The 139,829-nt window shown below is 35.1% G+C and overlaps 1 protein-coding gene across 2 annotated transcripts; it reads right to left on the reverse strand.

The window, feature by feature from the left end:
* Positions 1-36,117: 36,117 nt before the first annotated feature.
* Positions 36,118-120,453, reverse strand: FUT8 (fucosyltransferase 8). Of its 2 annotated transcripts, XM_029964270.1 has the most exons (13): positions 120,396-120,453; positions 116,529-116,609; positions 94,115-94,209; positions 84,383-84,808; positions 74,630-74,745; positions 74,311-74,476; positions 73,984-74,064; positions 67,979-68,117; positions 59,619-59,856; positions 47,783-48,029; positions 46,386-46,562; positions 40,707-40,857; positions 36,118-38,048 (listed from the first exon to the last, which is right to left on the reverse strand). In XM_029964270.1, exons 4-13 carry the CDS (start codon positions 84,583-84,585, stop codon positions 37,731-37,733), a joined length of 1,836 nt encoding a protein of 611 aa, XP_029820130.1. In that variant the 5' UTR covers positions 84,586-84,808; positions 94,115-94,209; positions 116,529-116,609; positions 120,396-120,453; the 3' UTR covers positions 36,118-37,730. The 2 variants fall into 2 exon arrangements, with proteins under 2 accessions (XP_029820130.1, XP_008917998.1); XM_008919750.4 differs by lacking the exons at positions 73,984-74,064; positions 94,115-94,209; positions 116,529-116,609; positions 120,396-120,453 and adding an exon at positions 87,222-87,308 and having other exon boundaries at positions 67,979-68,093.
* Between the last annotated feature and the right edge of the window lie 19,376 nt (positions 120,454-139,829).

The following is a 139,829-nucleotide window of genomic DNA, read 5'->3' on the forward strand; positions in this document are numbered from 1 at the left end:
GAGGCATGACAACCAAAAAATGAGCAGCTCAAAGAGATTTTTTGTTGACAAAAGGTTAGTTTAAAAATAAGTAATGTCATGTTAATTGTGATATTGGCTCTCCAACATTAAAAGGCTTAAGAACAAACCCTGTACAATCTACTGATTGAGATAGATTATAAATTGTAGAAAAAACTCAAAGGATTCAAAGGGTTGATGGTGCACCAAGAAACCTTGCCATTTTGATGAATCTTGAAGTTTTGTGACTGGCAATGCCAAGTAAGCTCTTCTGTGCTCTGGCTAGAAATACTGAAGGTGGAGGAAATAAATAAAAGTAAAAGCAACTTCTCAGGAAAAATGGTGTACTCTTAGTACTTGACAATACCCGTCACATCAAGATATCAATAAAAGGGACACTGAAAATGTATGGCTTAGTAACAGAATAAAACTACACAACTATTCTTTAGTCTTCTCCAAAGCCCAAATCACAATCCTATTTTAGAGATGGCTTGTATAATTTTTAATAATTTAATGAAAATGACCCAACTAGAATTCCATCATCAGAAGTCCCCATAAATTTGAAAAGCACAAGTACAGGACATGGGTGGTTCCAGATTTTTTTTGACAAAGCTCATAGTCACACTTCTGTATTACAAAACAGTTGCAGAAACCTGAAAGTTCAGATGAAAGGACACCACAATCCACCAATAGGTACAAGAGTTATTCCAATACTTCTGGAATAATCAAGAAGACACTTCTGAATGCAACTTACTGCTGAAGAGAACTGTTTTATGATAACTGCTAAATGGTCAAATTCAGTGATTTAAGGACCTCTCAAAATATCCAGTTGTCCATACCTAGCATGAACTGCTAATGAAGCCAAGAACAGAATGAGTAGTTGAAGCTTTCTCATCTCTACAGATTGCAATCAAAGCATCGGCATGGTGGTCTACAAGTATTTCGCCTATTCCTGCTGCACACAGGAAAGATAACTAAATTTAACACTACACAGTAGTGAAGTAGTGAGGTGAAAGGAGAAAATCAAATATGAAGAAACAGGATTTTATATCCTACCAGCAATTATCTAAAAGAAAACTCTGCCATAATTTTTCACAAAATGATAAAGTGACAGGCCTGATCCTTCATTTGCATTACCAAACCACTACAAGTCTAAGATTAAATATATTAAGCCCAAACTCTTCTCTTGTTATACAATTGTTTCAGTTCCACTTACATTTGAGTGATAATCTATAGTAAGTATGAAGAAAATCTGAAGCAAATTGAGGTGAAGCAAAACTGATGTGAATGGAAAGCTGGCTGAATGGCAGGACCCAGCTGTTGATCAGCAGGGCAAAGTTGAGTTTGAGACCAGTAAGTAGTGGTGTACCCCAGCAATCAATACTGGGTCCAAAACTATTTGACATCTTCATTAATGATCTGGATGATAGGGTAGAGTGTACTCTCAGCCAGTTTGCTGATGACACAAAACTGGAAGGTGGGGCTGATAAGCCAGATGGTTCTGCTGCCATTCAGAGGGACCCCAACAGACTGGAGAGATGGGCTGACATGAACCTGCAGTTCAATAAGGAGGTGTGCCAAATTCTGCACATTGGAGGAACAATCCCAGGCACCAGTATATGCTGGGGGCACCCAGCTGAAAAACAGCTTTACAGAAAGGACCTGGGGTATCCTGGTGGACACCAAGATGAATGTGAGCCAGCAATAGGCACTTGCAGAAAAGGCAGGTAACAGTATCTTGGGCTGCACTAGACAAAGCACTGAAACCAGTTTGAGGGAGGTGGCCACACCTGGAGTCCTGTGTCTAGTTCTGGGCTTGGCAATACAAGAAAATCATGTACATATTGGAGAGAGAGGGCCACAAAGTTGGTCAAGTAACAGGAGCATCTCTCCTGTGAGGACCAGCTGAAACATATGGGACTGTTTAGCCCAGAGAAGATAGGGCTTGAGAGAGAGGGGTGGCGGTGGTGTAGATTAACTAATCTATATAAATACCTCAAGGGAGGGTTCAAAGAAGATGGAGACAGGCTCTTATCAGCAGTGCCCAGTGACAGGATAGGAGGTAATAGGCACAAATTGAAACAAAGGACATTCTGCCTGAACCTATTTTTTTCTGTGAGGGTGACTGTGCACTGGCACAGGTTACCCAGAGAGGCTGTTGGAGTCACTGACCTTGGAGACATTCAAAATTCTTCTGGAATTGTTCCTAAACAACTGGTTCTAGGTGGCCCTGCTTGAGAAGGGTGCTCGATCAGATGATTTCAGAGGACCCTTAAAATGTCAACCATTCCATGATTCTATTAAATATAAAAACATAAGTCCTATCAGAATTTCTCAGCAGCCATATGGCCATCAAGTATTGCACGTAGCGTAAAAAGATAACAACAAGTGAAAAACCATCACTTGACTCTTCAGGGACATCAAGTAAGAATATGCAACAGAGGCTTAATTAATCTGCATGTTATTTCCTGTATTTGAAAGGAATATGGTACAGTGTAGAGATGTTTCAAGTTCTGGTGACTTGTAACGGTCTCTCTGACGGTGCTCCCCTTCCTGGGGATAGCTGGAACTTGGCAAATAAACAAGAACCCAACTTTTATACAAACAGAAACTCTCACTACTCTATCTTCAGTTTGGAACAGCCCTGCATCCCAGCCAGCCACAAAACTAGGACATACTGAGCTTTAGTATTCTGTGCTGCATACATCTTAAACGAAATTTCTGTTGTAACAAAAGGCAGCTCTGTCTGATACCACTGAAAAATCCTTCCCTCAACTTCAGCTAGCAATAAACAGGTACTAAATTTCTGAAAGTGACATCTGGAAGACAGTAAATATAGTAAAATTTGGTGGACTCTTGGTACTACAGTTATGCATGTGGTTTAAACTACTCAGTTTTATCTGTCTAAACAAACAAGCAGACAGTCTACATTGAAGTATGTATTTTATCCCTGGCTTTATTTATCTGGATTCCCAGACAAGTCATTAGAAGAAATGTTTGGTTGTTTCATGACAACATTCAAAAGCTAAATGTCAGCTGAAGTAACAAAATTTCTTTGTTGATCACTTAGGCAGTTTTAGAACATGATGGAAAAAAGTAAATAATCCCCAGCATTGCTTTTACTTGTATAATTCCTGTAATGACTCAATAAACATTCATCTGAAAAGGAGTAGGGGACACATTAAAATTTCAACTAGACAGTTCGTAAAATAAGCAGAAACTGCAGTAGGAAAAATTAGGTTAACACTGAGGGTGTTAAAAAAACACACTTCCCCAGTTTTTGTCCCAGGCATTCAGCATTCTTTTCATTCAAATTACTGAATACTGGATCTGCTATCTACCTTATTCAGCTCTCACCTCAAGCAACCTCTGTGACACATCTCCTGGGTCTCCATTTGCTTCTTGTACCTGACAGTGTAAAAGTACAGCAATGTTATTCTGTGAAAGTTCTTTTATGCAAAATGTATCTCAAAGCATTGCACAGACTTAAATTAAACATTCCATTACAATATAAAAGAAAGATGTTATGCTGCCAATTTAATTTGAAAGGTGGTAAGAAAAACAGTATGAGGAACCTGCTTTACTGTCTCACAGTATTAAAAGTGCTCAGTTTATCAATAAAAGTGGACATCATTCCCTGATAACACTAGTCCTGCTAAATTCATCTGAAAATCAGCTTGATGAATGCAAAGAACTATCTTTTCATATACATTAAATGCACCTACAGTACCACATGAAAACATAAAAGTCATGGGGATCTGGTATGGCTCTTTACACATCTGCTAGATAGGATCCTCTGTTAAAGAGGAGGAAAAGAAAAAAAAAGAAAAGCTACTTTGATTAAAGGTAAAGATCATGATCTGAGTCCTGTTAGCTGCCAAAGTTGTGCTGTATAGGGAGAAGGTAAAGTCTGAAAAGCAAAGATGCACTTTGTTTTGGAGCAAATCAGTGTTAGTGCTCTACCCAACAGAGCCTACAGAGACACTATATTGATCTTTATCTGTGCTCTTAAATGCAGGTAAAAAAGGCACAGGATACATTGGTACTTCGCCATTTGCCTTTTACTTAGAACTTGTGACCATATTCCATGGTACCTGAAAATTACTCCCCAGCTACCTTAACCCTAACACCAGTCATAACTCTGTTAATGACTCTTACTTATCACCATTTACTCATCATTAAAAGATTAACACCCAATTATCTTTTATTCTTTCTCTCACATTTCCTCTAATACTTGAGAGGAGCCTTTTTTAAATGTCTGCAAAATCCCCTTAAACTTTTTTCTTTTTTATTACATCACAGAAACCTTCACTTGAATTTAGCTACTAATTCTTGTGTAACCTATTACATCCTTTCATCTCCTGAACTTCTGTCCCATCAACACCACTCTTTTTTCTTATACTTAGAATGACCCTTGTAACATGTTTCTGTTCTTCTTATCCTCTTCAATAACATGCTGACAAACATCAAAAAGAAAATGAGAAACTGCAGATTCTGTAGGAAGCGACTTCTCTAACACTTTCAAATATGGCAAAAAAACACAGACGGTAAAAAAAAAATCAGTGAAACTTATAAACTGCATATAACACAATTTCATGTGGGAGGGTTAAATAAAAAACATCATCACTACATGTACATTGCAACAGCAAAACAGAATGTAGTTTGTTTAATCATATTGTTTTGTGCTGTGAGGTTCAATTTTGATATTTCCTTCACGGAAAATGTGGCAAGACTTTCCAGCATTTCATTTTGCAAGCTTCCTTTTGCAAATGCTTTTGAGAGTGTTTGATCCTGGATTGAACCAAAGGTTAATGATACTTTAGTGGAAACTGCATGGGTCTCCAAGCTGATGACCGTCACTGACATTTTGACTTAGAGAAATTCATTCACAACTGCTCTGCATCTTTTGCAATTAGTGTTTCTGCACAAACAAGATGCAACATTAGAAAATAAAAATGGTTGTGTTTTAAACTCTGTAAGAAGAGTACAAATGACCATATAGAGAAGAATCAGTTTATATCAGAAAGCAGCATTTTGTCTTGTGTTGTAGAAGATACTACATGAGTGCCAGTGACTAAAATTTTGAGGGCAATACTTCTCTGTGTAAAACTGCATCAGCACATTCACAGAGCTGTAATACAGAGGAAGAGTCTGGGCTGCCACCTTTTCAAATTGCCCAGTCTGACAGCATTTCCTCTGTTACTAATGGACACACAGCCTCTAGGATAATTATTCATTTGATGCAGCTCTTTCTCTTCCTTTAATAAAGATATTAAAAACAAACATTGGCTGCAGATCCACTGCAGATGAAAAAAAGACAGTCCTTGTCTTCACTCAGAAGCAGAAACAACCAGATGGTGACCTCAGTATTAATGGCTCATAGCAGGCAAAATTCCCATTGGCACAAAAGGGTCTGTGACATTGTAAAGAGCACATGGCACTTCAGAAAGCCAGTGCTGAGCACCACAGCAGTGTCCTTCCCACTGTGCTTAGAAGACATGCACCAGCATCAACATTTCCCCTAAGCACATTTTCCCAAAGGAAAACACGCCCAGACACTGGTCTGGATGTAACACCCTTGTGTTTTCCAGCTTATGATCCCATTTCTCACTTTCTTGCTTCAGTGTTTCTTCGCACAGATAACTCAAACTTAGAGCCTCAACAAATGCTAAGCAGTGAGAACATTCTATGGTTGTGGCTGAACAATATACTTTACACCAGTTTTTGACCCAAAAGCAAACTGAGAACTGTGGATTCCACAGTACAGCCAAATACTATGATCACATTGAGAAACATAGCAAGCAATAAGAATAAATGCTACTCAGTGTTTGTAACAATACACTTTTGGAAATGTTGTTGAGGAATAAATTCAGTGCTGGAAGCACATTTTTTTCTCCTGAAAAATGAACTTCACAATTATACTTGCTGTTAATGAAAATAGACACTTTTCAACAGAATGTGCATTTTTAACATCGAATTAGTAGCTACCAGGACCTCCTTACCTACCTACTCACATGTCAAGGAAAGGAACAGTAATACTGTCCTCCTGCTTCTTCATTCTAAATGAAAATATTATGAGCCTCTTGTCCTGCCTCTTCTAAATGTCATAATATCACTAATGCAATGCCAAATTGGTTATGTCTTTCCAAATTTAACTGATGATGCTGGTGTTGTGACTAAACTTGGTGAGAGACCATAAAAGAAAGAAAGGGAACTTTACTTCATTCAAAACTAATTTCACTGAGTCACTGTCCTTCTCTCATAGATTTGATTCATTTACTCTTTTACAATCATTCTTTCATATCCATGTATTCACAAGCCCTAAGTAGTCTGGCCATGATGAAAAAGGACAGTAGTTGCCAAAACCTCATAATGTCTTCCAGGACCTTCTTACACTGGAGATTATGGTCTAATGTTTGGACGTGCCTTTTATACCCTTGGCTTAATGATTGTCAACCTTTAGACTGATAATCACTGTGAAGCACTATCTTCATATTGTCCTATACTGTCTGAATCACACTGATGATTTACTCAGTGTGTTTTGTCTCCTTATCTGGGTGGCTTATAGTTTTAATTCTTTATCTTCCTGCCATATTTTCCTTAGATGAGAAGTCCAGCAAGAATATACTTAAAGATCCTATGAAGAGGACAACAAAGACACAAGGGCTAACTGCACATTACTACAGCTCAGGAGTAGCACGACTTGGAGGAAGTCGGGACCAGAATGATCTTCCCACTGCACTTCCTGATTTGGCAGTAATTGGAAATAGCAATCTTTATGTTGATGTGGTTCCCAAGCACTAGGGCCAGATGTGCTGAACACTTGCAGTTCTGAGACCACCTACCACTGAAACAGTATCATTGGCTGAACATGGCAAAGGCACCTATTTGACAAGATGCACTTCCTGCATAACAAGTGGCTATACCACATTCCCTAAAGCCCTAAATAGCATAATGATCTAAAAAGCTACTATTAAGTTTTCTTGCAGATTGTCTCACTTGTGTGTGATTGTGCAAGTCTATGAATGCTTATGAGTGGGTGTGAAAAAAACCCAGATCTGAATAGCAAGAACTGGAATGAACTGAGAAAAAAAAAAACAACATCTAAGTGACAATACAAATACTTCTCTAGTCCCATATATGGTGAAAAATCAACCCTGAAGACACTAGACTCCATTTCCTCTCACAATCCACGCATTCTAGCAGATTTTGTGAAGAACAGGAAGAACCCTGCTGCCCACAATCGGTCAAAGTCAACTATTTTACTTAGGTCTCTTCCTACTTGCACCACAAAGAAAAGAACTGCACATTTCAAAACAGGGGAGTCATCAAAAGTTTTACAGATACATGAGCAGGAGAGTAGCTAAGAAAAATACAGAGGGTAGAAAAGAAAAAAATACACATTTCTGTAAGAGTCATTGAACCAGACACAGTGTTGGTGCAGAAGGAAGCACTCAGATATCAGAAGCTGCAAAGCAAAGGTTTCACATGCAGGAAGTTATTGTCAGTTCTATTATCACGCCAAAAGCAACAGAAAGCTACACCAAAGATCAGTTGAGGGTGTCCTTTATAGACAGGAACTATAAAAAACAATAAATGCCCAGAAATTATTGATTTGTAGGAAGGCAGTAATGGTTAGAGGTTTGATATAGATCTCCTTCTATAGAAAGATAATGTAAAAAGACAAAAGGCTTTTAAACTGAAGAAGGGACAGGTGATATAAAAAACATGAGTAGTCCAGCTTTTAAGTTGTAAAAAATTCCAAGTGACCACATCAGAAGAATGAAAATTAAACAGTTTTCCAAAAAAACATCTCTGATCTCAAGGAAGTTCATCTGATTATCTCTGGGTCCTGCTTATTGCTCCTCTGAGCAGTCTCTGTCACAAAGCGCTGCAGCCTCCCAGGCTGCACTGACTGTTGTCCTGCCAGACCTGGAACCTTCTCCCCAAAGCAGCACCCATGCCCTGCTCTCCTTTCCAAGGGCTCTCCTTTTCCAGCTACTTCATGTAGGGACACAGCACGTAACTGAGAACACGCACACCAAACAAATACCATCTGTCACATTTGGGAATTTAATTTGTGTATGCATTGACCTGAGACAAGTTCTGTAGGCAAGAATTGAACTACATGCAATCTCTGGCTGAGTTGAGCAGAACAGACATAAATTTGCTTCCTCTAAGCCACTTTCTTCAGATCTCCTAGTAAATACAAGAACACATTTTCTCCAGACCTTATATTCTGCAATAGGGTGAATTATTTTTGGCTCAAGCAAGCCACATAGGCTTACATGGGAGCACTTGGGGCCAGATCTCCCCATCCATCCCCTTTTACACAGATGAAGCTATACCACAATTACACTAAAAATATCAGTATTTTCTACATTGATCACATGATGGAGGCTATGCTGTACTGATCATGTAATGGGCACACATCCAATGCTGCACTAATGGTGTCCCTATATGATGGCTTGACAGCCAGTCTTGTCACATAGCCAAATCTGCACCCATCACTTGAACTGCAGGTTGTAAGATGGCTGTTATGTCACCCATCAGTTGTGTGATGGGGATGGGAGGAGTAGAGAGAGCAAGGTTACTGAGGAATGAGGTGACAAGCAATACACTACCAGCACAACATATTCTGCCTAGAGACTACTGCTTCTTGCCTTCTGAGGGGCCCCTGAGGAGACTGGTGGGAGTAAGATAGATTAATTGTTCTAGTATGACAAATTTGGTCTGCATGATGGAAGCTTCTTACATTGCCCTACGGTAAGAATGAATGTGCTCTAATTCAGTTTGAATTCCCTATACTGTATTCAGTCACAACTGCTCCCCATCAAGTAATGAATTCAGTAGAGGCAGAAAAGTGAGGAAAGAGCACAGTTGCACCAAATCACAGAAAATCGTGAAAAGAAAGTGAAAAAAAAAGTCCTTCAGATTCAGAAGACAAACTCATAGCCCTGGGCAAAAAAAACCCTGTTATTAATTTCCTGTGCCTAAGTGAATGATGCTAACTTTTCTGGGGAGTTCAGATAAGGAAGCCAGTTCTTTTTTGGAAGTTGTAGCTGGGGGTACACCTAACTAGTTCTTAAATGAGAGGATCAAACCATTGGCATGTTCTATTCCAGTTTGTCTGTGGACAGAATTGTCCTCTCTTGTACAGGACCATACCAAGTTTTCATAGTGTAGAATTGAAATACAAAGGGATGACAACCATTATTTGTCTGATTTCTGCATTGAGATGTCTTTAGCAAACAATCTGGGTGTTTTCACCTCAATCAAAGCTTTGTCAACACCTGTAGGCATTGGGAACTTCTTCCACTCTTAAAAAAAAAAAAGTTAGGAGTAGTAAAATAAAAAAGGTGGATGACAAGAATCATGCAGGAAAACTCCACAGAGAGGATCACATCAAAATAGAACTTCAGTAGAGAAGCAAGGCCCTTCAAAAACTTCACCCTTGGTGAAGTAATGGTTCCATCAAATGGTCTGCAAGTCCAGAGTACTGAGGAAATTGCTGACAGTGTTGATTTCATGCTTTAAAATAGAGATATGGAAATATGCCAATAATGTAGAGGCAAACAGGAACTGCAGCTTGAAATGAGAAAGAATCTTAGTCTTTGTTTCCTCCTAGAGACTCTACAGAGACAACTGTCCATGACACCACTTCATTCCAATAACAATTTTTATTTTGCCTATTGATGACTTGCGCAGGAGAACACAGGTTATAGGCCTCCTCAGATCATTCTATATAGAAGGTCAGCAAGCCACCACATCTGTAAGTCAGAGGAAAAAATGAGGTCCTGACCTATAACCAGTGGATTTAGAAGTAAATTTTTCATATTTGTCATTCTCAGTATTTTAAAATGCCATAAGACACTTTGAGGAGTCTCATTAACTGTGTAACAGAGAGGTTTTATCAGCTCTTCTCAAATATTTCTATTTAAAAGTCTGTTAATCTCTATGACCTGATAATCACCACAAAAATTAGACTGAGACCTGGATATCTAAAGCCATTCCTGTTCCAATAACAACCCTATAAACACTCAGAAGGCGGAGACAGACACGAGCTGCTAGTTTGCCAAAACATTTCCAGTACCAGCTACCACAGAGAAAGCTTCTTCGTCAAACAAAGTTTTTATATGACAGCCAGATGGTGATACAGGGACAGCCGGCACCTTGCAGTAGGACTAAAGATGGCTGATATTGATAGCTGGACAAACAGTACCAGAGGTATTTCTTTACTATGGATTGCAACCAGTTATGATTAGTCAATAACTAGGAGAGAAGTAAAAAGACTCTTCCATTAACAACAGAACTAGGGAGAGCTGAGAAATTCAAGAAAGTAGCACAGTGCCTCTATGGGAGGGAAATCAACATTTTCATAGCATCCTACCAGAGACATCTCTGAAAAGTCGATAAATAAGCATCACTGGAACATGCAAGACTTTTAGTCTTTTCTTCTTTCTTTGAATAGGAATAAAACCAACCACAGGAGAGGAAGTGTTTTGCTTGTATACCTGTTCAAATGGGCATTATTTAAGAACTCAGAAAATTAGTAAGAGATATATCAGTTTTCATCATGAAATATTATGTGTCGATTATTTAAGTAACTGCAACTTTGTGTAATAATCTTTCTGACTACTAACCAGCTGTGAATATGGAGCCACAACACTGTACAGCAAACCAAGTGCCTCTTCTTTGAGATACACATAATTCTATTGTATTATTGTCAGGTGACAAATGTGACAGCTATATCAATATTATGGCCAGAAGTGGTATGAATGTCCCAACATCCAAGACTGCTTTTCTATTGTTACACTTTATATTGATCAAGAACCCAAGGAAAGTCCAAGACACTGCACTTCTGGCAATGAAAAAAACTACAGACTCATTCAGCAATTTCTTAAAATTCCAGCAAATTGTCAGTACAGAAATCAGGAAGGTGGCTTGGCTACTCAGTTCTCATTAATCTGCCCTCTGGCACGTGTCAGTGCTCTGAGAGAATTTTGCATTATGCTTTAATAAAATCATTCAAGAAATATTGAATGTGTAAGTAATTTTTCACTGAAGGACATTCATGTGGTAGTCCTTAGACATGGATTAATTTTTTACTTTAATATTTTATAAATAATATCTGGCCTCAACAATGCAAGAGTAATATTTTGTCATAACTCAGACTCATGTTATTATATCTGTTTGATCTTTAGAGGACAGTAAACAACACATACGGTCTCATTTATTAATTTAAATGAACCGACTCTTCTAAGTTATTATGCCTATGTTCATTCATCTAAATTTTCCAAAGTATTAATGAACAAGAAACAGAGTTAAATTATATACAAAAAGAAGCTAGCTCCCTCGATTGAAACTCCAAAGAATATATTTGAGATAATGTTATTTTTTTTATTTCCACAGGTATTTCTTTATCAAATAGTTTTATCACCATTCCAAAACAGTAAAATGACACTGAGACAGAGGAGATAGGAAGAGGACTATGTCCCCAGCAGCTCCATGTGTGTGTGTTTGCTATTTTTAGCCCAGCTTTGCACTTTCCCAAGTCTAATATAACATCTATTTTTGTCTTTTTTCCATATCATTAACTGGGAAACCTGTTAGAAGAATTCTAATGTTATTGTTTAGCAATGTTCCACTCCCATGATTTTCCTTATTAGAACCATTGCCTTCTGCAGTATTATTGGTGTGATTCTAATTATCTTGCAATGCACTCAAAGTAGAGAACCTCTAGTTTCTTTTCTAAAAAAAAAAGAAAAAAAATGAAAGAAAGAAAGAAAGTAAAACTAGATCTTATAACTTTAAGGATTGATACAGTCTCAGTATAAAATCTCACTTTCTGCTCATTTTCAAAATAAATTATATTTGATGTGGAGAAAGGAGAAATGTGAAGTCACAGAAATCCAAGTGACTACAGCACACACAAATGAAATGCCAGTTAAAAAGCTCTGAAAAATTCCAATATTTCAGAAAGGTCATCTATTTTGTTTCTGCTAGTGCATGGGCAGTTTGCCTGACTTATGTAGTAGAGAAAAAGCAGGTCATATTTTACACTGTGAGAACCATCTGATGAAAGAAATAACCATTTAGCACATCTGCCAAGAAGAAACACCATAAGGAAACATTTCCATGAGCTATTTCATATACGTTTCTGCAATTATATTTTCTTTAACAGGTGCACTGCAGGACAGAAGTGTTCTGTCAATTCACTGTAGATTAAAAACAATAAATCAAGCACACACAAAAATCTCCTCTGTTTGCTTTGGAGATTGTAAAGAACTATGTAGCTACATCTGAGTCTTTGCTGCCTCTCAACCATGTTTTGTTATTCTTCATAAATGAAACTGTGAACATATTTTGTGCTTACTCAACAGAGGCATGACAGGTTAGACCAAGACTGTCAGAAAGTTTATTGTGCAAAACTGTGTAATTTTAACTTCAAAACAGCTAAATGAAATGCTACATACCTGACTCATCCTGATGGCCCTGCAGGCTCTTGGGCAGAAGCATCCTAGAATTTATGACAATGGAAACTCCTGTCTTTCTTCTCCATATACTATACGATGAAATCTTTGAAGAATTACTTTAGAGACAAATTTCTAGGTCTTTCTTCTTTTTCCTTTTTAAGGGAGAGGAGGAAATAATAATAATAATTATTATTATTGTTATTGTTGTCATTGTTGTTATTGGTGTTGTATTTTATTTTTATTATTTTATTTTATTTTTAATATATGATCTGAAAACTGAAGCAGCTTCCATTCCTCTATACAGTAAAAAGAAGTTTCATTAGACGTTCACTTCCCAATTTCTATTTTCCTATTACTGGTAGTAATCACTCTGTCCTATCCAGTTCTGATAGCTCTGAGCAAGCAGTACTTAAAAAAAAATAAAAAATTGAAGGATTCCAAAACCTGGAAGGATTTGTTTGACAATGAGAAATTTGAACTAAGTAACATTTAATCAACCACTCAGGACAACTTTGTTTCAGAAATAAGGGGAATTTAAAAACAAGAGTTAGACAGTGCTCACACTTGTAGCTTCACAAAGCACATACAGTTTGACATGTAGATGAACCTCCTTGAAGTTCATCATATGTTGTCTTGCTTTCCATTGTACAAATTGCACTATCAGGTACAGGTTTCTCCCTATCCACACCTCCTATTATATCCAGCATGTCTGCCTCAGCTCCATCATACCAGCTTTTCTCCTTGATTCAGGGAATACTTACCTTACCTGAACTTTCTTGAGAACCATGGCCAGATGTTCTTTTATATACAACCTGATGAGGTGCCCTGAAAACTCTGCAGAAAAGGAGCTCTGAAAAATTTACACATTCCCGTGCTTTTAGATGTCTTGAAAAATTTCCATCTATACATCTTGTAATTGTTGATTTGGCATAAAATTTAACTTTAGGTGTATGTGTGACTTTTAAATATTAATGCTCTCCTGCTCTCACATAGAGAGTACTAAAAGCCCCAGAGAGTAACTCCTTTCAGTATGACTCTAGTTAACAGTAGCCAGAAGATGCACTTCATCTTTCTCTGGTCAATTGATGTCCTATTGAACATGTATTCATTATGCAGCCCTGTGAACCACACAGAGGTCTGAAAATTACAGCTTAATGGGGGTGATACAGGCATTGTTTGCAAATAAGGTGTGCTGCTGGACCTTGTAAGGGGATGTGAAGGCTGAACACACAAGGGCGTGTGAAGGACGAAGGCTGCCTTGCCTGTAGTTACCATGAGATGGTGGAGTTCAGGATCCTGAAAGGAGAGAATGTAAAAGAAGTAAGATCTCTGGACTAACAGGTAGTATGTAGAAGGTGGAAACAGGGATAGGTGACCTGCGAGGAATATAGAGACACCGGCCTGAGCATGCAGAGATAGTTAGAAAAGCCAAGTCCATCAGATGCTGAACCTGGAGAAGTCTCTTACAAGTGTATAAGTAGCAATAAATGCAGCAAATAAGTAGTAGTAAATAAGTTTTTGGTCCAAAACTGTCCAATGTCTTCATTAATGATCTGGATGATGGGGTAGAGTGCACCCTCAGTCAGTTTGCTGGCGACACAAAACTGGGAGAAGTGGTTGATAAGCCAGAGGATCATGCAGCTATTCAGAGAGACCTCAGGAGGCCAGAGAAATGGGCCAACAGGAATCTGATGGAGTTCAGCAGAGGAATTTGTCAAGCCCTACACTTGGGGACGAAAACCCCCATGCACCAGTACAGGTCACCCAGCTGGAAAACAGCTTTTCAGAAAATTATCTGATGTTCCTGTTGTACAGACAGTTAACCATGAGACAGCAATGTGCCCTTGAAACGAAGAATGAGAGTGTCCCCCGATCTGCATTAAATCTAGTTTTCCACAGTCTCCTACATTTTAAGATATATCTGTTATTGCTTAACAAAACTTTTACCAGGTAGAACAGTTCACTACATACATTTTCAAGAAGAGAGGTAACAGAAAAAAAATCAGAAAACAGATCAGTCAGAAGAAAAGAAAGGTAACCAGACATTACCTAATCCTTCCTGTTTCATATCAAGGTCCTTTCTATATTATTACACTGTGCAATTTCTAATTTTTTGAACTACATTACTGTTTAAAAAAATTTTACATTATAAACACTGGAAATGGAAAACTTTAGTAATAAAAAGAGAATGTCAATGACTTTGAGGACAATTAGCTTGGAAAGGTCAGAAATATTCCGGCATTACTACACTATTGTATGTACTTAAGAGAGCCTTTGTTTACAATCCAGACTGCTTGAATCAATATTGCTACTTTCTGACTTTTCTTCAACTCACTCACTAAACATTTCTAGTCTACTTCACAAAAAAACTGAACACTTTTGTAAAACAAACAGAGAAGATGCACCAGTATATGTAAGTAATGACATTTATAGTACTACTTGTCTTTCTACACTTCATTAAATTTTTATATTTTCTCAGATAGAAGAGGATCAATTCAGGTATGGACAAAACAAACTGGCCTCTCTTTTGCAGCTACTACAGATGCTTTACAAAGTCTGAAACCAAAGCTGTTGCAGTCTAAATAACAGATGAAAGTGACATTTGTTGAGAGGACAGCTATTTTTTATGTTATGGATGCAAAAATCAGGGGGATTAAAAGACAAAAGGGTAATATGATAAGGCTCAATCTCAAAAATGGCACATGAACAGACATCCAAGAAAAACTAAAATCAGAAAACTAAAAAGCTTTTTTATCACATCAGTCCGACGCATGAAGCATTCCCATTCTCAAGCTTAGGGTTGAAAAAGGGTCTGTCCACAAAACTGAAAAACACTGCTGGGACTGTTCGATATACACAGGCTGCAGAACTGTATTTAATCACCATTTTACCTCCCATCCAGTCATAAGGTAGCTAATCTTATGTATTATCTTTGATTACAAGATTCTTTACATAGAAAAAGAAAATTATTATTTTTACTGAAAGGTACTTATCTGTAAAGGTTTATCTTCATTTCACAGCAGAAACAACCTTGCAAGCATCTTTGCTTCATTTTTGCATGTATCTTAAGTGGAATATGCAACCAAAAAATCCCTAATATTATCCTAAACAAAGCAGTTGAAAAGACACCCAGAAAAAGAACTTAAATGAAAAGCTGGCTTCACTCATCATATTTCTGTTGATACTAATGAAGCCACAATTTCACCCATTCATACATGAGAAGATATAATACCTGCATATAGCAGTGCCCAGGAATATCTTGTCTGTTATATGAGATAATATGAAATCTCATGGACGAAATATGAGATTTTCAGGTATAAATTAAAAGTTCTTCAGAATGTAACTAGATTGCTTTCATTCAACATTTATAGGTGTCTCTGATATCATCAAGTGAAAGATACCAAGAAACACAGAGCATAATAATGTTTACACAGTGTATATGCTTATTGATAACTTACGTATTGTGTGTGATATTGTTGTGATACATGCTAATAAAAAAAATTATTACATTTTAAACCAGTGAGCATGACCAAGGGACAGAAAATTAAGTAGATGCTATTTAAAAAGTTCTTTCTTCAAAATCTGTGGATTATTTTAGAATTTCAGGGAGTTTTTCTATTTATAATTTATTTCTTCCAGAGAAAGTAAGTCTGGGCATTCTTACCATATCACTAGTACTCTGCTGTTACCATTACACTGACTTGATGTATTTGAACTGTGAAAAAAGGAATTATGCTAAACTGAGTTTAAACTGAAATATACAAATAATTGCTGTATCAGCAGCAGTTTACAAAATTAACATCAGGGACCCTACCTTACAGTTGTTTATTTTTAAACATATTCATTTATTATACTCTCTAAGGTCAGTGCTCATGCCAAGCATTTTTACATAGAAATATAATCTATACCTTTGATTTAGTTTAGAAAGTAAATATAATCTGTTTAAAATTAGTAGGGTGGCATGGGGTTTTTTTTGTTTTTTGTTTGGGTTTTGACATAAACAATGCAAATGGATTACTTTTCTGAAAAGAACAGTCTCAGAAACCATAATTATGTAACAGTGCTAGCTAGAATCAAGCACAGGCAGAACCTATGGAATTTTTATAACACATAAATACATGTTGAGCTACGGAGCTACTATAGTCCATGTTTTTATTCCTCTCAAACTTCAAATCACAGATCTGTGCAGCCCTAGTAATGCTGCATAGGGCCCTAGTAATGCTGAAATTGTGTTCTGACCTAGATTTATAGATCATTTTCACAGAGACTCTGAAAATAAACCTACAGAATGACACACATATCCTCCTCTCTTTCATCTGAAAGCTATACACACATTTACTCCATGACACTCTAATATCCAAGACCTAGGATTATTACAGAATGTGTAAATCAGTTGTAACAAATTACATGATGGTTCTCAGAGGCAGACAAGTTAATCATCAACAGCTTTGTATTAATACCAGGGTATTAATAAACAAGAAAGAATAAAACTCCAAAACAATAGGCCCCTGCTGTTGCTGAGGATAAAGCAAATTCCAATATAATTTGTATGACTAAAATCACACTTAGGGATCTGTGCAAATTCTTAGGTCACTAGTGCACAATGCATTCTTTGCTTCTGCAGCCTCTCTCTTCCAGTTTCTTTCCTATATAGGTGGTTCAGTCACGTCTGACCAAGCTGCAGAGACAGCAGAACAGACCCAGATAAAATAAGCATAGCTGTGTTTCAGCATGTGCAAGGGCTAGTTGTACGTCTCCCTGACTAGCCATACACATTTCTTGCTTTACATTACTAATTGTATCAGGAAGTGGGTTTATTTAATTTACCTACTTGCAAATGTAATCATGGCATACCTTCTATATATTTCAGAATAAATGCAAAAAACATACAGTCTCCAGAAAGGGAGAAAAGTGAGCATTCATCACTGGCATCTCTGCAGTTCATGATTTTGTTTCTCACCAAATGACTGCCCAGTCAGAGGCAGCACAGTACGTATTTTTTCATAACTTGCTGTTGTTTACATTCTGCATTATTAAAAAAATTTAAAAGAAAAAAAGTATCCTCTCAAACATTGTCCACTTTTAGGGCCATATTTCCTCCGAAATTCACAATAGAGACTGGAGGTTGAACAAGACAATGTGGTAATATAGTTTCAAGTCATTTTCATAAATGCTTTATCATTCATGTTCTGAGTTACATAACAGAAAGAAAATAAATTTATGCATCAAGCATTTAACCTTCACAGCATCTGTGTCAAAATTAGAGGTAAATGTAAATTTGCCTTACTTAGTGCAAACAATGTATTGCACCAAGCCTCTTCACATGTATGTTTTCTCTGCTTAGATTCCATCAGATGTTTCACCAGTATCTTTCATGAGTAGTATGTCCAACATGATCAAGTAAGCAAATATGGGAATCCTGAATGGTTTTGTCCACTGCTTTGCTTGCATTCTCTGTTTCATAAACACTAATACCAACAACCCAACTTGAAGTGTCAGACACCATCACACATTAGTCCCGCCCAGTGACTACACTCATCTTCTGAGGATTCTCCAGTCTTAGCAGTCATGGTTTCAGTCTTCTATGTTTTGTAGCTGTGGGTTAATAGAAAAAAAATACTATTCTCCTGCAAGTATTGAACACATTTTAAAATAAAAATCACAAAAGTATTACCATATATATGGCTGTGTTCATTTTTTCCATAAATTTCCAAATACATGCACTTATTATGTATACTCACTAAATTTAAGATCTTGATATTTATTTTGTCTAACTTGCAAAATTTTATAATAATAACTTACTCTATTATCCATTTTCTTTAAATGCTTACTGACTGCTGTTTCTTTGATTTTTCTAGTACTTCCTTTTCTTGCATACAACCTTTTCTATAAAATAAACAGGTTTCCCTTAGTCCACCTACCTCTTCCTACATTTTCACACTACTTTGTGAAAATATTCTGCACTGTTCCAAAACTGAAAAAGTTGCAAATAAGTTATACAGAATGATATCTCTGCCAGCTCAGGTCACCACATCTCAAGACTATTTTCCTTTAGGATAGGAGTAAGCTTTCCAGATGAACAGAGGTTATTTTTCCTAGAAAAACATATTACACTTGTTTTCCCTCACGCTGCCTCTTCCTTTACAATGGGAATTTTAAACAAGGAGTCACATTTCATTAACATTATTGCTGCTCCTTTACTTTACATTGAATGCTGTACTAAAAATACAGCCTTACAGAAAAAGCTCTAAAACAGGCTCTAATCTTTTTCTGTATGTAAAAATCTCATGTACTGCATGATGCACAACTCTTAGAAAGCAATAATGTGAACATGTAATTAGCAACTGCATGACAATACAGAGATTCAAAGGAGAAGAAACATTCATGAAGGTATCCATGTCTGAGAACATGATTTCAGAATCAGAACAATGTTTGCTTTTGAACAAATGTTTTCATAGTAGAGTGGGAGATGGCATAATGTGGCACACAGTGTGACTAGTAGAACAGAAGCAAGTACATAGATCTTTTTTTCCTCTCCTCCTTTACATCAATCAATAACACTTTGCTTTCAGCATCATTCCTGTCTGCTGTAGGTGTTCCTGCAGGACCTGAATGTTTCAAATACACATTGTTCCTTTACAGCAGCAGCACAGACTTGTAGCCTTTATATTCAGTCATTTTGACAGCCTACAAAAATCTCTTTCTGAAATGCAAATGAAGTCAGGGAAGTGGTAATTTGTAAAATTTTATAATTCAATGAGAATTTAGAAATATTTACAAAAGACCTATCTCCTGCTGCAGGTCTTTGACCCTGGCAAACTTCAAAGGTTGGTGAAAACAGTAAGGTATTAAAGTTTTGAGGAAAAAAACCCCAACATACTACAAAAATCTAACAATGGAAAATGCTAGGCAATTTAAAGAGAGGGTTCACTATCAGCATTCCTAATAATTATTCCACATTTCTTATTTTGCTTCTTTCATAACTAAAAACTTCAATGTTCATTTTTACTTTCTGCCTAATGAGGTCTATTCTTCCCTTGCAGACAAAAAAAAATTGAAAGTCCTTTAGAAATCTTATCTAAATATGTACATTTTCAACTTCTTGCATACATACTAGTTTACAGTACAGGTAAAAAGAACTCAGACTTTTCAATGTAATGTAGTAAATAAGTAAGTAAATAAGGTCATTGTCCAACAAAATTATCTCTATTCTGAAACTGTTAATTTATACTTAGCAATAAAGTTTGAGATTTCTTTGAATGAGCTAAAATCCTTTCAAGGCATTGATCTATTTTTGCTGCATGTGTATATAGTTTCCCAAATCCTGAAGACAAGCTTCTAGGTGTTCTTACAATGGTAAAAAAAACTTTAAAGACCCTATACTCAATTAACTCTATGAACAAACACGGGTATCACACAAAACATTTCCTTTTCCCTTCAGGAATCTCACAAATGTCATTATCACCATTTATTAATATGTTGATCCTCTAGTTATCCATTGAAAATAGCAATTACCCTGATTCCTATTACAGAAAAAAAACAAGTATATTTGAAGTTTTTCAAATTAAATCCCAAGTGGTATGTTTAAATGAAAATTACTTAAACACTAAAATGCATGCTAAAGAGCTCTCTTTTTCATTTTACATGATCTGTTTAAGTTTTAGCTGAAAGCATACAGGAAGAAGATAGTTAGTGCTGGAACATTTACTCTGACTAAAAAAGCAAGATGAGTGCATATGTTAATACCATTGAAGATGAAAAATTTGTGAAGTGGAAGGAAAGTAACAGCTCCATAAGTCTATGTAGGCACTCTAGCTTTAGATAATGATTCAAGAACTTAGGATTTCTGGCTCAGGGAAGCAAAAAAAATATGCAACAAAGAATGTCAGAACTGCTTAAATCTCTTCTCTCGGATACATTATGTTCAGTACACAAGGAAATTTCGGGCAATACCCTTGTGGTCAGGAGTATCAGTAAGCATTAAAAACACTGCACAACCAAAGCAAGCTCATCAGCTGCATCATTCAGCTAAACTCAGAAACAACCTAATGTGGAACTATCTACAGTTACTGTGTGATCAAGCTACACAAATTATAAAACCAATCTGGCTATACAGAATTTCTTTGTTTGGCTGATGCCTTTCCATGACCAAGGATACAGACTATAATTCTTACTACCTGACTAGTTTTCAGGACTATATTGGGGACAGTATTATGCAAATCTTCATCAATGACAATTTCTTCTAGGCTGGTTGCCACCAAAAGGAGCTTTAAAAGAAAGATAAATCTCCTAAGTTACTTTTTTTTGAAACACAAAGGCTTATAAGGTGCTGCTATGCTTACAGAGCAGCAAGAAGCCACCACTAACATTGTTCTTAACAAATGTCCTACAATGATTCAGCAACTTTTCCAGTCTACTTTTGAAAGATCTTTTAGATTGTTAAAGTCTTTCTTATACCTGCACAGGTAGACCTCATTGTGTGTCTCCTGGTTAAAGAGGATACTCTTTTTACTTTAAAATATCTGATAAGATTGCTTCCCCGCAAGTATTCTCCAGGATGAAAAATCCCAGTTCATTCAGCATGGCAGATTTTTCACTCCCTTAATCTTCTTCTCGGCCCTTCTCTGGACTCACTTTACATCCACATTTTTCTTGCACTGGTAAGGCCAGAACTGAACACAGCACTCCAGATGTGTCCTCAACAGTGTTGAGTAGAGGGGAATAACCACTTTTCTTGACCTGCTGGGATGCTTTTCCTGATGCAGCCTAGGACAAGGTTGACATTTGTTGCTGACTTATTCAGCTCATTGCCCACCAGGAACCCCTACTCTTTTTCTGCCAAGCTCTTTTTCAGCTGGTTGGTCCCCAGTCCCGCTCCAGTGCATGGGGTTGTTCCTCCCCAGGTGAAGGACTTGGCACCTCCCTCCATTGAACTCCATCAGACTCCTGTCAGCCCATTTCTCTGGCCTGTCGAAGTCCCTTTGAATAGCAGGGTGTGTCAGCTCCCCCTTTCAATTTTGTGTCACTTGTAAAATTGAGGTGCATTCTGCCCCCGTCAGCCAAGTCATCAATGAAGATGCTGAACTGTCCTAGGCTCTTGGATACACCACCAGTGACTGGACTCTAGATGGACTTCATGCTGCTGACAAAAAACCTTTGAATTCAGCATATCAGCTAATTTTCACTCCACCCCACACTCTACTTCTCTAGTCATAGTTTACTTCATAAATTTGTCTCAAGGATGCATTTCAGAGTTTGTCAAAAGCCCTACTAAGATCAAGACAAACAAAGTTCACAGCTTTCCTCTCATTTGCTGAGCCAGTCAACTTTCCAGGATGTCTGGTTGGTTGAGCAAGACTTACCTATCATAAATGCATGCCAACTACTCCAAATCATCTTCTACCTTTAATATGTTCAGAAATTGTTTCCCCAATTAGCAGCTCTATGACTTCCCAGAGACTGATGCAAGGCCGGTCAGTTTGTAGCTCCCAAAATCCTCATTCTTGCCTTTCTTGAAAATAAGGGTGACATTTGATTTCTTCTACCTGTTAGGAATCTCCTCCAAACACAATGACTGTTCAAAAACAATTAAGAGTGACCTTACAGTGACATCAGCCAATTCTATCAGCACTTGCTGAGTCATGTGTGATCGTGGACTTGCATATTCCCAGTTTGTTTAAATCTTCCCTAAACTAACCCTCCTCCATGAAGGGTAAGTCTTCCTTGTCCCTGCCTTTTCCACTGGTCTCAGAGACAGGTGAGAGATACAAGTCTCACAAGTCTCTCCCTCATTTCCATTTTAAATTCAAGAAGGTATGACTGAGTTCATCCTGTCAAAGATGACTGAATACTCACAGTACTCACAGCACCTCTCTGAATTAACCTTGAATGGGGACTTTGCTAATCCTGTTTTATGTCAGATTAATCTGAATGATGAATACAATGATGAGAAACTGCAACACAGTCTCTGTGAAACTTCTGGAACACGTTCACTGCAACAGCATTTGAGTGGATGAGAATAAAGCTGGAAAATTGATTAGCACCTTCATGGCTTCTGGACTGAGGTTATGATCAGGAATTAAACTCTCCATGTTTAATAGTGCAGAGAGCATTATCATGCTCAAATTATGTTACCTCAGTGGGCTCCTCACTTATGCTATGGAGAGGAGTATCTTTTAAGAAGAATCTTGTCCCTGTCAGGAAAGTAATATTGCAGTGCTTTGCAGGAGAGCTGTACGGATGAAATAGAAATTAAATAAGTATTTAAAAACTTGGGAAAAAATAAAGGGTGTGACAGAATTTGAACTCTTCTGTGGTAAAGTGGAAAATAGACTTTGTCCAGGGGAAAAATAATCACAGAAATATCCCTTCTATGGGATTTTCTGTTTGGTAGCAAAAATTTTTTTTTCTGATAATTGATTATTCTCAGAAAAATCACAACATTATTCAAATAGTGAGCATCCAAACAATTAGAAACAGGGATAATGGAGCATGCTGAAAAGAGTTATCTTACAAGGGACCCACCATCAAGGCATAACAGGTCAAAAATGACAAGTAGCAAACAAAAAGAAAATATTTTATCTATCACACCTTATCCTTGAAAGAGTCACAGGAGAATTAAGTATAAACATAAAGATTCTACTCAATTCAAAATAGAACATTTATTAAATATCCTTAAGTTCTCCCTTAGAATTCCATTTTTACAGAGATAGTTGTCACGAGTAAACAGACTTCAGAAACTTTCCATTTTTGAAAGAGCACATTGACTTAGGATCTTTTCACAGGACACAATGCTGCTTGTTAAGTTTATCTGCAAAGATCTCGTTTTTCTTTCAAGGACAAACAAAGCAAACAGCACCTCCCCCATGGCTATGGTATGTTAATTAACCTATCATTTCTAGAATATAATAGCTTGTCAGCAGAAAAGGCTAAAATTGTGAACTGACTTCAATAAAGTTCCCCATTCCAGATGATAAGTTTCTTTAATTAGCATTTAAGCACTACTAGGTAGCCTTATTTGAATGGTCCAAACAGCTTTTATTAGGCTTGGTAGCCATTAGGGTATAAAAAGAAAAAATATCTTATATTAATCTTTGTCTTCAAGACATATTCTCAAAAGAGCAACTAGCAAGCTCTTAAATGCAGTCAACAGTAATTTTTTTTCAAGTGCATCGACAATTAAGACTTCAGTGTTGTGTAGGTGCATTTAATGTAGGGTTACACTGAATGAAAGTGTAATCAGGCTATGACAACTTTCACTTTACTATGGTTAAACTGCTGCTGTTACCCTACCTGGTATATAAAAACTGTCTGAAGTACGTCTGACTGAATAATCCACCAGAGTACAGGCAGCAGACCATTGAGAAATGGACATACATGATGATCAGGACTCTCCTACAGTTTTACTATCCTCCAGCACTTATGGATTAAAGCACTATTAAAGCAAAACTGAATTAATTTATAATTACCCAGCAATAATGATTATGTTTTCTTTTTGTCTGAGCATCTGTCAAGAAATGTTTTCATCCTCACTGAACATTAGTCAAACACCTGTTTTTCTGAGCTATGATGCTGTGGGGAATCATTCTCCAACAGGGGTTTAATATGTGCTGAAATGGGAATGCATATCTGTGCCTTTAATTAACAAGGAAAAATGTAATAATACAAAAATCAGCTAACACCTCTTGGAAGTTGAAACATAAACATAAGTTCTCTTTCAAACTAAAATGAGTTGAACCACTTAAAGCCATTAAAAAATAAGGATCAAGACCAGTTACAAGGACTTTTTAGCTGCAAGAGAGTGCACTATCATTAATCTTCAGGGTTCAGAATTCTTCCTCCTCTTTGACATGTTTCATTTCTATAAAATCAGGATCCAAACATGCAAGAGTAGTTTAAATGCTTTGTGCTTTTACCTGGCACATGCAATTCGGTCTAGATTTCAATTTCTCATTCCTAATATATGAATGTTACCTTGAAAAAATAAACTATCTCAGTTAATAAATGATGACACAGTATGAACTCAAATATGAGTTTCTTATGTTTCACTGATTTTAAGGCTGGTAGGTTGGAAGCTGAGAGTTAGTCCTGCCACTAACTAATCTAATCTAATCAGGGCAATTGTAAACAGAGATTACCACCTGATGACAGTTTTATTCATAACACTTAGGACAATTAGAGTTGTTCACAACATATGCTCAAATTAGGCATATTTCCCAGCCATTACAGTCTTATCAGTGTCAACTTCTAGAGACCAACATGGTTCCTGAAAATAAAAAAAATAAAGAGAGAATCATAGTATGCATAAATGATAATGCAGTTGAATAAATGATACTGGAAAAACGGTGAATCAATCTGCATATAAGACAGACTGTTAGAACTCTAGTGAAGAAATTAGCAAGCTGCAATATACAGTTACAACCACACCTACAGGGACAGTTCAGCATACACAGAGGTTATACATACTTCACATCATAAATCACAATTTATTTTAGACATTTTATTCACTAAAAATTAACAGCTTTCTTCATTCACAATTACTCTCAGTCACCCGAGTGCTATGCACTTTGTGCTTAAAGGTAAGGATGGTTAAGGGATTGATGCCTCTGTCTCCCTCTTGTTCCTGTATCCCCTTTCTTCACTTGAGACTGCTTAACATTAGATTTTTATTGTAGACATCTTAAAAATACACGCAAAAATCTAAGGCTCTCATTAAACATACTGCTAGATTTCAACCACCATTTCGGATACCATATTGTCTAAGTGCAGTCTCCATCAAGAGACTTTAATTCTACCATCATGTATGCACAAGCTATTGATATAACCATATGGAAAACAAATTTCTGGGATTTCTTCTCTAACCACAAGAATATATGGAACAGTGCTGGATGTGAGAGTTTTATTGTAGAACAAAGCAAACTGCTAGCTGAGTTGCATTTAGTACATCTTCCCTAAACTTGGGTAAAGATTAAATTAATTTTGACGTTCAAGCAATTAAAGAGATAACTCTTTGAGTTTTACTAATTTGCATAGTTTAATTCTGCTGAGCCAGAGAAGGACTTCTGTAACTTCTCTCAGTGATGTGACTACATTGCAGTAATAGCTACAGCAAGTGCGTAGCTGGTACTAACCCAGACAGGATTTTGCAGCACTGCAAGTACTCCGAGTTAAACTGTTTATCTAGTTCAATATCGTGAGATCTGCAGTTCAGGTCCCCCAACGACCTCATGATAACATTATTTTTAATTTCATTAAGAAGGAAAATGAACATTGCTTTCAAGAAAATAATTGAGCAGGCTCCAGTTCTGGTAAGATTAAAATATAAAGCTATAGGGATCTTGGAACCAAGAGGATTGGGGTTAAATAGTAACAAAGATCCATCATCTACGCTGCTATCTGCACATTCGCCACTGTCTGTAAATACCTGTAATAAGGGAATAAACCTAAATTGAGTGACTTAAGTTTTCCCATAAAAGCACTCAGTCTGCTCAAACAACATTCTCTCAAAATACAGAGTATAAAAATAACATAGATAGAATGATATACATACCTATTCTAGAACACGGAGAAATAATCTTAAGTCAGTGATGGCTAAAACCGAAAAATGTCACTATGAATTTGGGAACTATGTGTTTTAGTAAAAGCATTGCTAGTTATTCCATCTCTTAAACATGACTGTGCAGGAAAGAACAGACAGAGGAGTAATCTGTTTTTCTTGCCTTAAACCCTCAAAAAGAGCTATAACAGCCCTAGAGTGTAGTGGTTGATAACTAAAACACCCATGACACTGCATACCAAGGAGTAGAATAAATATGTAAGACAACTACTGAGAGAAGTGCAACTCTCTTAATACTAAACTCTTAATAATGAGAAAATACATATCCCTAAAGTATCTTTTTTTCTTCCTGATGTGTTGCTGTAATGTGCATTCCACTAGGGCTGGGCATGCATTTCTGCACCTAAAGTCAGAAAATCGAGACCCTTCAGTTCCTAAGTACACTTCAGCCATTTATGCACAGTGTAAAGGAAACATTCTCCTCCTATTCCTTTTTCATTATGGACTTCATAAGGTGTACAGAAATATGAAGCAAAGAGGAAAGTTAGAAAAAAAGGAATACATTGGGGAACAGCATGTTACAAAGGTAAATCTGTTAGATAGAGGCAATTAACTTTTCTCTTTCTTGACCTATTTATTCAGTTGTCATTTTATTCCAAACAATAAATGAAGTAAGAAATTAGTCCTTTTTCAGTATTGATGGAAGGAATGACTAACTAGAAAACATACTCAGAACAATGCTTGTTCAAAATACTTCAGATAAGGACTTCAGAGAAGTCTATGCTATTTTCTTGTACTTGCCAATGATTAAAGCTGGTGAAAATTTTTGGACATGCTGGAATTACACTGAGCATTCTTGTCTTAGACCATTCACAGCACTGCACTCCACTTGTATCTAGTTTGAAATTTTCTGGTGCAAAACTAGAAGATTTGTCAGACTCTTAAAAGAGACAAAACTTGATCAACTTTATTCAAAATCAAGTCAAGATTACAGCCATTGTGACACCTGAGCACTGTATATTTATCAGTATTTTTAGGAGCTTTGGTTAGGATTTAATTGAAACTCTGTAATGATGAAACACAGAGTATATGCACGTATGTCTCAGGGGGTTCTGATACCAAAACTTCCAAAAATCTGTTCTAGCTACTGCAGTCTTAAAAAACATACATATCACAAAAAGATGGAGAAAGACAACACATGTATGAGGAGTATTAAAAAGACAAAATTTTAGAAATTTTATTAGAGTATAAGAACAAGGATACTGCTTTTTAAAGGACAGAAGACTTTAATTGCTTTCATGAAGTAAATCCTGGGAGTGCACCAAAGCTTGCAAGGAAAACTACAGCCATTATCATCAGAAGATGCAATTAAACAAACAAACTCCCCCCCCCCTTTATTTCCATATCCTTTTTTTTTTTAGATATTTTTCCTGGTGTTCAAATTAACCCTTTCTTGAATGCAGCCTGCATAGGTCAGGAAAGCATACCAAAGTAACCTTACTAGATACTGCTGAAAAAGGTTACAGTGTGAAACTAATACTTTGTCATCAGTCAAAAAAATCACCATTTTTTCCCAGAAAATGGGCAGATAATTTGAACTACCCTGTGAACTAAGCCTGTCTTATTTATGAAGAAACTGCCAGTATAAAGCCCTTTACCTAACTTCATCCTCAGGCAAACATGGATTCCAATCTTTGAAAAAAGGGCTTGTTTCTCTTCATTGCAGATAAGTAGCTAAATGATACTACTGCTGAAAATAAGGATCACTCATCTAGGGAACTTCCTCTCGTGATTCCTGTAAAAATATTTTCTGCAATTGCAAGCATGCTAGAGATACTTAACTTCAATATTGACATGATAATCTGATTATGCACGCATGCACCCATTCCAGAGCACTAACATGTACACAGAAGGAAAAAGCATTTTGGAATTTAGAACAGTCTTGTCTCCTTGTGTAGCACACTGTTGTTATGTTGTCATAAACAAAGAGAATCTTGACATATGTTAGGAATTCTGAGATTATCAACATAAAATTCCTCAAATAAATACTAATAATGAGAAAACATGGGCACTGTTCCAATGCACACTACTTTGAAAACTAAATGTTCTCCAGACAAAATTTGAAGACTCCAGATCAGATACTTTTCACTGAAATCAACATGAGCATTTTTGTCCAATAACATGTTCTTTTCTTAATTTAAGTGATTTGGATGGGACCCAACTACCCTTTGAACCTGTCTCCAGTAGTAAAATGTAGTTCACATACTTTATTATTCAGTCATTGAGTGTGTGCCATAATAAACAAGTGAGAGACTTCAAACTAAAATAAGGAAATGTTGTTAGTCATAGCTACTGTTCTTTAATAAAAACACCTCAGTTAAATGGACAATGATGTCACAAATCATTTGCTAGCCATACGGTTATGCAGTAAACAGTGATCACTTTGCACATCCTGTGACATCAAAATGATTAATTAATATGATATATCAGCGTATTGCCTTATGCATGAACAGCTGTTCCTACACTTCCAGATGGATATAGTTAAAGTTCTATCATTCATGTTATATACCACCCACTAGTGGTTATCTGAAAACCTTCAAGATGCAAAAACATTAAATACTAGAACAGAATATCAAGGTAATTTCGTATTAAGATTAAAAATGTCTTGAGACAAATTTTTATATAGTTGTTCTGAGAGGCAGCATTGAAGAGTCTGTCCAGTTCCGCAGATGCTAATTAAGGCCAATTTGTCACAGATAAGCAGCAACTTACATGAGCTGTTAAAGCAACAGGAGAAAACCAGGGGAAAAACAAATTATAATCCTGTGTATTTCTACTCTGGCATTCAGAGTAATCTTCTATGCAGTTCTACTTTTAGGAACTTAATGAGCTTTGTATTTTTATCATGTTTGTGTTAGGCCTAAATGATCTAATGTTTTTGGAAAAGCTTTACCACTGGAAACCTTTTTGTCTATTGTTTCAGGACTGAAAGTCTGAACAAAAATGAAATTTATTTTTTTTTTTGCCTCTGAGAACTTAAAAATGTGACATACAGAAGACAAAACTTGATGAAAAAATCAGATGGGATAACTTCTTTGCATTTCATTTTCTGTTTTCATTTTTTGTGCATATTCAGGGTTTTTTTGAGATCTACATCAACAGAGTAGAAGACCACTCTGTACATAAGCAGAGACAGGGAGGAAATCAGTTGGAAAATAAGAAATGAAGTTGGCACCAGTAGTAGAGAACTTGCTGGAGAAGATATTGCATAAATGAAGAGATTAATGGACATTGTTGTGCCTTGTTCTAGCAACACGCTTAGAAAACTCATTTACAACTCCTTTCAATCAGCCAAAACTATTGCCTTGTATGCCTGCACTGCACGATAATTTTCAAAACAAAGGAAAGCTGGATAAAAGAGACCTAGGCAAAAGAGTGGCAACGTTGGCAGAAAAAAATTGTATCACATGAAATTAGCCCTACCTAGTTCTTGTGGACTCCAGACACCTACTATCAGGAGGGGTCACCACTCTTTCTCAGCAATAAGAAACAGAAATATTTGCAGAGGTTTAAAGCTTACTTTTAGCATCAAATTGTCGTCTACAGACAACAGCAGTAAGCTACTTGCTACAGAAGAGAAGTTAAAACCTACCTTGTAGGATTTGTATGCCAGCAAAGCAAATTACAGGCATCCTAGAAATAAAATATCAGACTCAAATCAGTAAAGAATGGCATTATTTCCTTTTTTTCAACCTTTGTGTATGACTTTACCAAAAGGAAATCCCTCAAGTAAAACTTTGAAGAGGAAGTAACATCAGCACTGCACTGAGAAAATCCAAACTGTTATACTACAGAGGTAGTATAGCAGAGCACCTGTATTAACATGATGCATTTTATTAGAAAGAAACAGAATGTTCTGGAACCAATGTCCATCCAGCATGAATTCATGACAAAATAATGTATGTCTGTTTAACGAATCCTGAAGGGGCAGCCCAAGAAGAGAACAACAACAAGACCTCCAGTAATCACATTGGCAGATAAACTCCTTCATATCAAGCCAACCACTGACTTGGTCACATCCTCATCTTCTAGAGGTTTCTCCAGATTCTTCAACAGATTTTATACCTTCATATTACATACATAACTGTCTATGGTGCATGCATCTGACCTTGAGAGCATATTCCTACAATGTGTTTTCTTGAGAATGAAAATCAGCATGAGTAAGCTCTAGACAGTTCAGCAAAAGGTGAGAAAAGCCTATTATTCCAATGGTCCTTACATTTACTCTCCTACATTCAATTTTAGAAGCACAGAAATAAAGGATATACATTCATGCTTACTGCAAAAATCCTCATTGACTAATATATACCAAACCAATCAGCATGATTATGAATCTGTTTGAATCCACAATGGAATAGATTTAGCATACATATGGTCAGTTATTAAATTCCAAGAGAAGGAATGAGAGTAAAAAAGTACACAACATAATTTCTTAAATCATTGTGCTGTTTCAGAACTAAACATATAAATATGCTATCAATGGCAAAGGTCATCAGCATGTAGGAAGGAACTAAGATAAGTTCCTGTATCTGTATTCCTGTATATTTGGATTTGCTGGGGGTTTTTTAAGAATTTCTTTTCATGTACACATGAAGGCAAATAAGCAATACATATAACAAAATATAAATGTAAAATAAATAAAAGCAAACTCAAAAAAATTCATATTGAATTTAACGGTTTAGAGTAAATGTTTAACACATTTTATGACTACAATTATTATTTATATTACTGTACTGTCTAGGGATCCTACTGAATGACAAGAATCCTAGTAGGACAAGAGTGTTCAAAACACAAAAAAGCACTAGAGGATCATAAATCTTACAGTCTAAACAGTGGACAAAAGGAATGAGCAATACACTCAGAAACATACAAACATCAGCTAATATGAATCAGTGTAATAAAGAGTACCTCATAACACATTAGCAGCTCTAAAGAAATACATTTTGAGCAGGTAGATGCATTGTAACTATAATTTTGTAACATTAATAAAACATTTTTCTCTGTTGTATATAAACAGAAGAAACAAGTAAGCAAACAAATCCATCAATCCTAAATCTATTTCATGAAGGTTCACTAGTGCTAGCCTCTGTATAACCTCTACTGACATAGAGGTTAAAAAAATGGTAAAATCAGCCCAACAAGATTTTTCTATCTTTGCTGAATAACTGAATATTAGTCATAAGCAACAATCATTTTAAGAAATACTCATGCAAAACGAGCTCCATCCCACAAGTCTGAACTTATTGTATATAACAACTTTATTCTCAAGTGAAAACAAAATTTTATAGATGTTAAAAACTGACCACATATTTAGAATTATAAACTTGTCACAGTTCATTCTCCAGCAAAAAGCTGAAGTAGTGAAGCAAACTACTCTCACCAACTAGTTAATTGCTTTCCAGTATCTCAGTTAGACATAACACAGGCCCAGTTCCTTCCCATTCACAAAGAACAAAGTAGGATGTCCTGGTTTTTGATTTCCTTCCATTCTTCCAGGTTGCTACTGTTTGGAAAGGTATCAACAAACATACTTGGGCTTCTTTAACAAACAGATCTTTTGTAGACAGCCGAATCGGACAGAAATCTTTACATTCAGTGGCTTCTCACAGCTGAGCTGTAATATCCTTGTGGCACTGTTTGCAGTGCAGTAATTGAGAATAGTGCAGCTGTATTATTAAAAAAAGGAAAAAAAAAAAAAACCAAAACCAAAAAGAAACACCAAACTTGCCAGACAGCAAGAATACTAAAACTAAACTAAAATAAAAGATTCTAAAGTTGAAGAGAAGAAAATTATCTGTATAGTCCTGTAAAAAGACAGCATTCACATTGTGTCTCTTGCAAACTAAGCTGCAGGCATAAGTGTATAATAAGCAGTAGGTAAAAATGAACAGGGAATTCTATAGGAATACATCTTTCATCTAGTCAAGATACTTTTCATGCTATGAGCTGTAAACCTGATTATGTAAGGAATTTCTATGCCTTGTAAGCCCCCCTAAACACTTCTCAGCACATCAGATTACAGTGTTTACTCTTTGAATCCTTGACTATACCAATTAGGGACAAAACAAAAAAATGCAATTCATAAAAAAAATAATCTGTCAGTAATACAATTTCACATGTTATTATGAAAAACCAAATACAAACATTTGTCCCTTGGACTCTCAGTCAAGTAATGACCACTAGGCAAGGAAATCAAAATATGCAAAGCAGAAAGGTTTGACAAAGGTTCCTACAACCATGGTAGGCCAGGATCAGATGTAAGTAGGCAGTAAGGCTATTGGAAGAGTAAAAAAATTCCATAGTCTTCCAGAAGCATAGATCTATCTGATTCTATTAAAATGGTGCGACTGAAGGATGTTTTTAAAGCAGTTAAAGGAAACAGGGTAAGGTCTGTTATACTTCTTGGAGAAAATGCAGGATAGTTGAGACTTTATCTCACCGTGTTCCAGGAAAACCTTCATAAATATATCAAAATGAAAGCAAAATCTCAAGTCTTTATGAAGTGAGAAAATAATGCAAAACTGAAAGTAAAACCAGTACATGTGTGTGCCAGCAGTTATAAAACACGTATAGTCCAGTGGAGACAGCTCCTTCCCTCAGCATCTCTTAAGGAGTCAGCCTAAGAGTGTGAAGTTAATTTTGAGCAACAGTAAAGACATTTTTGTGCAAAAGTTGTCATGACTTTGCATTAATCCAAACTTGTTTGATTTGCAGTGGCAATAGGATTCTGCTGACAAGATAAGTCAAAGGAAACAAGCACACAAAATAGAGGAACTCCACTGAACAGCAAACATGGTACCAAAAGGGGTTAAGACCAGCAAACACATCAGTGGATGGGATTCTTGAGTAATCTTGAAGATTTCTGTCTTACATACTTAGATTCTGGAATAATCTTGTACACAGTGATGTATTCAAACAGACTAGCAACTTTTTTTTGCAGATCTGGGAATTTTTTACTATCCTCTTATTTGTATCATGCAGTGCCACATTTCATGCTTTTTAGAAATGAACAGGATACTATGAAATCTAACACAACCTGTATACAGTTGATATTCATACGTAACTTACTTTGCTTCAGTCTTGCTCCAGATATGCTTGCAGGTGCATATAGAGGACCTTGAAAAAAGTCTGTAGCCTACAATAATAATTCTAGTGGTACCTTAGGTAAAAGGAATTTTTGTGAGTTGAAAATGTAATTTTAGTTCAATACAATAAGAAAGCCAAACAGCCTTTTGTGCCCTTTGACAACCTGCTTCCAAGCCACCAAAATAGGAATAAAACTGTAATATACGTAGCAACAACCATCAGAATATGACCAGCATGACTTTTATATATGTGACTGGGACTGGTATTAGGCAAAATCAAAATGAAGGTTGCAAATTCTAAGTATTTCTGGCAAAGAGCAGAATGATTTCGCTGGCAGAGGTCCTTAACCCAGTACTGAAATGTTTATTTGTGTCTTCTTATTAGATTATTTCCTCCCCATCTCCCAGACTAAGCAAATTATTTTTACCTGCATTCCTCAGACACATTAGAGATTGCATTGTGAAGAAACTAATGACAAGGAAAAATCAAGCTTGATTCATTGTTTGGAAAAAATTTCAAATAGTGCTACTCCACTTGCATGAAAGAAAATCTCCCTCCCCCTATCAACAATTTTTCATGAAAATGTTCTATTTATTTTCTATTATGTTCCTAGCTCAGAAGACAAGATCCTTATTTTATAATTGCATACCCAAGAAACATAAAACCTGTTATGGAGGAAACTTTTACACTGTGAATATCTCTCTGTAAGAAAGCTATCACCAGTCCTCCTTTCTGAAAATTGGTATAGGAGAGAAATCTTTATGGTTTCCTTAAAACTCAATGGTTTCCTTAAAACTTCCTTAAAATTCAGTGATAGAAGGGATAAACAAAAGACTTATCTGAAAATAAACATTTAAAAATATTTTAAAGTTTTGAAATAAAACATAATCCTTCATAAACAAATCCATAATACTCAACAGTTCATATGGGCAGGATGTTGGTAGAGAAGGCTTGTAAATCCCATGCATTTGACCACAGGCCAAATCAAGGACAGAACTCAGGTTGGTGGTAGCAGCAAACCGCAGATGATGACCCCAGGTGACCACTGTCACAGAAGACTAGTTAACTGAACTACCCAGAATAAATTTCTTGACTGGTAAGCAGCATGAGAGCTTCCAGAGACTACATTTACCTGGCAAGTAAGTTTTTACAGAGAATGTGACAGCGATAATGTAAAATAGCAAAGAACAAAACAGTGCTGTTCATATCGTTTTTATGTACACAACATGCACACACACATACAAATGTTTCTTAAAGAGAAAAGTTTAATTAAACAGTAGTTAAGAGAGTATGAAAGCTCTTTGTTTTACGGATGTCTGAGAAGGTGGTTTGGTATGAGGCAAAAATTACATGACTGGACTGTTGCACAGCTACAAGGCGAACAGAAGAAACATGATGTACACTTGCTTCCTTGCAAGCATTCCAGCTAGTATCTTAATGAGTTCACAACCTTCAAAAGATTCAGCTTTCTTTCAGGAATTAAAGACAACATTTTTATTTCCTGTTATTTTACTTTTCTGTGAGCTACAATAAAAAATCTGGGGTTCTCTCTTCCACTTACCCATGGATGTTACATGTTACCTGGACTCCATTGTAACCAAGAATAAAGTCTCAAATATTCATTTTGTTTAATATAAAACAAATTCAGTTTTAGCGTACCAATGTCCCAGGATTCCAAGACATAATTAACTGGTAGTCTTAACTGAAAGCAATCTCTAGAAACAGATGCATCTAGCAAGCAGCGTATTGCTAGATTTCTTCCTCCGAGAAGTACTGAATTATACGCACTAGAGGATCATAAGACCCAGGGGAACAAGATCATAGCATCTACATTAGTACATTTCTGAATTATTAACAGAAACTCTATAATTTTGTATCATTCCATGATCATTTTCGCAAAGATGATGACCTAATTATTCATTAGGTACTCAGAATATGTAAGGAGGTATGTGTACCTTGCCAGTACTTTGTCAGATATAGTCTGCAGAGGAATTGCCACACTGTATAGGTACATATTTTATAACATCAGCATTTTCAGTTCTCTCGTTGCCATCCATCTCGGAAGATCTGCTCTTGCCTTTGGGCTCATCCTAGATGTTCTGTTATTTATCTTCTTCAGTAGTATTTTCAACTGAGTTACCTGACTCTGGAGGAATTTTCATATGTTCATTTATTTATGAATCTTATTTGTGAATCACACTCTAAAAATGAGCAAGAAATTATGAGCTCTGAAGTCATAAGTAAAGAGCTTAAAAAATAAAACATTTTCAAAATCTATAAATATCAAACAGATAATGTAGTATTTGTGGAAAAACAATTAAATTAGTTTTCCCAAAGATAAAATGAATTGATTTAATTGTTGAGGAAGAAATGTGCATCAGTTTGGATTTTTTTTTTCAAATTGAAAAAGAAAGTAGCAATAGTTTTATCTGTACAATTCAAAATAAAATTTAAAACAATTATAATTTACCCTACCTTTGTACCTCTGAAATATCATGTTTGCCTAAGTTAGTGGAAAATTTATCAGAATCACTTAGGCAGGAAAATAACATCAAGCCACTTCTAGTTCCAAGATACAGAAACACCAGTTAACCCTAGGCATCTTTCATCACAAAAATTCATCATCTTTAGCATTTCTTGGTCACTCCTACTCATTTGCCATTATGCTTCAAGTAGTCTTTAAATCTCATGTGGTATCTATGCTCATTTTCACTGATATGTCTATTTAATATTACGATCAATGTATCTTTTTTCCAACAGAAGTTTTCAGCTTAGATTTTGTTACTCTTTTTCAAGACACAAACCAGTTTTCCAGTTAAGGAACACGTTACTGGAATGGATCTACAGAATCAGTCCTGCAAGTAATGTCAGAGTACCACTTTGTAATTCCTTCACATTCCAATACAGTTCCATTTCACCACTATTTCGATTGGAAGCCTGCTGCTGAACTTCACACTGCCAGAGATTTCCTTTTATTTTTCAGCCTAACATTTATTCATGGTCAAGTGCCTCCATTCATTATGTTTACACTATCCTTCATCTATTCATAAATATAATTAAATATACTTTTGCTTTGTTAAGGTCAACCAACTATGCTTTTTTAATCTTTACTCACGTGGCATTTTCTCAGTCCCTGAACAGTAAACATTTTCTGCACTTCCAGTAATCCAGACTGAATTGCACTAGAGCCTATATAAAATGTTATTAATATTCTTCTTATTTGGAAACAATCTCTTGTTATCTTGCATATTTCATATATATATATATATATATATTTGATTATGTGTATATATATATATATATACAACCGCCAAATCTACGAATTTGTTTGTAAAATTATTTTGTGATTTCTCTTTTCTTAATAGAGAGCTGACTAGCAAAAGATTTCAAAACACTAAGAATTACTAACAACCTCATGACATGCATAAAAATTCATCCTTGTGTATATTTTTCTCAAACCTACTATTTGGGGGTAAATTGTTAGATTTTTTTAAAGTAGTCCAGATTGACGGGTTCTATAAATGGGATAACCTGAAGTATTTTACTTCAAAGTAACTACACTCAATGCCAAAAAGATAAGAGGCCACCTATAATACTCTAAAACCTGAATTAATTTCAGACAAGAAACACAGAAGGTAAAAAAATAGTGCTAGAGAGTAAATGTAAGAAATTTAGTCACTGAAGTCATTCTGCTGTTACCTACTGTCCACAAAACTGAGCAGCACTGTTATAGTACACAGTGTTTTAAAATTCAATGAAACTCCACCTACTTTTTCCCTTTTTTGTGGGTTTTGTGGGTTGTTGTTTTTGGTTTTATTTCTCAATCAGAAGCAATGTCCAGAAACATTATCACTATTAAAGAATCTGTCCATGGCATTGTTTACAAAAGTTCCTAACAGACAGTGACTATTTTATTGTCGAATTTATCCTTTATTTTATTAGTGATGAGAAGTAATCAATGGAATGCTAAAAAAAACCCCCAAACTTGTAAAGAAATCTAGTCTGAAATCTGAATCTTGTTTGAAGCAAGTTCAGTGGTCACGGTAACATCAGATGAAAGTTGACTCTTGCCCATTGTGAAATAGGCATGGCTCTTCTAAAAAGGTCACAAACTTTTCAAATATAGGCACCATGTTTTAAATTTTGCACATACAAAATATGTTCATGTCACTCATATTACACAATGTGGCAGTGTTATAAGTCTGAACATTATTGTAAATTAATGGCAGAGAGAAGAGCCTAAAGCTCACGTAAGACTAATGACTGGGATAAATCCTGAAAAGAGACAAAAAGTATAAAACAACAGTTTTCCTGTTATATGTGGGTTTGTGTGTGCATGTGTGAGAGTGCATATAACAAAAATGTTTAAGAGTAAGTTCAGATAATAGCCCATCCATTTGTTCTCAGCTTCTTATCCAGTTTCATTGCAAAGGCTCTGATTTTAACTCCATGTTAAAATGCAAATTCAAATCCCATATAAACCATTAGTTAGTGTGTTGTTGGCTGGTTCGAACCAATCAAAATTGAGAATTACTGCTGAATGTCTTCCTTTTAATCTACTTGTCAGCCTCTGGATATGTAGGATACTTGACTGTCTCAATTTTCTCCTTAACTTTATAGGATGGGTACAGGCCTGTTCTTCCTAATTTCCTATTGATGCCTTTTGAATAACCATCCCAGTGATTTCCAGCTACTCCAATTATATCTCCAGGTTCCATGGGAATTTCATCAGCAGTTCGTGGATGATGAGCATAAATAGCAATCTGGTTGTGAGCATTCTGTCCCCCAAAGTAGTAGATATCATCCAAAGAATGGAAATATGCTGAAGCATCTGGATGCAACGTCTGCATAATTTCATAGGCAACTCGACAAACCTTAGAAATAAAAATAGAAGAGAAGCCATTAACATTGTGTGTGCCTGCAATATACCACAGAAGTCAGCAATCAATGTATGGTAAGTTTCCCAGGAGATCAAGTTTTGGAATGTCCAAGTTAAAAAAAAAAAAACCAAAACAAACCTCAAACCACCCACCCCCAAACTGGATATTTACTGACAAGATGCATGAAATTGCTTTTTAATTAATCCTCTGGTGATCAGATTTGGTAAACAAATAAACAAATTGATAAATAATTAGAACAGTCAACTCTTCAGTAAAAATTGAAAACATCTATATGAACACTAGCAATCCTGCTTTTAAAAATAAATGATCTCCAGCCAATCAAATGTAAGCACAAATTAAGTTTTTTTCTACTACTACTAAAAACTGTATTTACTTCCCTTTGAACCCTTAGAACTTACATTTTCTAAGTCTATCCTGCAATAATGAGGTTTTATGTTTACTTTTCTAAAGGAAGTTCCAATTTTCACAATCAAGCAATTCCAGAAGTCCAAGGCTTTAAAATGCTGTTATAATATTAGAACAGTGATAGAATTATGACTATTGGTAACTTAGACGACAAGTAAACGAAACTGAGTTTCAGCAAGACGATGTTGGTGAGAAGAAAGATGTATTTTTACTTGTCATTATATTCCATTTTATGAAGGGAATTTTCTCCAAACTGAACACAGGTTCCCATAACAGAATTGTGTTCTCAGAGTTACCAGAAACACAAAAGGTTGCCACTATATTAAACGAAGCTCTTTTCAACAATTGGCTAGAAAGCTCTTCTCTGTCAAGTGTCTGACTTGGCCACTGCAAGCTTTCTGACTTCTGATCTGCACTATTGTAACTTTCCCTGATTTTGCATAAGTTTGATAAAGGTTAATGAACTAACAATACAGCGGATTTCTTCAATATGAAGAAGCATTTGAGCTTTTTCATAATTTTTAGTCTATGTTAATATAGTAAAGCTTGATTTTACTTTTCTCCCTTTGAAAATACAGTGAATAGAACTTTGATCAGTCAAACCAGACATATTTGTACATTCCTAGCTTCTTTGAGAGAGGTATTTAATCTAAAAATGTGATAGATTTCCTTTTATCCCTCTCTATCTGAACTTTAACTTTTGAGAAGTAGCTTTCAGAAGATCAGGTTGAAGTTAATTATTTGAAGTACCTGTTACACACCATAACGTAGAAACCAATTTGATTATCCATACATTTGTAAAAGCTTATTTTTTTATAGCTTCTCTGACTGCTTTTGATGTTTTGTTCTCTGCATGTGTGTGTACCCCAGGAAGAGGATACACACACATATTACTAAAGATTTTACATCTTTTCAATAGAAAATGCTTTTTAGCAAGTGAATCCTGCATGAGTTTACTCATGTCTTGGTCCGAAATAGCCTATATTAATAACCTTCTAAATATGCTATAAAAGGTCTTCTTACAAGGTGTGGCAAACAGTAAATAAAGTGTATCTACAAGGATGATTGAAGGATAAGAGGCTTTTCTATACTTTTTGTGGTTTTGCTATCTTCTTGCTATGGCAATGTTATTACAAATTCTGCTTGTCAAGATCAACATATCACTGTATTGACCATAAATTAGTATTAATATTATGCTTGTTACTTATTTGTAATTACAGTGCAGCAGACAATTTACATTTGAGGCTGTGGAAAAATGATTTCTTTTTAAGTAAATTTTAACTTTTGAGCTTTGTGTCCACTTCCATCTAACAGTACAATCACATGTGATTTAAGAGAATATAAGAGAATATATGACAACAGCACATCAAAAACATTCAGTCTGATTTCAATCATATGTTGCCATATTTGAATCAGGTGGATCAGCATACCATTTACCAAATACTGCTTGGTGACTTTTTGCTGTGTTTTTTTATCTTAAAACAGCTTTTTATAAAAGCTTTTCATGGTATATGAAATTAATGTACAATATAATGCAATAAAGAACCAAATACCAACAATGACAATTATATGATTCAGTTTCCTACTGGACTCCAATTTCCTTCATCACATCACTCAAGAAAGGAAGCTTGTAGCATATAATTATGTGCAAAAAGAAGTCTCTACAGATTACCGAGGTCAGAATTCACACTTATTATGCTACCACTGGATTGCTAGAAATGGAATAGACTGAAGAGAAACTAAATGTCAGTGCTCTTCATCTTTTCCACTCCCACCATCAACTAAGGCAACAGCAGATATGTTTGAACTGTAGTAGAATGCAAGGATATGTAGAAATGGATGGAAACAAGCTGTATATTTCCTTCATGAAAAATTAAGGTGTTAAACATGTTTACAATTATTTTTATCTATTTCAAATGCCTTACCAAGCGGCATAGAAATGGATGGATACAAGTTATACATTAACTTTATGCAAAACAAGAAACTCAAACATGTTTAATATTTTTTCTTGCTTATTTCAAATGTCTTAATTAAGGCAGTCACTTCCACTAAAGAGAAGTAACCAATGCTTACAGTCCTCTAAATGTTCACATAAAATACCAAGCCTTTGATTCTTGCCTAAAATTTTCATGAGAGATCACTGCGAACAAGATAACAGGAGCATGAAGAAGACTAAGATTTAGAACTGGTACATATAATCTACATTGTATTTGCATTGCAGTTTACCTGGGACGAAAATGTACAGACCAGGAAGTCTGCCTGAGACAAAAAGTGAATATCCAAAATAACACCTCTAAGGGAGTTTTCAGTGTATCGGTTATGAAGTCCTGCTGACCAGGATATGGAGTTATCACTGATAAATTCGTAATTTGGATACCTGTGAAAATACAACACACTGTTAACAGCAAAGTCTTGTTCTATTTATTTTAATTTTTTTTAAGAAGCATTATTTCTGCTGCAAGTTAAGGTTGATAGTTTGTGTTAAGTGATTCTCTGCCTGATAGGAAGTGAATTAAAATTTTGCTGAACCCTGTAGAATGTTACTGCTGCCTCCAATCATGCCCTCTATCTACAAAAGAAAAGAAATTAAAAGATGCTGTAAGTCTGTCTGATATATAACACTGCAGAGGAAGTGAAAAAATATCAGGAATTATATGTTACATTCTGCTAATGATGCTGATATGCTGATTTTAGATTAAATATAGTCAGATCACTTATAGTTTTCTCTACTGCTAAATAGGACATGGGATTCTGACTTTACTATACTACATTTACTACCACACTGTTTGTTAGATACTGATTATGACACTGCACAAAAAACCCCAGTCACCTGTAAAAGGGACATATTTAATAAATTAATCTAAATTAACAAAAATAATAAAAAGTCTTTCACTGTTCTTAAAGCCACACAGAAAACAAATTTTGCAATTTACTGGTCAAAAGGAAATAAATGTAAAATTTCATGCCAATGCACTTTTCTTATTATAAAAAAAAGTACTACTTTAAGTCAAAATATTTTATTTGAAATATAAAGCCTTGTTTTATATTATTTTAAAAATAAAAGATTTTATCATGTAACAATAACTACTTAAAAATATTAAAAAGTAATGGTCTTTCTAAAAATATTTATGCCCCTGTACTCTGGAACTGAATCTGAAAGAAACTGTGAAAAGGAGAATGAATTAATTAAATTTTCAATCACCTCCTATCACATTTTTAGAGACATAACAAAGGTGGTAATTACATTGATGTTACACATTAATTATGTTTAAATCATGAACTGCAACTCAAATGGCTAACCAGTCAACTACAAAATTTCAGCTGCAGGGCTAATTATAAAACAAATGCATATATATATATAATTATATATATAAATATAACAACTTTTTTTTCAAATTTACAACTTCACAGTAAATATAAATCAATACATTACATAAGACAGTAAGGCAGCTAATATTACATTTGTAAGAATTAAACATTCTGATACTGTTTAATAAAGAAAAATAAAAATATAGAGCTGCCTTTAATGCTGGAGTAACAATAAACTAAACCCATAACTAGATGTTTCAAAGTCTGACAGCTCTGTGATAAACATTGCTCAAAATTAATCTTCAAAAACCAGAATCCACATTCTGAGTAGAGACGAAAGATCTTTTCTTGAAGAATCTGATTCCTTACTAGCAAAAGATCAGTCAACTTTAAGGAATGAAGCACAAGAAAAAAAAAGTATCATATTGGATCTGGTTAGAAAAGTAGTCAGAATTATTTACACATCTTTTTATGCATAAATTTAAAATTTTTTCCTTCTTTCCTTTATTCTGGAAACAGTCTTTGAGATGCTTTTAAATCTAGTTTTCAATCCAGTTTGCAAAGTTGATCCAAATTCATCTAACCAACAGTTTCAGGGCCCATTTCTTTAAAACAGTGATCAAAGCTTATAATTTATCCACTCACACATTTAAGTTTTCAAACAAGCACTTTTATGTTTTCCCACACACATAGTGTTCATGCTTGGAAAAAGAGGTTTCTTTTAAAATGTTAGTAAAATAGCAGCCATATTCAGTGTGACCAAAGAATCTTCTGATCCACTATCCTGTCTCCAACATAGGCTGAAAGCAGAACATAAAGAAAAATACCAAGAAAAAGGCCAAGCGTATACTTCTCTCAAGCCGTACGTAGCCCACTGACTTCCTGCATCAAGTGAAGTTTAATTCTCCTTCCCATTCACTATAGTGCTTTAGATTCTATTTATATCCGATTCCTGCAACAATGGCTGCAAAGAAAGTGAAAATTCTAAAGTTCTATAGTTAGCTCGTGCTTCCTTCTATTCCCTTTTCCTTCTGTATTTATATTATGACGAATGTAACACAGTGTAATTTCTGTGTAAAAAACACAGAAATGTTTTTTCTATTGAAGTAGAACTTAGGCACAATCCTATTACTAGGATTCCTGAATGTGTGGCAAATGATTAATAATATGTCATATTCTTACTGACAAAATCACCTAAATACAACATTTGGTAAGATGCCTTCTAGCTTTACTCACACATTCTCTTCTCTAAAACAGGAAAGGACCAGACTGTGAATCATAGAATCATTTAAATTGGAAAAGACCTTTAAACCCAGCCAAGTCCTCCACTAATGGATGTCCCTAAGTCCCACATCTCCAATACTTTTAAATACCTTGAGGGATAGAGGTATTCGGCTTCCTTGGGCAACCTGTTCCAAGATAAATCCAAAGAATGGAAACCAGCATAACTCTGTTTTCTTTGTATCGGACTACATACGTGTAGTATATCTCCTCCACATGTCAAAAAATAATACCCAATTCTTCAAAAGCTATCTAACAGATTCTTGAAACCTATGTACAGGCCAGGAAGGATTTTTTTTCTTATAGGAGAAGGGGAAAACACGAAATCAGAAGGAGGTAGGGAACAGATAGTTAAAAACCTTTTCTTCCTGCACCTACCAGCCTCAGATAAGGATACAAATCAAGCACTGTGGGACTATTTCAAGCTTCAATTGGTTTGAGAAGCTGATCAACTAATTGTGTAACTACAGCTTATCACTGCAGATGCAAACCAAGGCAAGTCCCAAGCTCCTGTTCTCAGTTTGTTAGGCCTGTGGAAGCGTCCAGAAAAGGCACTGCAAATTTTCTTTCCTCTGAAAGAAGATTGTGAGCACATGTGTAAACAGATAGAGTAACAAATAATGTGTTTTCTCAGGTCTGAAGGACTGCTGAATTCTATATATCAGACATACTATGACTGGGGGCAGGGGGGATAGCTCAACTACAGATAGTGCACAGACATTAACCTGCTATTGTAGAAGTAGATAAAAAGTGAAAAAGAAAAAAAAATACAGATGACTTTACAGGTAAACATTCTGGAAGGAAGAATGTGATTTGCTGAATTTTTGTGCTCATATACACAAGAAAGAGACCTAAATAGATTTATATATAAACTAGAAATATATTAAATATAGTTTCTTAAGAATTTATGTGCATATTCAGCTGTATTATTTTGAATACCTTAAAGGGTATTCTGTAGATACTGTAAAGTAGTATTATAGACTAGAAATACAAATACTAGACAGTCAAAAATTTGCACTTGAAAACTATTAAATCAGCCAAAGAAAAAGCAATTTACACCATCCCTAACATATCACCTATATAGGACAAATACCATGACCTCTACTTACCAGAACCTATCAGATGCTTTATCCCATAATCATTACAGTTGAACTCTCAACCACACTTCTCTACTCAAGGTGTTCTACATCATCCTAATTCTGAAAATATACCACTTCTTTTGTTCTTTTGGAAATAAAACAAACAAAAACACTCTACAAACTGACAGTAGTGACTCCACTATTTTTACTACTGTAGTTGCAGTTAGCAGACATCTGATTGCAAGGGAAGTTCCTGAAAACATTTCTGTTTTCATGACTATGAATAGTTTAAAATACTTCTCTTAACAGAAATAAGATGCCTATTCATGTGAATGTTGGCTCTAATTTTTCATTATTTAAATGACAACACTGTTCGACAGCCAATCACTCTCATGTAGACAGATATAATATCTAGTACTTTACTAATATTATTGCACTAAATAAAGAATGCAACATAAGCTACTGCAATGTGACAGCTGTTTCTATCAAAGCTTGGTGACTTTTTTGTCAGAAGTGTAAACTAATTTGTAGTTGATTTCACAAGAAGAAGAAGAAAAGCTTCTTTACTGCCAAAAAATGACCTTGACCTGCCTTCAGATGCCCTTAAATGCCAAAACATCAAATCCTGCCTTCTGTAAAATCACTGTAAGTTTTGAATGCCTTCTGCTCAATTGCAAGCAACAGTAGGGTGCGAGCAACTTAGGAAATTATGTTTCAGTGTAAGCTTTGACCTGAAAACTCAGCAGTAACGCATAAAATATTCTCCACTACTTAGAGATTCTATGCCTTTCATTAAGAAAACATACAAAATCAATGCTGTACTATTGAGCTGTAGCTTACCATAGTGCAGTAAGACTGTGATATGGAATGGACCTGAGCTGCAATGCTTAACATAATTCAGTACTGTTTTACTGAACCCGTTACACTTCTACAATTAGTTTTTGTTGCTATTGAAAATTTGGGCTGATATGTTTACATAGGTAGAGCATCTCATTATTATTCACAAAGAGTGCTAAGAACTGAAAGGCAAACAAAAGTAAAGAAAAAATGCATAACTAGGATTGTTACAGAAACAGTGAATTCTGTTATGTTACAAACTAATTAAAGTTACGTAGGACAGTACAAAGAATTAAATATTATAACCTCAATTTTGTATTACCTGTCTTTTCATTGTTTAGATTTGCACTTTAAGTGTTATTTTATAATTGTTTCTGATACTGTTCTTGCTTCTACACATACAAAAATGGAAGGATTAGGTTGCCATCATCTGGAGTTGTGTATGTTCATTTAGTTTTTATAAAACACCATAACTTTAAACAGCAGCCCTTTATAGATATGAAAGAAAAATAGAAATAGCACAGTTGAAATACAGAGACTTTCAATGCTGTAGAAAATTCCTCTAATAGAAAATAACATTTTCTGCTTACCTTGTATATTCCAAAGAAAATTTGTTACACAGTATGTTATCTTATATATTTTTCCAAGAATGTCTATCAAGGATAAAACAGTTCAAAAACTTGCCACTATTGAGTAACCTTGATTTTAAGAAGTATTCATTAATTAAAAGTACTAATTTACATGTAAATACGGGCCATATTAGGAGTAAATGAATGCAAACTGCACATCTACGTTCTAGAGAGCTAGAAGGGGACAAAGGGGATAAAAAGGGACAGAGACACTGTCAAGAATCCCAGATATAGTTAAGGACAAACTTTAAAACTATTCAACATGTAGGGTGAAAGTCTTCTAAGTTGTCAATATAGAAGTCTATCTGAAAGTCATCAGAAGCTTTTCAACCTACTTACAAAAATTCCTCTGGCAGCTATTCACAGAAAGGTATTTTTAGGATAAGTGAAACTTCTCAATATATTAACCAGTTTTTACAATATTCCTAAATAGTTTATTTTTAATATGTATGTTTTTAAAAAAGTTTGGTGTGTTTAATATTTATATTTCTACCTCCCTTTTACAGCATTGCTTTGTTTTTAAATAGTCAGAGGTATCTTGCTCAACTCTTCTAGATTTTTAACACTAATCTCTGAAAAGCATATTTGGGGGAAAAAAATCCAAAAGCAGCATATCTTAGAGGAAAATCAAAATCACTGGAAAATGAAATGCAATCTGAACTGAAAAAAGGATGAAAAAAATTATACTAAAACTTGGGTGTGCACAATACTCAGAAATTGTAAAGCTAACCAGAAGGAACAAACTGTAATATAAAAATAATTCATCTTACTTAGACTTTGCCTCTTGCAACAAGGAAGGGTCATCTGTAGCCAAATACACTCTCTTTTTATCAACTTGCATTCTGCGAGCGAGAAGTTCAAACCTCTCTTCAACATGTACCATGTATTCTTCAATCGGATGAAAGGCTGCCTCTGTTCCTACTTTGTCTGTCCTCCGAACGTGAACACTGGGAAGAGGTAGAATACAATACACACTTAAGCAAATGAAATTTTTACTCTAAGTTTCATGCCTGTGCTTTTAGAATGCATACTAATTGAATTCCTACATAAAATAGGGAAGGATTTAAAGTCATCCACGTTTATCAAGACAGTGACAGCATGAAGTTAGCTGCCAGTCTGTTCTTGAAAGCAATAAAGTAATCTTGAAAAGAAGGCACAAGGTAACTGAAGGAAAAGAACGAAGGACATTGAATTACAGCATACGAGGTGTTTCTTCTGTGCAGAAGGTTATCTGTTGTAGCTAGACAATGCTTGATCAATACAGCTCAAAAGGAAACCAGGAATATTTCCATCATGGACATATTGGGACACCAACTACAATGCATGGTTTGAATGAAAGTTGTTATAAATGTATCTTTTCAACCTTCTTGAAACCTAACAAGTCTTCATATACACCTGTGGTGAAGGGGCCTACCAACTCAATGGTCAAAAGCCGACTAACATTTGGACAAACCTATTGTGTACTCCTCAAAAAGAAAGTTTAAGGTTTGAAGGAAAATTCTGGTAAAGGAAGCAGTAGTTGCAGACTCTAGTACAGCAGCAGCAACATTTTTCATGTTATATGACAGCAAAACCTTTCTTCCACAAGCTGCTCTTTATTGCCCACAGGTGCTTTCCTTCCTTCTCCCCATATCTCCCCATACAGACCATTCCAATTCATAGTTACCACTGAGAAACAACAACTGTGAAAAAATCAGCAGGGAAGCAAAAGGCACATACCATGTCCATATGTAGCCAGTGATAAAATTAGTTGTGGATTGTGGCATGCAAAATGTAGGCCTAGCCTCTTTTCCTCAAATGAAAAAGCTACAGGCACTTAAAAGAAGACCCAGACAGTAAAGTGTCTGGGTCTTTAATTGCTGTAAGGCAGTTAAATCAACAAAATTCTGTATTACTAGATGTGAAAGGACATGTTAAAAAATCTTCTATTGAGATGCCTTTTATATATCAGTCCAACTGCAGGTAGACAAGTATGCTGAAGGAGTACTTGTAATCAATTTGTATTATGCACAGTTAAAAAATAATAGCTTCATCTAGAAATCTCTACATCTCTCCCTACAAAATACTTGAGGCTCTTGGATAATCATCATAAAACAGTTTTTCCTGAACAGAAATCACTACATACATATTAAAGCACAGAGAGTTAAAAAGAAAACTAAATACCCACCCGATCACTGGATGTTTGAAACCAAGCTTCCTTGTGGCTTCCTCTATTTCTTTTTCTAGCCAAGGCTGTGGACGAATCAAGTATTTCACAAACTGTGAAACCCACCACACTGCAGGATCCCCATGTACACGAATTAGTCTATCAGCCAAGTCTTCAGGGACAGCCAAGGGTAAATAAGGTGGCCGTGGGTGTAAGCTGTCAACAATGGGAAGTTCCACCACCTGAACATCCTTATCATTAGCCTCACCTGTTTTAAAATACATACTAGGATGAGTCAAGTAGTTTACTTTATGAATAAACTTTACCATTGGCAAACAATATCCCAAACATATCAGCTAATCTGTATCTTCAACTTCAAAAAGACTACCTAACCCTTGTTCTACTTTTTCAAAATAGCATTAAAAAAATCTAATAAAAATCATAGTTCTAGATTGGACTTATATATGAACTGTATCTAACAATGCACTTAAGTAGAACAAAATTGAAGGTCCTTGAATTCTTAGCAGCTGTTAATTAATAAAATAAAAAATGTGTTCCGCTTTACATATTCATACCTTTTAATATACCACTACACCATTACTGTGTGGTAAGGCTTACTTGGACAGACTTGTTATCTAAAATGTCTAAAATTCAATTAATTGTGAAAAATTAAACAAAGAAATATTTTGAGGCACAAGAATTGTTAAAAAAATAACTACAGCTCTGCTGTTCTTTTGAATACATTTTATTGGAGTAAATCTTGGCATTTTAGACATCATTACAACCACTGAATTAGCTATTCTGTTGATAGAAGAAAAGAAAGACAATTCCTGGCTTCAAAAATTCAAACTATGACGATAAGCAGCAAATTAAATAGATCAAGGAAAACACAAGCACAAGCAATGTATAAGCATGTGAGGTACATCCAGGTAAGAATTTGTTATCTTTTAAATACTAACTATAGTATGGGATGGATGCTTTAGAAGGGCTTAAGAGCTACTAAACATTATTTAAGAGTTTTCACAAATTACATGAACACAAACGTCTACATAATTGATAATTCAAAGCTATGCTCATATACTGAAATAAATTATAATACATGACAACATAAAACAAAACATTACATTTTTGAAGCACTGAACATTTCAGGTAATATTTCCACTGTGCTCATTTGCTCCAAAATAATGTTTTTGTTGTTTGCAGTGTTTACTGGCAAAGATGGTTAGTTCTCCCTTTAGTGCTCACCAGCTAGGAAAGAAAACTGCTTTAAATACAAGCAAATCAAACTCAGGACTTACATGATTTTTCATGATTTGGCATAACCTTACTATCTCTCTGGTTTTCAAATTTAATCTTTGTCTTTCTCATTTAAAGCCCACTTAGAACTTTTGCTATTTCTATCTTTCATATCAACTTCTTTTATACCTGGTTTGTCACAAAAAGCCTTTGGAATTTTGTCATTTTAGCTAACCTTACTTCCTGCTATCTGAACATTGGCTCATACCTGCAGTTGAATGAGCATTTTCGTTGGGTGTTCATTACTTTCTTACTTGACATTTTGCCATGCAATCACTACTGTTAGTTAATGTTAACTGAAAACCTGTTTGATCATTTATTCTCCTATTATTTAAAAATTCACCAGCTGATTTTGAAGTATTTTTTTTTAAGAAGTTGTCCTTAAAAGTATGCCAAGGAATACCATGCTAAGGACATTCCTGTCTTGTAAATGAGAACTGCAATTTAATTTCTGTTTCTGTTGCTAGAAACACAACTGAATAAACTCATGTACAAATGGAATTGCTTCACTGCTTTTCTGTTTCTATAATATACTTATTTAAACTGATATAAACTTGCATAGACTAATCACAGATCTACTTAACCAAGCTCTACAACTTGAAAGACAGACTGCCAATTTGAAACCTTACCCAAATGAACAATTCCTAATTCAACCACATGAGATATGTCAGAGTGCTAAGAATGCTGTTTGATTAGCATTCAGACTATACTGAATTCTCACAAGGCTCCTTGTTGTCTTGCTGGCTACTGTTACTTAATGCAAAGACAGCAGGTTCAGGATTCATCAATGATATTTTAATGCTTTTCTTCACAAATCAGATAAGGTAAAAAATGAAAACTATACAAAGTTATGGTGTGTTATCCTACTTATGAATTGTCAACTAGTTCAGAAGAAAGAAAAAGTAGGCTTTTATCTGTTCTGTGATGCAGACTACATCTACTACAACTATCTTTTGGGGATTTCCAAACCTTAATAAAGTTACCTCACAAGAACTTTACGCTATAGTTGAATTATAAAATGGAATTGACATGAGATAAAAATCCTATTTTTCTTCTAAAGTACTCAGTGTAAAATATCACTCATATATCTAAATGTTTTTTCTCTAGGGTTTTGCTTTGTACAATTTTTAATACAAAATTTTTGAGCTTAGTTTCTGATTACTTTCTCACTAGTGTTCCACTTACTAATTTTTTAATCATCCTTTACGTAACCAAACCTTTTAAGGTAGGCAGGTGTTGAATAAATTTGGGGCAATTCTAATTTAAAGAAACTGAAAATACAGTCCTTTTTTCCCTAGGTTTCATATGCCATATGAAGAGTGTTGTTCCATTTATCATCCCAAGAGGTTCAGGAATGAATACACAAAAACGTTTTCTAAGATGCCAACATGCCTTTCATTACTTTTTTCAATCCAGCACTCCCAAGGCTTTTTTCCTGAATCCTTTCCTCTTCTCTCTTGCACAACTCTTGCAATTATACTCACTCTTATGTCTCTTACCACTCTCTGTACTGTTTGCCTTTTGAAAAGTGACATCTGTGATCTGTCACTGCTTCTCGCTTGCAGGCCTGAATATTGACTTCAGTACACAGTCTATCCATTTTGAGGACTTCTGAGTAACCTTAACAAGACCTATTTCTTTTGGTCAAATTTGGCCAAAATTTATCCAACATTCAGAACTTGCACTAAGTTAGGATTAAAAAGAAAAAGAGCAGATAGAAAGATAAAGCATGACAACAAAACTTTCGCTCTCACAAGACACTTGCCTAAAATACTTCTCTGACAAAGATACTATTTTATCAGTTCCCTCCTAAAAAGTAAAAGTGTAACAACAGTCTTTCTGCTCCTGCAGAAACCCCTAACTTCCAGAGTTCCTGAACTACCAACGTCTTTGTAACACATGTGGCTTTCAATAGTATTTATCTTTTCATGTCATTCTGGTTCTATGAAAATCCTACCCATAATCAAAACCACAATGTAAAGATAGACAGTGCTCTTACTGTCTTAACACATGATGAGATTTCAGTAAATGTTTTCCCTTTTGGACTTAACGGAAGCCTGAACTGAGTGTAATGATTTCTGCATTTGAAATAGCTCTGTCTCTAACAAAACTAAGGCAGTTGCACCTACTGAAGCCTTTAGAGCCTCCATTCCCTTTTTAGCAAGCTCAGGAGAGGTGTATTATAAAGACCTATATTTCTGTTACACTCTGTTGAAAACTTCTCATCACTTATTGGAAGTTTTTTGTGGCAATTGCCACATCACTTTGAGAGAACATCAAAAAGTAAAGATTTTTCCCTTCCTCAATTGTTTAGATACACAGCACAACAGCTGGAAAGTTTACAGATGAAGTGACTGCACAAATTGACTTCATATAACAGTCAGCAGACTATTAAACTAAGAAAAAATCAAGAAGCTTACTAGTAATTTATTTTTCCTTTTATCTTTATATATTCAAACTGCTTTTGAACAGTGCCTTATTTCATCTAAAAAGCCTATATCAAAAGGGGTGCCTGCCTAAGAGGAGTTTCAATTCCCTAGCTACCAGAAAATATCATACAATGTATTTGTAGAGGGAAATACACTTTTATAAATGAAAAGGGGTTTTGCCATGTTATCCAAGTTTAGTCATTCAAGTAAACAGTAACCACAGTTGATGATTTAAAAGTAAGATCTTACATAAGGATAGCTGAAATTACTTAGGAAAACATAAAAAAAAGACCTTTACAGCAATATTGAAGAAAGACTGACTTTGGATTTGATTTCATATAATTCCACTGAAGCTTAGTCTTTATTTCAGTCTATTGTTAATTACTATACACTTGAAAATTCTTCCAAATACTTGCTTTGTATATTAAGTTATCTTTTCTGGAACACAAGATAGACTACTTTTATAATAATCCTTCAACATCTTCAGGGACTTATCTCTTGCATGCATATGCTCATTGGACATACATCTGAGCCTGTAACAAGCATGTATAAGCACGTCAAAAACAAGACAACATGCAGACAATATTTTATATCTCATGATCTAGAAGTTTGCAACAGGTCATGAGAATGGAGTTAATATTTGCACTTGGTTGTCCACGTGTCTATTGGAGGAGTGCTCCCAGTTTAGATGAGACATTTACTGTGTTTTTGAGCTAGTGGTTTGTAACTTCCAATCTTGTATTGTCCTAATATGAACACTTGGAAGATTCATCTTTCAATGAATTAGTAAAAGTACCTCCATATGCAAGTCTAAATGGAACAAAACTCTCAAGGTATGAGTAGACAGAAAGACATTTTAGTTAGCCATAAATCAAACAGGAGACAATAAAACTGCTATGTTGTTTGAGATTCATAGCAGTGAGGCACACATCACCCTAACAATGCATCTGAAAGAAACAGGGATGCATTTTACATCATATGGTCTACCAACAAAAATCAAGAGTGTAACTTTGCAATAATGGAAAAGGAAGTTTTTCTGGTCTTCAGTCATAGGGGAAAATGTAATGGAAGTATTAATGTTTCCTCCATATATAATGTTTCCTCCATAACTATTACAGTAATAAACTATTATTAATTTGCATACTACTGGAAATTTAAACCCACTACCATTTCTTATAGGAATTAAGAGTACTTGCAAACAAAATACCTATGGTGTTGAGGTTTGTCAAGTATTTATGTAATAGTAAATAGCAGAAAAAGGAACATTAACACAATGGTATTTATGGACATGCAATGCCAAAAACATGATATTATAGTAAATATTTTTCTTTGAATATTACATATTTATTGCCTTATATGAAATGTTAACAAAATAAATATGTGTCTTCCCATATGGGTAGGAAATCAATGCAATAAAATGCAGCTTTTCAAATTTTTTATCTTTTCACAACACTAGAAAGAAATCAGTGGGCTGATGGCCTAAAGATTGTGAAACAGAAATATAAAATGCAAGAAATACTTCTGCCTTAAAAGCCTTAGTATAGCTTTCAGCTATTTCACATGGTGGAAAAACTGTTTCAGAACCATTTGCCTACAAGCATCTTTTCTTTGTGACATTCTGAATCCATTCAAAAAATATATCTTGAGAATTAACTGAAATTTTTAGGTAATTTTTTTAATTCATTACTCAAATGCAAAAAGACAAAAACTTTTTAGGACTTGGTGAAGTTATACTGAAACAAATGAAATGTCCAGCCTTGCACTACAGCCTCTCTATATAGAATTAATAGTACCTGCATTAATAGAAAGAACAACCCCCCATAATAAACAACATATTATCAGGGTGATAACTCATAGTGCTGGAGGTGCTCTGGGATGTCTTCTACCTGGAAATGGCGCTAGCCATTTTCAAGACATAGGAAAGGTTTGGATGAAATATTTGCAAGACTGGAATTCAACTCCACAGCTGGCAGTTCAGAGTACCCCTGTTTAAAGATTACTTAAAAACAGGTAATATTACTTAACCAGTATGCTGTAATGATCAGTGTAATACATGAGAAAGTAATTTCAAACTTGAATGCAGATTATAAGTCCCCAAAAATCTAAGAATGCTTCAGTTTGGATTGAAATTTATGCAGCCAAACAAAGAACTCAGATTAACATGTGAAACTTTGTAAAGATTCCTTGAGACCTAATATACTTCTAAGGTAATTTTACTCTCAATTTACCTCATGCTGTCTTTTTATATTCAAAAAAAAAGGATTTTTTTTCATTTAAACACAAAGCACACTAATATTCTTCCCTACTGTGCATGCTGCAGTACAACTTTTCGAGTTTGTTTTTTAAATCAAATAAACTCTAATATTAGTCCAATTTGTAGCTCTTTTGCTTACAAGAAGGTTGACAGTTAAGCAAAAAACCTTTTTTACAGTTTATAATGGAAACTTTGTTTACCAATCTGTAATTTAGCATCTATGATTTAATGCTCATGAGAAAAGTTTGCCCTTAATCACTAACCTACTAGTATCAGTTTTGCTGCTACACTGGGGGCAACATCGGTCTTCTAGGAAAATAGAAAAGGTAATATTTCATATGAACAGCATAAAATCTGTGATCAAATATGTGAACAATTATTAGTACCACCGCATAGAACAAAGCCAGGAATCCTTTTCTCCCACTCCATGCTCTCCATAGATTTCTAAGTCTACAAAGAACCAGCAGTGTTTCAGCTTCTCCTTATCAAGAAATGTAGGGAAGTAAGTCCCTGCTATTTGGAAAATAATTATTTCAGTGGTCACATTTAGATTACCTTCATTCACTTCAATACACTTAAACAATTCTCACTGAACAACGTTTTTGCTAGTCTCCTTATGGTCCTGCCCGTGCACTGAACTATTATCAAACAGTCAATTGCCTTCTATACAGACATCAAATCTTAATCTAAATTAACAATGACATAAGGAGAACTCACGGTATAAAATCCCCACATATTTGCTTCTTGAACATGATTGGATAGATAGCACAATTACATACACCAAACATTAAAAAAATACATACATTCGCACTCCTGCCACCAGAAAATTTACTTAACAATGGCTGTATTTAAAGGAAAGTATTCCCCATTTTTCTCCCATCCTACTAAAAATGCTGCTGACATGGAAAACAACCTCCAAGAACACCATTCCTTCATCAAGAATAGACTTGCTATAATTCCTCATACAATTAAATGAGAACCAATAGTACACTTAGCCTATGTAAATGGTTTAATTACAATCACCATTCAATGGGTGGGCTTGATTGATTATAGCATGAAAGAGCACACAGATGTATTTTATGAAGAAGTTATTAAAATACAAATTAATTTAGTTTAATATGGCAGATTTGGGATTGCACAAAGGAACTTCATGTCACAAATTGTAAGACAATATTAAAAGTATTGCTACAAAACAAACAAACAAACAAAAAAAACAGATCCACTGAAAAAATAAAGGCAAACATTCATCTATGTAAAAAAAACCCAAAATAAATAAAACTAGTTTCAAGAAATGACTGCATCTCCTGTAATTCTTATTTCAGATCATGCAAGCTTTTCTGCTTCTGGACAGGTTGTCAACAGGGGTCAACAGCAGGAGCAAGTTGTTGTTAAAAAACAGACCTCATTTCCAACTGTCCAGCTACATCTTTGTCTAAAAGTAGAAATATTTCCCATATAGAAGTGGCAGGACCAGCTTTTAAAACTTGCTTCATTTTAGAATTGAATTATGTTCTTTAATCTCCTATTGTGAAGCAGATTTTTGTGGCCTTGAATCAGTGCAGGTCTTCCTCAGAATCCTTTCATATTTATCAATATCCCTTATGAAGGCCAGATAACAGAACTAGACCGTTCCTGCAGCCTGTCATTGCTCTGCAAGGCAAAACTAACTTCTTGCTATTATTCAATAACCTCCACTTAGACATGAATAAGGATCACATTTTGCTCCCTTAGGCTACTGCATTGCTCTGAAAACTTAGACTTATCTCATTAAAATTCCAAGGTTCTTCTAAGAGTTACCACTTCCTAAACATATTTATATCTTTACATACAAATGTCTTTCTACAGAGTATCCTACAAGGCACCTTGAGGACAAAACATCTACACAGTATCAGTAGCTTGATTTCAAGATTAACACAGCTGAAAAAAAGGGAAAACACAGACACTGCTGTTACACTCTGTTCTCTCAAATCACCGTTCTCCAGTATGCTTCACAGAAATGGAATTTGCTTGAATTAAAATATAAATAATGAAAGTCCGTGTACAAAAATTATATTAAGAAATAGAAATAGAAATTGATCCATTTTTTTCTGCAGGATTTTATAAAGAAGATTGAAATGTGGGAGCAAAACAGAACTCATACAATTGTATGCAAGTTAAAGGATTTTTTAGGTCAATACTAAATATTCATCTGATTTGCATAAAAGAAAAACTACTCTCAAGGAATGTCTAGTTCATGGAGTGAAAGTTTTATTTATTGCAATTAATTCTGCACAACTTTTTATGCTTTGATTTTGCAATTTTTATTTAGTCCTTTTGATACTGTTGCCTGATAGGCTTTAATAAATTAAAAATTCATTTTGTGTACCCACAGCATCCTCTTTCTTGAATTATACATATAAACATATTAGTTAATTCATATTTTAAGATTATAGTTCAATTAATACTTAAAAGCTGGCACTACCAACAAATGAAGAGCTCTGCCATTTTTTTCCCCTCTGGGTATCCCTTCCTTAAAAGCATTAATTCATCAAACCATAGCTAGAGGCAGCAAAATCAATATTCAAGGGTAACTGCAGGAAACTTTGTTTCAGGTTTCCTTTTTCAAGTTATCTTTCATCTTAGTGGCTTGTAGGCCCAATGGGAAGGAGCACATACTGTTATTTAAAGCATGTAGATGGCTTCTTTATTTGCACATCCCAAGAACTGCAGATATAATTTCTAACTGTACATTAATCTGTTTTCTTTTTCCATTTATTGTACAATTCCATTTTTTTATCTAGTTATTTTATAGTCCTCTTTCAATGTATTATTGGGGAATGCCACTGTAACATCATAAATCAGCAACTAAAAAATTATAAGAAGAGGCCTCCTCTGTTTTAGCATGTTGCAATGACAACAGAACGTTATGACCTGACTAAGTAATTATTTTAAAGAACATTAATCAAAAATTTCATTATAAATATGTCTCCACAAGTTGCCTATATTTTGGCTCTTATTACTAAGAAATCATTCATGCTTCTTATATAAATTCCTACCTAAATTATTAATGAACAGTTTGACCATTGATATCAAAGGAAAAATTAACTACAAGATGCAATTACAGGCAAGACAAAATTTTAAAATTAAAAAGAGTATGCATACCATCATCTCTTATTAAGATTTTTTTTTTCTCTAGAATGACTGTATGACTGAAACAAAGGAAAATGAGAAATTATGCCATGGTGTGAAATAACTGCTCTCTTTACAAAAACCTGTGATAGAATTCTCAATCTTTAAAAATGCTTAAACTAGAAATGCTGAACTTGATTATAGAAATGCCATGTCAAACACAAAGAACAATTCCTGCCAGACATGGCACGAGCTGAGATGATCTCTAATTCTCCACACAGATGAGAATATGCTTTACTAATCTTCTGATATCAGATTAATATCAGCTTGCTTATTTAAATTCACCCTACTTCCCAAATTCCAAAACCAAACTTAGCTTTTATGACTAGTTAGGAGAGGACTGGACAAACAAAATTTCAGAAATATATGTATTCTCAGCTTATATAAGCTTCTTAATTCTTTGTAGAAGATAGTAATATCTAAATTGTTTCTCTGAAGATAAATTTCAGAAACTTCCAAATTTTGTGCTGCTAATAAAACTAAAATAAAAGTGTCAAGTAGAGGCAATTTAATTAAAAAGAAGAAAGATAAATGTACAGATTTAAACAATTTTGTCATGAACCACTTTTTACTGAACTATTATCTATGCAGGTCTGCAAATTACATGAAAGCAACTCTTTTAGATTATATACTTTTCTGACTTTTTGCCTATTTCTATAATTTAGATTGAAATCTTCTTAAATGATTCACTTGTATGAATACTTTCGAAACATAATTAAAAAACAATTTTTATTAAAAATCCCTATATACAGCATAGTAAGTACACTACATAGGAGAAACACTGAAATGGAAATTTATACGTCAATGCATTTTTATGCATTTATTTTGAAAATCTAAAAAATACGCCACTGACTTGAGAATTTGTGGAGGAAAAGAAAAATTAAAGGTGTGGTTTTGCAGAAAAGCTGCTGCTAACAAAAGTCGAGAATTTCAGACTTATTTTGTCCCTGTAAAGATACAGGAAATAAAATAAATAAATATATAAGTAAATAAAAATCTATATAAATTTAGGGAGACATAAAAAACATAAGAGAAACCTTCAGCGAGATAGAATGTCTTTCAAATTTACCAGCAATTAAGTATCCAGTGTAGATTCCTACTGAAGCCACATGGAAACTAGTAAAAGAGATTGATTGTCAGTATCATTCTTCCTCAATGATCATGCCATTACAAAAGATTAGAATTTAACACAGTTTATAGTGTGTGTGGCTAGTCAGTAGGCTAACTCTAGAAAGATATTCTTTCATAGTTGAATGTCTTCTAGCTCTAGAACATCAAAACTCAGATTAGTGGTATTTATTATTAGAAAAAAAATGATCACATAAACATATTTCATGCATTCAGCCTTCAAACTATTCATCCTGATAGAAAAACTCATTGGAAAAAAAAAAAAAACAACAACAAAAACCAACAAAACAAAACTGTAGGGAGCTAAAGTGAAACATTATTTGTACTTTTACCAGCAAAAGTCCATATTGCAGCAAATCATGATCTATTTTAACAGATTTTCATAAAAATATCTAGTCTTTTAAAGCCACGTGTGCATCAGTGCTCCAGAACACTGTTTTCCAGCTTATTATGCTAAATAGTTGCTCACAAAACTGCCTGCATCTAAATTCTGGAGTCATATAGTCTGCTGAGAACCATGCCCAGATGGTAGTTTCACTTGCTAACTTTGCCAAACATGAATAAAACTTCATCTGGAAACCTCAGTATCAGTTTTCCATCTCTAGTTGCTTTTATAAAACATTCAACCATTTCTAAGAAATATCTTTTGGAAAAAAATCTCATTCACAAAATCCACTAGAACTCTCAAAGCAAAGTTTGGTAGCATCTTAAAGCTTTGAAGAACAGATGTTATTTCAATGTGCAAATATTGTTTCAATATGTAAACACACAAGTAAGTTTACACACAATCTGTAAATTGGATTTTCTAAATCTGAGTAACTTAATTTCAGATCTGTAAAACCTTAATAATTACATTCTTTAAGATTCCATATGCACTGGGTATGCAGTGTACTACTGAAAAGACTGATGTTGATATGTTTTGACTATTAATCACATGGAAAAAGATGTAATTTAAAATGAATGCTGCTTACTTTGAGAGAAACAAAGATATCTGATCCTCCAAACATCAATGCCCATCTACTTATTCTAGGCAAATTGTTCAACCTGGTATGAAAATGGATCAATTTCCTGACCTACAAATAAAATGCATTTTTAACACTGCTGCTGTTTTTACAACTCGTATTCTGCATCTGTTCAGCTTACATTAAGAATTATTTCAACTATTTCATTATTTTGTTGGTGTGTGAATGACTACTAGATACTATTTTCTTTATATCTATTTTGCTTGATATTTGAAACATGCTTTATTTTGTTAAAAGTTTATCAACAACAGCCTCTATTTAATACTCTCTTCCCATAAAATTGGATTAATATCTGGCACACAACACAGTGGCAGACTGCTGAAGGATTATAATTTAAATCTGAAATACAAAACTTTTGAATTAAAAATACTCTGCCAAAGCAGAGACATCTTAATAAAGAAAATGGTTTTTTCAATGAAATGCGGAAATAAGATGCTTACATGTACAACTGCACTCATAGTTATTATGCTCCATGTAACACTAAGGAAATAACAAAACAATTCTACGTGACTGAACCTGAAAAAAAACAAGGAGAAATTATTTGAGCTATTAAGTCTTACCTGACCAGTGTCCAGTGGTGGAACCTGATCTGTCAGTACATGTCTCGCTCACGGGCCTAAACACAGTCTCCCAGCCACCGGTAGCATAGCGCCAATTCTGGGACTCCAGAATAAGCGTTCGCTGAGTGCCGTAAGCGATCATGAAGCAGTAAACTACGTGATGAAGTTGACAACCATAGCCACAGCCTTTGTTGATATTACACACAAGTTTCTTAGCTTTGCTGCAATCCTTCGGGTTCTGTAAGGACGGATGAAAAAGTGAAGCTGAAGACAAGATACACACGAAGGCATACTTTTTTTCCTGAAAAACTGACAAATGTCATAAATCACGCGAGCCATCCTGCTATGATACATCTCATATTAAAATGGATGAGTAAGCTTCAGCTCCATGAAAATTTTATTGGAATTTTTCACTGTGAACGTGAACAGTTATTGAACATACTTCACTATCCTAATGTAAAATAGAATACCTTCAAGATTTTAAATTACTTTCTCATTTGTGAATCTGTCAGAATAAGTCAACATTTGGACTCAGAGTTCTCATTTCATCAACATGATTTTCAGTGTTGGAATGTATTTTCCTTTGGCATTTTTCCAAGTTTGTTAGTTCTGTTACAATAAACATGGATGTCATCCAACAAAAGAAAATTTCCACCTGCCTACATGGTACAGAATAAAATAAATGCTTATTAATGGACTACTTCCCAGACTAGCTGACCACATAAACAAAGGAGAGAATTTTAATCTGCATGTACTCTCTATAAAATAATATACTTCACTTCCACAAACCAAGAAACCATAGCACAGGAGGCAAATGCCTACATTATATGAATGCTATGTTTAAAAGTACAAACTAATAAATATTTTTATATATGTGGACAACACAACAACATAATCAACAAAAGTTTTTCTTGTTGTAAAATACAGTGCTTCGCTGTAGACATTCATGCTTGCATGCCTCCAGACATACTTCTAAATTCCAAAAAGGTTTTCCATAGAATCTCTAGAATGAAAGTTAGTTTAGGATAAGATGCAAGAACACTGATATTTGAGCATCAATATAAATTCTGTTCCTCTCACATCTAACTTTAAATAAAATTTTCAGTAAATTTGCAACAAATCAAATCAAGTCTTTACAAAAAAAAAAGATCTCTGTCTAGAGAACTGAGATCCTTCCTTCAAGTGATCTTAAAGATAGTCTGAATATTCTGAGTACTAAAATATTTAAAAAAAAAAATTAAAAATTGTGAATTCAGTTGTGTAAAGGAGGGGAGAATAATTCAGATCTGGGAAATAAATTAAAAAAAACCAAACCAAACTCCAAACCCTACAACATATGCTATAAATTCAGCATTTTATTTTTTTCATTTTAAGGAAAATACGTCTGATTCAAAGCCTAACTAGGTATGAAAACAATAAATTAAACAAAATTTCCATTCCTTATTTTTGTTCCTCAGACCAGTACTTCTGCTATCACAAATTTAAGGGATAACTTGAGACTAAATCTATCTTTGAAACTATAACAAATGTACTTCTCACAGTTTTTCCAGAGAGAAAGTGGGGCTTTCTAGTATTCTGTGCAGGTCCTCATAGAAAGAATTCCATGAAACAATACCTGGTCATACAATTAGCAGTAGTAGTAGTATATTTTTACTATTATAATTATCATCAGCATTATCATATTTTACTTGGTTTCAGTTATTAAATTGTTCTTATCTCAACCCACGATGAGGTTTCTTTGTGGGATTTTTGTGTATGGTTTTTGGGGTTTCCCCACCCCCACCCCCAATTCTCATCCCTGTCACACCAGGGAAGAGGCAGAGTGAGGGAGCCTCTGCATGGTACTTCGTTGCCAGCTGGAGTAAAGCCACAACACTAATTTGAAAGGGATAATCTCTGAGAATTTTTAGAAAATATCGATAGGTAACATTTTCTACACTTGCAATTACCTTCAAATGCCTGTGTCCTCTTGAAAATTAAAGCAGTTAATTGATGGCATATTTGAGTTTTGTCTTTTATAAGGAGTGCCCTTCTAACTTTATTTCAGGAAAATGTAAGAGTTATATAATAGTTATGAACAATATTACAGAAATCAAGTAGGAATCACATAATGAAACATAATTTAATAGCGTAACTGCTTATCAATATTAATATAATGCACTTACTTGGGTTTTAACATTCGAAGACTTAACTAAAAACTATATATAAATATTAGTTTGTGACAAACATGAAGCTAGTTCAGCTAAATTCTTTATGCCTGTGGGTTTTTTCAAATTGCTATACTCAAATAGCAAAAAGACAAGGCAGTATTTGGGCTTCAATTACCTATTGAGAATTTAAAAAGAAAGGGAAGCAGAGATACTTATATATATTGCAGTTTCAACTGGTATTTCCTGGAAAAGGTGGAATTATTAACCATCGATAAGGAAGAAAAATTACATTGCATCAGAACAGCTTGTGTGTTCATTAGCCAAAACTGCCATAAGCAACCCATAAAGGTACTGAGCTGATAAAGGGTAACAGCCAATTTCAAAACCAGCAAAGACTGACAGAAGCTTTTTCCTCCTGGCCCAAAGTCACAGAAAAGGATTATGTTATTTTTGACTTGAATGAGCAGTGCACTCTGTTCTCAACCATAACAACACTGCTCATGACAGACTCCAATATCCAATTAAACGGTCTACATAATCAAGAGAGGGGTGGAAGGGACCCCTAGGAATGTCAAGCCCTGTAACGTTAAAGCCATACAACTGCGTTAAAAACAAACACACACATACAAAAAAACCCCAAACCTACACAAAATCCTAAACAAACAAAAACCCTGCAACTGACCAATCACACAAAACATACTGCAATATGTAGAAGATTAGATTATCAAGCCATGCCAGTTTACACCTTTTATTTTTCTCAGAATTATTTCTATGAACAGTGCAACTGAAAATGGTAACATTTTCAGAATAGTAAAATGGTTAAAATTATAAATTTCTATGCAAGAGAATGTCACCTAAAATTAAAATGGATTTGTATAACTGGCAAAATGGATTTGATGGTCTTTCATCACAACTAACATGGGCATACACTGTTGCTCTTACAAAATTCAGGGTTTCCACTGTATTCTTCTCCAGGGCTTTTGGTTGGCCTACTCACAGAAAGTAGGATCAGATGGGAATGATGTCAGAAGTGCCTCAATGTCTCACCACCTTCCAGTGTTTTCAAGTGTGCAGTTAGCCATCAAAACATATGACAAACTGGCAAAAGTAAACTCTTCTCCTTAACATACATTTTACTATACAAAAAAATGACTGTGGTTTTTGTAAATTTAAAACTGTTCAGAGAAGTGTACTTGATCCAACAAATCACAGCAGGATAGAGTGGAGCAGGCAAGCAGTCTGCTGCAAATTACTAAGTAACCTCATAAACACAGTATGATGTTCATTAAGAAAGCTGTTCTTTTTTTATATTTTCAATAAGTATTTTATTCCTTGATGTTACCCAGTATGCTGGAAGAAACAGTCCCACCCAAAATCTGTGAAAAAAATTTTTTTTTTAAGAGAATGATGTCAAGGAAGGGTGTTTCTTATCCTAGTTATCACGAATGAAGTTCACACCATCTTCTATTGCCCTTTCTTTATGATGCCACTTGTAATGGTTCTTCTTCATATCAGCTCCCCTTAAGACTTTGGTGATGAAAAGAATCCAAACAAACAGAAAACTAAACAAACAACCAGAAGTTTGCCTGAGCTGCTGGAAGAAAATGTTCTTCTTTCCCTAGTCAGAAATATTACATATTTGATTTGAGAGACAGAGATTCTTATCTGTCTCTAATGTTAATTCCTCTAGTTTGCACCTACTCTCCTACAACACACAAGCTTCAGCTGGAGTAAAACATTCCAGTATGCAGAGGGACTAACCACACTACACTCCTCAATCCACTAATTAGAAATTCTAGAGAAAACCTCATATAAATACTAGCAGTAATCACACTTTAAGTGGTTATTATCCTAATGCCATAATATCAGATACTGAATTTACTGAGTAACCTTATGAGGAAAACTCAAGACATGTTTCAAGACATTCAAAAATCAGATAATTTTTCATTTTCACGTGATAGAAACAATTCAGTCCCTTTCTAAACACGCATAAAAAGTCAGAAAGATTGGCTCTTTTTAACTCTTTTGTTTCCCTTTCATATCTATTTTGTCCAAAATGTTAACTTTAAAAATGCTTAGATTCATTCATATGCCTAAATTATCTTTTCTAATGTTACAGGAAAGGAACTCTTCCAGTGCTGTGTAATAAATTCAACAATCTAGCAAAAATGGGAAAAGATCTGCAAGATACAAATGAGCTTACAATATCAAAGTGAATTATCAGGATTCTCTATATTTGGAGTACATAGCATAAAACTTTTAAGGATGCTGAGTCTATCACAGGGAAACTGAACCACTATATGGTCTGCCTATTAAAGAAATCATCTCTTCACCCAGAACAGTGCCCATACTGACAGATGGCTGAAATCCTTCGGCTACTGTCCTCCTTCACCATAAAAGTAGTAAAAGCTGATGGAGAATTTTCTATGACAATTTTTCTACTTTGTGTTTCAAATTAGTTTGAATATATCAACATCAACAACACAGTATAACTATACTACAAGTTGTTTCTCATGAGTGAAGTGGAATAACTGGGAAAATACATAATACATTTGATTTGCTTGATTAGAGGATACATGTTTACACTTTTCAAGACTTACAGTTGTGAGAGCATCCTTTTGCATGTATGCAAAGTGCCCTGAGCCTTTTTTTATTGTTATTGTCATCTTAGCATGAGCACTTTTATTAAGAATATGTATCAGTAATTTTAATGTAAGGGAGAAAGGATTTAATATACTTTAAGACAGAAAAATCTAAGTGACACATTAAATCACCAAAAATACAGAGAAACCTAGAAACCTCAGAATACAATCTTGTAAGCAACTTGCTTTTCTTTGCATACATACAAACCTCCAAATAAATAGCATAAATATGGCAAACTATGACTAATATAACTGATGTGTTGTTGAGTACTTAGTAACCTTTCTCACCTGCTTATATTTTTAACCTTCAAAGCTGAACAGAAAGCTCTGATTTTTTTTTAAACAAAGGCAAAAATATTCTGCTACTGGGAGACTGCACGCTGAATCAGAAACTTCCTAAAATAAACAGAAAAAAAATAAGCACAAAAGGGAAGAGACAGAAAACTGCTGCTCTCGTAATCATTTACTCACTTGATTACAGTACTACAGGTGCCCTTGTCTCTTGCACCTTCTCTTCAACTGTTTGATAATAAACATCTCTGAAAATAAGTTCTTTTGCTTAAATGTAAGTTCCTAGCTTTTTAAATGTTGTTCTAACTACAGGGAACTAGTTACATGTAGCCTCATTAAATCAAATTTATGGTAATGTTATCCAAATGAAGTAGCAGTCATTGCTATTCACAATCATTCAGCTAAATGACTTCCCAGGGAGATGTCCCAAAATAATGCAGCTGTCACTGTTCAACATGTACCAGAAAAAAGCTATACAGTCCTTTCCTACTTAACTAAAATAAAAAATTACAAATATGTTCCATATAATTCTTTTTGGCATTGAGTTGAGAGGCAAGGGTTTTTGAATTTTTAATTCGATTTTATTTTTTAATACAGGTATATTATTAATAAAGGGGTATATATGTGTAATTTCAAACCATGGACTGCTTTACATTGCTGTTTATTTGCTAAACCCAAGAACTTAGTACTCTTTTGATGACTTGCACAGTCACTATAATAAAAATATCAACATTTATCAAAGCTAGAATTACATTTTTTGGAAAATATGTACTGCCCTTCCTCAGCTTAAACCACAAAGACAATTACAAGGAAACACATGTCCCTTCTTTATGGTTTCTAGACCCTTTCATACGAAATAGTCACACGGAATTTCATGTGCAGCAGTAATACCTCTGCATGTTTCCAACTTCACCAGTGATGATTTATTAAAAATACAAAACAAGGTAATTTCCTCTGTAATAGTAAAAAGAGGGAAATAGTAATTTTTGTGTTTCTCAGTGTCGAGATGGACCCATAATGATTAAATTCATATTTTAAATGCATAAATATGAAAAAACATGCTTTTTCCATGACCAAAATTTTATAATTGACTGCTTTTTAATAAATTTATAAATAAAACAGAAACAAAATGGCCTGTATGAAGTAAATTGATCCAAGTATGCAGACCTATTTCCGATTCCGAATCTAATACCACAGCTTTCTGTAAACCACCTGCTCATGCTCATCAACATGTTTTCTTCTGAAGATAATGAGGATAAAGATAGCTACCTCTCTTGGAAGTGCCTGAGGATATAATAAATTTCCTGAAAGACTTAACTACTTGTACTACTTGAAATGTTAGGATTCTGTATGTGTTGTGACTTGGCATTGGTTTCACTCTTAATATTGCTTCTACTTTTTTTTTTTAAGTGAGAAAAAATTAGCTTAATAAAGAGGAAAGTCCATTATCATAGATTATATGCATCTAAATAAATTTTAGGAGCACCTAACTGGTCTTCCAGCTCTTCAGTCAGTAAGTAAATTTATTTCAACTTCACTAGAAAACAATGTACACATTTACCTAATGCTTCAATTTTGAGCTTCTGCTCTCCTAAGCAACTTTTATTCTTGTTATTCATTATACATACTTGGAGGTCCTAATCTTGAACTCTATCCTGACTATTGTAAAACATACAATAGGAAGACACTCACCCTTCAGAAATATAAATATGTCTAAATAAGACAACAAATGGATACCATGCAAGAAGAGGAAAAGGTAGAGAAAGACTATTTATCAGCATGAAAAGTAGTTACAGTATACCACTGCCAAACAGTGACATCAAAAATGAAAGAATGAGGAACAGTTCTCAGGAAAGAGTTGAAGGAATACAATAAAGTGATGACTCCTGCATAATTTACAGGGATGTTTTTTCCTCAGAAGGGTGTCTTTTTTATTTAACAAGCAACAAATACATAGTTTGGTCACAGAAGATTCCAACAGGTGAACTGTGAAATAATGAACATCTCAGAAACAAATTCAGCTATTCACACAAGAGAAAAGATCAGGCATTAGGAGTGACCATACAATACAGGTTCACACATGCCACAAAAAATAAACCAAGTACAAATAAAACAGATTACATTAAATATCTTTTTGATCACTACATAAATAGCTGCATGCATTCAGACATGAAAAAAAGTCCCAAAACCTTCAGAACAAGTTTTATTTAAATTTATACACACACACAAGCACCTGTATAAAAAAGGCCTTATGCACTCAAAATATGAGCATATATGAGAAGTCTCACACATCTGTTGAAACAGTCTAGACAATATACTATACAAGCACTTCAAATTTGCATACTCGTGTTTTTAAAAATGGTTTTGTTCAGAAGTTTGATACAAGGACTTTTATATTTTTGTTTTAAACAGTGTGCAAACATATTTTTGAATTCTGACACTCTAAGGATTAAAAAAATAAACCAAACTTATCTTTTATAATAAAACAAGGAATTCAAACAGCTAAATACAGCCCATTGAAAACCACAGATCCAAAAAAATAACCACATACACAAGGAAACAAATAACCAACAACAAAAGTCCAAACCCTAAAGATTTCCTTGAAATACTATCTTCCATATACATATAAAATATATGTTTGAAACAAATGTTATAATTTCTTTTCTATGTAATTCATTCATATAACAACATTTATTTTAAAATATTGTGTAATTACTCTATTACAAGGGCACAGTTAAGTGCTATATACATAATAATAAAAAACGTTTACAGAATCACAGAATATGCTGAGTTGGAAGGGATCCACAAGGATCATTGAGTCCAATTCCTGGCCCTGCACAGGACCATCCCCAAGAGTCACACCATGTGCCTGAGAGTATCATCCAAACACTTCTTGAACTCTGTGAGTTTTAGTGCTGTGACCACTTCCCTGGGAAGCCTGTTTCAGTGCTCAACCACCCTCTGGGTGAAGAACCTTTTTCTAATATTCAGTCTAAACATCCCCTGACGCAACTTCAGGCCATTCCCTCGGGTCCTATCACTGGTCACCACAGAGAAGAGATCAGTGCCTGCCCCTCCTCTCCCTCTCATGAGGAAGTTGTAACTGCAATGAGGTCTCCCCTCAGTCTCCTCTTCTCCAGGCTCAACAGACCAAGTGACCTCAGCTGCTCTTTATACACCTTCCCCTCGAGGCCCTTCACCATCTTCATTGCCCTCCTTTGGTCACTCTCTCATAGCTTGACTGAATTACCTTGATTCAAAAGCGCTATTCTCTTACCTGTAAATAAGTTATTCTCCTCTGTACCAAATCTGTTAGATCTTTGGCCTCTTTTTCTCGCCAATCTCCTGCTCCATCTGTTTGACTGAGGTAGTACAAGTCGGTCATTATTGACCTATAAACAACAACGGAAAACAATCTTAAAAAAAATGGGAAACAATCTTGGCATTACTAAATCGGAGGATTAAATTAAAGATAAACTAAAGTGATATTTCAATTGTAGCCTCAAAAACAGTTTCTTCATGCCACCTCCTACTCCACAATTCAAACAGCAGTCAAGAAAGATTGAGTGTGTCCTTCATCTAATGTACATTCCATACTCATGTATTCAACAGGAGATGGGTTGGAAAAAAATCTTAGGCATAAGACTTGCTTGATACAAAGCATTTGGGTTTGGTATGTGCCAAAGCAAACTAAAAGGAAAGCACAGTTACATGCTAGATACATTATCCAGCGGTGCCACATGGAAATGCAATAGTGATTGCTACAATACCTTCTATTATAATGCATTGTTACTTTTCCTCTTGCAATTATCTTACTATGTTTGTATAGAATATATTATTACAAGTGTCTTTAGCACAGGTACAACATTTCTTCTATTTCTGTTAATGAAAAGCAACTATAGGATATTATTACAAGGTTTAGTAAGCAGTATGTTCTATAATATGGAGCTCCTTCCGATTCTGGAAGGAGACAGCAGTGTTCCACCTGTTTACAATGACTTCATGCCACTAATACTCAAGTAGAAAAGAAATAAAAAATTAAAAATTCTAAACAGACTCATGGCCATACAAGTCCATATTACAAAAATTGAATTTTGATGAACTATCAAATACTAAATTGAGGTTATGTAATACACTAGAGATTCTCTTCTTGGGGTTATAACATTTCATTTGTCAAATAACAGAATAAAGAATATCTTGTTATGAGAAGATAAATAATATATGGCATTTTTTTGTTAAAATTAGCCAGATTATTTAAAATTACTGATTTTGTGAAAAAGAGTTCAAACAGTACCATCTAGGAAAAGATTTTTTTTTTAATCTCTGTGGTTTTTGGGAGGAAATACTAAACGAGAGGCATATTATTTAAAGTGTTTGTTAAAACGTTAATGGTTATTCTAAAAGTAAAAGGTAGCCCAATTCAGAACTAATAATTTCAGAGTTGGTTTCACATATTGAGAATATTTAAAATTGCTAAACACTTCTCCATAACAAAGTTTTAACTTTGCACCACATTTCTTAATATTTTCATCTGAACTTTAGATGTTGCAATTTATTGCCTGAAATTCTTGATAAACCACAAGTTTAATCACTTGTGAGAAAGAGATGCAACAGAACAAAGGCAGAGAAATTTGGGAAGTGACAAAAAAGGAGTATGAGGATAAGAGAAGTATATTTCATAGCAATGTGTGAAGGTCCCGTTGTTGGCAGCACCTGTTAGTACTGGAAGCACAGAGGTAGTTAGCTAAGGCAAACAAGCTTAGCAAGTGAGAGAGGAGCAGACTGTGTATCCCTATTAAGGTAACTATTTCCAGTGACACAGTACATAAGCAATAAACACTGAAATATATCAAATTGGAACAGGCCTATCTTTATCAGCAGAGTTATCACACAGAGTTCTCCTGCTAATAACCATATTCATGGATCTGTACCTTTTCACTCTCATACGCTCTCATACACACATTCTGGCCTTTACACCCACACAGGGTAGCAGTGACACTGACCTATATAGCATCTAATGTTGTTGTAGTACATATTATACCCAAATTGTTCACCAGCACTAACCTTTACCTTCTGCCAATCAACTGGAAGAACTTTATCTACATTCTAATCTCAAACAATATAAACTGGATTTTCTTTTGCATGGTAACTGAGCTTGAAACACCCTATTGCAGTTTTGCAAACAAATAAACCATTTAAAGTATCATCAGGTAACTAGTATTAAACCAGTAACTATTAAAGACACATAATACTCAAAGTATATACTCAAACTGTGCAAACACAGTTTAGGGAAAATTAGAACAGAATTAATGATGGAGTAAATCTAATATAATAGATTATACACAAATAACAGATAAAGAGTCTGCTGCTCTTAAGACAGTGTTTTCCAATTTACAGAAAGCATTTAGGCTAGTAGACATATTAGAAAGGGAAACCCACGTACTTTCTTGGGAGTTTAAATATACTTTTCTTCCCAAATGGGATGCAACCATTTTGGGTGTTTAAGATACAATATAAATTTAAGGTCTAAACACTAAAAAAAAAATCTTCTATCATTAAAAGCAGCTGTGCAAGCACACAGCCATATTTTAAACAATTTTCAAATGCTCTTTCACAAGTCTTAAAAAGGGTCTTTTGTGTACTTCTGATGTAAGTAACCAGTATAGCCTCCTTTTACTTTATAGAAATATACTTCTATTAAATATTGACATAAAATAACTGAAAATATAAAGCTTACCAACTAAAAAACATTCTCTCTCAGATCTTAAGTAATTTTTACTATTTCTACAGAAAAAATTGTCCAAATTTTATATTACTGGCCATGGTGTCCATAGCAAAGGAAAGGCAGTAAGTAAGTTTTAATAATCAGCCTTACAGATGAAATATAATTATCTTCCATCACTGCTGAGCTAAGATAAATGATGAGAGAGCCATTATACAGCCTCAGTGGCTTGAGACTTTAGGTAAAGGCAGCTTTGCTCACTACAAACCATAAAGAATATAAAATAATTTGCAGGAAATTTTTATGAATTCATGAAAGAGTTTTCAGATAGTACCCACAGTCTTTAAAAAAAAAATTATAAAACTCTGAAGTAAACCAGGAACTGAAAAATTAATAGGTGTTATCACTCAGAAATTATTATAAAGGTAGTTCTATTTTAGGACACAGTGATAGAGACCTTCTTTCTTTGATTGTTACTACTGAGAAATGTGCATTTTTAAGTTTACATCTGCTAGGGTTTTTTGAGTGTGACCATCATGAAGGCTTATTAATGCAGATTTAGAAAAGACACAAATAGCAAAGACCAGGGTCAGGGGCCATATAGAGAGTTAAAAGTAGATGGACCAGTGATTCATGAGCCCAGGATAGGCAAGTGCAGACAAAAGATTAGCCTGCAAAGTATTATTAGAGGTTACTGCAGGTGGTAAAATGCAGAAAACTTCAGACAGTGGCATTGCAGATATTTAGTATCACACTTGGTCTTTCATTATGCTACTAACCAACGATATCAATTAATTGTTATTGCTGTTTCACATCATAAAATAAATCTTGGACCTGCTCTTAAAATCATTTTTCTCCTGCAAAGTATAATGAAGGAAAAAATCTGGCTATATATTTCATACGCATTTGATTGCCAAAATAAAGGGAGGGAGAGTGGGCATTTTTAATAATCAGTCTAGACAATTATTCCAGTCATAAGGCAAAATTACACTTAAATCTCCTAGGAATTTTACATCAACAAATAAAAACTAAAAGAAAAATCTGTGATTCAATGGAAATAATGTGAAAATTTGTCCAAACATTATGCATCAAACATTGGCCAAATACCACAAAATCCCTGCTGACAGCTGTTCCCCAGGAGGAGAAGGAATGAAACTAACTCAGTAACAGCCACCTTGTCAACAAAGGAAACAACCATGACAACTAGAGCATTAATTTGCTCTTTTTTATTAACTCTGTATCAAGTAGTCTTTCCAATGTTAAGCTGAAGTTACTCTCAACAGCTCTCTTCCCTATAGCAACAAGAAGAACACAATTATGTAATTCCCAATGCAGAAAACTCTGTGTTGGGCAACGTTGTTTTTCAAACAGAATCGGTAGTGAAACACTTCACAAAAACATTTGCAAGACTGGCACTCTCTGAGGGAAAAATCTACACAGTCCCTAGGACATAGCCAACAAACAGTGATTAAGGCATCCAATAACAAGCACTACCTTACTCATCTCTTTCCTTACGAAACTATCTCATCATCTGATCACTACCCACCTCTTTTATTTGCTTTCCCACATAAGGACAGCATGACAGACTGCTTTAAGTACTTATAATTAACATTAATCTTTCTAATCCAAATATTAAAATATGTATTAAAATTTCTAAGATATCTATTCATGTATATTCATGTATAAATATATAAATAAGTAATACCAGCTTCACTTTCAGTGTTCCATTCTAGTAAGACAGCACTTTTTAAGACAGCACTGTCAATGAAAGGGCATTTGGCAACTTTTTTAATGCCTTTAAAAAAATTCAAGTGCACATATACTTAAAAAAATTAAACCAAAAGAACAAAAAAACCTCAGCAATAACAAAAAAAACCCAAACACTAAAAACCTGTTATTCTCGGAGTGAATGAGAGCATCTCATTTGCTCATTCCAAACTTATGCTATGTTCCTTTCAGGAACAGAGACCAGATGGACTGTGTGGAGGGAAGACAAGACCGCTCCTTCCCTGGGGAGCTCCTGTGCATTGTGAGGGCAAAGAACACTCCAGGGACAGCAGTGCATCACATGCCAAAGGATGTGCACACAAAGAACTGGGAGTTTTCTGCAACTTACATGGCAAGACTGAAAGATTAAAGGAAAAGAAGCAAATAGCTTGACCTTAAAGGTGAAAGAAAAAAATTCCTTGGGACTAGAGGCAACCAAGAAGACAAGGTAATATTATTGCTTGAAGGCAATATTGTAAGTACACCAAGAACACAGGTTGAATATTGTAGAAACATTTTTGTATCTGTTTTCTCGTATGCAATTCCTTTGAATTTCCATACTGTAAATAGATGGTCTACATTTTAGTTTAATAAAACCTAGTTTCTGGCTGTTTGGCTTTAGCTTAAATAACTTTAGTTTTCTTTGAGGACCTTACCATACAGTAAGGTCTACACAGATCTACTACTAAGACTCAAGAGACTCCAGGATATTCTGCTTTTGATAACCACTGTGACAGTCAAAAGAAAACATGTATTCTACACAAAAATTGTCAAATTAAAAAAAAAAAAAAGGATGCAATTGCTTGTATCATATACAAACTTCTTCCAGTACCACAGTGGTTTCACACTTCCACACTGGGATTCATCTCATAACTTTTAAAATTCAATGCAAGGGACCTATGCATTTCTAGAATGGGTTTCACCTCATCCTTAAGTACACAGAGATGTGAACACAAGGCTGTCAGAAATACAGATACTTGCAAATTGGGCTTACTGAATTAATAGTCATTGGTGTAGAAAGGAAAAGGACTCATCCTGGGAGGCAGGGACATAAAAACCTTCTGGCGTCAAACACACATTATTCAAGGTTTCACTGTGATGACTGCCTCATCCTGGCTTTATAAACAGGGCAAAAATGCGTACACAAGTGATTTTATTACCATGATGAAAGTCTGGCATTAGACTACTTGCTCCAGTTTTTGGCAGAGATAGTTTAAAAAGTACGTAAGAATCAATGACCTGTAGTCCAAGAAACACAAACAGAAATAACTTCTATGAAGAATAACTTCTGAGGGGAGATAACTGTAGAAAAAACTGTCCAAGGAAGTGGCAGATTCTCTGTCAGTTCAGTGTTCAACTGAAGATCTCAAGTCTTTAGGAAAATTCTACTTCAGCCAAGCACTACTTTTATTTCAGTCAAACATACATAGCTGCACTTGAGTGAGAAATAATTGGATGAAATTTGATCACATCTTTTATATGAATAATAACGCTCAACAATTGAATAGTCCCTTCTCACTTTCAACTCAAACTGTGACAAACTGGATTTTGGGATTGTGGAATATTAAATTACAAAACTTAATGGACTATATTATTTGCCCCCATTGATAATCATAAATAGAAATAAATACATATTATCTTTAAACTATGTTTTAAATAGTATTTAAATTATTTCTAAAGAATTGAAAATTCTTACCATTTTTCCCCTTTAGTACAGTATTATTTTCAAAGGCTCATGATTTATTACTGATGCTTACACATGCAGATCGCAGCTTTTTTGGGGAAATTGATACTTGTTTAAGATGGTATATCTAGTTAATTCGACTATTTTCTTATAACTGTTTACTGATAAGACACAAACTGTCACAGCAATCCTGTTGGGAACAGAGTTATAAACATAATACGCTTCAAGACAGATTTCATTGAATTTTTAACAGTTTCTGGATTAATTTTGTTCAGTATGAACAAAACTCATACAGAATATTTTAATATGATACAAAAGGTACTCCAACAATGCGGAGGCCAAAAGATTGACAACAACTAAAAATATAAGTTCCAATGCACCTTTGAACAACATAACAACAGTTTAATTAAAAGTCAAAACCAACTAACAGAAGTACCTTTCCTGATGACCCAAATCAGACAGAAATTCATCAATGCGTGTTTGAAGTTCACTTCCTTCTAGATTTTTCAATTTCTTCAGTTCACTCTGGAGGAAAAACCAAAGTTCCTTAGCCCCATTTTCAATCCTCCTCCTCAGTATTTCATGGTCTTTTCCAAGGCCTTCTATTTAAAAAAAAAAATTTAAAAGGTATAAAAGCATCAGTAATTGTAGCTTTTTTTTAAGGGTTTATTTGTTAAGAAGCCAATACATTTGTGATATTAAATACCAAAACACCAAAACTTGTTTCAGAAGTAAAAGAAAACTTATCTACACACCATCTCCTGTCCGCTTCTTATAGTTTTCTATTTGTTCTTTGGCCTTTAGAAGTTGCTCCTCTAAAGCATGTACCTTTCCTGCAGCTGGTCCCTGATCAATGGGACCATCTGGTATCCTAGGATATAGAAAATAAAAAAGTCATATCACTTATAATTATTTGATAAATTATTTGCATTAACAATTCAACTCTCCTCTCATTTTTATGCCATACTGATTTACTGATAAACCTTGGTCATATTTTCTTAAAATGAAGAAGAAATTAAACATATTAAAGATTTTAAAACCTCGATCCCATAGAAGAAAAACAGTGCATAACACAGCTGCAGCATACAGATTCAACCTGATGCTAAACCGTGTTGCTTACAAGACTTCCACTCACTGACAAGAACAATTCTAGGCTCCGCTTGTGAAAATAGTATTTGTGGCAGCTTAACAACCATTTGTTGAACTGACTGGCATGCAAACAAAGCCTAATCGACAGACAAACCTTCACAAGACTCAAGTTCTGACTACTTTTTATATTCACACATAAAGTACATTCTGCTCTTGAATGCTGGCCATATATTCTTAGAGAACCAGAGCTCCAGCACTTCAACTGCACTCTTAAGTCTTCCTACACATTTGCACAAGATTATATCAATGTATTTTCTGTACTCAGAACAAGATCCAACCTTCTTAAATTTGCCATAATGATGATTTTTTATGACAACTCTAGTATTTTATACTGTTGGTCACCAAAAACAACACCAAACAACAGCAATTGTAACTTCCAGTTATGAAATCTCTGGTATGTGAACACAGGAAAAGTATGGAAATACGTATCATGAAATCTATGAGCCATAAATCAGCCCTGAGGGTATTACTGAGGTTTGTTCATCATCCAAACTTGAATTCATATATTAATAAACTGAAATTATTAAATGTTATTAATCAGATGCAAACTTCTATTTGCCTCACAAATTTAACATAGGGAAAGTAAAAATCCTTTCCATTTCAAGAGAAATTAAAAATTATTCCACCTTTCATTAGCTTTTGTAAGAGCTGACCCTGAAAAGGATTAGAGGAAGCAGATGTGCAATGAAAAGTCTTGAGAATTGCAAAGAATACAGAATTCTGGCATCCAGTCAGGGTGAACCAATTAAAAGACACCATGATAAATGAAATGCAATTATCATTAACTGCTCATATATCTGCTTTTTTATGCACTGAGAGAACAAGCATTTAAAAACTGAGTAAAATATTCTAATCTTAAACATGTGCACTCTCTAAATATACTCTATCAACAATCCATTTGTGAATTTCTTTCTACAACAAATTTACAGTATACAAACAAACTTTTAAAAAGTATATTGAAAGACATTTAAGCTCTCACAATAGTTTAAAACCACCAGATTGAAATGTATCTGCTGACTTTCAATCCACAATTTGTATTGTGACAGAACAACTAACTACAAAATTACCAGAAAAAAATGGCTTATCTTGTACAAGTCACGTACCCTAAAGCTAGAATCTGTGAAGAACAATAGGGTAAGAGGATACAAAATCATTACCATAAGAAGTCTTAAGACAGCGCACACATCTTCTTAACACAAGCAAAGTCTGTTAAAGTAGTAATTACAGAATCCTACAGAAGGATGGTTGCAGATGATATGAAAGAAGCACAATAATTCTGCTCATTTGATATAATTAAGATCTTAGAAAAGTACATTCATTTTAACAATCAACTTGCTTTGGCATACTTCAATAAAAATGTTTATCATACTTAGGCTGTTAGATAAAAGGAGGTAGGATGAGGGGGGACATTCTCCAAGCTAGTTGTTTGGACTTTCAAAAATTACATCATTTTAGGATAAAACTAAGATATCTTCTGTTTTTTTGCAGTTTTGTCTCTACATCTGTTACCTCATCAGACTCGGAATTACTGTCTTCCTCACTTTCATCCAGTCTCAAAATTAAGGAAAAGATTCTTCTCTGCAACCAGCACAGCTTGCCTGTTATTGCCCTCTACAAGTATTTCAACTGAGTTGGAGATAAGACAACATTTGAAGGAAAAGCATTTGAATTAAAATCCTTATCTATTCTCCTGGCATCATCAATGCAGACAACTTTTAGAGCACAATATCCTAGCAATTATGTGTACTTATTAATAAAAATTCCTGTTGAAAAACAGGAATTCTTACCAAAACAATTATTACCAGAATAATTCCTGACAACTGATTTGCTCCTTAGAATATAAGAAGTCAGTTTAAAGTAAGTTCATCTAAACTATGACAATCCTAATCAGCAATAAAAAACATGTCAGTAAGCATCTAGCACAGAATATCCTTCACTTATTGCTATGACAACACTGTAAATTCAGTTATAAACAGAAAATAAACACAATTATAACTCACTTAAATGGGCAATCAAGTTAATACACCGAGTAGCGGGTTTATTTGAATTCTCAATACTTACTGGTGTGATGATGCACGCTATTTCCTACCATTTTATAGTAAATACAAATTATCTTTTCCATAATCAACTCATCAAATGAAGATATTACCGTATAACTTTAAACATTAAAAAAATTTTATCCTAGAGAAACCCTGTTTCTTGCTTTGTCCCTTCTTTAGTAATCCAGCTACATTTTAAGACATGAAAAATAATCCCTACCACTGAGGTCACTTCACCTTCAGGTAACATAGAGGGGCAATGACAAAGTTGTGATCTCTAGTCTGGATCTCTGAAGGCAAAAAGAACCCCTTAAAAATTAATCATAGTGACATTCAATTTAGCTAGAAGAACTGCCATACTATGTAAAAGAATTGTAAAAATAATTTAAAACAAAACATAAATTATAAAAACCATTTTAACCTTTTTCTGTTTCCAAGATATTTAAAAGGTCACCCTAATTTATCAGTAAAAGGAAAAATGTAAGATTTCACAAGTTCACACTCAACTATTTTCTCTTTTTGTTTATACCCAAGATCTTTGTATGAAGCTAGAAGGTTTAAAACTCAGTAAAGCCATGTTATGATTGTCTTTTCTTCTTTCGCTTTTTTTTCTTTCCCAAGATGAAAATCACATTCAATTATTAATGACCACTGACACAAGCAAAAAGAATACAGGTTGTCACTTTACCCTCCTAAGATAAAACCTCCTCAGTTACTAAAACTGAAAGAAAACACTCAATGTTATCTGCAAATAAAAAGTAAGCAGCATCCATTATCAATTTAAACCAGCACAGTCCTAATTAGTGCTGATTTATATCCATTGAAGATGTGTCCCTTCCCTTAATTCAGAATTGTACAAAAAACAGTAAAAAGAGCAGAGGTGCACACCACGTAGTTCAGCTATCTTCATCCGTTGCAACAGCCTCAGCTTCAAACCTGAGATACTTTAAATACATGTAATAGGAAACCACACTTTAAAAGAATATTTAAGGTTTTATCAACCCAGAGCTATTCATCTATCCAAAACCCTTTCAGTGTTTTCCACAGGCTTACCAGGCCCAGTAACTGCCCAGAATTATGTACTTTTAATAGAGTTGGTAAAGATCAATTGATCTGGAGTTTGGATTCTATACCAGCCCCAGCACTTGCTACTTTAAAGCAACTGTAGTGCTCTTTCAAAATTAAACTCTGATCTCTTCTTTCTCTTCTTTGTCAAGCTACTCAGAACTATGAGAACAATGTCTAGAGATACCTGTGTTTGGTTTTATTTGTTTGATTACATTTTGCCCTTTTCCACTCTTGTTCTGCTTTATAACACATAGTCCTATTCAGATTAAGAAACAGGTTATCAGATTTATCAAAAGAATTGCAGGTTCTACAAAAGGCAATATTTAATAGACTCTAGGAAGCAAATATAGTCTGAATGAGATGTATTGGTAATATGTACACACTACGAATACATTTAACAAGATTCTCTATTTCCCTGAAGAGAACTCTGAAATCACTGGTTCCTATACTGCCAGGCTTATCTTCTACAAATGTACCATAAAATATAAAAATTTGACTACCACCCAGCAACACACAAAGGAAGTCCAGGACAGGGATGAAGCTTAGGACAGGGATGAAGGCATACACAGTTTCACAGTTTCCATCTAAGAAAACAGGACATTACAAAAGCTGACATTTTAAGCCCTCCTCCTCCTAAAAGCCTTATATCACCTATATGCAACAGAGACAGTCTTTAGCTTTCATAATGTAATCCTAATAGTAAATAAAAATTTTAGGTAAAACTACATTACAAGCTGTGTTACAGGCAAATGATGAAAAAACTTAATTTAATACTTTGATTTGATTCTTACTCTCTTATGGACTTTCTCTTAAATAGCTACAAAAATTGTACTAAAGATTTCCCTTTTTGCTGCGAGACCTACTATGTCTGTATTAAGTGTTCTTGAAGGGGCTCATTCAGTTCTACTGGATATAGAATAGTAAAACAACAATCTCTAAAAGCCTCTGTTTTATTACTATTTGCACTAATGAAATCTAGACTGCTTCTAAAATCAACCCAGCTTTGCTCACACAATATTGTTTATGATCATACAAGGACTACGGTAACCTCCAAATCTCATTATACCACAATATTCATGCACGTAATTTAAAAAACTCAGACAATACAAAACACTTTTCATTCCATTTATCTTCTGCATCACTAATATACATCTGTGCCTCTTTACAGCCCACAAGTAAGGTTTTTACAAAGCATCTTATCGGCAGAAGAAAAACTACAGTATGTTCTCATGTAAGGCTTTTTAAATGCACCATAAAAACTAAGTGGTGTCTGAAGTCATTACAAGTAATCAGGAGTGCACCACAAAAGTGTACTCAGTTCCTAAAGGATTTTTTTTTATATTTCAGGCACTTTTCAAAAAGATGTGAGTGTTCCAACTTGCACTATTGAAAAGGTACATATTAGAAAATAAGTATCTCAAAATACACTCCCCAAAAATCCGTACAAAAATATGAACTATTCTTAACCAATACTAGTAATAAATTAGAAATAATTTTTTAAAAATCATAAAATCAAGAGAACATGATGTATTTTGTGAAATCAAACACAAAAATGGTTGGGGTGGGAGGGAAACACAAACCAAAATAACCCAAAAAAATACTTCTCCCTGTCCTAAAATTCTACTCCTCATGCATCCTGTGTGAAAAGAAGAAACCAGGGGAAAAAATTAAAAAATCAGACATGATTTAAGTATCATAGAGCAAAAAAGGGTTAATATTTTTTAAAATTTTCTTGCATATATGAAATTTTTTAACTTTTGAATGTTTAGTTTTGCATGCACATAAGGTGTGTTTCATAAGGCACATTTTTGGTTTTCTTTTTTTGCTGTTGTTGTCTTTGGGGAGCTGCTACATAAATTGGCAGTAAAAGAGGATTCAAATCTCGGGGTGGAAAGATCACTTCTTGTCGTTGTATGTTGGCATTCATAGATGGTTGAATGAAAATAAGCATAGCCCAGCTCCTGTTTTCAGCCATCCTAGAGGACTGACACTTTTATCAGAAGGATGTCAGAGAAGTCACAGGAACCCATAATAATGGGAAATTCCAAGCAACTGAAAGGTATTGTATTTACACACAGTTTACCATATAAATAACATCCCAATGTAATTAAAGATGAAATAGCAATTTCTTCTAACTTCAAAATGGAAATGAAAAAACAACTTATGCTTTCATTAAACTACTAATTCTTGTAACCATACCTGCCTTCTATCCCTTCCTCCCTATCCTAACTAGCTATTATTATTGGCACAGCTAGATATTATAATAATTTTCTACCATTCACGAAACTTCTTTTCCCACTAAGATAAACTCTGTTAACTTGGAGCTTTTTATCATCCAAAAGTTTTATCTAATAGTGTCAAAACTAGTGTAGTTACTCAGATGTTTGTTTATTGTTACAATTTTACAGGTAGGCACTCTCATCTTGTTTAAACTCCTCCACAAGTAACATTAAGTTAGATTCTTAATTGAAATACACTTCATTTCATGCACCGGCATGTTGGATACCATAATATATTGTATATTTTAACCACAAAGGGTGTGCTGCTTTGTTCTCTAGATGTAAAATCTTAGTGGAGCAGGGCAGCAAAAGCAAGATTTTACCTCAGTATAACAAAATCCAACTTTGCAAGAGGGTTTACCTTTATGAGTTACCCTGGTGTAGAGACTCAACTACTCAGAGTTCACAGCCAGTATTAGTAAATAGAGTTTTCAGTACAAAACCAAAAATTCTGGCAATTAAATCATATTCAAGTAATAGTTCCAGCCTTTCTGTTTCTGATCAGTAAAGCCTAAATCAAACTATGTCTTCACTGGAGGATGTAAACCAGAGCAAAAGTAATCTTTTCTGTCTAATTCAATTTCTGAAGTTAATTGGTGTTTTGTTTCTATAATGTATGCTCATAGGAGCAGTGACCTTTTCCAGGACCCAGATACTGAATCCATGGACTGCTGGTTAATGCCCCATTTTAAACAGACATAAAACTGCTATAAAACGGTAAGTCGGATAATTTTAAAGCCAATAGCTATTTTCAACACAACTTGTTCTATCTGGCAAACGAAGAAATGAGACAATGAAATTCTGTATCACATTTGTGATTTAATACTTTAATAATGGAGGTTGACCAGAATATTTCTCAAACCTATTTGTGACATTTTTATGAAAACAATATAATGAATTTGGCACAATAAAAATAATGAATTTGGCTCTATATTGTCATAGATCACTTCCCTCAAAGTCTACTACTTCATCAACCTCAGATTACTTCCAGCAAAAAAATAGGTCTGATAATCTTCCAGTTTATACTGGCTCATTCCTGGAGAGCCCTAACTACTGAAGCTGGAAATGTGTGGCTGTTCAAACTGGTATTTAAAATCATTTAGGCTTTCTCATGCAAGAATTTCAGATTCACCTGGGGTTATATACAATCACTTTGAGCAAAGGTCTCAAATATTTTTAAACAACATATTCACAAAAAGAAGCTGAACAAAGTCCTGTTAACACAGTTTTGGATCACCTAATCTAATTCTAGAAACTTGAAGCAACTAACTGAAGCATAGAGAAGGAATGCTGAAATGTTTTATTCTAACATGGTTAGATCAGAAATAAATTAATGTTTCTATTTTTAGAAATCATTATCAACAGTATAATCTATTATATAAAACTTGCCCACCAAAAACACAACATTTATTTGAATATAGATAAAGTTAGGGAACTATAGAAAGGTATCTAGGAAAACCATCCCTGCCTAAAGTATAGTTTAGCCTCTATTTAACATCTCCTTTCTCTACTGTGTCCGTCTTGAGAGGAAAAGAGCACCCTGTCATCTGTAAAATCATATACTCTCTTCTAGTCACTGTGTAACTTGAACGGGTTATATTTCAATGACTGTGCAATACAACACATTATCATTTATTCAAGCCAGACAAACATGGGGGGCTGAAAGCCTGGAGGGTAGTAATCTTCACATTCAAAGCCAAATATTATCCCCTCTGAAGCAAGAAACCCTAAGGTTCACTATTACTGTCTAATAGTTAAGAAAGCTAAAGACTGCATTTATTCAAATACAGGATCTTGCTTAAATTTCATCATATCAGCATACTCTACATTACACCATTTTGTCAAAAAAATATATTACAGGCTTTGCCAATGCTGTTGTTATCATTTATTAATAAATTGATCATAGAAAACTACAGCCCACTCAGCCACCTATGGTCACATTACTCAAGGTGAAGATTATCTGTTCTTACTGTAGAGAGCTGTCATTGTTGGGACGGACTACGACATATAATATTCAGCAAGAAAGTTTATTGGAAAAGAAAAATGAAGCAGCAGCAGCCACAAGCTGCAATTTACAGCCTCTTAAATACAGCTCTTTTGGTACACATATACCACACAGACAGGTCAGCTTACATACACAAACTACAATTCTCACAGCTAATAGGTAGATTTTAGCTGGACTTTCTCAGTCCTACTTTCTCACAACATTTCTGTGCACCTGTCCCTATTTTCCTTTGATGTTTATATTTTTCTCAGTCACTCTGTTCAAAACAAGTCCTTGTTCGCATGAGACAGTGTTCCCTGTTCCCCCGGGACAGCTCTTCTCCTGCTGCTCCTCTGCTCTCTCAGGATGCATCAGTATGTTGTCAGGACCAGGGTCTCCATTCTCAGCCAGTTTCTTGTTCCATACCAGGGGTCCCGGCCCAGTCGAGATTCCCCACGGAGAGCACTTGGGTAAGCAGCATTTCTCCACCTCTGGGGAGCAGCACATGAATGCTGAGGTATTTCTTCAGTGATGACATGTTCAAAACTAAGACATCTTCCTATGCTAAGAAGCCTCATCAGCGCCCAGCCACATCTACAGTGCATTCCAGAAACCAGGAACAGAGTGCAATGAGAAAACATTTCTGCAAGGCAGGGAAGCCTACCCAGCCTACCAGATCAAATAGCCCTGGCTATTCATGAAAGAGAGAATGCACCAGAAGAAACATCAGGACAGGGTTAAGAGGAAAGGTATTCAATTCACTGCTACAGTCCATATGTGTGATTTCATTAAATGAACGTCAGAAACAAACTGATTTAAAGATAAGGTAACAGAAACAGGATTAGAACCCTACAACACCCTAGTAAAGAAAATACATTTGTGCAATTCTATAATTTTTCCTGTGAAATATGAAGCAAAACATCAAGGCAGAAGATCCAAAATGTCATCTGCTGCTAGAGAGTATTAAAAGGCAAGTCCAAAATCAGTCTCTGCCTGCCAAGCAAGAAGCAACCAAGGGACATGATGAAGACTCAACTTTCAGTGCCCCTTGCTCTCCATGTACTATGCAGGTGATCCTGGCCACACCAGTGCTACACACATCTGGTGCTTGTGAGTACATAGTTGTAAAAGAGACAGTAAGTGAATTCAGCTCATTTATAGATTTTTAAAATAAACATTACCCTCCCATTCTGAAAAATCTTGTACTGAGCTTTACTCTTCTCTACCTTCCTACCTTCTCTACCTGCTCTTGTCCCCATGATCCACCAGGATTTTTACACTGCACATGATGTCCACAAACTTAGGTCCAATCTGCCTAAGCAGCTTTCCCTTTCAAGTTCTTAAGAAAGGAGATATCATAAGTCTATGTTAAAATCTGTCTGTCTGAAAAGGTGAAAGAAAACACTGTAAATTGTAAATGTACCCATCTACAATCTAATAAATAATTATAAAAAGTGAGATGATCCTACTACTTTACAAGTATTTCTACAAGTTTAGCAGCAAGGAAGAAAAGATAAAAAAATTCATATAATGCACCAATCTATTGCAGCTCATCTTCAGTTTATCTTCAACAAGTTGTACAAATGTTTTCAGTATTTTTAAAATTAGCTCTTCCAGATACTGCATGCAGAGTGTAAAGAACTAGTTGTTCTAAGTTGTACAAAGATCATAATAATTGCATTTCTTTGAAGTTGGCATTGAGAGGTGAATCACCTATAGAACCTGTTATTGTAACAGTAGTACTTGCACACCATTAAATAATGACTGTTAAATAATAACTACATTAGACCAGAACTAAATGTACATTATTCGTTTAAAGGCTTTGCAATATATTTTCAGCTACTATAGCACAGATTAAAACACTCATCTATACTTCTAAATGTTAAATATGATTTTACAAAAAATCCCACATACAACCCTTACAATTTAATTTCTGATATTTCATTTTTAACCATTTTCTGAACAGTTTTAATTACTTTTAGATCCTACCTGAGAGATTCTGCCATGCGCCTTAAGTCTTCATTTTGCTGCTTTAACCGTTCAAGTTTAGCGAGGATCTTGGATAACTCACGACTAGAGTGATCTGGGTGCTCACTGTCTCGTACCAGGTGTCCACCAATATAAAAGAGTAAAGTTCCCCAAGCAAAGAGGATAAGCATAATCCAACGCCAGGAACCAGTCCATGGCCGCATTTTCAGAAGTTCAATTCACTCCAGAACTGCTTCTGCTCACAAAATAACAAACATTTTAAGTCCTTAGCTTGTACAAAGGTGGACAATTTCAATTCCTCTGCTTCACCACATTGTACCAGAGAAAAATTATTTTCAGTGTTTATCTTACTGCAACTCCTTAAAGAAGATTCTTATAAGGCTGTACATAGAAATCATTAATATTGCATCATTCTTCATTTATATTCTGTGGGAAAAAAATAAAAAAATCTGAAATTATAATTCTGATATGTAAAAATATATTGGATTGCAATTAAGCTAAACGTACTGTCATTAACATTCAGGAATGATAATAGACAATGTTACTACTTTCTGTCACAGAGACAAAGAAATAAGCTTTTAACCTTCTACAGAACAGCTGAGTTCACGAATGAATGACAAAGAATATGCAATTAATCCCGGGTTTGAAATGCCCAGAAGAAACGCTGCTTTTTATAAGAGAAATATTTACTAATTTATGTGTCATTTTATACATTAAAATAGTTCAAAAATCATTCTGTGGTAAAGTCGACAGTCTCCTTTACTATCAACAAATAGCTTTTATTTAATTACAAATACATATTCACTTTTTTTACTTTTATTTACTTTCTTCTCCATTTTTACCATGACTTCCACTTTGTAACAAAGGAGTTATAGCCATTGTAACAACATATTCTGCTATTTGCAAGTATTTGAAAACCAGGCATGGCTTTAGAAACCTAAGTTTTAGAAACACTTCTCTACTGTTTTAAAACTATCAAACCCATTTTGATAAGTTATTATTAAACTATAAAAATGCAAAAAAATTATCAAAAGGTAATATCATCTCTCATACAAAAACACTGCAGCATTTTAAAAAACGAAAAATCACCTCAACTCGTTTTCTACTTGGCAAAACATCATTTAATGAGTGTAAGAATCTCCTCAGTCTATCTAGAACAGATTTTAACTGACAGCATGTCTAAAATCTTCTTAAGTACTTCTCCCTTCACTTCCTTTCTCAGTAATGTAAAATTCAGACCTTTTTTAAAAGGTATATATATATGTCATTCATATTCAATTTCCAAAATAACCCATATTTTGAAGTCTCAGGTCTATAAATCCACAGTATTTCCTTTGAGTGCTATCCACACCTACCTTCTCTCAGACTACTCTTTTCTGTTTAATCCTTCTTTAACCTTGGCTTCTTTTTAATTTCATTTAGTTATCCTGTTCCAACTCATTTCAAGTTTAGAGAAAAGTCTTCCCAAACTGCAGTAACTTCCAAACTGACCCACTTATGGAGATATGCCTGGAGTATGCATTTCCAGGAGTATGCATTTCCAGATACAATAACGTTAACATAGTATTGAAAATGCTCACAAATTTCTCTAGTTATCTTTTAGAAGGGGGGTTGTTTGTATATGCTTGAAAGAGGCAAAAAAAATTCACTTATGACTTATAAGACAGTACACAAGACCAACTATTTGAATTGAAAGTTGAAAATGAAATGGAAAATATTTGTAGTACCTCTCAGGTTTTTCCACCTAATGTACCTGTGACAAGGGGAGTTATAAGCAGATCAGTTTTCTTTGAAAGTAATGTCAGAAGCCCACTTTAAGGGCACGTCATTTTCTAAAGATCTCTAAGAAAGCTGTGTATAGCTTTTGCTTTAGCTTGGCAAAAGCATGGGACTGCCTTCAGGAAAACAGTGGTTTTTCCAATAATCTTCATGGATCATTGCATAAGTAAATGGAACCCACATTGCATGTAACAGAATAAGCCATTCCCAACCCACAGCGGATTGTGGGTATAAGCCAAGCAAGCCTAGTTACTTGCCAGAATGATAAATATAAAACTCTGATGGATTGACATTTCAGGTTTAAGTGAGAAAGTGCATTCTTATATCTATACTAACAATCAACCAGAAAATGTCTGACTGTGGTTGCAACACGGTAAGTGAAATCACAAAGTCTATGACAGCAGTGGAAAGAAAAAAATAATAGGAGATTTTAAATATTCCTCTATTGATTGGGTAAATATTATACTGGGAATTGTGATAGAGACTAAACAGATGCTACAGACACCATAAAGTTACTGCTTAAGAGAAAAACTACTGTTAAAAATTCTTGACTTAATCATAAGCAGTTTGCGGAACTTTGATCAGAAAGTTTCTGCTGGAGGACCACTTTATAACAGTCTGCATAATATACTCAGATACGACTGCCTCCTAGGAGAAACAAAGTAAAAACTGCACTACAGCTGTGATTAAATTCAAGAAAGGGAACTGTTTTAAAAGAGAAATGGACTTCACACCACGGGGAAAGATACCATGTTTCTAATTAAAACAAGAAGTAAAGGTGCCTGATATAATTAGCAAAGAAAGTATCCTAATAAAAAGTTATAAGCATGGTCAAGTGACTAGGTAGATAAGACTAAATTCTGGTATATAAACCACATAAAAATTAATACTAAACCTTTTATCCAAAGTAGATAGCTTACTAGAGACTCCAGGGTCCACAAATGATGAGAGTATATAAGAACTGTTTATAGAGTACTTTGCAAGGAAAATATTGATTTTCTTTTTTTTTTAATCTGTTTTTTATAAAACATGAGCTTAAGTAGGCTCACATATCAGGTACCTTCTTTACCAGAGGAAGTGTTGGTCTGTCTCAAACAACAGTGCTAGTAGATCAGACTATCAAACAAATCCACAAAATTAACATAACAAGTCATCAGGAAGAGATGGTACTCTTCCAGCAGTTCTAAAGACGTTAAAGAATGCAGTAGTTTAATTATTAACAGTAGTGTGTAACATCTTACTTATAATCACCATGCAGCAAAGCAATGGAAAATTAAAAGACTAAACTGAATTATTTGTAAGGGCTACAGGAGGAATTCCTGCAGCTACAGGGCAGAAAAAAATTATATTCATGTCAGGCAAACTGGCAGAAATTATTGTAAGGTGAAATAAATCTGCAGACATTAGGATGCATGCAATCAAAATAAAAAAGTACTAAATGGCTTTTAAAAAGAAATTGTGCCTCATAACTTTATTGAAGGTCTTTTGAAGGCATAAACAAACACATCGGCAAGAGAGAACCAATCCCAATTGTTGATCTAGTCAATATGGATTTTCAAATGACATTCAACAAGGTCCCCAAAATGTTTCAAAAAACCTAAGCTGCATGGAAGAAGAAAGTTCATCATGAGTTAAAAGAGATGAAACATACAGTAAGACTATGTTTAAGTTGAAAGAATGATCAGGGACCTCTCTGGACCCATGGTAGAGTTCATACAGTTTGATATATTCATAAATCATTTGGAAAGCAAAGCAAAATAAGAGGTAAAAAATCTGATAGCAATGATCATAAGGTCATCAAGATGTTGTTTAATGAAGAAAAAAAATTAGAAAAAATCAATTAATCAGTGTGTAGAGTTGTGTATAGATGAACTTTGAAGGCTATCGGCAATGGACTTAGCTGTGATTGGTAGTTCCATAAAACACCAATTCATCATTGGGCTAAATGCAACCAAGTCCTCACAGGTTTTATCTGATTTCTATCAATCTCTGCTGATGTCATTGATCTTTTTATAAGTTAGGTCATGGTTAAATATAAAATAAAGATGCCAAACTAGCTGAATAAATAGGAAGAACATTCTGAACTAACATTAAACAGTCAGCCTGTACATCAAATGTGGTGTATCTAATTATACATGAGTTCTAACAAATCTCAACAACTGACTTTGTACTGTAATGTGGCTTTCACATTATTTCTTCTATTTCATACTGCTCTGGGAATGCAAAATGTCAAAGTATTTGACATTCCAGGGATGAGGCATCCAGTAACCCTGGATGCCCCATCCCTGGAAGAGTTCAAAGCCGAGTTGGATGCAACTTTGAGCAGCCTGATCTAGCGAGTGGCAACCCTGCCTGTGGTAAGAGGGTTGGAACAACATGATCTTTAAGGTCCCTTCCAGCCCAAACCATTCTATGATTCTGCCATTCATTACTTCAGTCCATAAATCAAATTATACTACACAAAAGACTAGCAGAAATAAAAATTGAAATAGGGAAACAAGAAGGAAAAATTATCACATTTATATAACTCTTCAATTTATAGCTTGTGTCAGATTTCTGAAAGATCTCCACATGTAGACATATACCACAGATATCTGCCTGACAGAAAGTCAAGATGTTATGTCAATATTTACACTTGCCTAATTTTCTACAGCTGCTTTTGAGTTTTCATACTATAAACTAAGCTCAGGACTGCCAAGACCGAACACATGAGCCTCAAGTTAGAAAAAATCGTAGCAGCAGCCAACAAATGCAGTAATTCAAACCTGACATGAATCATACCAAACATGGTCATGAACATCATCTGACTCTGAGCATCTAAATAAGAACCCACCAAACCTAAAAGATGTAGGAGGAGAGCAGTACCAATCAATATATTTTATTAAGTGGATGACAGAATAATATTTAAATAGCAATGATTAGTGTTATTATAAATTTATGTTATTATATAGTGACGAATCCTTATTCTAAGAATACTATGTTACTTTTATTTTACCAGAGGAAGCCATGTATTTTAATTTATTAGTTATCCCCTGAGATTTACCATAAGTTCTTGTCTTACATTTGATTGGATTTACCCATACCCTTGCATTTTCCAGTGCATAAGCACGTCAAAACATAGTATATTGACAATTAGCTAATTTACATTTTCTTCCCTGCAATTTCAGATTATTTTCCCTTCTAGGGGATCTTGAGAATAGCTGACTACATTTGTATAATGTCACTTTCTAAAATAATGTAATAAAGTATCTCCTTTATCTCTTTCAAAAGGCTTACACTGGATATACAGACTGAAAAAGAATGTATTCCTCTATTCCCCCCAACAGCTCTAGAGCAATCTTTCATGTTAATTTTCTTTTAAAATTTAGCACCATACCCAGTTAAGAGGGTTTCAATCTGATCTCTCAGGGAAATCATCTCTCATTTATAAGAGCCCAGCTACCATCTGAATTTATTGTCAAATACATAGCCCAGAAAATGTGGTTAGTGTCACAAATTTATCTAGACTCCATTAAGAGAAGACAGAATATTTACATAAAAATAAGGATCTGCTTCAAGTCTTAATTGGTAAATCAAATTGTGCGTACTATACACATAAGCCAGAATTGATTGTAAGAACATGAAAATGTTTTGTTACCAAATTATCAGGGAAAATTTGGTTAAAAACATTGCTTCAATGCAAGTGTTTACAAAATGACTAAAGGAAACCGTAAAGAGAACATTAACTTCATTAAAATTATAACTAAAAAGAGACTGAAGTGTAGCACCAATACCTTAATGAGAAATGTCAAAGTTATTTTGCCATGGAATAAATGATTTATCAATAAAAAATAAATACATACTACCTTTCCACATCTTTCTTCCATAAAGCCTTCTATTTATTTTAAAGCTTTAAAAGGTACTTACGAATTAGAAACTCGAATAGCCCAATACTTAATTTCAAACAGAAGGACATATCCCATGACTTAAATAAGGTCCTTATTAACTTACTATTCCAAACATGCTTTCAGTAACAAATTCAGTGATGCAGTTGAGATCTTCTCTTTTTGTATGCTCTTTCTGTCTGCTTGCTCTTCAGAATTATGGCCCCAGAATAGCAGTACAATTTTTCTCAGTAATGTACAGTTTCAAGTTATTTTAGATTAAATTGAAAACGAACTAAGCAAGTCTCCTTCTGGTTCAAATACCTACTGACCTAAATTCAATCAAAAAAGCATACCTTATGTAAGTTGAAAAGAAAAAAAATTACTCATTAAGTAATACTCACACCTCACTATAGCTAACATATACAGCTCTATATTTAATGGCATGTTCATCACCTACAATTGTATGATATATGAAACTCCACTTAAGAGCTATCACAATGACTTATCACTAAATTTGAAACACTCGAAAAGCATGTTACACTGTACATACAACTTAGATTGAACCTTCCCAACCTTGTTAGTTTCACTTAAAAGTAAATTTAAGTAAGTAAAGTTAGTATTTATAAGATTCCACTCATAAAAATTATCTTCTTAGGAGAGCATGCTACCGTACTTAGAGCCTGTTGTGCTCTAACAATAATGAAAACTAAAACAACTTTCCAATTCCATATAATGATGATGTGATGGCACAATCTCTGATAAAGGATTAGAACCTAACGAAATAATCCTTTTACGATATTAAAATAAAACTAAGGATCAAAGGACAAAAGTAACAGGTAACAAGTCTCTGTAACATTTGATAAAAATAAGCAAACATTACAAATATTATTCATGGTGTACGCAATGCATCCTTTATGAAGACTTAAGAGAGTATTTGAAGCAGAATTCTATATGTTACAGAAGGTGTTGCTGGTGTCTCATATGAAATAAATACTTGCTTTTCTCTCTCGGACCTACCTCCTGTAATATATCCTAGAACACGATTTGTCTTCCCTGGCCACATTACTCTGGCAGTCAGGAACCATTTTACAAGGACATAATACCACCAAATCTTTTTGCATCTGTCTCTCTTCAAATTTATAAGGTCCTATCTTATACACAGAAATTCTTCATCCTTTTGTGTTATCACATTTTATCCCATTCTACCACTCCAGCATCCCAAATAAAAAATTATTGTACATTTTTCTGACCCCCACTAGAACACTCTTCTACTTTGTGACCTAAACTTCATTATAACCTATTACATTTTTGTGACATTGTCACTACTGAAAACACTCAAAATGAATAACACAAGTAATCCACCGCACTAATAGGGTGTCTCCTCCAGGCTAATACTCTTCCTTTTAGCACAAGTCCCTGTCACTTCATCCCTTTAGCTACTTCTTTTTCCAATGAATGATTTCACTTTTCATCTACCTTTTCTCTCACTCAATACTCAAAACTTTCTATGTGCCAAGAAATGCTGAAAGGGGGTCTACATACACAGTTTCTCCCAAACTACGTTTCATTAGGAAATTTACCTCATTGAAACAGTAAGCAAACCCAGAATAATACAGAGAAAAAAATCTTTGACAACAGATCTGTGTTGCATTTATCTAATTTTCCATTTTTATCTACCTTTACTTTGTTAATTCTCATTTCTTCAAAATTTGTCTTCGTGCTTTGCAGACTACTGTGATCAAATCAGGACTGGTAATTATTTCTAATTCTAGCATTCATATACATCAATCCCAAGAGACTTTATCCTACTTAGTTCCAAACATTTTTAGACTATTGACTGGAAACAAGTTGGAAAGTATTTCATTCATCTATAACTTTTTAATTACCTTTATTAACATACAAATTGTATCTATTATTTTCTTCAACTGGAGAACAGAAAATCATTCACAGAGCATGTATTAATATTCTGTGTTCTAAAAATACCCAAAATGAAGTTCCTTTAGTTTCCTATTCAAACTCACTGTTGCAGGTATATTTTTTCTACCCATAAAAACTATCCATTTCCTCTTTTTTTCTGGAACAAGGACATAAAATTTGTAGCATTACATATGTATAATTGGTGTATAAAATTACTTCTTTTTTTCTTCTTAACTTCTATTCACATGTACAGGACATAAGTAAATATAATCATGAAACTTGCTTAGTATTTACTCCTACACCCACAACTTCCTCTTTACTACTGTTTCTGTAAAGCCTAATTTGATATCTGTACGGATTGCTCTGAGCAATTTGAGTGATTTTCTCTTCATATGCTCCCTTATAATTTTACATAAATAAATATGGCCTGCTCATCTGACACAATCTGCAGATTATTATCAAATTAACATTTTGTTAATGGAATTCACCACCCTTTTCAATTTCATTGCAAGTGGAGACTTATTCAATACTGAAGTCTTCAAAGACTACAATTTTGGATCTTCATCACAGAAAACTCCCTGGCAGGAAGAGATGGTACTGAGGGACTTCCTTAACTATGTGAAAGCTACAGGCCCACTAATTTAATTTGGTTAGAAAACAAATCATAACCAACAAGAACAACCTTTGAAGAAAGATGCAGTGTGATTTATCCTTCCTGAAATTTGGCTGGAGAGGTTCTGTCACTGAGTGTGGAAGCTTGATGACTTTTCCGACTTACAGAGATTATGAAGGAAGTAAATTACTACAAGTTGAGCAACTAAAAAGCTAGAGTATAAAAGCAAGATTAACAGCTTGAGAAGAGTCATCTTAAGATTCATTTAGAAGCATTAGCAGAATACATATTATAATACAGAAAAAACATTCAAAGTAGAAGAATGTAGGGGAAGATTCTGGTATTATTTTGGATTAATTGCCAAATTTCTTCTTCTTTTAGGAAGCCAGTATTTACTGATGCAACCAAAATAAAGTCAACAGGATGAACACATGTAGAATATAAACAGAGATCTTATTAACAGTTTCAGAGTTGCTGTATTTGTAACCCAAGTAGCAGCAATAAATTCCCTAAAATGACTGATGACTAGTGAAGACATGACAGAAATCACCAAACCAAGGTCACTACTGCTTTTTTCAAGTTTTTAAGAAGGTGTGTAGCAGACAAACTGAAGAGAGAATAGTAAATGTAATTTCCCTTACAAGTCTAAGTTCAATCAGAACCATGTAGGAAAGTAATTAAGGAATGTACGCACTTATTTTCTATAGGTCTCCTCCTCTATCAGTGATCCCTAACTACCACAAATAGCTGAGTTTTTATCCAGAATAATAATCTTGGTAGCATTAGTGAACAAGGTCTTAACTCTTTCATCTTAAAAGAATTTCTAATATTATTTTGTATTTTATTATATTCCTTTACATTATCTTGTTATGTTCAAATTGGTAAATATTACTCAGGTCTTCTCTTCATCCAACTGCATCTAGTTACATGTATTTTTCACTTTGGTACTGAATCTCCTCATGCTTCTCTCATTTACACTCAACAGACACCAATAAATATATACTCCTGGCTTTATATCATATCTTTATAACCTTAGTTCTTTGCACACTTCTGTAGGCTCCCTACAAGGTTCTAGCTGACAATGCCACAAACAAAATCATTTTGGGATATTTAAGGTTCTTCACTAAATTACTCATTATCTGGCTTCTTTAAGAATTTAATAACACTGACAAGGACATATTCTTAAATATTTCTACTGTCCTGCACTGACAACAAGTACTAAATTCTTTGTATTTAGTACATCACATGGTCATACTGGTACAAGTCCAGTAAACAGTTAGTGAAGTCTCCATCCCTGGAGGCTGGGCAAAGACCTGAGCAACCCACTCAAATTGATCCTACTTGATCAGTGGCGTTGGACTAGAAGATCTCCAGAGATACTTTCCAAAGTCAGCTATAAAGTGATTCCATGAAATAAAGGCACTTTTATAGATATTGATGTGAAAAAAATGTTCTAAAATGCACAGCATGCAAATGGTACAACATACTTTATCTTTCACATAAATAGCAGTAATTTTTTTAAAATCATAACCTTGTAACATATGAAGAACAGCTTACCCTCTCCACAAGAGCAGGAAATAAACACAACTGCATCATGGAGGTTGGAGGTTAACATGCAATTCCACTATTCCAGCAGTCAGTGAAATTAGTAACTGAAGGAAAAAAAGAAAGTCCTTTTAATTTCACATTCAAACAAAAGTATTTCACATTCTAAAAAAAATCTTCCTTTTGATTTACTCTTGTATCATAACAGCGAGAAAGAATCTAATGTTTAATTTTAAAGTATCATATTTTCTGCTTGTTATTTAACTAATCATGGATTATCCACAAAGATAAATCATTCAATCAGAATATTTTTAACTACCATCTTGCATTGTATCTAGCTTAGATACAATGTGATCTAGTAATCAAAGAATTAAATCAAAGAATATTTTAGAGTCTGTACTGAATTAATGAGTGACTTGTACAAGTCAGTCTCACCAGGCCCCAATTTCCCTTGTTAATATTTGCCAACTTCAAACCGGTGCTTGAAGTTGATTCATTAATATTTACAGATACTATCAAATTTGCAGCTGAAAGATGTTATACATTTTGAACGCAAGATATAAATCTGCATAATCAATTAAAGCAATTCAGTCATTTAGCAGTTTTGTCAAATAATTGTTTCCCCATCTCCAAGCATTACTCCCTGTTCAAAATACTAATCTAACTTTCACATTGAAAAAAAATAAAAAACAAAAATTCAGGACAGAATGTTTATTTTTAACCTTAATTTTTATAAAATGAATACAAGTGTATTCATGTATATTCTTTCATATATGTTATCATTTATAAAAAATATAAATATGTTAAGGAAACCTTGTAAAGAAAATTAATTTTCTTGCAGTCAAAATATTAAAAGTCACTAGAATAATCATCTAATGTAACTGGAGAAAGTACAAATCTGGAGACTTGGAGAAAACAAAATACAGATAAATTGAATAGTTCTTTAAAAGTATCCCATAGGAGAAGAATACAACTCCCAAAGTTTCAAGAAAGTTCCTGCTATCTTGCAAAAAACCATAAGCTCTCTTCACAACTTCTTAACCCAAAAACACAAATTCTCTCTCAAAACAAAATTCTTCTTTACTCATTTTAGCATTTATTAGAGACAACACACATATTGCTCCAAGGCCTGCCTTTTGTGAAGTGTAGTAAGACCTTCAGAATCATAGAATGTTAAGTGGTTGGAATGGACCTTACAGATCATCTAGTCCCAACTCTCCTGCCAAGTGCAGGAACACCTCCCACTGCACCAGGTTGCTCAAGGCCTTATCCAACCTGGCTTTGAACACTGCCAGGGTTGGGGCATCCAAAACCACCCTGAGCAATCTGTTCCAGTGTCTAACCTCACTCACAGCAAAAAATTTCTTCCTAACACCTAACCTAAATTTCCCCTCTTTCAATTTGTATCCATTACTCCTTTCCCTATCACTACAGTTCCTGGTGAAGAGTCCTTCTCTGGCTTCCCGGTAGGCCCTCTTCAGGTACTGGAAGACTGTGATACAGTTTCCACGCAACCTTCTCTTCTCCAGGATGGACAGTCCCAACTTTCTCAGCCTGTCCTCATAAGGGAGGTGCTCCAGTCCTCTTATCAACTTTGTGGTCCTCCTCTGGACTTGCTCCAACAGTTCATGTCCTTCTTATGTTGGGGACACCACAACTGTAAACAGTACTCCAAGTGGAGTATCACAAGGGCAGAGTAGAGGGGGAGAATCACTTCCCTCGACCTGCTGGTCACGCTTCTTTTGATGTGTCCCAGGGTTCAGTTGGCTGTCCGGGCTGTGAGTACACACTGCCACCTCATGCTGAGCTTTTCATCAAATGTGCCCTCCATTCTTTCTGAGAGACAGCATTAGGGGGGCAGAAGGCATTCTGCTTGCTTGTTCCCAATCAATTTAATGCTTCTCTAAGATGATTATATCAGGTACAGCCTCCTAGAGAAAGAGAGACAACTCGCACTCCTTGGAGATACCATGACTATGCTCAGATCCAGAATTCAAGAAACTGTGCAGTATGACAATCAAGAAAATTCCATTACAGGAGCTTGCAACCCAATAAAGAAATTGCAGCAAGGAGCAGGGAACAGGCTGTTTGACCTTTGACATGATAGGAAAATCTTCCAGCAGATCAGAGGGCACTGCACAGTTCACAGCTTAAAGTCACTGAATTAACTGCAACCAACTAGAAGCAACAGCAGACTCACGACAGTGAAGGCAGGGAAAAATTTGGTAAAATAAAAAAATTTCCTTTTCTTCTTTCTTCCTTATTCACTGAGTTTGCAATACTTAAAATGTTAATTATCCTAACTGTTATTCTAATAAAACTTGGCATTTTTTCAAATAAAAAACATTTGGTTTCCTTTGAGGAGATAATTATAAGGAGAAAGCCTACGCTGAATCACATCAAAATTATTGCCAACTCAGGGTCCCATGCCCCTGTAGTTACTAAATTTATTTCTACTGAAAAAAACCAAAACCAACAACAACAAAACAAACAAACAAAAACTCAATGGAGTTAAGTATTATTACTAATCCTACTTCAACTATACAGCTCCTGCTCAGAGGTAAAAAACAATCAAACCCACCAATTTAGGTAGTTTTAGTATCACAGACCAAACATTCTCAAAATTATGCCATATGAACACCTAGAGGTTCAATTATCACAACAGTAGCAGTTCAGAGAAGTCTATACCCACAGCAATTGGGGTTTTTTAAGCTAAAGATACACACGGAACACTGACCTCAAAAGATTTTAACCGGAGTTAAGAACTAATTGGAAGTAATAACTTTTCTAAACTAGATAAAATAATTACATCGACAATTACAACAAATACAGTTTGAAAATACTAAGCACTCCTTTGTTTTAGATACAGTAACAAATACAAGTGCTCACGATTTTTGTAACATATTACATTTGAAAGCTTGAAAAAAGATACAGTAATTTCTAATTTTTTTTACAATTGATGCAATTTTGAACAAAAGAGAGAATTGTACCTTGAAAGAAAAAGAGCAGCTTATCTGTCAAATACATGCAAGATTGTCTGTCAAACAGATAAAAAGTAATTGGTGATTTTTCTTTCAGAAAGATAAAAGAGTCAATTGCAAAAACAATACACTCTTCCAAGGAAATTATACATATATATATATATGGACTTATTTTAATAAGCACTGGATAAAGCAGTCTTCAGTTTTAACTATAAAGATAATACATTAACCAGAAACACAGCAAAGTGAGAAGTTATCTTTTGTCTTATCCAAACGAACAAAATGTCTTTGTAAGATAAAAATTGTCTTGGAAAATGAATAGGACAATTGCATTATAGTAAAAGTTTTTTTCCTGTTTACTTACTGTATTGACTTCATACAACTCTAATCTAATACAGTCACAGTCAATGATAAATAATAAAAATTCAAACATCAAGCATGATCTTCCTCCAGAGTAATAAGTTAATAAACTACTGAAAGGTCTTGCAGAAACCTCATTCCAAAAGAAAATACAGAGTGAGAATCTTTGGAAGTAATGAAATAAAAGAACAGGCTATGGAAGTTTCAAGGACATAATTTGTGTTAAAAAAGAAAGAATTTGTGACATCAAATTGTTTCTTACACTTGCAAACAAAGGCATAACAAAATCTGGGGATTAGAAATTCAACCTGGATAAATTCTGCTCATGAGAAAGGGGAAAGTAGTTCCTAAACACACAAGTGTAAAACAGATAAAGGCATCAGTCACTGAAACAGATGCTTTCACTAAGTAACAGATTCTTAGTTACTCATTCCCTTTTAATTGAAGAACCAAAAATGCTTTCAAAAGCCTATAGTAGTTCAATCAAGAGGCTGAAAAGAATTGGGTTTTCTGCCCTGCATTAGTCATATGAGAGCCGATGAAAAGGCGCATCCCTTTTTTAGCAGAACTTAGAGCTTAGTATGTTCAATAGAGCACCAAACTTAATACTCCTGATTCTGTGAAATACTTCTGGAGATCAGTAAACCTCTACCATAAAGAAGGTCAATCTTTTTAGCCTATCCAGCTGCATATCAAAATTTTGACAATAACCACATAGTACACAGTACATATCCTGAAAAGATAAAGTGTTCAGAAGCTTCCCTGAACAAGACTTGATGGAACATCCTGCTGAATGTCACTGCTGCTTCAGTAGCTGGGGATTTCTATTAACCAAGAGCTCCTGTGTCAGCATGTCCCCACTACTTGTCACATGATGTGATTCTAAAATGTGAGCTGCATTTACACCGCATGTAAGCTACAGATTTGCCAACACTTCTCTAGAAAAACAAACCCCAAGGCCTCTTAGCATGATCTTGTCAAAATGTATGCAAACACACTTAGTCATTAATCTTTCAGACTACTTTTCTGCCACAACAGCCAGACTTTTGATTTTTTCCCCAAAAGCCACAAAAAGCCCAATTAAAAAAAAAAAAAGCTATTGCTTTCCAAATTCCTCTTGAATTAAGCTGAACTTGTCATTAGAAGCTAAAAGAAGAACACTGTTGCTTTTCTACCATTTAGAATATAGAGCAGTAAGGTAAGGTCTTTCATCCTGCACATGACGTGGTTCTGTAATTAAGAAATTCACAAAGTAATGAGATGCTCCTTTACACCCAAGATGTTACTTTGTTCCACAATTTTGCATTAGAACCCAAATTTATCAATATCAGACATACAATGTTTGCTTTCCATTTCAGTGCTCTTCTGAGACCAAAGTACAGCTGCCTCTTCTGCTTGGGGAAAATGCAGCTTATCCTCAGCAGAATAATCTAGACGCCTTGGGAAAGGAACAGAGTGGGACAAAAAAGCAATGGACAACCTTAAGCTAATATTTGATGTTTCCATTCTCATTGGCATTGAAGCTCTCCACTAAATCTTTTCCACTAGCTTCCCCATGTCATTCCTTAATGGCTGCAAACATCAGAAGCAAGATCAGAGGTAATATCTTTCTTCTTTTGGCTGGCATCAAAGCAACATGCAAAAATTTAATAACCAAGAAACTTAACATCAGTCTGTTCACAACTCAGCTGGATGTTTATAAATCAAGATGAAAAACAGGCAGATGAGAGAGCTGCTGAGTTTGTAATAGTTATGCAAAACTGTATGGCACTTGGCAGCCATAAGAAAACTGAAGTGCTATTTGCAACTAGGAGGTTTTGCAAAATCAAAGCATAGTCAAGACTATATGGTATTCAGACGCTGAGAAAAAGTCACAGAACTGAGCTAAAAGCCTTTCTTCTTACACATGGCAGGCTTGGAGACTGGGTGATTTGACAACCCAGTAACAAAAATGTCAGAATACGGTTTTGAGTGGGCCACATCAGGGAAAGAATGTCAAATGTGATCATTATCTAAATAATCAGACTTGCTTTGTATCACCATTTTCTAGTTTAAATTGACTGTGGTTTATGCAGTGCTTCTTTAGAACAAGACAAATTTTACCAAGGATTATAAATACTAATATTGCCATATGATGAAGTATTTGCCTTAACTTTAATTCCACTGTGCCACAATATATGGATCTTAACCTGTAAACATTCTCCTTGGGAATCCAGTTTTCTTCTTCATAGATAGAAAAGTTTTACTTTGGGACACGGAACTTTACATGCTACAAAGCACAAAAAAACCCCAAACACATCTAATAAGCTAATTCAAGTATGGGAAGCAGTTTATTTGCATTAGCATATAGGTTCATGCTGTCTAATTTACACTGGTTTACAGCTGTCATAGAGCTCCATGCCACCAAAATTTGATTGCTTTCTGTATGTGATTCTCACCGTGACCATGGCCCACGAGTACAACTGATCTAAGATCTATTCATTTATTTAAAAGTGAAGGAGCTGAAAAACTCAAAGTATTTTGTACAATAATAAGGCTATGAATAAAACAGGACTGTGTAAGTTGCAAGTCAAAACCTCACATAATACTGTCAAAGCCTTTTCCTCTCAAAGTTGGTGTGACATATCATTAAGGGGAAATGACAGATGAGTTTAAAACTTACTGAGTTTAAAACATCTTTGAAGGTATTAGCTTCTTGTTTAACTCCCTTTATGTCAAGTATTAAGTTTACACTATTGCATTTGGAAGTAGGTAGCAAGAGTTGAATTCTGCAGATGCACATCTGAATTCTCTGCTGGAGAATTTAGGGACAACCTTTGCAAAACTAAGTCTTACCATATCAACGCTAATATAGATTAAATATATAGTAGAGTAAATAAATTTTACTTAAGACTCTCACACTCTTCTTTTTCTGAAGAGCAGCAGCAAACCACAGAAAGACAGAAGTCGCAATGTGTGCCCAATCATGTGAAACCAGAGAAAGATGAGGGGCTATCACACAACACAGACATTTTTACAGAAGAAATGTTATAAAAGATATTTGGATGGTAAACTAAAACATGAAACACAACTTTTTACCTGTAGTTTATAAAATGATCAGTATCAAAGCTTAGAGGAAACAAAGCTGTTACAGGACACATTTTGTCTGTAACTGCTCTAATCAGAGAGCTAGCCACTTCTCATAACAAATTGACTAAAAAATCCCAATAATAATTTTAGTAAACGCAGTGATTACTATGCTCTTCTATGAAATAATAAGGCATTCCTAGCACAAACATAGTTAAAGGTTCCAAAAGGCAGCCTATTCAGAAAACAAGATCAAAGAAATTTTGTAATTGTCTGTGATTTTTATATCCTAATGCAATCTGAGCATACCAACACTTGGTGTTCATGTTTTAATTTACAAATATACACCATTTCATGTGTACATGTACTATTTAAAGCACAAGTAAACTGCACTTTTCAAAACAGTGTAATAAACTAAAGGGCTCACAGGGTGTCACGTGCTGCTGCTAGTATAATTCAGTCCTTCTGTATTCAAAGGACTTACTGTTCCTGCTTTGCACCCCTAACTTAGATCCTGATCCTGCAACTGGCATTCCCACTAGCATCCATACATATCCAAAGTGTCAGCTGCAACCAGTACAGGAGAATTCTCAGAAACAAAACAGAACCCCATACTACCTATGGGATTTCACATATTTTAATTTTTAAAAAACTGGTCTGAATTATTTTTAATCTTTTCAAAATTATATTCAGTCATCAATTTGGAGCACTATTCATGTTTCCTTTTTTTTTATTTACATGCATTTGTGTAAGTGATGTCAAATAAAAAACTATTTACTAAATACAATTATTCAAGGGAAAAAAAACACAGAGTACCAACACTGCATTCTCAGTGCAATAGTGCCTGACATATTTTCTAATCACATTATATAGAGTAGAAGATTGAGACTGCCAAAACACCAGAGGCTTCATTTAAAATATAAATAATCATAAAGAATTACATGTGAAGTCTGTCAGAGATTTAAAAAAAGCACATTAATGTACTAAAACTTGTTTTCAAAGGTCAGGTAACACTACCTGTCTTAAATTATAAAAATTCTTAATGTCTGCTATTCAAATATCCCAGAAGTGTAGTGCATGGAAAAACATAATCTGAAAATTAGACAAATAACACTGATAAAGTGGTAACTGATTTTCTCCCCATGCTCTATCCATCACCACACAATACCACCAACATAACCAGCATTCTGGAATTCTTTCTTTAGAAAATATTTCTTATGCTCAATTGAACTTTTCAGATATACCGGTTCTTCAACAGCTTTTGCCTGCTGCATATACATATGCTTTTATAGAGACTGAATCAAACAGCCACCAAAACTCTGACTGCATTTTACAATCTGTACACAATTGTAAATTGTAAATCTGTGAAATACAACTTGTATTTTACAATCTTCTTTTTCTCAACCTGCACAACTTGCAAACATTGACTTGTAAAGACATCAAAATATCTAATCATATCACTACAGTATCTCAGATGCAATTCTAACTCTCTCTCTTCTGCTCATAGTTAATCCAAACTTGATATAAATCTAAATAATCTTGGACCACATACAAATGCTGTTTTCAGATTTTTCATAAGGCACCAACTTGAAATGAAATGTAATACTAATATGAACACATTTGTAGACTGGATCCAGCAATAATAATAATATCACCTGATTGAAAATCCTATGATAATTGGTTCCTCTGAAAAATAGTTTTATGGTCTGTTAAGCCACCTTTTCAGGTGTTGATTAATTCCACATATATGACTTCAAGACTGTCAGTAGGTGCCACTACATTTATTTGGAGTAAAGTCTTAGCCTTCTTTACGCACTTAAACAGCTTGTATGACAGAAGGAATGTTCACACTGAATTTCTTTCAGAAAATGTGTAAAAATTTTGTGATAACATTTCTTCTTTATAAATTCAGAATAAAATACAGAAGTGTTAAATTCCTTCATTAAATTATAACACGGAGGTTAAATGAGAATGCTGTACTTTTTTACTTTTACCTAGAGCACCACTACTAATTACTTCTGCAATTGCTATCTTACCTGTCACTACCACAGTGTTTATTCAATACAAGTGAATGTTAAGGCTTTTGCTATGGTCAGTGTAATGCTTTAGCAGTTTAAAATATTTACAGGTCTGGTCGCAAGATATTCTACTTGTGCAACCATCACACTACCCCCAAACTTCACCAACTACATAAAACAGTGACAAACTAACAAACCAACTAACACCATAACCACAACCTTTACCTCCTTATCAATTATGCTCCTGCCACTATCTCCCATAGTACTCGCAATTCCCTAGAAACTTAGGTTATTTAAACCGAAGGCCTTCAAAGCCTTAAACAAGGGCTAATCCCTCTTAGTTTCTGTTAAGGTACACAGGACACTAACCTGCATCTCCTGAATGCAACTCAGATGCTTTAATTAAGCTAGAACCTCCCCCTAGACAGATGGGCTTTGATCCCATAAGATTTTAGTTAACAGCTAAATGCCCTAACCAACAGGCTTCTGTCTACTAGCCATTGTGGTCATCAGTCTGCAGAAGTATAGTGATGAGTTTTCACACATTAGGAGGTCAACACTCACATAAGCTTTCTTAAATAAAAGAAACTAAAAAAAAAAAAAAAAAGAAGCTACCAGAATACGACAGGCAGATGGATTTTGCTATTTATTTACTAAATACATTTCAAATCAATATTAAAGATAGCAATATAAGGCAAAGACAGTAAAGAAAAATGTAAACATGCAATATCACAACATCCTACTACTGCAGTAAATCTGGGTGCTTTTATCAGCTAACGATTTTCAGAAACTTATTTTCAAATATCAGATATTTAGCAAAATAGTTTTGTTTTCTTTCAGAAAAAAAATGGAGGGATGGGCATGTAATTTATGATTACAAACTGTTACTTGTTCTTTCACAGAAATACATATAACATTACAAAAAGGTTCCTTAATTACATATAACAAGAACCAGTACTTCCTACTTTTATACAGTATCAGTCTAAGTACTTATTAATATATTTCATAAGATTCCTCTAGGAATAACACTCTATGAATTAATTGATGGAAGGGAAATTACATACACTGAGTTTATCTCACTGTGATTTACACAATTGGTTCCAGAGAAAAATAAATTATTTCGGATCCAAACTTGAGACTGGGAATCTTTATGCATTTCAGTCACACGCAAGTAGTTGAACTTCTTAAAAACATGCATGCAGTGGAATACATATTTTATGTATATCAATATACCCTTGCATTTTATAGCAATCATGATAGATGGAGGTCTAAGACAGCATTGGGTGATCAAAATTTCAACACTGGTGTTTTTTTAAAAAAAAACTGATCTATTAACGTTTTCCAAACTGCAAAAGAGATTGCTGATGCTAGCAAAAATAATGGTGTTATGCCAGCCATATCTACAACAAAACAGAATGTTTTCATTTGTCTCACATTGCTAAATAATAATAAGTTTTTAAAGAAACTTGGTTATGCATAAGTATAAAAACATTTATGTGTTGTCAAAAGCCAGGCAGGTTTTAAACATATTATTAGAATATTTGTATTGCAACACACAAAAAGAAATTATTTGCGATAAACAGCAACAACTGTCAGACAATACTGTTCTTTTCTATTCTTTTTCTTTAGCAATACATATTAAGATCATAACCAAGAAAATGGCAACACTCAAGGCCACTGTTTTGAATGATAACTTTAACACAGTGAGTTTATTAAACACCATCTACAAGCTCACACAAAGTCTTAGTTTTCCTTGAACTAGAAATGAACCTAAAGCTGTACTTTGACACTTGTTAAAACTAAACCACAACAAATTGAACCAAACTGAAAAATGTGCTGGTTGCTCTTTAAGCGTACATACAACAGTTCCTGTTTTCAGGGAGGATTGGGGGTCAACATTTCACAGTGCTGTTGAGAAAGGTTTCCACATAGAATACATACTTTTGGAACAGTTTGACATACGGGTTTTTTTGTTGTTGGGCATTTGGTTTGGTTTGAGTTTGGGGTTTTTCTGTTAGCTTGATTGTTAGATGGTTTGGGACATTTTAATGTTTTAAGTGTTAAGCTTACTCTTCTCTCCTGCCCAATTCTCTCAGATTTTCTTTGCTTGATGAAAAAAAAGGTATATTATAGACCAAACTTAATGTTAGGATATAAATAAAAAGGCATGAAACAAAATAAATCATTACAATCATACACCATCAAAACATTCTTTACATATAGTTCTGATGATTCTAGAAATGAGGATCATTAGTCTAAAACACTGAAGAGATTTATCAAGAAGACAATGGGGGAAGGGAAATCAACTTATTCTGACAATGAATAAAGAAAAACATTAGGTTCCTCCAGACATTTTTTAATCAGCTCTACCAAAATGATCCCAAAATAATTGTTGTATTTGATATTAAAAAATAAAATTTTAGTGATTATATGGTTCTTAAAGTGTTATAAAATAACTTATCTTCCCTGTTTGCTTAGGAAAAGGTATTTTTATATTTCATTCCTTAATCTTGTCTAATCTTGTCTAATTAAATGACATGTGGAGAAAGATAAAAATACTCCCACACAGCAGAAAAACCTAGAACCCTCTCCTCAATTTGACTGCATGAACTGGTCCAGAGGAATAGAGGGAAACAAATGGTAAAATTGTTCTTGCCTTGAAGAACACTGAACAGACACACTGAGAAATCCAGCAGCTGAACAAAGATAATCAATTCATAAACACAACAATCTTACTAGATGAAAGTAACATTTGATTAGTCATCATAACAGGTCAGGAATTAGAAACATAAAAATACTTGCAGCATTAAGCTGAGTACCAGAATAAATCACATTTCAGAAAAAATAATGTAGCTGTGAACAAAAGAGAAAACCAGAAAAAACATTTGTTCATACTATGACTGCTAAAAAGAAAATAAACCAAAAATTAAAAAAAGAATCCTTTTCTGTGTGCGTATGGATACATAACATGCTCCTAACATCTCCAAAGAAATGGCACAGATTAAGATACTTGGAATACAAGATACTAATAGAAGTACATGGCAATGACTTAGAGAGTGTCTGTGTGGAAAGGGCACATACATGTATGGATGTACTAAACTGCATCAAAGTCCTGATTATTTTCTGCATCAAGCTACAAGTTATTTCTTCTGATGCTTCTTTACAGCCTGTTTTGAGTCTCATTATATACAGACCTGGAGAAAATCCATAGATTTTAGGAAATGACACAAAACCTATTCATTATATTTGATGTGCACTTGGAAAAGATCTCATCCCCTCTGCCACGAACTCCATCTCTAGATGATATGTTTACAACAGTTACAGTTACTAAATTATGAAAAAGCTGATGCAAAGGAATAAATGAAAAGCAGGCAATAAGCAATCCTTTGACACAAGGCAAAACAGGAAAACCCCCAAGTACTGCCAAATTTGAGGGATTTGCAGAGTTCAAGACTGAAAAATCAGTGTTCCAAAAAGGCATGTGTAAGAAAAAAACACAGAATGACAGGTGGAGAGCTTATTCTATTAAGATACTCTCTGAAGCCATTAGAATTCAGGAACTATATTCCACTAATTTTTTGAGCAGAGATGGAGTTTTCCTTTTTCTTGACCTTGCTTCATGCTATGATTCCTGCTCTAGTGAGGCATCAAAACATTAATCCACTTAAATATATGTTGCTGTGAAATGCTCCCAAACTCAGAGATTATTTTACAATGGTCACACCCTAACAACACTCTCCGGAATAGTGCTGTTGTACTCAACAGCCAAAACTAAATATAAGCTGGTAGCTGAAAAATCTAAGTTTGGCAGAATAGTTCTTAGTGATTTTGTAGCATGTTCAGAGTACATGTACATGCCACTACTTTTGACCTAAAGTCAAAACATTTTCAGAAATATACCATTTCAAATATATTATGAAGCACTGACATAGAATGAATGTTCAATTTTCAGTTTTTGCAAAATAATTTCCAAAGTATCAGCATTAACTTTTCCCATCCAACAGAGCTTAGTTATTCAGATTCATCATACAAATCATTTTATATCAGAATACATTTTAAGAATATATTAGTTAACAGCAAAAATTATTAATTGAAAAACAGAGATTCCAGCTATATGTAAACTAGTTTTCTGGAATATCCCAGGAAAAACAGGATACAACATTATAAAACAGTAAGAAAACATGGAGATCAGCAGACTGAAAACAATTAGATGAATTGTTTTAATGGAATTAGTGGGACAAAATTAGCGTAAGCATCTTTAATCTGAATGTGAATTTAACATAGAACTGGTTTAGTAACAGAGAAATACAAAGATCATAAAATATGTTTAGCAAAATAACTGAAGAACCTATTTTAATAGTACTGCTACACTGGAAATTTTTTTTTTCCGGAAAGGATTAATTATCATACTACTGCTAACAGTGGCACATCACTTGTTTTTGTAAACATTCTGGCTCCTGTTCACGAAATCCTGTAACCACAGAAAGGTGTACAATACAGTTGACTTTCCAGAGCCTTTTTTATCACTAAGATACAATTTATATGAACTGTTTTACAATGCTCTGTGAGATGCTAATCACAGCATTCTGGAAATTAGGAAAACTCAAGAGCCCACTTCCCACAACTTCATTAGTGGCTTTTTAGTGTCCCTTTTATAAAATACCTGTGGTTTATCACACCAGTTTTCATTCTGCCACCCTCCAGAAGAAACATTAATTCTTTTCAGATGAGTGTTATGTACATATAACAATAGCATACATAATTTTTCCATATTTGTTTGACTTCAGCAACTACCAAACCACACCAAAATGAAGACAAAATAATCAAGAAGAAAGGATGCATGGCACAGATGATGCACAAAAACCACAAACTGCTGCAAGTATTCACTGACCACCTGCACAGCTGAGTAGTGCTTTTGGGTCTGTGAAAAAAAGCAACAAGTTATAAATTCATTCACTTTTCCAGTTATAGGACGAGCAGTAATCTTTCAGATTATGTTCATGCCAAACACGACTGCACATTACACTGACAACAAAATCAAAGTAATTTGACAATGGCTCAAAATAGAAGGTTTGCCCTCCAGAAATTTGCAATCCCAGACTACTATCAGCCACCAGATCATCTGCTTCAAGGAAAACATAAATAGCTATTATCACATATTAAGAGCCACTGAAAACACGACCTTCTGCCCAGCACTGCAACTGTAACATGCAGGAAAAAATATTTTAAGACAATGGAATTTCTAAACTGTGATGAATCAAGACAAGAGAGACCTATGGCAGTTCTACCTTCCTAAGCCAATCTTAAGCATAGAGGTGAAAGAAGTACTTTTCTACAGTTAAAAAAAGAATACCATGAATACTAATATGGCTAGGAAGGAAGGTGCAAAAAGCAGTCTTTTAAAAACATTAGCATATTTCCTGGACAGGCACATATTCAGTGGCAGAATTGCAATGCCAACATTCATTCAGAAGGATTCTACCATTAGCCCTACAGGTGAAATTCTACATACTGTCTAGAGAGTAGAAAGGAGTAATACAACTTCTGCATAAGAATATGCAACATGATGCTTGAATATGCATTTGGCTGGCTGAAAAGGAGACAGTAATGCCTTGAGACAAGAACGGATTTCACAGACTCAATGTTACTGTGCACATTGTATCTTACATGGTATTTGTGACAAAAATGTTACCAGTAATACACTGACTTTGGTAAGGGTATATTAATAGTCTGTTGGCAAAGGGGACTATGGTACCAAGAACTGAACTGGGATTCCTCTATAATAGTCTGTAACGTGCTTGTTCCCTGAGCCAGAAAACGAGGTCTCAGTTCCATCTGCAAGACCAATGGCAATCCTTCCTTTCTTTCCATCTTATCTGAATGTTCTACTATATTGCCTTGTTGCCCTGACTCTAATATGTCATGACTACCATCTTTGCTTGCCAAGTAGCCTTTTTATCAACAGAGAAGCTCAGAAAATTATTATCTAAGCTATGTCTTCCCTTCTTCTAATCAAAATGAGATTTTCAGGTGTCTGATATCTCAACCAAAGGCTACTGATGGAAAGCATGGATTTATTTTGTTCACGTTAAACAAGGAGGAGTGTGGGGGAGAACACAAATACATTTTTCCTAGGAGAAGCCAAATTAGATCAGTTTGTTTCAGGAGTGGTTTGTCACCATCTTCCAGAGAACTGTAAACCATTCATCATAGCTTGCTTACAGATACTAAAAGGTTGTTGGTTGAACTGTTGAGTAGTTGAAGATAAAAAAGTAGACAGAGTGCATTAAAATAGCCAAAATTTTAGAGGCAGTGGCAATTATGGCTGCTGTATGATACTGAAGTTAATCGTGGCAAGATCGCACCTGGAATACTGTGTTCAGTTTTGGGCCCACTACAAGACAGACATTGAAGTGCTGGAGTGTGTCCACAGAAGGCCAACAAAGCTGGTGAACAGTCCAGGGAACAAACCCTATGAGGAAAGGTGGAAGGAGCTGGGGCTGTTTAGCCTGGAGAAAAGGAGGTTCAGGGGACACCTTATCAGGTTCCCTGAAAGGAGTAAGGTGGAGGTCAGCGTCTTCTCCTAAGTAACAGTTGAAAGAACAAGAGGAAACAGCTTCAAGTTGTGTGTGGGGAGGCTTAGATTGGATATTACGAAAAATTTCTTCAATGAAAGGGCTGTCATGCATTGGAACATATTCAAGTAAGTGGCTGAGTCTCTATCCCTAAAGGTATTTAAAAGACATGTTAGGGACAGGTTTAGTGGCAGACCTGGTAGTGTTAGGTAAACAGTTGGGCTCTACAATCTTAAGGGTCTTTTCCAACCTAAATAATTCTATGATTTGACAGCAAGGAAAAGGCATCTGCTCAAAACTTTACCAAAACAACACATAAAGGAAAAAAAAAGAATTTAAGAAATGCCTTATTGTACCATTCATATTTCCAGTTTACCACTCAAATCTGGTTTAAAAATCAGTTAGTTTGGTCAGTTAATTACTACCTTACTTTCAAAGAGTACTTCAGATCTCCAACATATTTTATTGTTATGGCCTTGGTTGTGACATGTTTTTGATTGCAATTAATTGCTTTTATAGTACATAATCAGAATTTCTACCTGGTTGCCAGAACACAATAGTTTATCCAATTTCATGGAATTTTTATCACCTACTAGGTATTTAAGATGCTTTGAGAGCTAGTTCTTTCCTTTCTTTTCCTTACCACATACTCAGAGCTACAATGAGAAAATTGCCAGGGAGGGAAGAATAATATTCTTTCTCTAAGAGTCTGTATCTGCTGGTACACCACCTTTTCGTGAATTAATTTTCATGGATGTAACTATCATACCCTCTTTTGAGTCTTGAAAGAAATCCACTCTCACATAATAATGATCCTAATGTATCCCACACAGGGATGGCATGAAACTGCATCAGAAAGTCAAAACCATGGACAGCAGCATCCACATTTCAACTAATATATTTTCCTCTTCCGGTAAAAGTCACCTATCACCCAACTTTTCATTCTTTTCCTGGTTCTCTTCTTGTATAACTATTATATACACAGAGGTATTTCTGGCAGGTGGGGATGCACTTTCTTCTGCCCAATGGAAGGACAAGATGTGGAACACAGCAAATTCCAGCTCAATAACAAAAAAAAAAATAAAACTGAATTATGATGATTGTTAAACACTGGAGTAGGTCTCAGATGATATGGAATCTCCATTCCTGGAAGATACACAAAAGGAGAGTTGAGTAAGGTGCTCTGACCCGAGTTGTTACTGAGGGGCTGAACTAAATGGAAATCCTCTCCAGTAAGATCCTACAATTCACACATGCTGAAAATAAACCTGTGTCATTTACGTTACACAGACTGTAGCATGAAAAAAGTTTTCCAAAACACACTGGTTAATTTTAAAGACAGCAGCTTGATTCCTATCATAGTAACCATTAGGCAACTGAAATTGTGAGGAACATCATGAAAGATTATTTCACAAGACAAGGAATATGGCATCTACAGAGTGAACCAACATTAGAAAGAGACTTCTATTCATTTACAAAATAATTTTGTTTAAATACTAGATCTAGCTTTATCAGCAAAAGTGCATTTTGAAACTAAGACATGCAAAGCTAACATAAGTAAGTGCTATTACAAGCAAAATGTTGAATTGTGAGCTTCACCACAAATCTACGTTCTTCCTATTTCAATAAACTAGGTTTGAATTATAGGCAAATCACAAGGAGTTTTTTAATAAAAAGATCATATAAGTTCAGCCACTTACAAGCCTACATTTATGTAGTATGAATGAAGGTTAACTGCAGTAGTTACAATGTTTTCTGAAATTTTTATTGAATTGATCACTGAAATCCAAAGATCACTGAAACTTTTTCCTACTTTTTTTGCATCAGAATCACACATATTCTTCCAAGTAATGCACATCTTTTACTAAAACCATCCATGAGATTCAATCACATTAAATGAGAGAATTAGAGAGAATGAATAATTCCCAAATAAATTGCTCAACTAGTTAGTTACCAAACAAGCCTGTTTTCAGCTCTTACCAATTCCCTTTCATATGGATTAAAGCACAAATCTTCATTACTTCTCAAGTAACACTTCAATAGAACAAGGTTCTTAAATCTCTAAAATGAGATACACTCTCACAGACTCCAAATTCTTATAGCTTTTCTAAACTTATTCTTAAGACTAATTCTGAATAGTCTTAGGAACTTCAACCTAGCCATAATGTACACACCACAGTCCAATAATACTGTACACAGCAGTTATACCTCCCCTACATCCCTCCTACTGGTTGTGTTATTCAAAAATACTGTCTGCAACTTGTAAGTGTAATCTACAATATTAGTCTCCAGACCTGGGATCAAACATTTGGTTCATTTAATTGCAAAGCAATTTAACAGTTAGTGATCTCTTTCTATCAAATTCAGAGATTTATTAGGAGTCAAGAGCTAGCAAAGGCAATGACCAAGAACCTACTGCCATTTAGCCATACAGGAACCTTCCTTAGGGTTTGAAAGTTCCCTGCTTACTGACAGTTTTTGCATTCATTAACAAATTTTAATACAGTTAACATGAGTTACAACAAATATGCTTAGGAAAAATCAATCTCATTAAAAGACTGTACCATTAGGATCAATTTCAAGTGAATCATCCTATAATTAACCTCTGTCTTGATTGGGTTTTTATACATACTGGCAAGCATCTAATTTTTCTTATTCCCTTTAGATTTGGTTTATTTCAACAGTTGTTTAAGAATAAAAGTAACAAAAAAAATTCCACCAAGACTGAAGTGCAAAAAGAATTAAATGAAGATTTTCCTATGCCAACAGGTTCTTCCAATTTCAGAAGTGTTTATTAGCCACTATTTAACATAATCAAAACAATAAAGTACAGAATTATTAGTATAGTATAATTACATCATTAAAAAAGAGCAAAGCCAAAACAACCACAGAATACTTCTATATTGTAGGTGTTGCCTTGATATTTAACCTCATATTGTTCTTGTCACCATGACAAGTACAATTTCTTTCTTCATATTAAACACAAAATGAAAAAAAAAAATCCTGTGATATAGATCCTCACATATTTAACTGCAGGAACTTGTGAAGCAAGAAACATTGCAGACAAAATAGACTTCTTGCCTGGCTATTTGCTCTGATCTTGTCCCCTTAAACAATTTGTCAACACATAGGTTTTGATTAATTTAACAGTCTAATCATAGATATTTTTTAAAAGGTGTAAGTTATCAGTGATATTTGAAATTTGATTTTTCAGGCACTATAAAAATTATACTAACTTGGAACCAAATAATATCCACCAGGTTACCATGTCTAGTTTTTCAAATTTTCAGTCAGTGTTTTAGATTTGGACTATTTAAGTTTAAAATTATATCCATTCAAGATAAAAAGTTACCTGTTACCTGGTCCATTGGAAGAAAATATTTAGGCTAAAAAAATTTTAAAATAAAAAGACTGCTTTCTGTATAAAGAATTCTCTGCTGCTTCTCAGCATCTTTTGCAAAAAGCTGCTCTCCCTATGCTCCACTCACAAAAGAGATAGACAGTTAAGAGGGGGGGAAAAAAAGCAACAACAGAAAACCCCCAAAACCAAAACATCTAGAAACTAGACATTAAATCATGAAGTGTAGTAAGATTATCAGAAAGTTATTAGATCACTCCTCTCCTCCAACAGGATATCACACAAGCTCTTGCGTCTGACTACATTTTATGAACTTCCAAAGACAGACATATGCTATTCCCAGTCTATTGCAGTGCTTCATAAGCCACAATGCATTAATCTCCACTGGTAAAAATGTAAGCTCATTAGGTTTTATGGTCTTCCAAAAGACCTAGAATAGCAACACTTACTCTCTGCATTAATTCAGCCTCAAATTATTTCAACTTCTCTTGGTCTTGGATCCAGTGTTATGATCTTGGATACTATTTTCTTCTGGACTCTCCAATTTGGCAATATAATTTTGATTTGTTTGCATGTACTAAGCACCTGGTTCCAAACTGGACACAATGACCTTGGTGGTTCCACTCCTAAGCTATACAGAGAGATTTACATGGTGTTTTATGACAGCACTTCCATTTATTCATCCTGATGCGATGTTACATTTTCAGAACTATTTTTTGTGCACAATACTGTTGATTTAAGGTCAGTGCTTAACACTCAATCTTTTTCTTCAGAACTCTCAGCCATTTCTTATCCTGTACTTGCCTATTTTCTTTTTCCTTAATTTAAAAGCAGTATTTTAAGTTTGCCCTTAATGGTTTGTATCCCATTTTCCCCCGACCATTCTAATGTGTTGCTTTGTGTAAAATCCTACTCTAGTTTTCCAACCTCTCTGCAGTGTCTCAATTTGGTATCATTTTTCACTGCAGTAAATGTGCAAGTCAATGGATACATTAGCAACCTCTTTTCTTGAAAAGAAAAATGTGAAAGACTGTTGTTTGTGCTGCTGCATCAGAACTGACTTATATAGAAAGCACTTTTAATAGGGAATATATTTCAGAGAGTCAGAGAAGCAATAAGCCATCTTTCAAGCAGGAATCCAAGCTAAATTACTACCAGAATAGAAGAGTGAACTGAAACAAAATGTTTCAGAACAAGAAATAGACTTTGCTGATCCTCAGGCAAGGGGGAAATCTGTAGCAAGCGAGAAAGGTAGTAGATACTCCAGAACCACAGATAAACGGTCTTGATAAAAGGGCAGGGCTAATTCAGCAATATACCCTTCTGAAAGCATATTTTCTTTTTCCATCAGGAATCACACACTGATCTATTTAGATATGTAGAAACAGTGAATATCTATCCGAGATTTTAGGTGCCCTTACAATAAATAAAACTCAAGATAAACTAATCTCCACAAAAGGCCCGTATATCTTCAAAAGCCTATCACAGATTAATCTAACTTACATAATGCCCAAGAAAGGATAAGAAAGTATTTTAGAATGTAATAAAAAATGTGCAGTTGATCTTTCTTTTTTTAATAAACTACAAAATTGCAGTTCACAACTGAACTAAGTGTGAAATATGATTTGGAAAAAAAAAGGAAAGACTACCTTGGAAATATTTGCACATGTGTAAAGAATCAGGAAAAAAATATTAAATTAGTAGATAGATTAAATATAGTTTTTCCAAGCCAGACTGTGATAGCAAAAAGTAATTCCAAATGCAGCTTGCTATGCAATCTGACAGGAAGCAAGTATCCAACACAATCCATAGATTGCATAATCAAGTAATATGGGGAAGGTATCACCTTCACTCTAGTACTCAGTTACTTGTCTCAACCTACCAGCACTACCTACATCTTACCTAGACACTAAGCTTAAATCAGCTTTGCTCCACTGCTCAATCTCCCTTTAGTAGTTAAGCAATGCGTACAAAACCACTGGCTTAACTAGTGCTCCAGGCACTGCAATTTATAGACCTGAACAAATCCTTTTAATTAACTTCCCATACAGATGGAATAGAAAAGGCAAGAAGAGGTTTCATGCAGTTTTCAACCACTGTTCCTTGTTCTTGCCAAAGGAAGGAATGCATCTCTACAGAAGGTACAACCATCATCACAGCTTACAGACAAATCAAGGTAGTGTGAACACAACATGAAGTATAAAACTATAAGTTAAGTACATATGCATTCATGCAGGCTCTAACAAACAAACAAATTTTAGTTTACAAAATTGTAAACCAAGATACAGACAAATTACTGTACTATGTAACATCATATACAAGGGACCAACCAATTCTGATTAGAGGTGAGGTTCTGACAAGTCATGCAATTCTTCACGTGTACCTTTCATTCATTTTCAAGACTTGGAGATAATACACATGATACTACACAGATACTACACATGGGGCTGAAGAGCTGGAGGGCAGCAGGTAGATGGGGGAAGATTATTACAGATTTTCTAGTTATCTGCTAAGATTTTTTCCCTCTGAATCATTGTTTCTATTCTGTATCAACAGGTCATTCCCACTAACAGCAATGCGGGATCTACCAAAATTAGCCAATTCTAGTCTAAAGTTTTCATAGAAGCCATGTCTGCTCCTCTCTAAGGTCAAATTATCAAATCCCAGTCTAACAACTTTAAGACACCATTACTGCAACCTGCTGGACAGATTCACTGACTACTGGTTCCTGCCTGGAGGGACAGGTTATGCTCCCATACTATTTGCTCCTGCCTGCAGAGTCTTCTTTCTTCCTTTGCACCACTGGAACACTTCTGGAACACTTATCTGAGCTGATCCAATCCACAAACCCAGAAACAAAATTAGCCACCTCTTTTCTGTATTTGTAAGATAATTCAGTTAACCAGTTTCATCAGAATAGGGAAGAAAGCTGGGTTCAGAAATGGAAACAACTCCTTTCAGCAACAGGAAGCAGTTACAACAGCTAACCCAGTTTCAAGGTACCTAACCAGACACTAGATGCTTGGAAAACTACCACCATATTCTTTGTTCTGTTCTGACCCCAAGGTCCTTAGAACATCATTTGAAATCCCATATTTTCTTTTTTTTTTTAAACTATTCATTAAACTCTTACACTAACATAGTACTTCTAGAATTATAACTGTATAAATAAATCATAATAATTGGGAGTACTTTAGATGTCATCAACCTGACAATCAGTACTGAAGTTGGGTGAACTGTAAAAGCATCTCATCTGCAACAAATTTGCTTGAACTTCTTGTTCAGTTGTGAAAGTTCAAGACATTTTCACAACTTTTTTATCCTTATCATAATTAAGAACACTGATCATAACAGTCTTTTTTGTTTCTTTGCATCAAAAAAAGAATAATGTCATAATGCTCTTGGTTTCCAAGTTCACACCTGAATCCATGTTTCAGTGAAGTTCATTTCATCAAGCAACTTCTCAAAATGAAGAGAGTTTTATTTAAATAAAAAATTGTATCCTAAAAGATGAGTATTATCATACGTGCACAGACCTTCAAAACTGTAAGAATATGAAGTATTAACTTTTTAATAGTTGTCACCATATGAGAAAAATCTAGCACTGGATCTAGGATATCCAAGAGCACACAATACTTTACAGTCACAGAAGCTTAGTTACTCAAAACTCTCATAATGACACTTCATGGAACAGGGCCTGTGCCCAGTTTCTACAGAAGTATCTTTGAAAAATACATGTAATATCTGCAATACAGGTGAAAGGGCCCAAAAATACTGTCAAAGAAAAAGGGTTTTGTACCTAAGATGAAGAATACATTAAAAATGTTTTAATAGATTCATTTTTTTTTTAGAGATGAGACGCAAGGAGGAGAAGGGAGAAAAATAGGTGTAAGGAAAAATGAAAGGTGAAACAGGTGACTGACCCAATTTAGTCAGTAATCTGACACAAAAGTGAAGGAGCTGACCTCTCTTTTGCAAAGTTTGCTTTTTACAGCTGACAAGGGTTTATCAACAGAAAAGCAGTTGTCAGTTGTGGACGCAACATCACAAAGAACAAGAAGTACTTACTTAAGAACAATAATTTTTATTCAAATTAATACTTTTGGGGACTCTTCTTCCTCACTTCCATTTTGAAGCATAGGTAGTTATCTGAAAGTAGAAAAGGAAAAGAACATCATTAGTTTTTATCACAGAATCATTTAGTTTGGAAAAGACCTTTAAGATCAGCCAGTCCAGCCATAAACCTACCACTGCCAAGTCCACCACTAAATCATGTCCTTAAGAGCTACATCTACACAACTATTAAATATTCCCAGGGATGGAGGCTCAACAACTTCCCTGGGCAGTCTGTTACAGTGCTTGACAAACCTTTTAGTGAAGAAACAATTGTTTTAAACAAAACCTTACTTTTAGGTTATCAAGGCAGAGAGTTATTACATAATTTCATGACAGTTGTCTAATTCAGAATGGCAGCACACTACTGAACCAAATGTTGATTCCCAGCCATTTAACAGAAAAGTAATCAAAAGCTGCACATATCAGACTGTGAAACAGCAATAAATTGGCTTTTGAAAAAGCTTATTTGTGAACCTGATTTTAAGGGAAGGAATAAAAGCAGTAAAGAAAAATAAATAGGAAACCAATTCAAGCAACAATAGTACCAAGAACAGGAGAGAAGAAGATAAAATGATAAATGCTTCAGATAACTGACTTTTACTGCAATGAGAATTCTGCCAAATAAGTCTTATTTTTGAACGATAATTAACTGATTTGATATTTCAAAAATAAGCTTCAACAGCTGTAGCATTAAATGAAGAAGGTGAACTGGCAACTCTAAATCTCTCAAAAGCAGCAACAGTGATTGAAAAAAACAAAACAAACAAACAAAAAAAAACCCTTGAATTTTGTGTTTTCTTTTTCATGTAATAAATTATTTAAAATAATCAGCACCTACAAAGTCAGAGCCCATGAACTTCCAAAAATGGAATGCCTGTGGAAAAGAGGGAGATAGCCTATTTTCATTTCCATTTGAGATTGACAGTTTTGGTATACTTCAGCTAAGGCAGCACTCAATGAAGATTATAGCTTTTCCTGTGATAAAGTATCTCAGGCATTCAAATAAAAAAAAATACAACATTGTTATTCCATGTATAAAAAGCAAAATCAGGGTTTTACCTTTCCAGAAAAAATAACCTATTTCTTTTATTGTACCTCTCATCAAATCAGTTACACTGCCCGCTTCACAAAAATGGAAAGGTGAAACTTTCAGCTGAAGGTAAGTCAAGAAGCCAGGCAGAATGAAATACAGAGCCCATCTGTTCCAAGAGCTACCCCTACAGTGAACCCATTAGAGTATGGTCTAGAACGATAGTTACTTTTACCTTTGTATGAAACATTATGATGTATCTTCTTACAAGTTCATATTTGCAACCTCATTAACAAGTAGAAGGTAGTACATTATGTGAGTATGGAAAAATAGATTTAGACAGATTGGCTCATGGTAAACATGAAGTGGAAACATTTACATTTCATATAATAATGAAAAGAACTATTATTAAATTTACAAGCTGATTTATTTGTAAGTAATAAAATTGCAAGCAGTACCAAAAGACCTTCCAGTCCTACCAAGTTCAGAAAATCACCATGCTCTACAAAAACTTCCCAAAATTTTAAACTGTGATAACCTAAAATACATAAAAACACACAGAACAATAAAAGGAAAGCAAGAATATCTGGGTCGGTTTTTTCCATACTAATCTACCATCGGAGTGTAGTAGCTACTCAATAGCTGTTGACAAAGCAGAGGAGGAAAAAACCCAAAAGTTCCAATGTAGTTTATATCTCTACTGCAGGAAAATTTGTCCACATACTGTCAATGATCAATTAAAAAAAAAGAAAAAATTACAAAACACTGAAATATGTGGAGTTGATTTGACACAAAACAACCCAGCTTAGGCTGGACAAGACATTCGTAGCTCTGCTTCATGCTCCCTGTATGACAGTTAAATTTTAATGTGAGTTACGAGCTTTGTTTTGCAACCAACTATGTACTTATTTTAGAGTATTTTCTTGTAGCCCATAGTCTGCTCAGACTAACTCACGAAGAAGTAACAAATACTGTACTGTAATCGGGATGCATGAAAACGGCAAATTTTCCTGTCAATCCACAAATCTATAACTAAGAGGAAAGAAATATAGCTTTTGGGGGCTTTTTTCCACAGTTCCACAAAAAGAATAGACAGTAATTTTGCATCAGTTGTGATTATCTTAAAACGGCCTACTCTGAGACATTCAAAACTTCAAAACTATCAAAGAGTTTGCAAGTTTCTGGCTTAGTATTGCTAATAAATCCCTGAAAATGGAATTCTATTTAAAATGTAAAAGATAAAACTATTTTAAAAAAATCTTTGCATTTGTTGTTCAAACACCTCAACAATATTTACAAATATCACTAATTAGACAGTGGTTTCTTCCAGATAAATCTGGTCCTCTTGCAGAGATCTTTATGGAAATAAAGGTCATGAAGTGACCTTGCAGATAGGAAATTTTGGCTATATGCCCAGTTCTGACTGAATTGTTGGGTGAACATGGACTAGTCACTACAATTATTTTTTAGAAAAATTAATCTATTTATAAAAAAAATATATATCCTTATAAAGGGTTCAATACCATCTGCAGTGTTTAATCCAGTCTCCTGCATTGCAAGAATCCATTCAAAACCAAGTCCAAAACATTTCCTCAGCATTTTTCATGTAATTTGAAATTGAATTTGAAAAAGATGCAAAACTTGAATGCACAACAGCAAGATAATAGAGTTCCAGGATGTCACATTTTAAGTGCCTCCAACTACATGTTAGATGAAAAGACCTACATCACCTCGGGAATACAGAAGGGTGCAGCAGTGGGAAGAAAATGGAAACACTTCTCCCTTCCCATTTGTCTGGGGTAAACTGATTTAACTTTGAACATAGACACTAGATCCTTATGCCAGGCCATACTTGCCTAATACCACAGAAAGAATCAGACATCACTCAAAATCCCACCTTTAGTAAATGGCAAATTGTCTCTGCTTCAAAAAAGATAAACTATGCACCAAGAAGAGAAAAAATAAAAATAAAAAATATTCCCCTCTGATCTGAATAGGATACCAGCGGTAGCCCTAAGGAACAGAATTTGTAAACTTGGAAGCTTTATGACAAATAACAATCAAATATTTTCTTGTCTGCTCTATCCTCTTTCTCAGAGATTTCTGTTATTCTATGACTACAAAATCTCATATGTTTATTTTTAATTTCTGACTCAAGGATCAACCTCATAATCTTACACAGTCTTCTTATATAAATACACAAAACATCATCTTGAACCACTGAGTTTCTTTCTCCCCATTACTGAGACTAGACCTCATCCTCTGATTTTCAAACAAGATTTGTTATTAAGTTTATCCCTCAGATACATTTATTTTCAGATGTTTCTCTCCCATATATGCCCTCAAATCCAATTGAGACTTTTGTTATTCTTCCTAGGTCTTACTTGTCAAATTCTTTCATTCTCCTTTAAGAAGGCAACTTCAGCTTAATCACACTAACAGTTCTTTCTTATCCCAAGGACTCAGACTTTTCTGGGTGTGACTGTGATCAGAGCTATATGCCATTCTAAATGTAAATCAACCTTTACTAGCTGGTCCCAGCAATCTTTTTCAAAAGCTAGAAACCAGGAGGTGTGGTTTAGAATCAAGTTACACCCACGAAGTCACATGATCTGAGAAAGAAACAGATCAGGATCTGGGTCATACAAAAACAATCCCCCTTTCTGGTACCAGGAGTTCTCATCTGTGCTCAGGTATGTGAATTTGCAATCTATTTGGTTTTTATTAAACTTAAATCATTTTCTATTACTCCAAACAGACAAATCTACTACTAAGTGTGAAAATCCTACCTTCTCCAGTACAAGCAATTTCTGAAGCACACAGACCAGCTTTTTAGTGAAGTCACTTGCATATTTTAGTGCTGGCTCTACAGTTCCAAGTAGCTGGCAGAGAACTCACTGAATCTGTGTTAGGGAAAACATTATATGAAAAGAATCAAGTTTAAACAATAAAACCACTTAAACAACAAAATCAGTAAATTAGTAAAGAAAAAAATTATTCCATCTGTAAGCCAAGTGAGGCTCAGAACATGATTCTTCCAGTTTTAAGATATACTGTTGCATTCTAATAGAGAAGTAGTTATTTAACTGAAAAACTGAACTTCGTTTCTCTTATACTCATCAATCCATCTGTCTGGTAGCATTATTAGTTGCTGATACTAAGCAAATTTATTTAAACAAATATGGAAAGAAAGAACATCCCAGGGAAACAGAGGGGCAGATCATCTTTTTAATGATTATATTAAAAAAAATAAGGTTATCAATATATATTATATAATGGCTTAGGGCTTGGTTGGGTGTTTTTTTCCTTATGATTCCTTACTGCTAGAGCTAAAAAAGGTGGAATATATTCAATCCATAATATGCAAGGATCAAAGCCAAATCATCTAACTTCTACTGCACACAGAAGAAAGCTCTTGGGAATTAGCTGTTTTGCAGAGGAGTGCAAAGGATTCTTTCTGCAGTTCAACTCTGTAAAGGAGGTTCCCCTTCAAACAAGCTTTGATTACCACTGGTTTGAGAAGGACATACAGTTGTTCAATAAAATTTCACTTCAATCAAACAAGATCTGGGAGCATTATTCCTCACTATTCCTCAAAACAAGCCTAAAAGACAAAGATCACCTCACACTTGTTTTTCTTTATCAGATATGACTTTGACACTTTGACCTTGTTCTAAGAGTACACCATTTTTAATAGCACAAATAACAGTTAGGAGCAAAATTCAGTATCATTTAGTGCTTATCCCTTACAGAAGAAAACATAAAATAGTTGCTATAAGGTATAAAGTCCCTTCATGATATTGAAATTTTCACACATAATCATTTCTCAAGGCATAAACTCAGCACTGTCTACAAAACTGATACAGTACACAGAACAGTACAAAATCCACTGATTTCTTTTATGGACGTATTAAGGAGACAAACAATTAAGTTATTCAATAACATCCCAAATGTAAGCATATTTTTAATCAATGTGACACTATGCAAGTTCTTTCCTGCCCCCCTCCTTCAAGACACACTGACTGGCCCAACCGCTTGACTTATCTTTCCATTTTATTTACATGTCCATGGCTGACACATCCTATTATTCCTGGAAGACAGGTCACTGTTGTTCAGTGTCTGCAGCCCTACATTTTTCACTTTATAAAGGTTCATGTATGCTAGAGTGACATTGCTCACACATTACACTATTGCATGTGTAGCACAAATTTGGGGAAAATTTGGAAAAACACTTCAAGCACTGGACCTCTCTTAGTTCTCTAAAATCCAGGAAAACATATGTTTCTTTTCCCCAGAGTTCCACTTTTTCTCAGCCATATGAAGTGCCATCTGTGCTTCCCAGCCTGGCAGGCTAAAAATTTGCTGTCATTCAAATCACCAGTGAGCAAATTAAAGGCAAAGAGTGTCCTCTTTGATAAAATAACAAGATTTACAAATGGCAACCTAGATCACAGCTCCAAAGTAATGAGTGGCAAGCGTGGGTAGTTAAAGGGTCACAGGGAGGAGAAGGTGGTAAACAGTAGACTATCTTCAGAGCTTCCTTGTGAACTTCTGATTCTCAGTAAACTAACACAAGAACTATGGGGAATAAAACTAAGGGTTGCTGGAAATCTCAGAAAGTAAACAAAAATATAACTCAACTGACACAACACATTTAGTGGGATACTCCATAGCGTTAGAGAGCATACTTGGCTCAGGAAGGACGGATATATATGGTGGAGCAGGAATCTTGTCTCGGATATCTTAAGATTTGTATACTTGTTCTAAGATCCAGAATGCAACAGAAGCCAAACACTCCACATAACATTAGAATGAGAAAGTTACAGTGAGAAGGAAAGTGTAGACCTCCTATAAATTACCAAATCAGAAAATTTAAGTGGATGAGGACTTGGAAGGACTGTTGTGAGAGATTGTTAGATTGTTTATTTCTTTTTTTTTTTTTTTGGTTGTTGGGTTTCTTTTTTTTTTTCATTCTAGACAGCTAGTAGAATCATTCAAAGCACAAGATTTAATAATAATGATTCACAGAGTAGGCCTTTTAGGAAGCAGATCACAGATAAAACTGAGTTAACCTAGCTGGTAACTGGCTTGACTACTGCCTTTATAAAAGTTAACCTTAAAGGTTACATCAATATATTAATGACTAAAACTTTCCCAGACACTAAAATGCAAATCATCATGTCAGAACAAGTCCTGAAATACTTTTGATAAAGGCCAACTGCACTCTTCCAACCTCTGGGAACAATCTTAGGGTTATCACATGGCTGGGAAAACTTCCAAATGGTACTGCACATAGCTACCTGTTTTGAAGGCTGAAAGATTAACAGAAAGGACAAATCTCAATCTGTGCCAGCTGTCCTCAATACCAGACAATGGTCCACTTTATTAGTGCTGATGCAGTCAAAAGGGATTTGAAATCAAACCAGCTTAAGGGAACTAAAATTAAGTACAGATAAAGTCCGGAAAAGTACATAAAAGAAGAGGAAAAAGTAGTAACCATCTTTAGAAATTTAACTAAAAGAATCAGAAAATTTAGAGGCAAGAAAACCACACAGAAAGAACACTCTGTAGACACAGGCTAATGAGTGAAATGACTGAAAAAAAGCTGTCAGGAAAGCCCAATTAAGAATATTGTTAAGTGAGAATACACTCAACATAAAAACGAAATAAAAGCTGAAATGCTAGCAAAACCTGTCTCTTGAAATAAGGTTAAGAAATAAAATAAGAAAAACAAACCTGGGTTTGAATTTGAGAAAGAAAATAGTTTGTGCAGTACAGCTCATGATTATTTGTTACAAATTGCAGTAATTAGTTCAAAAGAGAAAGTCTATCCTACCAAAAGACAAGGCCATGAGCAATGTAGGACAGTCACAGAAAAAAAAAAAAAGATCAACAAGCTTCACAGAAGAAGGAAGATGGTACCATACACGTCACTGAAAAACAATTATGATGTTGAAAACACAACACGAAGGAACATGGCTGTAAGCTAATAAAAAATCTAACTTGCTTCTAGTTCATTTATATAAAAAAGCAAGGGGGTCTTGCTATTAATTAGGAAGGATCATTTTAAACTCTGGGGTTTAATTCAACTTATCAAACTTCTGACATAAAGGAGGTAAAGTTTTTTAAAAATTAAAAAAGATACACTTTACTATCCACTACAAATACCACCTATGCCTACAAATAACATTACCCAAATCTTTTACAGTCAGAGAAATTTATATTGAAAAAGATGGGAACACATGAGAAATACCAACAGAACCATTAAAAATCCTTTATGTATGAATTGAAACAACTCATTTAGTAGATTAAAAGAAAGAAACCTCATTTTGTACTGTGCCTTACTGGCCCCACCCTTTTTCTTCCTCTTTTTTCCTTCTTAAAAAGGTAAGTTCTTCAAACCTGCCCACAGTGAGCACACGGTTTGATTTTGCTATGGAAATTATAGTAGGAATTCATATATTATTTCATCTTTCCTTTTAAGTTTTTCAAGCAAGAACCAAATAAAAATCATAGCACTTTATTCCAAAGTCTATCATTGATAGCTGAGTGACTCTGTTTTTACTAACTGACTGCTCAAATAGCAGTGCATTAACAAGATTGTGGTCAACCTCACTGCTGTGACTCAGAGCCATACCAGCAGCTGTGCAGATTTAAAAGATAGTATCAGTTTCGTGCTGCTGCCACCGCTCCTCTGTGGGAAGGCAGTGAACAGATGCAAGCAGCGTTCAGCATCCAGGAAGCTGAAAAAAGGAAGACACAACACTGCTTCCCTTGAGAGAGCAATACAGCTTCATGTTCATATCAGACATGATAAATGTTCATATTTATCAGACAGACTAATAAAGGCAGATCTTCAAACAAATGTCACAAAAACTATCAAATCTGAGATCCTGGCAATTAAGATCAAAGAATTGGTCAGGGATTTTCAATAAGAAAAATCTAAAAGACCTTTCTGAAATTTGCCTGTTAGGAAGCTGATGGTGCCTGATAATGAAGGAAGCTGAAAATTTGTATTGAATTAATTCCATCAGCATGAATATTATACAAAAACCCATGCAATTTATATGATTCAATACACCAGAAAATGCCTTTGAATCTATTCCTTGATACTACACACCAAGTTTAATAGAGCCTAAATGTTAGGGAAAAAAACATGCACTAATACTAGAGTACATTTCATTTCGGAAAGGTTTCAGGTGTTTTAAGTTTCTCATATTTGCATAAATCCTGACACATCTTTTCCTTGAGCACACTTCACCACAAACAGACCAAAATAGTGTGATATTAAGAGACTGTTGCTAAATGTATGCTTCAAGCTTCCTCCGGAAGTGATTGCTATTTTTCTATCTCCCACTTTTACTATCCATTAGGCAATCTTGTTCTGTATTTGCCTCTTACTCCTCTGACTCCTAAACCATGAAGGAAATTTTTTGAAAATTATACATGTGTCTTTCCTAATCGGTGATAAACAGCAAATAAAATTTTTAAAGTTACATGTTGAATTTAATCAAGCTAAATTTCATTTTTTTATCTCTTTCAGTCTATAATATATGAAAGAAAGCAAACAGACACTTCAATGACTTTACTGTGGGTTAAAGGGTCCACAAATGAGTGCTCCATTCGTTCCCAAAACAAGTAAATATTGGTAGTAAGCCATCTTTCCCTACACTGTACAATGACCACGATACAAGTTGCCCTATCGTGTTGAGCTGACCTTGGCTAGACAACCTGTGCCCACCAAGATCATCTATTACTCCCCCTTCTCAGCTGGACAGAGGAGAGAAAATAAGATGGAAAACAACTCCTAGGTTAGAAGAAGGCAGTTTACCAAAGCCAAATCGAAAGTTTGTGCATGCACGAGCAAAGAGGAAAAAAAAATAATTTTTATTCTCTCCTTCCCATCAGCAAGTGCTGTCCAGCCACTTCCCAGGAAGTAGAGTTTCAGCATGTGTCGTGGTTGTTCCAGAGGGCAAGCATCGTAAATAACAAATGGCCCACCTTCCTCCTCCTTTTCTTAGCTTTTTCATTTAAGCTGACATCACATGGTATGGAATATCCCTTTGGTTCATTGGCTCACCTGTCCTAGTTGTGTCCCCGATCAGGATCTTTCCCACCACCAGCCAATTGTTGGGGGGCAGAATGTTGGAGAAACAGTGCTGATGCTGTGCCAGCACCACTTAACAGTAGCCAAACACCAGTGTGTTATCACCACCTTTCCAGCTACCAATGCAAAGCACAGCACTGTGAGGGCTGCTATGGGAAATATGAACTCCCTCTCAGCCAGATCCAATACACCTACATGACCAGTATAAGGTATAAACCAGTATAATTACATAGTTTTGTATATACTTAGGTCTATACGTGTATTACACGGATATGTAGAGTCTACATGTATAATCTAGTTTTCTAGCAGGAGAGAACTTTATAAATTGCACCAAGCATCACTTCTGTTTTCCTTTATAACAGCAGCTTCAGTTAACCACAGATCACCCCTTCCCACTGCAGTCAAGTTGCTGCCAGATACCAAGCAATGAAAACAAAGCAGAACTCAAACACTCAGAGACACAGAATCATGAAAATGGGTTTTCTGCTAAATCTTGATTTCAGTAAGAGGACAGTAGGAAAGTAAAAAGTAATATATGGAAGAACTGTGGGAAGCATGAAAGAAAAGACACTGAGACAATGCTAAAAAAAACCCAACATTGATATGTAATCTTAAGACTGATATAAAAGCAAATTTTGTAGCAGTTTTCACTATACACGTAGTTTTAATGAGATACAGTTTGACATCAGTGTTGACCATCATTGAACTTATCAGACTGTTTACTGGACAAAGAAGGAGAAACTTGTGACTACACTTCATACATTTCTGACAAGAAATAGAAATAGAAAGTCTAAAGCTGATAAAGCACAAGATGAAAGATAAAAGATAAAAGACAGATGAGAGAGAAGATGTTGAGGCTCAAACTGCACCCTCAAGAATTGATGACTCTGCCTTCCAAAGATCTTTTCTCTACACACTGTACATGCTACCACCAATTACATATACCTAATAAGTGCAGGTTAGGGAAGACAGACCCCTGTAATAGTATAAATAACATTAGAAATCACAGTTCAAAAGAAAATACTTCGTTTTGGTTTACCACACTCCAGCAGAAACTTTTCACACTGATACATGTGCTACTAATACACCACAAGAAGTATTTACACTGATTCTGATTATTCTAAAAGACCATCATATGGTATTTGGGGTTTTTTATGTCAGTACATACTAACTGCACACCTGGACTATCCACCTTCAAAATAAAAGTCTTTACACAGCATATCCAAACACAGATGAAGACTCTCAGATGAGAATACACAGTTTTTTCATCTATAATCACATCTGATCTAACATAAAAATTTTTAAAATGCCACAACCTAAGGGCCCTGAGCTCTAGATACACTTCAACATCAGATGATGACAGTCAAACGCCATATTAAAAATATTTTCAAGCAACAACCAGGAAAAGAACTGTCCAAAGGAGCATTCCACATGCTTCCATTTCACAGCACTTATAATTTCAAAAAGAACAGTTAAAGCTAACACCTTTTTTGATAAGATATGGCTAAGCCAGATAAAGAAATAATCAATCTCATTGTGGTTGCTTCTGCCAGGGAAGGTAAGAAGTTTAAATTAAATACTGCACAATTGTAGGAGACTTCAGGAGAAAAGCCAGTGCCAAAAGCTTATCAATCTAAAGATTCCCTGTTTGTTTATGACTTCGAGGAGCCCTTGAATGATAGTATGGCAGAGAAACATTAACTACACAAGCAGCTCTTTACTGTCCTAGAAGTCAGATCAGTGGAAACTGCTGTAAGAAACAAAAAACTGTACTGGTTAAATGTTTGACTTGCAGGTGTCACTGAGTTATATCTACTATTTACAAATTTCTCAGCAGGAACCAATAATCTTCATGAACATACAGGATGCACCTTTCCTGTCTAACACAGTGTAAGCATATTGCAACATTTCACATCGGTGTCATAAGGAAATATATTTAAATGAAAATTTAATGACTGTGGAAAAGCGCTTACATGTTTATATTAGCCATATAAACATGAAGAAAGTCAAAAGGCCTGACTGCAATGAAAGCTGTTCAGTATCTGTACACACCTTTGAGGTAGCACTCTGAAATAAACAAGATACAATTCTGCTTACTATTTTTCACACTTATTTTAAAAGATAACCATGTAATTGATACCTTGGTTAACATTTCTGATGGGACACTAAACCATATTTCCATTTACTAGCTCAGATTTTTGAAAAATAAAAAATTAGTCCAATAAAACTATAAAAGCAAAAGACCATCAAAATTAATCATTTATTTTCCTAAACAATCTGTAGCAAAACACATTTTGTGTGGTTTAAAGGACAAGATGCCATCCAGAGGGACCTTGACAAGCTTGAGAAGTGGGCCTGTGGCAATCTGATGAGATTTAATAAGGTCAAGTGCAAGGTGCTACACCTGAATCAGGGCAACCACCGCCCGTGTCCTGGTTCTGGCCAGGACAGGGTTAATGTTTTGCAGTAACCCGAAGGGAGCATGGCTAGGACACCAAGGTTATTCTGTATCACCTCCTGTCATTGCCTGGGCCAGGAAAAGGGGACTCTCACTTCTAAGGAGAAGGGATTCCTTCCAGTCAAGAAAACGTGGTTGATGAAGCCGTTCGGTATTGTCTATTATTGGGAATGTTTGTCCATGTGAATCATCTTTTCTCATACCTTTTGTTATTAATATTGTTGCTGTTACTGTTCCTTGTCTTATCTCATTGCTGTTTCCATCAAATTGTTCTTATCTCAACCCGTGATCTTTGCCTTTTGTGCCTCCAATTGGAGGGAGGAAGGGGAGTTCCACCTGGTTTGGAGAGTCTTGGTGGGGGCACTGAACCAAGGAGTACCCTTCCTAAACCACAACACCCTGGTATCAGTACAGCCTGGGGATGAACAGATCAAGAGCAGCCCTGCTGAGGACTTGGAGATGCTGGTGAATGAGAAACTGGACGTGGGCTGGCAGTGTGCACTCGAAGCCCAGAAAGCAAAACGTACCCTGGGCTGCAGCAAAAGCAGTGTGGCCAGCAGGATAAGGGAGGGCATTCTGCCCCTCTGCTCTGCTCTAGTGAGATCTCACTTGGAATACTGTGTCCAGCTCTTGGGTCCCCAGCACAGAAAGGACATCGACCTGTCGGAGTCAGTCCAGAGGAGGCCATAAAATGATTAGAGAGATGGAGCACCTCTCTTCTGAGAAAGGCAGAGAGATTTGGGATTGTTCAGGCTGGAAAAGAGAAGGCTTTGGGGTGATCTAACGGTGGTTTCCCATACCTAAAGGAAGCCTACAAGAAAGACGGAGAGGGACTTTTCACAAGAGCATTTAGTGATAGGACAAGGGGGAATGCCTTCAAACTGAAAGTGAGTAGGTTTAGATTAGATATTAGGAAGAAATTCTTTACTGTGAGGATGGTGAGGCACTGGAACAGGTTGCCCAGAGAAGGTGTGTATGCCCCAACCCTGGAAGTGTTCAAGGCCACGTTGGATGGAGCTCTGAACAACCTGGTCTAGTGAAAAGTGTCCCTGTCCATGGCAGGGAGGTTGAAACTACATGATCTTTAAAGTCCCTTCCAACCTGAACCATTCTGTAATTTCATAACATTCAGAATATCATACAGATGCCTTAACCAACATGATGTAAACTTGAATATACATGAAAATCTTTACTACATTGTACCACAGTGAATTTTATGTTTGTCTTCCAAAATACATAATTTTTTTTCATAAATCTCCACTTTAAGGAGAGGGCTTTCTGCCTGAGAAAGCAGGATATTATTTAATCAAGAGCAAATCCAGAATCAGACAGGCCAAAGTACTGCACAAGGGATCCCCAAAATTAACAAACTGGTAAAATTTACATTGTATTAAAGTTCCAATCAAAGACCAGTTGGAGGGGCATGGAAGTGAATACATGTCATGTCAACAAAAACTGCAGATAAAAAAGATTCATATTTAATCTTTCCCATAAAAAAATGAACAAAAGGATAGCTTAACCACAGGTGAAACCTGTAACTGTGATCAAACCAACACTGGAGACTGGCATGCAGCTAACTAATCCATTTACAAATACAAATGTGACAGTTCCCTTCAATACTTGTGAAGAAGGAGCAAGCCCAGCCCAAGCAGTCACTCCATTCAAATAGTGAAGCTGAGTAATACACTTGGACTAGTAGATATATTCACAATCTGCTTAAGAAAATGTGTCACAAAAAACACAGTCCTGAAAGGCCCAACTGAAAACATAGTTGCTCACAAAACTGTAACTGTCTCTGCAAAGCAAGGACAGCAGGATCTTATCTCCTTAGGACTTTAGAAAACAGTGGATTTGGAAGTAAACAAAAAATCAACATTCTGTAGAACAGTATTTCGAACTCATTCTGTGGAGACTCTAGGATCAAAACAGCTCTAGCAAAGAGATACCAGTATATCCTGTTATACCTCAACACACAGTTTTATGACCTTTCTGTCAGATTTCAGTAGTTGGGGTATTTCCTATTCTTGGCCCAATAGCTTTAAGCAACTAGATGTGTTCAGTGTGTCTGAGGATAAACTGCAAGTGATTTTTTACATGCTTACAGAGAGGTCTTAAGAGCAAGCAACTGAAGAGACCATGTTCTCTCAGCTCTTCTGTAGACGCAGAATTCTTAACATTACCTATGCATGACACTCCAGTATGTTGTACAGGAAAATTAAATAAGCATTTTAAATTATGCTGATCTCTCTGTATCTCATATGTATGCCTAACTCCTTGAGAGACCAACATTTCTGTGCTCTAGTTATACCAAATCCCTCATCCTGTAAGAGCACTGTCCATTGTAATCAAGTGACGAAGAACAAAAGGGCTTTCTCATATGCATTACAAGAACCCCACTGCCACTGAAGGAAAAAAATTACATCAGAAGAAATCATCAACAACCTGCTAAGAAACACCCCTTGCTCCCTAGAAAGCACACAAAGCACACATCTGCAGAGTTTGAAGATGCTGTTATAGGATGGAAGCTGCCATATTAGCCAAATTGCAACCCATCTTTACAGCCTGGCATGGTAAAGTTCTGAGTACTGATACCTAATCCAGCACTACCTCATTGAAATTAAAAGACAAAACTGGTTGCAGAGAGAATGTCTAGCAGTTCAATCCAAATCCAGACTGCTGAATAGGCATCTGCAATGAAGAATAACTCAAGGAGAACATCCTTCAATGACAATGGATGCCTCCAGTGAGCCACATGAGGAAAAAGGTGTAATTCATACTGTCCTAACTACTATAAATTAAAAACACCCCAAGTAGTAGACAGATCAAAAAGTCAGATGCTGTACTGTTTAAAAAAAAATCCCAACAGAACCATGAAACAGATTTAGTTATTGAACAGGAATGTGAAGACATGCATCCAGAACATTGTAAACCCTAAGTCATTGTAAACCCCAGATTATAGAAAAAGGAAGGGTAGAGACTATCTAAGCATACCAAAGCACATGGCACAATATCATGAAGGTGTCTCAGTGAAACCCCAAAAGTAGGGGAAACAATTAATTTTTTTTGTTTGTTTCTTTTAGTTTTTCTCCTGTGAACCCAAACGTTGCCCTAAAATAAGGAATAAATGCTTGCCTAGGCAGACGAGAGGAACGAAAGACATAACGAGCCCTGCCATGAATGGTCTTATACCACTGGGGTGGGAGAAAAACAGAAGAGAGATAAAAAGAGTCCATCAACATATCACATTTATTAGATGACCGTACACTTGAGATGAAATAGTTTTTCCTGTTGCAGTATGAGTATCCATACCGATTGTCAAACACAGGAAGTCATTTAGCAAACACCCAAAAAGAGACCAGACGTCAGCTAAGTACAGCATATCAGAAACCTGTATACATATTTCAGGTATATTATGTATTTTATCATCATAAATAGAGGCACAGAGCTAAAAACAAAAATCACAGGCAATCTGAAAGCTCATATCTTGACATTTGGTCAACAGAAATCTCCCTAGAGGCAAAGTGTTTAAGGAAGAAATGTTTGTAATTGAATAAACTAATAATTTAAAGAAATTAAAAATAAAAAGTTTTATGAACTGTTCAATAAACAGCATATTGGACAAATACTTAAATATTTATTACATACATGCACATAGACAACTCCAAAAGAAATAAACTCCAAAAAGCTTAACAAGTTTGTTGGTACCCATACAAATCAGACTTACCTTGAAAAGTTACTATGTCACTGTGCAAGTTCTAAACAAATTACAGTTAAGTTTAACATAAATAATATAATAAACTAAATATGAACATTGGGAGGTTATTGGAACAGAATTCCTACTGTTCTTTTAGAAAATCTTTTGTAATAGCAATGCTTTGAAGAAAGAGCTTAACTCACAGCAACCCAAAATTAATGTCCAGAAGATATTCAAAGCAATGTTCCACAAGCTTCTAAAAAGAGTCTTTAGCTTGCAGAATTAATAATGTCATGGTGATACTCATTGCTATTAACTGTCTCACAAAAGAAATTCCGTAACATTACAGAAAATTATTTCATCTTACTACTACAAAGTTATGAAGCAAACATATAATGAAAGCAGACTCCTAAAAAGCATTTACATTCAGAATTAATATTGCTACCACAAAGAAATAGTAGCAGCACAAACTTCATCAAATTCTAGAATTACCAACAGCTAAAGTGTTTCATTTTATTTTTTATGTATTATATATTCTGAAAATAAGTTATGTAAATTATGTTTTATTAATATCTAATATTTGAAGGAGCTAAGTTAAATGGTTGATTCGCTGGAAACTATGCTTTGCTACAGAAATCACCACTTTTTTTGGGAGGATACCTAAAGACTACAGGTTAGCAAACACAAATAAAGAGGCAAAAACCTCAGGAAAAAATCATTCCTCCTGTAACATCTCATCCTTGAATAACAAAACAGAAAAATAAATTCTAAAAATATATATGTGAGTATGTATATATATATATATATGTGTGTGTGTGTGTGTGCATATATATATATATGCACCCAGCCTGTTATTTAACAGTAGTTCTTTGCTACACACAACTCTTCTGATTTGAAGACTTTTAGCCAAAAGCTTTCCAAAACAGTTACTGAGCTCCTTGCATCTGAGGACTGCTTCTCTTCCTTTATTTATTCCCCAACCTCACCCTGAAAATGTGATAGGGGACAGAGGGAGAGAGAAGAGAAAAAAACAGGAAGAAACAATAATCATGTGAGTGTGTATAATGTTTGGGGGTGGGGGGAGAATCAGAATTGATTGCAACTGATTTAACATACTGTCAGAAAATCACCATGTTAAAATGATGCATTATAAGCTACATAATATGAATTTACATACTTATCATGACAAATGACCAAGAGAGATCACCTATTTTTAAGGTTGACAGATACTTCCTTGTAGAAGCTTCATTTTTGTTTCTTTTAACTTGCCAAAGGCTTTTCAAGATGACCTCTTCTGTGCCAGATGTCCATGTCAAAGCTGAGCTACTTCAAAGTTTCCATTGTATGCAACACATATTTTTCCCCTTTCCAAGGAAAGCTACAGAAAACTACACTTTTGCCTCATTACAAAAGGCTATTTTTTCTTTAAAAACATTAATCACTTGCATGCTTTAAGTTCCACATGCATCTTTCTAAGAGACAGCAAAACACTTATCCTGACATACAAATGACACTTTTGTCAAGCTCACTGTAATGTTAGTGTCACTGATTTTGTTTTGATATGTTGCAGCTGAACCACCTACATATTCTGTCTGTACTGATTCCATTCCAATGTAAGCTTCTAGAAGCTAAACATCCATAGTTGTATTACCACTGGATAATACAGGTTAGAAGGGACCTCCACATGTTCCCTAGTCTAACCTCCTGCTCAAAGTCAGCTATGAGATCTGAACAGGTTGCTGAGCTTTACCCATTTGGGTCTTGAAAATCTCACAGCTTCTCAGGGCAACCTCTTATACAGCTTGACTACACTCATGAAGAGAAAGTTTTTCCTTTCTGAACCTTCTTTATTTCAATGTATCAACACTGCCTCATGTCCTCACACCACACATCTCAATAAAGAGCCTGACTCCATCTTCTTAGTGATGTCGTCAAAAACACCAGCAGGTTGCTGTTAGATCTCACTTTAGCCACCTCTTCTCCAGCTCTCTCTCTCAACCTCTCCTCACAAGGCAAGTGTTCCAGCTCTCTGATTATCTTGGTAGCCCTCCACCATCTTCACTTCTTTTTATCAGTCTTTCCTGTACTGAGAGTCATAAAACTGAGCACAGTACTCTAGATGCGGTCTAATGAGCACCAAAAAGAGAGAGATAACCACTTCCCTCCATCTCCTGGCTATATTCTTCTAACAGAGTCCAGGATGTTGTTGCCCTCCTTTTCTTTAGGCTGTGAGTCAGGGTTGTTCAGCTTGAGGAAGACAAGAGAAGAGAAGACTCCTGTGAAATCTTACAGTACCCTCCAGGATCTAAAGGAGAGCTGGAGAGGGACTTATGACAAATGCATGTAGTGATAGGACAAGGAGGAATGACCTTCAGCTGAAAGAGGGAAGGTTTAGAAAAGATATTACGAAAACATTTTTCACTGTGAGAGTGGTGAGACACTGCAGCAGGTTGCCCAAAAAGGTTTTAGATGCCCCATGCCTGGAAGTCTTCAAGGCCAGGTTGGATGGGGCTTTGAGCAACCTGGTCTAGTGAAAGGTGTCCCTGCCCATGGCAGGGGGTTTGGAACTAAACGATCTTTAACATCCCTTCCAACTCAAACCATTCCATAATTCTGCAGCAGCATGCTGCTGCTGACCCATGCTCAGAGTGCTGTCTACCAGGACTCCAGGTTTCTCGAGCAGAGCTGCTTGCCAGCCTGTATCACTGCAAGGTGCTCTTCTTTCCCAGGCGTAGGACTCCGCATTTGTTCTTGAATAAAGCTCCAGACGGGCCTTGTGTTCACAGTGACAAAGTCCCTCTTAGTGCATCCTCATGTATATCAACTATTCCCCCCAATTTGATGTCATCTGCAAGCACAAGAGTACACTGTATCACCTTCTCAGGACCCCACTTGCTACCAACCTCCCTATGTGGCATTTATTTATGAGTCCATCCATCCAACCAGTCTTTTACTCATCCAGTTCTCTATCCACTCAACCTGTAATGTCCAAATCTGGATTCCAGAATATTGTTGGAGACACAGTTGAAAGTCTTGCTAAAGTCAAGGTAAATGAAATCCACTGTTTTTCCCTCATACAAACATTCAAACATTTTACCGTAGAAGGCAATCAGCCTAGTCATTCATGATTTACATTTGATAAGCCCATGCCTATTGTTCCTATTCACTTCCTTCTTGTGCCCAGGAATGTATTCCAAAAATACCCATGCCCTTATTTTCCCAGAGACAAAAAGGAAGCTAGCTAGCTTTGTAGCTCTTTAGACTGTATTTTGGCCTTTTTTGAAGGGTGCAACACATGCCTTTGTTCAGCCATTAGGAGGTTCTTCTGGTATCCAAGACGTTTCAAAGATGATGGGGAAGGACCTCACTGTGACTCTGGCCAGCTCTATCAACATCCTCAGTCACAGTCCATCTGGCCACATGCGCTTGTATGATTTGAGTTCTCTCAGTAATTCCCAACTGAACCTTCAGCCACTGGTAGCTGGTCTCCTCAAACCCTGCTACTAAGCACAGAGGCCTGGGAGACCTTGCTGGTGAAGACTCACTAAGGAACAGAGGGCACTGAGTACCTCAGCCTTCTCTGTGTCCACTGTCACTAAATGACACATCACACTCTAAAAGAAGCTCATATTTCACTTATCCTGCTTTTTACTACTGAAGTACTAGAAGAAACTCTTCTTGCTGCCCTTGACCTCCCTTGCAAGTGTCATCTCTAGGTGAGCATTGGCTCCCTTGATGTCATCCCTACATAATAGGACAATTTTTCTAAATTTCTCCTTTGCAGTCTGTCCCCGCTGCCACTGCTTGTATATCCCACTTTTGCACTGCAGCTGAGACATGAGTTCCCTGTTAAGCCAAGCTCGTCTCTTGATAGGCCTGCTTGTTTTCCTGACTATCAGGATGAATCAATGGCATCTAAATTTATTCTCGGTGAATCCCTGCTGGACAGAGCAAGTATGAAAAGGTAAGCCATCCATGTGAACAAAAGGGTGGAAAAGAGAGGAACCAATAGAATTTGACTGAAGAAAGAACTACAATGTGGGAAAAAGCTGGTACAGTTGACACGGTGAACACAATCTTGAATTTAGGATACAGACCAAGTCTGAGATGGGTAAGAAAACAGGTAGGAAATGAAAAAACAAATTCAAATGGAGCCAGTGGAAATGCAGAACATAGAGAGTATAGATCCTAGTTATGATGGAGAACTGAATGTGAAACTGAGGATAGTGGACAGAAACCTGAGACCAGAAGACAGGAGTGTGAATAGCTGGAAAGCAAAGAACACTGGGATAAACAATTTATTAGGCAAAATCTCCCCACACAGCAGTTCTGGATCTCAGACAAGAAGCCCTTTAGCAAGAAACAAACTGTTTACATTGGAAAAATAGGATTGTGACAAAAATTTCAGAATAGGACAAAAAAGATTGGGACAGGAAGATATCACACAAGGAATAAGCAGAAAAATCAGCATCCAACAGAATATGCTCACTGGAATAGAACTGAAGATTCCAGAGTTTTATCACTACTATGAAACACTTAAAAATCTCAGAAAACCATTCGCAGATGACATCATTTGGACCACAGATAAAATATAAATTACTAGTACCACATTCTCTGCTAGCTCAAGTAGTAAAAGTCTCATGGCAAAATATACAAACTTCAGCATTTCTAAAGACTTACACGCTATTAGACATATTAGTCTTATATATGCAATCCCACATGACAGAAGGTTTCCCCCTGTCCATCAGGGTTGCTGACCTTTTTTTTCTTTTTTCATCTAGTGTGTTGAACACTTTGTTTATGTACAAAGAATTTTTTTTAAAACAAGTATCAAAAACATAATCCTTCATTTAAAAAAATAGAGTCATACCACAAAAATTAAAGATTATTTGATCTTGTTCTCTGTGCCCTTGTGCCCAAGATACTCTTGCTATGATCCTGAGCAAAATGTTAAAAAAAATTGAAATAACAACCCTATATGAAAGAAGTGCCATAGGCACTGCAAATGTTGGCATGTGCACTGTTAATAAGACAGGTACTGCAGGAAAACAGAGGAAATTACTATTGTCCTGGAGAATTGTATTTTCTTCTTGTTTCTTGCACACAATTGATCTTTAAAAGAAAAAGAGAGAAAATATATAAAAAAAATCAACAAACTTTTAATGACCAATCCATTCTTCATCAAAATTATGGCCTTAGTAGCTTGTGGTTAACGTTGCAACAGATCTAAGTATTTATACTTGCAGTCTAAATCAACACACACCATACTACAAATGAAGCAGTGAGGTCTTTTCTAGATATGGACTCATGGATCCCTGTTGAAGGGTCCATTAAAAACAACAAAGAAAAGCCAGGTTATTGTTAGTAAATTAAACCTGTAAGGGAAAACATATTAGAACACACAAATCATTAAAACACTGATAGATTATTTTGAAAAATCATATCATAAAGGCCCTAAATTGGACATTCAGCATGATATTATATATCTCCAGGGATTTCTGTGAAAATATTACTAGTGAAACATGCAGGCACTAGAGACTAAAGGTAATGAAACAGCAGAAGAGGAAATTAAGAAGGTATAGCATGAACAGCGCATAACCAAATAGTAAGGCCACACTTCATTTGATACCAAGAAAAAGGATTCAAAATTGAATACTGAACACAATCTATGCCATTCTAAGCTATATACCAGAAGAAACATTGTAGGGAAAAGTAGCATTTAACCCTACATTTACAGGCCAAATTACAGCTCTTACAAGAATCTCTAATTTTGGCATGTCATGATTTATAAGAGCTTGACCTTGCAACTTCAAAGTTCTTTGAATACGGTTTATGTTGCACAATAGCAAAACGCACACTATTTCCCTGAAAAACACACACATCACTTCACTTGCAGATTATATTCATCATACAAGAGATGCATATTAATGCAATCATACATAGCATGCATGCATTTGTTTTCCTTATTGTATTAGTAGCATATTCTATGACCAAACAACAAGCTTTTGAATGAGTCCAGAAAAAACCTGTCATATTTTGCTTTGACACTAGCTCCCCCTCCAGACCAGCCTAAGATTATAGTAATGACTTCTTATTTTCATTCTGGCTCTGCAACAAGATATAAATACTCAAATCCAAGCCTTCTTCATTTTTATCCACTTAAATGTCAATTAACAGACTGATCAGAGAAACTATATATAAAATTATCTTTTTTTTTTTTTTACTGTACATAGATTACAAGCCTGGGAAAATCATTTGGTTTAGAAAAGATCTAATAGATATAGCACCAATTCCATACAGCCACAGAAAGACAGGAATGGACCAAAAATACAATTTTTACACTATGAATTGTGTGCACTATTTGTAATACTTAAACATTCAATTACACAATTGAGCCTCTATTTGTAGTCCCAATAAAGTGATCACAAACCACAAACGCCAAACCAAAAGGAAGCCCCTACATGGTTTAGTACTACCTTTACTAATCCACTTAAGCTGAATCAGTTCCATTTCTACTTCAGCAAGTAGAGCTAACATTTTTCTTGTTCTCGTGTTATCTAGAATTAATCTTTTTCAGTTGTTCAGCCAATAAGACTGCCAAAATTTTAAACAAATAAAGACACAAGACCAAACGGTAAAGAAAGCTACAACTTCTAACTGACCTTCTGTATTTCCCAGTTGTCAAATGTCCTGACAGCTACATAACTGAAAGAGTGAATTTGACTGATTCAACACTCCAAGTTGATTGCTGTCTTTTCCTCATTGTTGAACTGCTCACTCAGAAAGTATGAATAATTAATTATACTTTCTACTCAGAAAAAGTTTGTCTTATTACATGTTGTTGGGCAAGTATGCAAACTTTGCAATATGCTAGTCTGCCAGTAAAAGGTACATATACATATGAAACCCTAACAAGTATCAATAAAAACAAAACTTGGCAGCAAGCATACCTGTAAGAACCGGAGAAACAGACACTACGGGAAATACATCAAAGCATAGTCACCAACTCCTAATAACTAGTTTTCTTTAATAATGGAAGGAATTGTAACAGTCACCTGTAAAACCACCCCAAGCACCAGCAGCACAGGCTATATTGGACATTTATTTGCTTTTGTAGTTCAGACTTTTCTTAAGTTTTTGACAATTTACAGTGGAGAATTACTTGGAAAATGAAACAAGATTAATGCTATAAAATCAAACCTTTTCATGCTTACACACTCTTCTAGAAGTATTTATTCCGTTAGCTTTCAGGCCTAGACATTAAGATACTGCATTTCAGGGTAGAAAGAGTATGTGTGCGTATATGTAACATGTATACCGAAACATACACTTTTCAGCAGCTGTGTGTGTTTCAGTATGCAAACACGGCAAAAAAATAAAAAGGCACTAAGCACTAATGCAAGATCACAGGTGAAGAATGCTGTGAACACACGGTTGCTTTCCACATCCATGTGGATCACGGTGTACCATGTGTGCATTGAGGACACAAGGACAGCAGGTACTGCCCCGAGGAAGTTAGTCTTTCAAAAAGCAATTTTGCAGCTGATGTCTTTGCCCATAGGCTTCTTGGTACAACCTGCACCACGGCATTATAGTTCCTGTCTATTCCTATACCCTCAACCAAAAGCTTCTGAAAGCAGAGGGTCACAGCCTGGTCTTTGGAGAGCGTCAAGAAGAACACAGTGTGCGCACACTTGCACAGGCGAGTGAAAGACCTGAGAATACATCAAGCACAAACCCGCCTAAAGGTAAAATCGCCAGAGCCTTATCGGTAAGAGAATCCATGACCAAAGCAGCTAGTTGTGCCGAAATACGGTAAAGGTCGCCGTGGGAAAAGCTCCAAGCAACAACCGATGGCTCTGCATCCTTGTCACACAAGCACTTCCTCGAGCTACCAGGCGGCCCTAGAGCGTGCGGTCTGTCTACAAAGCCCACGTTTCCCGTTTATTTCTCTCTGCCAAAAC

Source organism: Manacus vitellinus, unplaced genomic scaffold (assembly GCF_001715985.3).
Source record: "Manacus vitellinus isolate BGI_N305 unplaced genomic scaffold, ASM171598v3 scaffold_6_pilon, whole genome shotgun sequence".
Classification (NCBI taxonomy): domain Eukaryota; kingdom Metazoa; phylum Chordata; class Aves; order Passeriformes; family Pipridae; genus Manacus; species Manacus vitellinus.

What these genes read in the sequence shown, in the direction of transcription:
- FUT8 (XM_029964270.1), bottom strand. Translation starts at nt 84,585, where the DNA reads ATGCGGCCATGGACTGGTTCCTGGCGTTGGATTATGCTTATCCTCTTT. An exon ending in GATTTGGGTCATCAGGAAAG is followed by an intron (nt 74,065 to 74,310) that starts GTACTTCTGTTA and finishes TGTTCCCAACAG; the next exon opens with GATTGCTGTGACAGTTTGTG. An exon ending in GGAGAATAACTTATTTACAG is followed by an intron (nt 59,857 to 67,978) that starts GTAAGAGAATAG and finishes CCGTCCTTACAG; the next exon opens with AACCCGAAGGATTGCAGCAA.